This window comes from Ursus maritimus, unplaced genomic scaffold, assembly GCF_017311325.1.
Source record: "Ursus maritimus isolate PB19 unplaced genomic scaffold, ASM1731132v1 scaffold_11, whole genome shotgun sequence".
NCBI lineage: Eukaryota > Metazoa > Chordata > Mammalia > Carnivora > Ursidae > Ursus > Ursus maritimus.
In genome coordinates this window covers 45,819,627-45,963,805 of record NW_024423453.1, presented here as the reverse complement: position 1 = coordinate 45,963,805, position 144,179 = coordinate 45,819,627, and the positions used below count along the sequence as shown (strand labels likewise).

At 35.8% G+C, this 144,179-nt stretch overlaps 1 long non-coding RNA gene across 1 annotated transcript; it reads right to left on the bottom strand.

Annotated features, from left to right (window-relative positions):
- Positions 1–38,258: 38,258 nt before the first annotated feature.
- LOC103658058 lies at positions 38,259–90,818 on the bottom strand. Its single transcript, XR_567036.1, has 4 exons — positions 90,734–90,818; positions 84,555–84,618; positions 54,447–54,488; positions 38,259–38,293 (listed from the first exon to the last, which is right to left on the bottom strand). It is a non-coding gene; the product is annotated as an uncharacterized LOC103658058 (long non-coding RNA).
- Positions 90,819–144,179: the final 53,361 nt, after the last annotated feature.

The following is a 144,179-nucleotide window of genomic DNA, read 5'->3' as shown; positions in this document are numbered from 1 at the left end:
TTGGCAATGATGGGATAAGAAAGAGAGGTTAGGTAACTATAGTATTGTTTTCGTAAAGTCAGCTTTCTTATCAGTTACCAATAGTACAATGTATCCTTTTTTAGTGCACAATTTTATGAGTTTTGATAATTACGTATAGTCATGAAACCAAAACCAAGATGAAGATATCAAACTTTTCCATCACCTTAATAAGTTCTTATGCCTCCTTTGCAGTTAGAACTTCTCTCCACCCCAAGTGCCTAGAAACTTACCTATTTTTTTTTGTCTGTACGATTTTGTCTTTTGCAGATTGACATATCAATGAAATAATAGTTGTGTGAATAGCTTGGCAATTCTTGTCCAAAAAAAGTGTATAAAACTGGACAAAATGGTCAAAAACAATCATGTAAGGCACAGAAAATTGACCAAAAATAGATAACAACTTGAGAAGTATTAATTCCTAAAAACCTGTGAGAGTTTTGGGTAAGGATGGCAAGAGTTTCTGGCAATTTCCCTGGGACTGCTTACATCTTCAGTCCCTGTTTAGATGACAGGAACTAGATTCACAAGTTGTGGCTGGGTGCAAAAACCTGTGGTTTTGCTGCCAAAGGAGACAGACTGACCCAATTCAGGGTAGGAGGCAAAACCCCTGCTTTGCTGATTAGCAATGGTGATAGAGTCAACTGGGAATGGGCACGAAAATCTTCCAGGTGGATATTTCATGGGGAGACGAGGAAGCCCTTGAAATGCTCAGATAAGCCATGTGCCCACATGCTGACTGGGAGCCTATGCATGTGCAAGAGAGAGCTAAGGGTCCGGGAGCGGGTGGGGAGGGGGGCGGGGGGGAGAAGAAGGAGAAGAAGAAAGCCTAGGAAGACATGAAAACAGGCTGCAACATCGATTGCATTTCACAAACCAATACAGATAAATTGGCAGAGGCTGGAAACTGCATGGTCAAGGTGATTGAACAAAACCTCTGGCTCAAGCATTAGCTAACCCCTTAGGAAAATACAGGGGGCAATACCTAGGAAGCCAGGCTAAAAAATCAACATAAGAATGAAAAACCTGAACAGAGACATCAGCGACTCTGGAGCAGATAGATTCTGCAGTTTAAATACAGACAAAGACTTTTTAAAAGTCCAATAAACCCAGAAAAATAAAAAAAGAACCCAGAGTTGCTACAATAGATAATCTAAAATGAGCACTTTTAAAAAGAAAAAAAAAAAAAAGACATACAAAGAAATAATAAAGTGTGACTTTTACTCAGTTACAGAAACAGAATCTGTCAATAAAAACTGACTCTGTATGCTTCATCTGCTCCATTTAGCAGAGATTTAAATGTACCCATTATAAGTATATTCATGGAAGGAAAGGAAATGCTGTTCAAAGAATAAAAGTAAATTAAGATGACAATGAGTTAGTAAATAAGGAATATTGGTAAAGAAATGTAAACTATATAAAAGGAAATAAATTCTGAAGTTGAAAATTATAACTAGAATGAAGTGACCGACAATATATTTGAGATGGCAGAAGAAAGAATCACCATGAATGTGAGAATCACCATGAATTCCAACTATCTCCTATCTCCAGCCAGGAGATGGAGGGGAACAGAAAAAAATATTTGAAGAAATAGTGGTTAAAATAAGTAGGCTAAAATTTGATGAAAAATATGATGTCCCAGGTCCCAGAAATTTAATGAACCCTAAGAAAGATAAACACAAAAAGAACACCACCTATACACATTGTCAGACTGTGAATGTCAATGGCATAAAAGAAAATCTTGAAAGCAGCAAAACAAAAATGATTTGCAACAATATGATTAGTAACTGATTTCTTATTGGAAACAATGGAGACCCAAAGGCAGTGGAATGAAATATGCCAAGTATTAATGAAGAAAAATAAAATAAATGAAGAATTAAATATTATATATGTATATATGTGTGTATGTGTATGTATTATATGTTATATATAAAACTAAAAATCAGCAGAGGAAGTAATACGGTAAACTAAAAATGTTATTCCAAAGGAAGGCAATGAAAGAGGAATGAGAAATACATGAGCTATAGGAAAAAACCCAGCAAAATGTAAATCCAAACTTAACAATAATTATGTAAATATAAATGGACTAAACTGTAATCAAAGGCAGTGTTTGCCAAATTAAATAAAAAAGTAAGATTCATCCCTATGCTTTCTGCAAGGGAAATGCTTTATTTATAGATAAAGAAATAAATAGTTGAAGTAAAAGATGGAAAAAGCGATATGCCATTCAAACAGTAACTCTAAATAACCTGAAGTAGTTATATTAATATCAAAGTAGAGTTTAAGACAAGAAGTATTACTAGAGACAGAAACAGACTTTTCTAATTAATAAAGTGGCCAATACACTAAAAAGATTTAGCAATTGCACTTAAATAAATTTACTTAAACAGGGTCCCTAAATAAATTAAGCCAAGTCTTACATAATTACAACAGAAAAAGATAACTCAATAATTATAGAAATTTCAATACTTGTCTCACAGTAATTGACAAGGCAACTAGGAAAATAAAAAGCAGTAAGATTACAGAAGACTTGAATAACCCTATCACCAACTTGACTTGACATATTGAGAACTTTTCGCCTGAGAACGGCAGAATGCACCTACTCTTCAGTGCACAAGACCCATTGTCCAAGATAGACCTCCATGCTAGGACATAAAACAAGTTTCAATAATTTCAAATGGATTGAAATCATATCAAGTATATTCTCCAACCACAACAGAATTAAATTAGAAATAAACAACAGAAAGAAGTCTGTGGTTAGAGGAAAAATTGTAACTTTAAGCACTTACAGTGGAAAGGAAGAAAGATTTAAAATCAATAATCTCAGCTTCCACTTTAAGAAGCTAGGAAAACAGAGCACCAAATCCGGTGCCATAAGAGGAAGATGAAAATAATAAAATCGGAGTGGAAATCAATGAAACAGAAAAGAGAAAACCATTAGAGAAAAATCAATGAAACTAAAAGTTAGTTCTTTGTAAAGATCAACACAGTCAATAGCTATTTTGCTAGACTAATAAAAATAAAAGAAGGAGATAGAGAAACTAGAGCAGAACAACAACATTAGATGTTGACCTTGATCTTACCTCTGTCAGATATAGATTGCAGATAGTGGAACTCCCAAGATAAATTTGGAGATCCAAGATTGGAGGCCACTAGCTTCTCATGCTTTATTTGGAATACTAGGTCGTGTTAGTCAAACAGATATTTTGACATAATGACATGGAAACAGTAGACAGAGAGGGCCTGCCATAATCCACAGCCTCCTGCAATGCCAAAGAATTTTAGAAGAGCATCCAGATGTTCTCCATGCCACAAAGAAAGGTTTGGAACCTAGCTAAGAAACAGTTAGCAAGAGGATTCTCTAGGGTTTGATGAGGGACACAAGAAGAATGTTTTTCCTTTGAGAAAGTTGAGTTTCTTCATCTGTAAGATAGTATTAATCACTATCTACTTGCACTTATTCTACAAAACAATAAGGTTGTTTAATACTTAAATGATACAAAGTATGTGAAAGGTGCTTTATAAGTGTTCATAAGCACTGTAAAATGTTATTTCTCTCTCTATTAATTGTTGTCTATTTGTGGTAAGGGGTCTTTTTGTAATTATTCCACTTAATTTTCCTCTAGTTTGTAAATTTTCAAAAGCTTTTCAAACTATTACAGAAATTTGCTGTTTTATAGATTTCTTTTGTAAAAAAAATAAGCTGAAGTCTTGTTCACATTAAGTTCTGTAAAATTTTATTCTCTCATAAATTTCTGCTCGATGTAACACATGAAAGTAAGTTCATCTTTTTCTGAAAATTTTTAAAAGATTTTATTTGACAAAGAGAGGCAGCGAGAGAGGGAACACAAGCAGAGGGAGGGGGAGAGGGAGAAGCAGGCTTCCCACTGAGCAGGGAGCCTGACGTGGGGCTCAACTCCAGAACGCTGGGATCATGACCTGAGCCGAAGGCAGACACTTAACGACTGAGTCACCCAGGCGCCCCAATCTTTTCCTGAATTTTTTACCTCGATCTTTCCACGGCTATACTGATGGACTCTTCTTTTCTTTACTTCTTTAAAACCTGCATTCAGAAAATTCATACTAAAATACAAATGTTTGCAAATAGCTTTAATCGGGGGCGCCACTTGGAGTGTAGATAGGATGGGGAGAGAGATTTGTTTTAGGAGACATCAAAATCTCACACATACTTTGTCCAATCCCCAAATATTCTGATTCGGTAAGTCTGGAGGGACATCTGTATTTTTAAATAGAGTATTTTAAAACACTGCAGCACACTCCTGCTTGCAACCTCTGATCTGAGGGATAAAGCATTCCAGAAGGTTGGGAGTCAGTCAGCACATATGGAGGGTTAGGAAGGGCATCCTGGCCTGTCTGGCATCCTTGAATCACATCACAGAAATAACTGCTTGGTGTCCTAAAACCAGTCAGCACATAGAGCCCTCTCTGATATCGGATGGGCTCTGATGTAACACATGGAGACTTTGTCACCAATGTTATGTTGAGAAATAAGTACAGTGCACTGAGTATTTTACTGTGAGTTCTTTGTCCCCCATCTATGTAGTTCTTTATCTTGGTGAAATTGTTAATGTCAATAACCAGTCAACTATTAATGAAATATAACTCAAGGTAAGCTATATTTTCATCACTCATTGAATTATGCTTTAATTCATACTTCATGGTACTTCATCCTCAGGGGTTAGATTTCACCATTCTATGATTGAATGACTTAGGCATTCATGTTTAGAACAATCTTGTGTCTTAATGAGGTGTTTACATAAACATTTTGCTCCTGAGCAAATAGTAACATTTAACTTACTGTGATTACACTTAAGATGCAAATTTTGTAATAGATGAGGACTTATTTTAAAATAGTTTAATTTCCAATAGAATTTGAAGACAACTCTTAGAAAGAGTTACCATATAAGTTATCTGTACTTTTACCATATAGATTAGTTGCCAAATATGTCATATTTTCATATGCTTTCGTTGATGTAAAATTCATATGATGTTGTAGAGCCTTGACCCTCAACAGCTAGTTCTCCCAGCCATGTGGATAATGGAATTTTAAAGTATATAAAATCTACTAAATAAGAATATTTGGTTTTACAAATAAATGCAATAATGTCAGTTATTACATAAAGTGCACATTTATTAAGTGGTTTCTAAGTGCCAGGCACTGTTCAAGAAATTTTCACATCCATTATTTCAATATGTTTTTTTTCAGAGATGTAACTTAGTAGATTAACAAAACAAACAAATAGTGTTAGCCTCTTTTCTGGAAGGAATGCTACATGGCATCATGATGCTTAAGTCAAAGGAAATAGCTTTGAAAGCTACTGTTTTAAAATGAAACAGGCCTTGTCACATTCCTTTTCTGAAATATCACCAAAATTTTTTTGTTGTTGGTTTGAGAAGTAGTGAGGAAAGGAGGTGAAGAGAGGACAGAATTACTCTATTTTCTTATTATAGACCTTCTCTTCTGTGCTATATGATGCCAACAGAAATAACTTAAAATATCCCAAGTCCCTTAGAAGGTTGAGAGGTACAGTTTTGCAACATTGTGAGGAAATGGGGTCTCATTCCAAGTCTCAGCTGCCTGGAATGCAAAAGTGTTGGGTTACTTTAAAGTTCTCCCTCTCCCAATGCTCTTTACTACAAGTATCCTGAGACCATGTCAAGGATGGGGCACAGGGATGGCTATTCTTTTAAAGTCCCCTATGAGGTCTCTGGGCTGTCTTTGGTGTCAGGGTGTTTGGGAAAAATTTCGTCTGAACAGTTTTTTTAAACTTATGGGAGAGCAGGGACAAAATAATACATAATATGTCAAAACTCTTAAAATTCCTGCTTTCTTCCTCAGAGCCAAAACCTCAGAACATCAGTGTAAAACTTCCACTTGAATCCCAAGGCCCTTGGAGGAGTTGATTCACTGAATACTCACAATGAGGGAGGGAGCTCTTTCCCAAGAGATGGTGTGGGAGCCAGGCAGGGCTGAGAAAGTTGGGACTCAACTCAAGGTCTGTTCTTACTCACTCTTCTGAGATTAAAAAAAAAAAAAAAAAAAAAGACAACTCAGATATTAAAGGGGAAGAAAAATCCAAACTCCTTTTCTTCCTTGTGCATTATAAAATCGAAGATCTAATATAAAGAAGAAACTTCATAGATCATTTGGTCCAAAGACCTACCTAGCGATTAAAGTATTACACTTCTTTTTTTGTTTAATCTCTGATGATGTAAATCGCATATCTGGCTGACTGCATTCTAATTCTTTAGAACTTAAAAGCTTTTTTTTTTTTTTTTAGATTTTGACAATTATATAACAGCTTTCTAACGTGACATCCATTTCCTCTGCCATTCTCAGCCTCATGCTGAAACTGGGGTTTTACCTTCTTTTCTGAAACAGCTAAGTGCTGGAATCTCTCGGTTTTTCTTCTCTAGTTGTCCTCAGAATAAAAGATCCATGATCTTTAGGCAGCAAACACCAAATTCTCTCTCTCACATTTTTGGTGCAGGCTAGATTATTTTAAAATTTAAGATGAGGTTCATACTAACATCCAGAGCATCTTTGTTACTCCCACATTGAATTGCTTTTGTGTACAAAAGCATATTGATGTGATTTGATACATTATTATTTTTAAAAGATTTTATTTATTTATTTGATAGCAAGAGAGAGAACACAAGTAGGCAGAGCTGCAGTAAGAGGGAGAGGGAGAAGCAGGCTCCCTGCTGAGCAGAGAGCCTGATGCAGGGCTCCATCCCAGGACCCTGGGATCATGACCTAAGCTGAAGGCAGGCCCTTAACTCACTGAACCACCCAGGCAACTCCCATGTTTTGTTTTGTTTTTTTAAATTTTATTTATTTATTTGATAGAGAGAGAGAGAGGATACATTATTATTTTTAAAACAGCAACTCATAGCACCTTGTTCATCAACAGACTGGCTTATATGTTGCCCAAGAGCTGGTCTAATTAGATCTGAACAAAAATGTCTTCAAACACGGATTGAAGGGATAGAATTCATCTAGACACAAAAGAATTCAGTAAAGTCACTTATTTATTCAATTAATCCAGGGCATTTAGTGTCTATCATTAATCTAGATTTATTTAGTGATAAATGTGGAAGTAACACTGAAGAAGTTTAAGGTTAATATTTTTGAATCTTAACTTACCTCTAGTTATATCTGTGAAGGTAAATTAGTCTTGACACATTAAAATAAATGTTTAAAATAATCGCGAAAGTATTTTGAAAATAAAAGTAAATCTTTTCCCCAAGTTTGCATCTCCAATAATAGATATGTCTTTGACCAGGTCTATTTTAAAATTTTTTTTGCCTTTTTCCCTCATTTTGATTTATCTATGACTTAATAAGAAAAGCCAACTTTAATAAAAACAAGAGCAGAACAAAAACCATTGATTGGTCTATCAGTACTTTGGAAAACTTCAGGATTTTTATTAAAAGTCATCTTAGGTAGAAAAAAATTTATTCTTTTTGTTTTATTAATTTTTAATAAAGTCATTTTTTTAGGCTCTATAGATATATTCAGAAAGTAAATAATTTTGGAAAAATAATGAATTTGAAAAAGGTTTAATTTAATCAGGGCTGACATCAAACAAGATCTCAAGTAAGACTATTTTTTCTGTGGATGGGGGTAAAAGTAACAAAACATTCTTACTTAGTTGATGCCATCAGAAAGAGGATCTAGTTTCTCTCATTTAAAACAAAAAAGGCACAGCAAAGGTAGATTGTGATATTTTAAGTGGAGGCGTTCCAAATACTACTGGCTCAAATTAAATCATCAGGCATTTCCATTAAAGTATCTTTGTGTTGAATTGTATAAGTAATTGCCTACTCTGTGTTTATGTTTAATCTTAAACCCTTTAATAAGTAATAATTTTAAAGGCAGTAATTTATCTGTTTCTCCCCAATGGATTTCAGATATGTAATGGACAATTATCTGTTGTTCTCTGAGGTACAATTGTCTCTTTAAATGAAAAATACCAGTTTCAAAATCTGAGATTATAAAATGAGAAGTTAATTTATTAGTAAATTATTTCCTGGCTTCCAGTAAGAGTGTCATGAATACAATTTATGAACGCAGAACTTTGCTTGAATTGTCTCAACAGTCCATGGATATCAGCTGTTCACCATTTGAAGTGTAGGTATATGATAGACATTTACAAGGATTCTTTTGATTAATTACCTATGGGAATCACAACATAGTAAATAAAAGTCACTCATGGAAACTCAATAAAGCAGGATTAACTACAGGAAACAAATAGTCTTGACTCAAGAAAATTTAGAAAAAAACTTTTTAAAGGACATTTTCAGACAATTCTTCTGAAATGACCATGTTTGTGGGATATTGAAAAGTCAAGGAACTATTCTGTGATCTCTTCACACTTGCTGTCTGATGTTGAAATAAATTCCTATTTGTATTTAAGTAAACTAAAGATAACGTTTGTTGCCCAATTTCGCATGCGCAAGAACTAAGGTTGATTTCTTTAAACCAAGCAACTTTCTTACGAAGAGTTCAGATTCTACCGTGTACAAGTATATATATGAGAAGAAATTGGTTGACATAGGGTTCGCACAGAATTCAAATCTTAACTTGAATATCTAATGTACTTTGATGAGAAATGGATCAGACTCCTTTTGTTGTGCTGACCCCAGAGATGCAATCTTGAGCATTTCATGTCACTCGAGGAAGAGAGTGACATATCCCAGACGAGAAAACAGCTCAAAGTGTATCAACTTTTAGAACTTTAGATCAACAATTTTTCAATTACTTTATCTATATTTATGTCAGAAATGAGAGTTCCATTTATGCTGTGTAACAAGCAACCACAGTATCCGAATAACTTAAAACATCAAAGGTTTAGTTTTCTGCTCACTCTCTTATGTATTTCAGGGATTAGCTTTGGGCTCTAGGCCACATCACCCTCACTCAGGGGGTCTATCATTTAGGGAAGAGATTATGGTGCCCTGGTTTTTCAAGCTTTCTACCTGCAAATGACACATATTCCTTTCACTCCCATATTATAGGCCAATAGGAGTCACATGACTATGTCTAACTTCAAGGGATGGTTAAGCACAATTTTACCACATGACTGAAAGAGGAGAGCAAGAAACAGTAATAAAAATACTAGTGAACAATACTAATGATTATGACTGCCGAGAATATTGGTCACCAATTTCGAGTTTAATATTCTCCTTGCTGCATAAAAATATACTTTCTCCCTCTTGTGGGTAAATAAAATTCCCTGGATTTCTCAGTGTTTCTGTAAAAAGGACTAGCATTCTGAGAGAGGGAGATAAACAGAACATAATGTTAAGAAATGTTTGCTTTCACTTATCCTAGAAGCATTTTACTCTTCACATATCATGAGAATGATTTCTGTGGCCATTTGGATTAGGCCCCTAGGTTAAGTTTCAAGGTGTCAGAGTGACTGGAAACTCTCTTCCTAGGTATTTACATTCCCAAATCTACGAAGTCCAGAGATTGGCAATATCTCTAGGTCACAAAAGCAGGAGACATGCAGTGTTTATCTGGCCCTTGGAAAGAGGTATTTATAGTCTCAGGATCCTTGCCATCTCCTCTCAAAGGAGCAAAAGGGTTTTGTTTTGTTTTCTTTTGTTTTTCTTTTTCTTCTTCTCCTACCCCTTGAAAGACAGAAACAGCTGTCTTTCTACTGGATGTCAACAAAGAAAATCCATTGTTCTCCATTCCTTTGGAGATACAGACTTTGAAGTTTGTGTTGGTAAAACATTTTATCTGACTTTCCTGAGGCCACCCCTGAGGTAAGAATCAGGGTATGAGGGATCACATTGTCATTATTTACTTGTTAAGTGAATAATGATAGTCTGGCTCTGATCAAGAATACCTCCACCTCATTTATTCATTCAAGATAAAATGAGTAAAGATCAATATTAAAAATAGAACACTTCTGTAAGGGAAACAATCCAAAAGCCAGATCCAGTCACACAGCAGCAAGGCCAGGTCTCTAGTGATATGCAGGACTTGCCCCTCATGAGATGGTGCTGGGGTAGCTCCGTTAAGTCCAGGTATGACACCCCTAGATCCAGAGATTTGTGAATATAGAAAGATATTTGCCTTGCATATGCTCAGTATACAATGACTGCTCAGCTTCAGGACAATCACAATAAACACACCTGTGGGAAAGGGGAAGAATGGGAATCATGGAGCCAACTTGTCCATACAGTGCTGACATTCTGCTGGGGAACATACCGAGGACTCTTCCACTCCTCATACACTCACGTGTTTTGTGGACTGAATGTTAGCTGCGTGCCATACCTATTCTCTTTGGACCAAGTGTGCTATCCGTAGAATGATGTCAATCTTCTCTGCTGCTACAGCGTTCCCCATTCATGGCCGGATACATTTAGTAGTTAATTGAATATGTGTGATTAAAGCTCAGCCGGAACTACTTACTGAAGGCAAAGAACCACAGCTGGGATGATATACCTGTGGAATTTCCCATCTTCTCAAAAACATCTAATTTTTTACTGTTTGAGTCTTTCACTCAAACTGCATTATACTGCCTGAAATTTACTTTTTCTATTGTAGGTAAATTTTTTTAGTAATAGTAATTAATACATAAGCACTCTTATTTCTGCATAAACACATACATAGTGCCAATCTGAAAAATGGAGCACAGTCTAATACCCTCTTTAAGCATCATAGAAGGAATAGGGCTAAAATATGTCTCAAACATGCAGCCAAGTTGAATGGGAATACAACTCTTGGAAACTAATCTTAAAAATTTAAATTAAGTTTTATTGTGATTGAAAATGCCACGTTAAGTGATAGGGCTATCCACCTCAAATTTTCTTTTGAATGAAACACTTAATAATTTGTATGCGTGGTGCATATGTATATTGGAACGGTATCTCAATAATCACACAATATATCTTCATAAGAGGATCTATGCTTTCAGGCTCGAAATAGCATTACTTAAAGAAACTCTATTGGCACTCACATGAAATGTTCACTGATAGGACAACAAACGTTATACTTGAAATTAACTTCAAATAAAAGTGGAAGGTGCAAACACTTTAAAAAGTCAAGTGAAATTTATCCCTCCCTCCTTCCCTGTCTCTGTCTCCTTGCATTCCTCCCCTCTTTCCTTCCTTCCATTTGTTTATACAGGAGACAATTGTTATTCTTATGCATTCACTCTCTGAACAACATTTCATTGAGTACCTGCTGCGAAGCCTTTCTATTACATAATATTCTGTACTTTGGGAAGATATTGTATACCTATTGAATTAAAAATATTTTTTGAGTTTACAGTCTATTCATTAAGTTCAAAATCCAAGTGATATATGCAAAGATACGCGTTTAGACATTCAGCCATCACCCCTGCCGCGGTCAACCTATGTTGACTGAACTCCCTTAGGGAACCATGTTTTATTATGCTATTATGTAACCTTCAAGTGTTTATGTAAGTATAGGCAAATGTAAAGATATATTATTACCTTCCTAAACAAAAGATATGACACTGTTATGTACCTTGAATATATATTTTTTTAATTAACTGTATGTCCTGGAGATTTTCCATATCACAGTATAGAACTTTCTTCGGTCTTTTTTTTTTTTTTTCCAAATCTTCACATATGTATCTACACCAGTTCATTTAATCAGTCCTCTTTAGATGAATATAGCTAGCTGTCACTGAATCTTTTGCTAACACAAAAGTACTATAAGAAAATAACCCTCTATGTAAATAATTTTAGGTGTTTCCGCAGGATTAATTCCCATAAGAAAAATTACTGGACAAAAGGGTAAACACATTTTTAATTATATTAAATTTTGTCAAATTGTCCTCCACAAGAGTTGTGATATTTTGTACTCCTACCAAGAATGAATGAAAATGATTTTTTCCATATAACCTCCCCAACAGTGTGTTTTGTCAAACATTTTGACATTTTGGATATTGACCTAAATGATAGGTAAAAGTGTTATTGTATTTTAATGAAGATTTCAGTTATGATGAATGAGGATGCACAATTTTTATTTCTCAGGGGATATTTTTATTTAATTTTCAGTGAATTGTTCATGTTTTTGCTTATTTTTTCTATTGAGCTGTTGGCTTTTTTCTTCTTGATTTCTAGGTATTTACATATTTGGGTATTATGCATTACCTGCAACAAGGTTCTTTTTATTTTTAGGTATGAGATGTGTCTTTCCTTTTGCTTATGGTGTCTTTGAGATTCATTTTTCTTGTGGTGGCATTTAAAAAACTCACTGATCATTTTATCTATCTTACTTTAATGACCTCTGCACTTTGAGTCATGGTTAGAAAGATCTTCCTTCTCTGTTATCAGAAAATACAACTACGTTTCTTTAATACCTTTAGGTTTCATGCTGTGTAGTTATTTTTTCACTTATAACTTATCCTGGATTTTCCAATTGTACAATTATATCATTTGCAAAGAGTGTTAATGTCACTTCATTCTTTCATTTTTCAACTTCTAATAAAAAATGAATTTTGTAGGGGCACCTGGGTGGCTCAGTTGGTTAAGCCTCTGACTTCGGCTCAGGTCATGATCCCAGGGTCCTGGAATTGAGCCCCAAGTTGGGTTTTCTGCTCTGCAGGGAGCCTGATTCTCCCTCTACCTGCCACTCCCCCTGCTTGTACTGTCTCTCTCACTGTCAAATGAATAAATAAAATCTTTAAAAATAAATAAATGTATTTTGTACCATAATTGCAATGGCTAATACCTCTGGCACCTTGTTCATTAGTCATGGTGATGGTGAGCGTTTTTGTCTTGTTCCTGCTCCCACTATTGTTTCCCTATCTGGTGTGCTGGTTTCAGGGCTTGATGTATATATGTGTGGACAGGTGTGCACCCACATGTGTTAGCGAACATTTCAATGATTTTTATTGTTTGCATTTTTTTTTGTAAATAAAAAAAATCAGTAGAGAATTTATCAAATGCCATTTCAGCAACCAGGAAAATAATCATGTAGTTTTTCACCTTAGATCAACACAGAGAATTAAAAGTAATAAAAGATTTTCTAACATTCAGCAATTTTTCTTTATGCCTGCAATAAATTTCACTTGTCTTTGAACTGTTATTTTAACGTGCTGCTAGATGGGCTTACTATCATTTTATTTAAGATTTTCTTAAATAGTGAAAATTGGTCAGCATTTCTTTTTTATTTGCCAGTTTGCAATTTTTTTTGTATTTTAATATCAATGTAACTCACACTTTATTAGAATGATTTGCATTCTTATTTTTAAGTGTGGTTTAGAATAATTTATTTGTTTTTTAAGTTTAGAAAAATGCTCTGTGAAATTGTCAAGGCCTACTGTTTATTACTTTGGGGAAAATCTCTTTTATATTTAACTTTTAGTTTGATTTTTTTTTAAAGGATTTATATAGATTCTGTGGCCAAGTTTGGTATATTATATATTCCTGGAAAATACTTTTAAATTTGTTATGTTTAGAGGTAGGAAAGTTTTTTAACATTTAAAAATTATTCTGTTTCTATGCTTTTTTTGTTCTTGTGATCTCTCTTTCTGTGCACCTAGTTTTCTTCCTTCTTTCTTTTTCTTGATCATAATAGCTAAGATTTGATCTACTTTTTATTTTTATTACATTGTTTTATTTTAATAAATTTTGTTATTAGTTCTAATCCGCTTTTCCCCATTTTTTTGTGTTCTAATTCATTCATTTTTGTCTTTATTTCTACATTTATTCATTTCTTCTTCTTTTTCATGGTTTATATCCAAAATATATACTACCTCCATTATCATTACTTTCTGGATAGTTTGAATTTTTGGTTTACAGTTCTTTGATCTAAAAGTTTTTTAAACAAGATTTTAACTTTTAAAATTTAAACAAATAAAATGGTTTCTAAATGGAAAGACTTTTGTTTCTTATTTTGTATTAATTATTGAATTCATTGTATTGTGGTCAGAGAATGCTTTTTGTATTATTTTTACACTTTTAGATTTATGAAGTCTTTTATGACCTAATACATGATCTTTTTTATGCATGTGGCTTGGGCCCTTGTGCCTATTATCAGGGAAATATTTGCATAAGTGCATCAAACCTACTTTTAAAAAATATATTGTTTAGGTCTTCATTATTCTTATATATGTTTTCATCCATGCAATCTGTCTTTAATTGGCTGGTGGATTTTTAAAAATACTGTATTATATAAGTAACATGTCATTTAACAAAATTGAAATATTTTGATCAAATGATTTTCACATTTCAGTATCTTTCTCTCCCATTTCTTAACATAGTTGCAATATATTGCAGATGTTAACTGGAGGATTTCCAGATAGTGTTTTAACTTGACCACAATTTGTTAAAAGTCAAAGGTCAAAAACTGTCCTGTTGTCAAGAGGGCAGATTCTGGACATGGAATTCCCCACACAATGTTGCATTTGTAGTTTCAACACCAACTCTTGCTTGGTGAACCTCGTCCTTCTCTCTAATGAAAGCTTATGAAAAATTAAGCAATTCTTTTGTTATTTCTCTAAAATGGACATAATGGTTTAAGTTGATGAAAGTTGCTGCCATAGAGCACTATTTATATAAAATGTGACTCTGTCTACTTAGGGTCAAATTCCTTACATTCCAAAGACATGTGTGTCAGAATGCTTTTCTACAATTCATCAAAGTTCATTGTACTTGTGTAAGTGGACACATCCATTATGCACAGTGAGGTCTCAAAAAGATGAAGGGGATGTCAGAGAAAAATGATGACTCCTGATCTCATACAAAATGTATGTATTCTACGCAAGTTAAAGATGCAAATACAAAAAATATGCCTAGAGCTCACTGTGAAAGAAGAAAGCAAGAAATGTTCTTTCAATGTATTCTTTTCTATGTCTAATCTTTTGCTTATTTAGAAATACAGGAGGTTAGTAATGCTTATTTGAAGCAGACTCATTTGATTCTAGACAGTGAACATAGAACTTAAAAATACTTAGTTTTAAAAAATCTTATTTATTAAATAAGAACTAAAAGCTCTCTAGTAACAATATAAAAATATGAAAAGAACATGGAGCTATAATTCACAGAAAGGAAATATAGTTGGCCCCACAGAAATCATAGAAAAATAATCATAGAAAATTCTAACATAACCTTGAAACAGTGTTATCATGATTCTGTATAACATTGTAGAAGTTCTTTTTTAAGAAGGCAATTTCAGTGATGGTAAGGGTGTGATTTGGTGGTGGTAAGGGTGCCATTATGATGAACTGCTGATGGGCCTATAAACGGGTCCAACCCATTTGTGTAGCAATGTGGGTAAGTATGTAATGGCAAAATACCGTGACCCAGAAAAGCACTTCTTATGTTCAAAGGAAATACCAGGATATGAGTACAATGTGTATATACAAGTATATGTCTGTTGACATATTATTTATGACAAAGACATTTCCAACTGTCTCCTTGGACACATACTTAATGTTTGATAATGGGGGAAATAATTTGTAGCATATTGATAATATGGGAAATTACATAGTTACATAAACTTATTATTTTTTTAAAGACCTTATCTATTTATTTTAGAGAGATAGAGAGAGAGTGAGCGCATACACGAGTGGAGGGAAGGGCAGAGGGAGAGGCTGAGTGTGGAGATGGACACGGGGCTCGATCCCAGGACCCTGAGATCATGACCTGAGCAGAAATCAAGAGTTGGTCGCTTAACTGACTGAGCCACACAGGTACCCCAAAATTAGTATTTTTGAAGGAAATTTTGCATCATCAAAAATTATAGTATAACACTAAGTAAAATGAAAGCTAGCAGCATGCTTCTATTTGCATATTTATCTTTATATGCAGACACAAATATACAGCAATATTTTTAGGGACACATTCTTACAAACCTACATAGAAACTAAAATTATTAGAAGTAAAACTCTACCATGTTAATAGTAGGTAGATATTACTGGATGAGAGGATTATATAATTTTAATTTCCTTTTTATATTTTAAGTATTTTCCAGTTTCTTTACTAACTATACATGAGGGAAAAAATTAACTATGGATTTTTACTGGGGGAGGCTATTTCTACTTATTTACCTTTAATTTTACTTTATCACCAATCATTTTTGCAGGATTATCAGAATAGCCTATGATCACCTTATTGAATTCAGTTTCATAATGCAATGTTTCAGTGATCAGTTGCAGATTCACACTTCTAGCTTATCATCTCTCCTCTTCTTTCCCAGTGATTAATTCCAAACTCCATTCTGAAGCACCTGCATCATGTGTGGAATCTGAATGAAAAAACCGTGTCCCTTTGTAACTTTAAGTAACCATATTGCTTAGAAATGGAGAAAAAAGTATAAAAATATTAAGCAGCTATCACAAAAAAAGTACTAGGTACTTTTATTGGAATGAAATATAAACAGAGAAGGGTTTAATCTTCAAATGTATCTTTTACTAAAAAACATAGATGGAAAATTAAGTGGAGAGCGGCATTAATGTGGAATTGTTTAACCGAAGTGGTAACATGGTGAGAATTTTCTATCATTTATTGAAAACGATACTGGGCTGAAGATTTGTTAGGGCTGGTACTTGCTCCATGTCCAATTACAGTGTACTAGCATATTGTAATGTTGCTTTTTTAGTAGCATGTGATTGGACTCAATGATTACTTCAAGATAGCAGAGGAGATCTGGTAGTCCCAAGTACACACAGCCTTAAACTGTTAACTCACCTGGGAACCATATGTGTAATGACATAGGAATGATGGATCTTCAAAGTCAGACCCTCTGCCTAAGTAATTTTTGATCTATCACAAAGATTGGTGAGATGGGTGTGTACCAAATAGCTTTGTGGATATAGCATGCATATGCCTGATTTGATCCTCCTCTTGAAAATATTGAGGAATATAGAAGATCATTCTGCTAGGTGGCTAAGTACAGTTGTCCCTCAAACAACATGGGGGTTAAGGGCATAGACCCCCACCCCCATACAGCTGAAAATCCACATATGACTTTTTAAAAAAGTTTTTATTTAAATTCCAGTTAGTTAACATACAGTGCAATATTAGTTTCAGGTGTATAATATAGTGATTCAACACTTTTATACATTGCTCAGTGCTCATCATAAGTGTGCTCTGAGTTCCTTTCATCTATATTACCCATCTGCTCACTCAGCTCCCCTCTGGTAACCATCAGTTTGTTCTCTATAGTTAAGAGTCTGTTTCTTGGTTGTCTCTTTCTCTTTTCTTTCCCTTTGTTCATTTGCTTTGTTTTTTTAAATTCCACATGTGAGTGAAGTCATATGGAATTTTTCTTTTTCTGACTGACTTATTTTGCTTAGCTTAATACTCTCTAGCTCCATAGTCATTGTAAATGGCAAAATTTCATTATTTAATGGCTGAGTGATCCCATTGTATATATACCACATCTTCTTTACCCATTCATCTGTCAGTGGACACTTGGGCTCTTTCCATGGTTTGGCTATTGTTGATAATGATGCTGTAAACACTGGGGTGCATGTATCCCTTTGAATTAGCATTTTTGTGTTCTTAGTGTAAATACCTAGTAGTGCAACTGCTGGATCATAGGGTAGTTCTATTTTTAACTTTTTGAGGAAACTCCATACTGTTTTTCCAGTTTGGCTGAACTAGTATGCATGCCCACCAACAGTGCAAGAATGTTTCCCTTCTCTACATCCTCACCAGTGCCTGTCATTGCTTGTATTTTAGCCATTCTGACAGGTGTGAGGTGATCTCATTGTAGATGTGATTTATATTTCTCTGATAAGCAGTGATGTTGAGCACATTTTCATGTGTCTATTGGCTATCTGGATGTCTTCTTTGGAGAAATGTCTATTCATGTCTTCTGCCCCCCTTTTTTTAACTGGCTTATTTGTTTTTTGGGTGTTGAGTTTGAGAAGTTCTTTATAGATTTTAAATACTAACCCTTCACCAGATAAGTCATTTGCAAATATCTTCTCCTATTCCATAGGTTGCCTTTTAGTTTTGTTGATTGTTTCTTTCACTGTGTAGAAATTTTTTATTTTGATATTGTCCCAATAATTTATTTTTGCTTTTGTTTCCCTTGCCTCTAAAGACATATCATAAAGGAAGTTGTTACAGCCAGTGTCAAAGAGGTTACTGCCTGTGTTGTCCTCTAGGATTTTGATCGTTTCAAGTCTCACATTTAGGTCTTTCATCCATTTTGAATTTATTTTTGTGTATGGTGTATGAAAGTTGTCCGGTTTCATACTTTTGCATATTGCTGTCCAGTTTTCTTAACACCATTTGTTGAAGAGACTGTCCTTTTTCCATTGGATATTCTTTCCCACTTGTTGAAGATTAGTTGACCACCTCTTTGGTTTGGTTTATTCCTAGGTTTCTTTTTTTTTGTGTGCAATTGTAAATGGAATTGATTCCTTGATTTCTCTTTATGCTGCTTCATTAGTGGTGTACAGAAATGCAAGAGATTTCTGTACATTGATTTTGTATCCTGTATGTTCCCTCTAAACCTATTTTGTTAAGGGTTTTTATCATGAATGGATGCTGTACTTTGTCAACGCTTTTTCTGCATCTATGGAAATGATCATATGGTTGTTATCCTTTCTTTTATTAATGTGATATATCACGTTGATTGATTTGTGAATACTGAACCACCCTTGCAACCCAGGAATAAATTCCACTTGATCATGGTGAATGATTCTTTTAATGTACTGCTGGGTTTGAGGTTTTTTTAGTATTTTATTAAGAATTTTTTGCATCCATGTTCATCAGGGATATTGGCCTGTAGTTCTCTTTTTTTTAGTGGAGTCTTTATCTGGTTTTGGTATCAGGGTAATGCTGGCCTCATAGAATGAATTTGGAATTTTTCCTTCCTCTTCTATTTTTTGTAACAGTTTGAGAACTCATCTTTAAATGTTTGGTAGAATTATTATGTGAATTCATCTGGCCCCAGACTTTTGTTTGTTGGGAGTTTTTTTTTTTTTATTACTGATACAATTTCTTTGCTGTTCAAATATTCAGTCTGTTCAAATTTTCTATTTATTTCTGTTTCAGTTTTGGTAGTTTATATGTTTCTAGGAATTTTTCCAATTCTTCCAGGCTGTCCAATTTGTTGGCATACAGTTTTTCATAACATTCTTTCATAATTGTTTGTATTTCTGTGGTGTTGGTTGTTATTTCTCCTCTCTCATTTGTGATTTTTATTTATTTGGGTCCTTTCTCTTTTCTTTTGATATGTCTGGCTACAGGTTTATCAATTTTATTAATGTTTTCCATGAACCAGCTCCTGGCTTCATTGATCCATTCTATTGTTTTTTGTTTTGTTTAGTTTCTATATAATTTATTTCTGCTCTAATCTTTATGATTTCCTTTCTTGTGCTGGCTTTAGGCTTCATTTGTTGTTCTTTTTCTGGCTCCTTTAGGTGTCATGTCAAGTTGTTTATTTGATATTTTTCTTGCTTTTTGAGTTAGGCCTGTATTGTTACATACTTCCATCTCATGACCACTTTTGCTGCATCCCAAAGGTTTTGGACCATTGTGTTTTCATTTTTATTTGTTTCCAGGCATTATTGTAATTCTTCTTTGATTTCCTGGTTGACCCATTCATCATTTAGGAGCATGATGTGTAGCCTCCATGTATTTGTGGTCTTTCCAAATTTTTTTCTTTTGGTTGACTTTTAGTTTCATAACATTATCGTCAGAAAAGGTGCATGGTATGATTTCAACATTTTTGTATTTGTTGAGGCCTGTTTTGTGATCTAATATGTGATCTGTTCTGGAGAATATTCCATGTGCACTTGAAAAGAATGTGTATTCTGCTGGTTTGGATGGAATGTTCTGAATATATCTATTAAGTCCATCTGGTCCAGTGTGTCATTCAAAGCCATTGTTTCTTTGTTTATTTTCTGTTCAGATGGTCTGTATATTGATGTAAGTGTGGTGTAAAACTCCTCTACTGTTTTAATGTTTTTATCAATGAGTTCCTTTATGTTTGTTGTTAATTATTTTATATATTGGGTGCTTCCATGTTGGGTGCATAAATATTTACAGTTGTTATATCTTCTTGTTGGATTGTCCCCTTTAAGATGATATAATACCTTTCTTTGTCTTTTCTTCCGGTCTTTGTTTTAAAGTTTAGTGTGTCTGATATAAGTATTGCTACTCTGCCTTTCTTTTGACATCCATTTGTGCATCTGCAGGTGTCTTTAGGTCTAAAATCAGTCTCCTGTGACAGCATATAGATGTTTTTTTTTTTTTAATCCATTCTGACACCCTACATCTTTTGATTGGAGTGTTTAGTCCATTTACATTCAAAGTAATTATTAATAGATATGTACTTAGTGCCATTTTGTTACTTGTTTTGTTATTGTTTCTGGAGATTTTCTCTGATCCTTTCTTGTCTTTGTCACTTTGGGCCTCTCCTTTGCACTTAAGGAATCCCCTTTAACAATTTCTTGCAGGGCTGGTTTAGTGGTCACAAACTCCTTTAGTTTTTGTTTGTTTGGGACACTCTTTATCTTTCCTTCTATTCTGAACGATAGCCTTTCTGGATAGAGTATTCTTGGCTGCAGATTTTTCTCATTCAGCACTTTGAAAATAACATGCCACTCCCTCCTGACCTGTCAACTTTCTGTTGAGAAATCTCCAGTTAGCCTTATGGATTTTCCCTTGTAAATTAAGGACTTTTTTGTCTTTCTGCTTTCAATATTTTTTTTCTTTATCACTATATTTTGCAAATTTAGATACAATATGTCTTGGTGTTGGCCTGCTTTTGTTGATTTTGATGGGAGTTATCTGTGCCTTCTGGATCTGGATGTCTGTTTCCTTCCCCAAAGTATGGAAATTTTCTGCTATTAATTCTTGAAATAAATTTTCTTCCCTCATTTCTCTCTTTTCTTCTCCTGGGACTCCTATAATACGAATGTTATTACATTTGATGGAGTCACTGAATTCCCTGTCTATTCTTACATTCCATAATTCTTTCTCTCTTTAGTTCAACTTCATTATTTTCCATTATTTTGTCTTCTATATCACTAATTCTTTCCTCTGCTTCTTCCAGCCTGCTGTTCATTACATCAAGCCTGTTTCTGCATTCTTCATTTCTGATTGATTATTTTTTGACTCTTTATGGTTAGGGTCTCCCTGATGTCTTCTATTCCTTTCTTAAGCCCAGTGAGTATCCTTATGATTGTTGCTTTAAATTCTCCATCAAACATGTTACATTTGTTTCACTTAGATCTCTGGCTTTGGCCTTATCTTGTTCTTTCATCTGGGATAAATTCCTCCATCTTGGTATTTTGTCTAAGTCTGCCTTCTTCTGTGTGTTAGAAAAGTCAGTTATTTCTCTTGCTCCTGAAGGTAATGGCCTTATGAAGAAGAAGTCAAGTAGTGCCCCGCGCCTGAGGAATCAGGGAGTATCTCCAGTGTGTGTTGTGAGTACTATGCTGTTGTGTGGCTGCTTTATCCTTCAGGCCAATTGTCTACAGAGGCTCTCCTTGCCTGTTGTGGGCAGTGTTTTGTCTCTGGCATGAGTGTGGTAAGTTTTAACTAGATGCACATTGGTCTGCTTGTGAAGTGAGACCTGACACTAACTCCACCATAACTGAGGCACTGCAGACCCTCTGGTTGGAAGAAGTGGTGGGCTTGTGCTGGTCTTCTGGGGGAGGGGCCCACCACTCTGGGACTGAGGCAAGCTTGACTGAGAAGGGCAGTTTCTCTAGAGAATGGGGGGATGAGGGTGGAGATTGGTGTAAAGAAGTTGTCAGCACTGAGCTACTCCCTCAGGTGGCTCTGTGTCTATGCTGAGTGGCAGGGGAGGGAAATGGTACCAGCCAGCTCCTTTGTGCCTGGGGAGGCATCTCTGTAAACAGTGATCCTGATGAAAGCTCTCCTAGAATAGCAAATAATTTTCCCTCTGTGTGCCCCAGACATCTCTCTTTAAGTTTAAAACATTTTTCAGAGCTAAAAATATATACTCTGACAAAAATAGCAAACATGCATGCTTATTCACTTGCCTTTATTGTAACCCTTAGCTAGTGTCATTTCTGACATATATGTGTGATTACTTTTTTTCTCAGAAGGTAGTACACTGGGCGCTGACTGGTACTCTTCAACACAGGACTTAAAGACAATGAGAGTATAATTATAAGGCAAAAGGACATTTTCTTATGTATATGGAATATTATGCAAAAATGAGCAGTAATTAAAAAACATTATTATCAAATAGGTATTGAAGTGGAAATATTCCCTTAAAACTGACATCTGAGAACTCTCAAACTTAAAAGATATCTTTGAATCAAGTGCACTTCCTGAATTATCCAGATTGGTTTTACTTGAATGAAGCCCTGTTCACCTTCACTTATTCTTCCAACTCATTGTAGATTTATCTGATTTGCAACTGAAACAGTGGTAAAAATATTCGTCTGATTTAGTTATTATTTAACTCTTATAATACAAATATTGTATCAAATGCTGTACAAAACCAATTATAATATTCCTCTAAAGTTCTGCATTTGAGACCATCTTGTTTAGTCTAGGAATTGAAAGAATTAGATGTTTCTAAGGCTCCTTATTTATCATGCAAATTATAGCCCTAGAATCTCAAGAAGACAGTAGTCAGCCTTCTATAAGCCCTACATCCGGTCAAGCTTATAAGAAAATCCAGTTTATTTCCTCCTTTGACACCAGGAGAAATTTTGAACCACACAAACCTTGGTCTGCTTGAGGGACTCCTCGCTCCAGCCCTATTGCTTCATTACAGTAAAAGCTAAGCTAATATCCTTTCCCTGCTGTCCTCAAGCCATTTTCAGACCTGCCTGGAAGCCTGCACTTCTTCCCTGGAAAGCTTAGTTATGTGAGTAATAAAGCTTTCCATGCACTCTTAGTGTGTGTATAGTGACATACCATCTCTACATAAGAACCAGATTTGAGCAGAGATCCATCCTGCCTTGTGGACTGATCACAGCATAGATCAGTGGGTTATACCCAGTTATAAAAATAAGAGATCTAAGAAATAATTCTAATTCCTCTTCACAAAACAAATATTTAAGTATTTGAAATTCATGATTGCTTTTCTGATTCTTTCTTCTTCAACCTGCTTATGTCCAGTTTGTTTTATTTTTCTCAGGATCTGATATACAATTTATTTCTGAGCATTTGACTTAGGCTTCCAATTTTCCTTGTTCAGATAATAATTTGGATAAAACTTCTATATCTTTTTGATAACTTTCCCCTTCAAGTGTTATGTTAGTTCATTCTAGGTGTTAGCCTTAACATAGCTGGACACTCATCTTCTGTACTGATCGATTTGTGTGAAAATGCATTACTATTGGTGGCTTATCTTTTGTCTACCATTCCTTGATCATTAGATTGGTGTATCTCCCAGATGATTCCTTGCACTCCCACCTACTACATCTCTGAAGAAGTGATTTAATGCCACGTTCAAAGCCTTCTTGGCTCGCCCCACAGAGGCAGTAAATTTGGTCATATGCTGAACTGTAGCATCATGCTGAGCTCCAGATGGATCTGGACTGGATCTCAATTTATGATATAAATCTAGACCTACAAATCCCTAGTCCAAGACAGAGGATTAACAAACTAGCTGGAACAAAGGAGAAAATGCCATTCTCTTTTCTTAGCTTTTCCACAAAGGAATTAAGCATTGTTTGTTATGTGACTCCTGGAAATAAGCTTAGGCCTTGTGGCCACGAGATGCTCAGTTGCCATCGATGGAAATGAGACCTTGAAACTTCTACTTTGATATCCAGCACTGTCAAGTCTTTTCCCCACTGTATATTCTTGTCACCTTCGTCATAAGTTAATTATTGTTGTGGGTTTATTTCTGCGGTCTTTGTTTTGGTCCACTGATCCCTGTGTCTACTGGTATATGCCTTTTTTAATTTGTATTTTTTTTAAGTAGGCTCCATTTGCAGAATGGAGCTCAATGTTGGGCTCAAACTCATGACCCTGAGATCAACACCTGAGCTGAGATCAATAGTCAGAAGCTTAACCGACTGAGCCACCCAGGTGCCCCTACGCATTTTTTAAAAAATCTTTTAATTGTAGTTTTGGTGTAATCTCAGGAAGAGTTCAAATTAAATATGTATGTTCCATCCCCTGTCTTTACCAAGGTATCTACCACTTTGGCTGCTATTCTTCAATATATCCTAATTTGGGATCCACAAGAATACCCAAAGCTAATAAAGATTCTATCATGACTCAAGATAGTGAAAATTCCAGAGACTTATTCATGTATGATGGAGAATGTAGGTGGTTACCACAAGGCTGACATTAACCTTGGAACAAGAAACTACCATTTATGGTTCTTGTCACACTCAGAGCTCATGAGGAAGTTCATAAGTCTGAATTAAACAGCAATCTTGAAATCAGTTGTTAGTCTTGGGAATTTTATAACCAATGGTAGGATAGCTATTATTGAATATTTGTATCTTCTTTAAATTCATATGTTAAATCCCTAATTCCCAACGTTATGGTATGCAGAAGAGGTGTGGGTTTGGGGAGGTAATTCAGGTTAGATTAGGTCATAAGTTTTGAATTTTCTTGCTGAGATTGGTTGCCTTTTAAGTAGAAGGAAAAAGAAAAAGCATTCCCTCTCTTTGTGTGCACACACTGAAGAAAAGCAAAGTGAAGACGCAGTGAGAAGGTGGCTGTCTGTAAGCCAGGAAGAGAGCTCTCAGCTGGAACCAAATCTGCTGGCACCTTGATCTTGGACTTTCCAAACTCCAGCACTGTGAGAAATAAATGTCTGTTCTTTAATCCACTCACTCTATTGTATTTTGTTATGGCAGCCTGAGCGGACTAAGACAGTGGCCAGCCCTGCCTATAAGGACATTAATGGTAAAATACGGCGTTATAGCATTTCCTAGTGTTCTTGACACTTTGGCTGAGCTTACCATGCTAGACTTCAAGGGATAAGCACTTAAACATAAGAGGCATCTGGATATTAATTATGGGTAAAATGTGTACTCTGAAAGCCATGTAGGCTTGAGAGAGAAGTAGAGAAGTGAAAACACTGGTATAAAAACAGACAAATATAGATCAATGGAACAAATAGAGAGCCCATATACAAACCATGCATATATGTTCAATTAATTTTTGACAAAGGAGCCAAGAAAATACAATGAGATAAGGATAATCTTTTCAATAAATGGTGTTGGGAAAACTGGACAATCACATGCAAAAGAATGAAACCAGACCATTATCTTACACCATAAACAAAAATTAATTCCAAATGGATTAAAAACTTGAATATGAGACTCAAAACTATAAACCTCCAAAAAAAGAGGAGAGGGTAAACTCCCTGACAGTGGTGTTGACAGTGCTTTTTTGAGGGGATTTTACAACAAAAGCAAAGGCAACAAAAATAAAAACAAACAAGTGGAACTACATCAAACTAAAAAATCTTTTACACAGCCTAAGAAACCATAGATAAAAAGAAAAGGCAACATATGAAATGGGAGAAAATATTTACGAACCACATATCTCATAAGGGTTAATATCCAAAACATACAAGGAACTCATATAACTCAACAGAAAAAACCCCAGAGTGCCTGAATGACCCAACTAAAAAATAGGCAAAGAACCTAAATAGGCATTTTTTCAAAGAAGACATATAAATGCCCACAGGTACTTGAAAAGATACTCGATATCATCAATCACTAGGGAAATGCATATTAAAACCACAATGAGATATTACCTCATGCCTGTTAGGGTGGCTGTTATCAAAATGACAAGACATAACAAACACTGGCAAGGATGGGAAGGAAAAGGAACCCTTGTAAACTGTTGGTGGGAATGTAAACTGGTGCAGCCACTATAGACAACATATGGAGGTTGCTTAATAAATTAAAAATAGAACTACCCTATGATCCAGCCTCTCCACCTCTGGGTACATACACAAAGGAAAGGGAATAAATAGTTTTAGTGAGAAGCTGATGAAGTGCATTGGGCAAATACTGACCCTGGGATAGATGCTATGGGAAAGATATTTCCAACAAAAGGATGCATATGCACCGGTTATATCTCTAGTCATAAAGTTGCATTAAAGAGCTGTGTCGTCTGAAAGAATAGCTTGAAGGAAATGAGAGGCTGAAACCAGACCAAAATGAGTCAGAGTAAGATATAATAAAGTGAATCCATGCAGTATAAACCATTGTGATAAGCAGTTTGGATCTGAAAGGAAACCTGGAAGGGGAAGCAGCATAAATAAGAAGGAGAGAGACTAGGGCAGGGTTATTTTTTTCCAGAATAAAGAATGTGAACTTGTTTTTAAAAGGAAGAGAAAGATCCAATAGAGAAAAGAAGTAGAAGGTAAAATAAATGGACAGAATTAAGACAGAAAATTCTCAGAGCAGACAGGAAGGGAGGGGATCCAAAGTACAGGGGCAGGGATTAGCTTTGAGTAGAAGTAGGAATCCAATGAAAAGAGATACATGGTTCAAGATAAACTTGAAAGGGAGTGAAGGGAATTAGAGGGAATTCATACTGGCCCAGTATTTTCTTTTTTGAATTGGAGACTTGGTTGTCTGTTAGGAGTGAGAAAACTGACATTAGATTAAATAAAGTTAAAATAAAATTGTAACAACTGATATGGAATGGGAAGATGATATGAATGAAGTTAAATAATATATTGTAGCACAGTACTGATGGACAAGCCAAGCATCTTATCTTTGCAGCCCTGGCAAGACCTTTGTGGGGCTAACCTCAACATTTTCCCATCTTTTTGGTGGGTCTACCGCTGGGCTTCCATTTAAAAGTGCTTTTGAAAAGTAGGCCTTTATAATAAATGACAATTCAGTAATAAATTCATTTTAGGAGGGTGATTGGTAATTTTAGCTATTTGCAGTGTGATCTTGAACATATTAAATAGACTTTCTGAAGCTCCATTTTTGAAACTATAAATTTAAAACTATAAATGGGAGTAATGATAGGATTAAATGAAATACTTTGCTATTTCATTCTATTGCTGTCTTTATTGTTGCTAGAGTCTAGCAAAAAATAAGTTAGCATGGGATATAAAGCTAACTTTTCAATGGAAGAACTATAAAAGACATTGCCAGAAGGTCATGTGGCATGGGAAACACAGCCGTGATAGATTATACTTTCCAAAGATGATCTCCCTGGTATCTCCCAACCTGCATGATCTGCTGGCAATATGTCATTCATGCTTCTTCCATAGATTAGATTTATGTCCCATGCACTTGAAACAGAGAAGATTGCTAAAGCTGTTCTTTTAATTTTTTTTTTTTAAAGATTGTATTTATTTAGGAGAGAGTGCGTGTGCATGCATGGAGCACTTGAAGCAGGAGGAAAGAGCAGGCGAGGGGAAGTGGGGGAAGCAGGCTCCCTGCAGAGCAGGGTCCTGGGATCATGACCTGAGCTGAAGGCAGATGCTTAACCGACTGAGCCCCCCAGGTGCCCCAATTGCTGAAGCCGTTTTGACTAAAATGTTCGACGGAAGTGTTGTTAGATGACTTCCAACGCTAGGTCATAAAAGGAAATCGACTTTCCACCTTGCTCACTGGAAAACTTATTTTGGAGTCCTGAGATTAATGTGAGTAATCCCACTGCCTTGAGGTCACCATGCTGTAAGGAAGTCCAAACTATTCCATTTTCAGAGATCACACGGAAAAGCTATGAGACCACACAAAGAGAGAGATGGTTGGTCAGCAACTAGCTGTTCCACTTGGACCTACAATCTGACTGGAGCTTCATGAAGGACTCTGAGCCCCATCTGCCCAGACAAGCTGCTTATGGATTCCTAACAAATAGGGATCATGAGAAATAATAGCTTTGCTATAGTTTTATGCCACTATGTTTTTGGGAGACTTATTTTACAGCACTGGGAACTGATAATGATGATTGTCCCACTCTTTCTCAAATAAGTTTGAGATTTATTTATTTGAAATTATTTGATTGAAATTATTTGATTATTTGAAATTTATTTCTTAAAATGTTTCCTCAATGAATGTGAATATTTCATTTATTGCCACATTGCACTTACAATTTAAAAATGGGATATTTAATTTCTAGAGTTGACATTATTTTCCTCCTCATATTTATCACTAGAAATTCATTTTTTTAAATTTGTGAGGGTTATAATTCTCACTTCCTTTTCTTTTCCTTATTTCCATCTCTTTTGGGAGAAATGAATCTAAATTTCATAAATGAGAGTGACAGCAAGAGTATGATACATTGCTTTCTGCATCAGTACAGTGACGAGAATCAACGGTATCTCCCATAAGCATAAGGATACTTGAAGTTACTTTTATACTATGCATAATGTATTTTCAAATTACTTCAATATTTCTATCATTTGGAGATCAGCACGCTTTTCTGTTTATTCTTTGCTTCTTAAACCTCATTCCTTTAATCTGATTTTTATTACATGTTTGAATCTTCATATATTTTATGGTGTGATTTCTCTGCACTTCAATATGGTCAGTTTAGTGGCTTTTTAAATTTATGCCAATTTGGTTCTTATTTGCAATCAATCTTGCCTCATTTGGCCCACCTTCATGAAGCACTGAATCACTCTGGTGATTTACTGAGCCAAATTACGACGACGGGCATGATGATGATGGTGATAATGATATGAATTCTCCTTTTCCTTCTATTTTCTTCTTGTCTTTGTTCTTTTTTAAGGATTTCAATATACTTGTTTTCAGATTTTGTTCAGGGCTAAAGGAGTTACCTATAATTAAAATATCTGTACTCTTTCTGTGTATCTTAAAAATCATCGTCTTAATTAGCCATAGGAAATGTGTTTTATCAAAAACAAAAGAAAATAAATTTTTTTTGAGTTTCCCTTCTCAGATGTCGCCTGCTTTCTTACTGAAAGTGGTTCCAAGATAAACGTTTGATATGATTGACTTTGCCTTTGGCATTCCCAGAGTTTGCACACATTCTGTTTCTTCCATTCTTGATATCAGCTCCTCTCCCCACCCTTTCCGGGTCTCAGGACCCACATAGTCTCTTCCCTAAAACCATAGAAAATCTTACTCTTAAATGATTAATTCACACCAAACTATAAATGACTATGAATAGTATAAACCCCCTTCGGATATACTTTTAAATGGTAAAACAGCTAAGGAAATGAAGACCTCTTTGTAGATTTACCAGAAGATGATGAAAGTTTTTGAAGGTGGCATTAACTCTTTTTAATGGCCCTGAAATAACACTTATAGGTAATCAAGAATTTGTTTCAAACTCACATCTATTAATTTTCTGACATTTACTTAGATAAAACCATTTTACTTCAGATTTGGGGCTAAATTGGTTTGTTCATCTTTAGACATCAGGGTCAATGTATGTAAAATCTTCCAATTGTTGCTTTTCAACTTGTAGGATTCTCTTAAATACAAAAAATACTCTTCATGTAAACAGCGGCATAAAATGTAGCTTGAGTCTTTGATGGTCTTCTTATGCCTTTTGTGTGTGTGTGTGTGTGTGTGTGTGTGTGTGTGTGTGTAAGCAGGAAGTCAGCACCAGGGTGTAGGATGAGGAGAAATGTGTTTCTTATGCTGCACATAAATGAAGTCATTTTAATTGTATCCACCTTGCCCCTGGGATCACCCTTGCAGAAGGCATGTTTTAAACAGTACTCCATTTCCAGAGGGTGAGAGAGAATGTGAATTACACTATGGAATCCGTTCTCAGCTCTTATGAGTTCTGTTCCTTCAGCATTGTTTAATCTGGGTGCTAAATCTGCATGAATAATACGGTTACAATTTGGTTCAATGTTGCTAGAATCACAGTGGCTATAATTCTACATTGCTGACCTCTTGGAAGCCAGGCATAAGTCAACGGAAATAGAATTTTGGTCATCTTTGGTTAGCTTTATCTATTAATTCAGTTAGCATTAACAGTTCTTCCAGGATACTATTGAGGACAGCATTATTTATTTCATGTTTAATTTCAGCTCACGTGGGAAGGCACTTGCTCATAATTTGGTGTTTATCTGTGGAATGTTTCTCCTTGTTTATCTCATTAAGCTTTGGAGAGTCCAAGTATTTTGACACTGTCCTTGGTGTATTATATGAACTTAAACATAGTTGTTAAATAAATATCATTGCATAATCAAATACCTGGTCTGGAACCCTCCTTTCACCATTCCTAGTTGTATGACCTATCTCTTTTCCATTTTCTTCATCTGTAAAATGGTGGTGATAATAATAGTTTCTACCCATTTGGGTGGATTAAATGTTACTACAAAGAAAGCACTTAGGAAAGTGCCAACCTATATTAATAGTAAACGCTGCCTTTAGCCACCCAACCCTTATGAACATGCCCAAAGATAGCTCCTGCATTCTTGGTCATACCAGCAAACTAACTAGAGCAGTCATTCTTAACCTTGGCTTTATATAGGGAAACTTGGAAGGCTAGAAAAAAGACAGATGCCTGGGCTCCCACTAGTAGTGTGTTTGATTTAATTGGTTTGGGGTCTGACCTAGGTACAGGGATTTATACAGGCTCCCCAGGTGATCCTAAAGTGCAGCTGAAGTTGAAGAAATATTGGACTAGATGTGTGAATAGAGGCTTGTCTGCCACTAAATCTTACAGCTTTTTCTCAGCATATCTGAAAATCAGCAATAATATACCAAAATCATTCTGCTTAGATTTATAACTGCTCTTACGCTAGATGAAATCCAGATACATCTTTATAATTTTAACATTGTTTAGGCCTGGACTAATGCCTTTTTGGCCCAGGGAGTGTGGGTTGTGAAATGTGTCATAGTACTATCTTTGTGAGATATGAACAGCCTGAGTAATAATGAATTTTGCACATGTATATATTTTTAAAGCGATGATTGCATATTTTCCAACATTCTTTGTAGGAACTACTGCTTTGACTTGATACCAGGGAACAGAAGGGCTAATACTCTAAATAGGCATTTGTTTTGCTATAAGAATTCTTTAAGCATGATGTCGACGACTGACAAGATGAAAAGTGGTTCTGTGATTTGTTTCCACTTTCAGGCTTCTAGAACCACTTGAATATTTTGAAATGCCCTCCCACATCCTGTAATTGTACTCAATCAGAACTGAAAAGATCTCAACAACCTAAGCTTGATCCAAGGGTTAAAATACCATACTTTTTCTTTTTCACAATACAGTTAATGATCTGAAAATAAAGTTTACTGAGATGTTTTAAATATGATTTAACAGGCAAATTGAGATTCAAACCCATCATCATACTGAGTTACCAATTATCTCAAGTAAAAATAAATGTTATGTATCCTTCACACGCCCCTAAACATCAAGCACATGGAATAAAACAACATAAGCATGGATTCTTGGAAGCACTTGCAATTCCAGACCATTTGGGTCAGTCATTAAAATCTTTTGTGCTTCTAATGCCTTGTAAAGTTATTCTCAAGCAATATTCTGAGTAACTATGACTCATGGTCAGGGGACCTGGCTGGTGGAACTTCTCAGTACGGAGTGTTTCCTGTGGCATAGGGAGACTTCTACTGTCCTTCAGTGCACGCACTTTGAAAGCAACACAGAGAAAAGTCAGATGGGAAACACATGTCGATTTCATTCAGAAAACATGACTCTTGCCTTAGATTCAACATCAGCTTTATATCAAGAAAGAATGCAAGGTCATTAAATGACAACATAATCTCACTTGAAATATGTAAACAGTAATGTAAGAGCCCACAAAAATAGTTCAGCTGAAACATTTTCTAATTGTTCTTAGTAAAAAAGGAGTAGCCTTGAAATCAGATAATTTTCAGATAACTGATTACATTCAAAGATCAGATTTCATTTTAGACACAGCTTTATGACTGTAATATTTACTATGAACTTATTCATTCGAGAATTATTTATAAACTATCTACCAGGTGTCAAACATTATGGTAGGAGTTGGGACTTCGTAGTGAACAAGTCTAAGAAGTTCTCTGCCATCATGGAACTTACTAGGAATATTAGAGAAGCACCTAGAGGAAACGTTTTTTATTTATGTAGTTATAAAGCCAACACAAACAGATCCACCAAAATCTGGGAAGAATACAAATACTCATATAACACTTAATATGTGTGAGACGTTGACCAAAACGTTTACATAGAACAGCTCATTTAAACTTAAAACAATCTGTGAAGTGAATTCTGTTAATATCTCTCTTTAATGTGTGAGGAAAATAACACAGAGAGGCTAAGTAAGTTGCCTAGGGTCAACCCAGCCAGCAAGTGTTGGAGTTGAGCTTCTCTTCATTCCAGATGGTCTAGCTCTTGTTTTATATTTTGAACTATATTTTATGTTAGTGTTGCAATTATTATTCATTTAATTTTTAAGCGAAAGCATATTAATCCAAGTAATTTTCGTACAATAAGACCTTGGTGTTCATTATTCGCAGCAGCAGTACAAGTTAAAGAGAAAAGAATGGTAAAGACCTTGATTGGAAATTACCAAAGTAGGAAGAAAATACTTTATATGCTATGCTTTAACTTTAAAAATATTTTTTAGAAACATTAGTTTTATTTTTTCAAGTATACAAATAATTAAAATTCATTGTAGAAAATTTGGAATATAGAAAAGTAAAAAGAAAAAATGTCATCAATAATCAATCTCATTATCCAGAAAGGATATTTTATTTCCTTTTAGTCTTTTTTGCGTATGTATGATTTACATACATAATTAAGACAATGGTATATAATTACAAATCAAGCTCATATCCTACTTATTGCCTCTATTACTATAACATGAATATATCTCATGGCATAAGAAAGCTATTTCTAAAACTTATTTTTGAAAGCAACTCCCCATCCCATCTTTTGAGGAGAAGAGAATTCTCTTTCACATGATCCCTTGACACTAATGTTATGCAGAACATGCTATTTAACTGAGCCAGCCTGGTGGCTGGAGAGTAATGTGTCCTTTCTATCTTTAACATGTCCAGAAGGATCACCTGCAAAAAAACCCCTAAGTTATTGCTTAACAACTATATAAATGACTTGTGTCAAGAGAGCAATCCAAATCTCTCTAAATAAGAGACCACCCTCCTGAAGAGGAAATCTTCTCAATGGAAGGAAGTGCATATGTACCCTTTGTAACGTTATGATGCTACTCGCCATTTTCTGAACCCCGTGAGAGCTCCTGAGCAAGTGAGATAAATGTGTCAAATCACAAGTACTTTTGATTCCCAGAGTATGCCACCCTGAAGCCTCATGTTCGTGTAGCTCACCAGCATTTTACCATAGCCATGATTTACTTGGTATGATTCCAGTGTATTGTTGGAGGAAATAAATAATGTTGCACTGTATATAGTTATCTGGGAGACTAGGCCTTTGACAGGGGAATTACCCATTGAAAGATGGATGGCAAATGTTGCCGGTCACCAGAGAATGTCTGAAAGTATTGGCTTGTTTCTAAATGATTCTTTATTTTTTTAAATTTTTTTATTTTTTTAAAGATTTTATTTATTTTTTTGACAGAGAGAGACAGCCAGCGAGAGAGGGAACACAAGCAGGGGGAGTGGGAGAGGAAGAAGCAGGCTCCAAGCAGAGAAGCCTGATGTGGGGCTCGATCCCAGAACGCCGGGACCACGACCTGAGGCAAAGGCAGACACTCAACGACTGCGCCACCCAGGCGCCCCTATTCTAATATTTTTAATATCTCCTGTTTCTGCGGTTATACTTCTATTTTATTATTTGTGTTACTATTGTGTTTTTTCTCTTTTTTATTTATTAGAGTTGCTAGAGGTTTGTTCATTAAGTTGGTCTTTTTAAAGAAGCAATTTGGGGGTTAAAGGTTTTATTTCCATCAAATTTCTGTTTTGATCTTTATTACTTCCTTCCATTTTTGTTGTTTTTGTTCTTTTCCAATTTCGTATGTTGCATGCTCTGTTCATTTCTTTTCAGTCTTTTTCTTACCAATAGATGCATCTAAAAAGACTATAAACTCCTCTGACTAATATTTTGACTGTATCCCACAGGTTTTTTTCTTCTTATCTACTTTATTGAGGTATGATTTACATACCATAAAACTCACCATTTATTTTTTTTTAATATTTTTTTTATTATATTATGTTAGTCACCATACAGTACATCCCTGGTTTTTGATGTAAAGTTTGATGATTCATTAGTTGCGTATAACACCCAGTGCACCATGCAATACGTGCCCTCCTTACTACCCATCACCAGCCTATCCCATTCCCCCACCCCCCCCCTGAAGCCCACAGTTTGTTTCTCAGACTTTAAAGAAAACGTCTGTAGAACAAATAGAGAGGTCGTATAGTTTGAATCCCAAATTGTGCTAGCAAAGCAAGGATCTTGTGGCTTAGAGAGCACTTTTCTTTCTTAGGTCAAGGAGAGAGAAAAGTCAAAAGAGAGTGAGAAAAGAAAACTCAATTGCTCCAAAGCCCACCACTACCAGCACCACCGCCACCAATGACAAAAATGAAACCCCCAATTCCAATTATAATAGAAGAGCAGACAAAGTTGAAGGGAGAGAGCAAAGGATGAGAAAAGGAAGCAAAATGGTGGGAAACATGCAGTGATTCTACTCAGTAGTATTAATTGAATAAATTATCCAGCCTGGTCTGCTATCTGTTTCAGAGTCTAAAAGTTGAGTGTCAGGTGTTTCATTAGAGATTGTGCAACTTTGAAATACGGCATATCTTTATTTTCCTGTCTTGGAACAAAAGAACAGAATAATAAAAAACTCCATTTACCTATTAAGGTCTTGATCAGGATGGAGTGTATCTTAGAAAATGTTATGAGGATTATTTTAAAATAATAATGAGGCCCTTTACTAGTTTTATGATGAATACATCTTTTTGCAATATTCTGCAATCTAATTTATGTCCTTTATGTCATTTTATGATTAGTACATTTATCATGAGTTTTAAAAAAACCCAGCTATTTACCAGTATCAAATGGAAAGTCCTGAAATGATATATAGTTACCGAGTGAGTACAGTGTGTCCAATGCTCATCTAAAAGACTAATGTGAATTTTTTCATTTAATTCCCATGAAAATTCTGTGAGTTAGGTGGTGTTACTATACCATTTTTCAGCTGGGAAAACTGGACAAAAAAGAGGTAGCTTAAGAGTGGTCCACGGTCTGATTCCAGATGCTATTCTCTTTATATCTGTATTAAGTAAAACAAGTCAGGAATAAATTGGATTTCTTTAAATATACTTCATAATTTTATTAGTATTTCCAACAGTCACTCAAATAATATTTATCAAATGCCTTCTAGGTCTAAGTTACTGTATTGTCCTGGTGTTATCATGTGACTAATACACAGACGTAGCTGTTGAGCTGTGAGCAGGTCACGCATGAACTCAAAAGTGGACTGAAAGTGAGTGCATAATATGGCTCTGGAAGGAGAGTTTCCTAAGACAAACAGTTTTTCCTGCATACCAGTAGAACATCTTATTGATTTTATGTTGAAAATGAGAGTCGGCAAGGGGCGATTGGATGGCTCAGTCAGTCAAGCGTCAACTCTTGACTTCAGCTCAGGTCATAATCTCAGGGTCATGAGATCGAGCCCCGCATAGGGCTCTGTGCTCAGTGGGGAGTCTGCTTGAGATTCTCTCTCTCCCTGTACCTCTCCCCTCTTGATCTCTCTGTCTCTTCAAGTAAATAAATCTTAAAAAAAAAAGAAAAAGAAAATGAGAGTCTGCATTAAAGTCGTGTTCACGTGCATCCCTGACACATGAAATGTGCATAGAGATTATTAAAAACAAATTATTTGTTAATTTTATATGCATCGTAAACACAGGTTTGGGTGCCCTGGGTCCATTTCAATTTTGCAATGTGAGCATTTCCATAAAGAGAAATACCTTAAAATATATACGTTGGTGGGGCGCCTGGGTGGCACAGCGGTTAAGCGTCTGCCTTCGGCTCAGGGCGTGATCCCGGCGTTCTGCTATGAGCCTGCTTCTTCCTCTCCCACTCCCCCTGCTTGTGTTCCCTCTCTCGCTGGCTGTCTCTATCTCTGTTGAATAAATAAATAAATAAAATCTTAAAAAAAATAAAATAAAATATATACGTTGGATTTGTGAGGCTTTTATTCTAACCTTAGCTTTGCTAGAACTGTTGACTGTGTTATTAGGCAAGTTGCAACTACTGTTTTACATCAAGTATCTCATCTACCAAGTGATGATAATGCCTATCAGAGGTTCAGGAGAAAATGATGCCCTAAGTTTTTGGTAGAATTCTCAGCTCTGTGGTAGGGCAAGGAAGAGAAACACAAACTGCTTTTGTCCACCTTGAATAATTATTACATAGGAGACCCTAATCCATGATCTCAAGTTAATAAGGGGGAGCCACCTGAATGGGCCTAACTTGAAAGGTTATAGGTTTAAGCAGATAAAGGAGATTAGGAATAGCAGGCATATTGTGAAAGCGAATTTTGCTCTAGGAGTACTTGTTTTCCTGAGGATGTTGAAGTATGAGACAAAACCATGGAGACGGAGCGATGCATTGGATAAGCTGTTTACACAGTGTGCCAGAGGTGAGAGGATGAAGGTGAGGAGTGAGGCCCTTGAGCCATGAGCAGGTCACACATAAACTAGAAAGTAGACTGAGGGCATAATATGACTCTGGAAGGAAAGGTTCCTAAGCCAAAGTATTATTCCTGGAATACCAGTAGAACATCTTATTGTTTCCGTATTGAAAATGGGAATCTGCATTAAAGTTGTTTCGTTGGGTTCATATGCTTGTGATTTTCTGAAGCTCATAATAAGCATACTAGGAACGGCTTCACTGTTGTAGTTCACATCAGAAAGTAATTAACATCATCATGTGGGTCAGTGGAGATCTTCCAAGGGCCATAAAATATTTTTTCACTTTATTTGCATCATTTTGTTCTTCTGGCTATGCTTTCTAAGAGATAATTTGCAGATGATAAATCATGCCCTAAATTCGTAGCTCTTATTCTGCATCTCCTTCCTGCATCGTACTCCACAAAACCAACCCCTGGTGGAACAGAATTGTCTTCTTTTGAAATATCCATGTTAAAAACTGAATTTGTAAATGTCCACAACTTTTATAACTAAAATTGTGGTAGTAGAGAATGAATTCATGCATCAAATTATAAATCAATGGTGATTACTTTTGTTTGTTTATAACTAAAAACTAATGACTTTGGGGCGCCTGGGTGGCACAGCGGTTGAGCGTCTGCCTTCGGCTCAGGGCGTGATCCCGGCACATCGGGCTCCTCCGCTATGAGCCTGCTTCTTCCTCTCCCACACCCCCTGCTTGTGTTCCCTCTCTCGATGGCTGTTTCTATCTCTGTCGAATAAATAAATAAAATCTTAAAAAAAAAAAAACAAAAACTAATGACTTCATTTAAATAAAAAATCTTTTTTTCTGGGCATGGGCAAAGTAGTAGCCATGTAGACCAAAGTGTGGGTCATGGGCAGGCAACACCACCATTACCCACTAAGTGGTTAAAACTGTAAATTCACAGGCCTCATTCTAGAACTCCTAAATCAGATACTTTATAGGTGGAGCCCAGAAATACATGTTTTAGCCAGCTCTTCAGGTGATTTTAATGCAAACTAAAATTTGAGAAGGGCTAGTTAATATCATTTCTACTCAGATTGTCTCTTGACCATATGATCCCCCGGGATATAAGGTGGTGAGGTCAGCCAGTTCCTGGAACAACTCTATTCCTCCTTACACAGAAGTACCCAACCTTACCCAGAATCTTTGGTCCACAACTAACCATCTCTAGCCAGCACTAATATTTCACAAGAAAAGTTATATTACAAGAAAATAAGTTTAAAAAGATACTAGAATTATTGAATTTGCTCAGCAGTCAACCCCATTTCATGTTTATTGCTTTAAATCTAAAATACAGTGCCAATTTTATTTTATATTGTGGATACTGTGGAATTTTTTTAAACCAAAAGCCTTGATAGAGAAAAAATTTTCAATAAAGGGGATATGTTCTGAAAGTAGGAGACTTGAATTTTTATTTTATTTCTGTCAAGTGCTGAGTGACTTAGGAAAAGTTTCAACTTCTTAAGATCAAATGAAAATAAAGGCTTGGACATTGAGATTACTTTGAGGCTTGATGGTTTCATTCTTTCAAATGTTAATATTTTGGGATTATAATTAAATTCAATAATTGAACATGAGTATGTATTAGGTTGTTTATTTTATGCTCTGCAAAGGTAATTCCCAGGAATTAAAAAAAAAAATTAGTCTAGTGGGGGCATCTGGGTGACTCCATCAGTTAAGCATCTGACTCTTGATTTCAGCTCAGGTCTTGATCACAGGTTGGTGAATTCCAGCCCTGCATTGGACTCCACGCTGGGTGTGGAGACTACAAAAAAAAAAAAAAAAAAATTAGTCTAGTGAGAAGGGAAAAAATTACATAAACAACTGAAAACAATACGTATTTAATATTATTGTCTTTTTATAAATTTTATATGTTTTAACTTACAAAAATTTCATGTATCAAAATAAATAATTGACAATTTGGAACTATTCCTGGCGGTATTATGAGGTAGACCAGAGAGCATTTATTAATTACACTTTTAAAGTTTTCTTGATTACTGAGGATACAGTAGTAAACAGGAATAATAATAATAATTCCAGGTACTGAAGATACAGTAATAGTCACTCTTTATTACTCAGACAATATTCTGGAAGCAAAGTACCTGGAACTATACTTAGCAGAGTCACATAAAATGCATACTTGTTAAATGAATGAAATACAGTGTTAAAAATGTTAAGGCCAGTAGTTTAGATATGATTCGAAGAGTGTCTCCCTAATAACTCCCTTAAGTGTTGTGGCCAACAATTTTTCATGACTTATATAACTATCAAAAACGTCATCTATGGCACCCACCAGTGTAAATAAAGAAAAATAATAACAGCTTAGAAAAACCTCTGAAATGTGATATCAGTGAATCGAATGGGCAGTGATTGTATGTGAATTTTAAAACCTTCTCCATGCATTAAATTAAAAAATAAATAAGCCCAATTTGCAAAAGAAAAGAAGAACAAGAGTAGAAAAATCCTGTTTGTGCTTATGAAAAGGCAAGATAAAGAAAATATATTTGACAGAAAAAGTATAGCTTCAATTAAAATATTTTTAAAAATGTAACTTCAATTAAAGAATAAAATGAAAATATATGAGTGAGCAAATTTGATTGAGGAATTTGAATGGAAATTTAATTCATTTTCTTACAAAAACCAAATCAAATCATTTTTTTCTTTTTGATCACTATCCATTGAGAACACTATGTTTCTTTTCGTATTTCTTTTCTTAATTTTAGTATTAAATATCCTTACAATTCAGTTTCCCCATTTTCAGAATAGATACCATAGGTCCTTTAATTTCCTCTCTCCGCTCATATTTCGTGTGTTCTTTGTTCTCATACTCCTGCACCTTCAAACACTATTAAGTGGCAGAAAATGAGCTATTTAGAAAATGAAAATAAAGTTTATCAGGATATTTTTCAGGATACTATACATATTCTTAATAACTGTTTCTTTTTTTTCAGGGAATTTTGACTTTAATATAATATAAGCTTTTGAATTAATTGGAAGTACAGTCGAAAGGTCATCCTGATGTTAACCCAGAAAATCTCCAGGAGAAAAGGCATATTTTTTTATTGTCTACTAAGACCAAGAAATCTTATTTCAACCTTGCTAAGCTCGGCATGACAATCTAACATGCTGTGCCACTCTGATTTATCCAAAAAAAAAAGATCTTTCAACTTTTAAAAATTTTCTTCTGATTGTTTGGTTATAGGATGAAAAATTTCTGGGGCTATGGTAGACAAAAGAAACAAATTATGAAGCTGTAACACTAATTACTAATGACAGGAAGGCAAATGACATTCATATGGAAAAATATTTCTCCTCCTGAAGTACTTAAAAATCATCTATTAAAGATTACTTCGATTCATGATACAATTCACTTTTTTTCGAGAGAGAGTGCGCGTGCATGTGGGAGAGCGGGGTGGGGGTGGGAGTGGGGCTCGGTCTCACAACCCTGAGATGATGACCTGAGCCAATATCAAGAGTCAGATGCTTAACCAACTGAGCCATCCAGGTGTCCCAAGATTCAATTCAATTTAATTCAAGATTGCTTCTCAAGGATAACACAAGAAAATAACAATACATTCATATTCATATATATATATATATGCATATATATATATATGGTTGGACAGTTTAAATTCTATCTTTATAGATAGATATTTTATAGATATTCTATCTTTAAACTGTAATACATTAAAAAGTTTCTCATCTTCAACATATTCTAACTAATTAAACATATTCTAGCATAATATAGCATAACATATTTAGTTTATAGTCTGTACGGTATCTTTCCAGTTTTTTAGTCTCTCAAAGAAAATGAGAAAGATCATAAATCTGTAAGCAGAGTCCTCTCCAAATAACTACATTGTCCTTTATGATTAAGAATAATATTCTTAAAGTACATGATCCAAAGTGAACTTGAGAATTAATTAAAAAATTGAAAAGTAAAAATGAAATTTGAAAATAAAATTTAAATTATCTGCAAAATTACCTTATATGCAGAAATATGTTATGAGATGCCAGCTAAGGCCACTTCACTAAAAGTCAATGATTGTAGAGGATAAAAATTTGGCAATTATCAACACTACATCAAAAACTAATGACGTACTGTATGGTGACTAATATAACATAGTAAAAAATAAAAAAATATTAGCAATTATCAGGCTGCTATTTCTTCTTATTTTTTCTTTAAATGGTTGATATATGTTAACATATTAGTGTTCTCAAACTAAATATACACATTTTTCATTATAAAGTCCCTTGTAAAATTTGACAATGTATTAATGCTGTTTGAAACCAAATTAATGCTATATCAAAAACAAACCCCTCAATTTTAAAAGAACAATATTTAAATGATAGGTTATAGTGACAGTGCAGGCTTTAATAACACTGAGTGAATATTTTAAATTCTATCTGGTGACAGCTATGACCAATGGTTATGAATTCAAAATTGATTACTTTTCTTGAAATAAATGATGCAATTTCCTATGCTTAATTTTTACAAAGATTGCATCGCTTATAATGGAGGAATGCTCGTTTGTATTTATTCTCTGCGAGTTTAGCGATGGTTCCAGACTGTCTCCACACTGTCATTTGTTCACATATCCATGGCAACAGCTTGGTTTGCCTCTGAACCGTATTCAGCTAGAGCCACAGAGGTGCAGCGATATGAACAAATCGCATGCAGTGTTTTTGGCGGGTTGTCAAGATAGCTTACATGTTTCAGGCATTTTCTACTGTATTATATAATGTCTCTTAGACATTATAGAATTAGAGATTCCCAATGCTGCACCATTTAAGACCTCCCTATTCACTGTTCTCCCTCAAAATAGACATTAGCCATCATCTGCTTAAGAAAACTGGACTTATGTCCAAAGGAAATGCCATGCCCTCATTTATACTCTCCATGTGCTCTGTAAAGGCTTCTTTCAGAGCATCTATAGTGATTCATTGAATCGATTTATTCATCTTGCTTACTTTTTCACTTTTATTGAGATATAATTGACATATATCACCATATAAGTTTAAAGTGTTATCTTACTAATTAACTTACGATATCTATTTCCCTCATGTAGACTCATGTGCCCCATGACCTGACTTTTACATATTCAGCTCCTGGCCCCAAACCTAGCACATCTAGTCATTTATTTAACAACTATGTGTTAAATGCCTACTTGGAAGTAGAGTAGAGTGGTGGTTAAGAACTCATTAGTTGTGTGATTATGGGTGCTTGTTTTACCACTCTTTGCCCCGTTTTCCTCATTTGTAAAATGAGTGTAATATAGCATTTATCTTGCAAGGTTGTTATTGGGATTAAATTGTCAATGAATGTGAAGTGCATAAAGTCAGCTGTGCACAAAATGCATAAATGTAAGCTATTGGTATTACTACTGCTAGTCTGGAACTATTCTGGGCCTTGGTAATGTAACAGTAAACAAAAATAGCAGGAGTGGAGGGAGACAGATTAAATAAGTAGCAGACAATTTAGATAATTTTAATTGTAATTGAGATTGCAAGGACAATGAAACAGGGCAATGTTATAGAGAATTTGGGGGAAGCAAAAATAGATTGGGTAATCAAGCAAGGCCATTCTGAGGAGGTGAAATCTGAGTTTATACCCGAATTATGAAAAGAATCAGCTGTAGAAAATTTGAACTGGAAGCAAACTTTGCATATACAAAAAATAGAAAGAAGTTCAGTATGTGTGCAGCTAGATAAATGTTTATTTGAATGAATTATTAGAAGACTGAATGCATTATCCTATTTGAACATATTCAAATGCAAACCCAAAAGAGATCTCCCAACATTTGGTTTATATTTTTTATGATCAAATGCTATTGTCTATTAAGAATTCAGAAAATACTATTTTTAAAATTTCTGAATCTGAACAATGTAAATTGGTGTAGAATAGTACTAATTTCCTGGATATTTTTAAAGTAATATTGTCTGACAATTATTGAAGGTTTAACAAGAATGTTCTAAACTCATACCAATAAAGTGAATTCTCAAAACCAACTTCTTTTTTTTTTTAAACATTGTATTTTTATTTATTCGACAGAGACAGAGATAGAGACAGCCAGCGAGAGAGGGAACACAAGCAGGGGGAGTGGGAGAGGAAGAAACAGGCTTATAGCCGAGGAGCCTGATGTGGGGCTTGATCCCATAATGCCGGGATCACGCCCTGAGCCGAAGGCAGACGCTCAACCGCTGTGCCACCCAGGCGCCCCTCAAAACCAACTTCTGAGTATAAACATCTTATATCATGAGGCACAAAGAAGTTCCACAGTAGCCGAACTGTGACAGGAGCCGAGATGCCCTTCAACAGATAAATGGATAAAGAAGACATGGTTCATATATACAATAGAATATTACTCAGCCATCCGAAAGTATGAATACCCACCATTTGCATCAATATGGACAGAACTGGAGGGGATTATGCTAAGTGAAATAAGTCAAGCAGAGAAAGACAATTATCATATGGTTTCACGCATATGTGGGGCAAAAGCAATAGCATGGAGGACATTAGGGGAAGGAAGGGAAAACTGAAGGGGGGATATCAGAGGGGGAGACCAACCATGAGAGACTATGCACTCTGGGAAACAATCTGAGGGTTTCAGAGGGGAGGGAAGTGGGGAGATGGGTTAGCCCGGTGATGGGTATTAAGGAGGGCACGTGTTGTAATGAGCACTGGGTGTTATATGCAAATAATGAATCATGGAACACGACATCAAAAACTAATGATTTACTGTATGGTGACTAACATAACATTAAAAAAAAGAAGAAAAAAAGGAGTTAAGTAACTTGCCCAAGGTCTCAAATAGAGTAAGTTGCAGAGCCTGAGCTAAACCTTACCAATCTGTTCTTAGCAACAGTAGAAACCTATCCCCCTGGCAAATTCAGATAAAAGTGACTCTTCCGACTTCATACATTAGAATGGTTATTTATTTAATTTGGTATGATGTGTACTTACATGTACGGACATGAGTGTTTTCCCTCAGAAAAAGTCATCGGCATATATTTAAGGTCACATTGTGAAACCCATGAGGATTGGTGCCTGTGGTACCAAGGATTCTCTGACAGCTTTCTGAATCCTCAGTCAGGATGGAGGGATCTGAGCACAAGCCCCTGTAGTGAGGTGGATGAACTTGCCCTCTGGGTTGTCAAGTGGCAGGGCTACAGCTGACAAACTGAGCCACCGTTCTGTTTCTTTGCTGTGTCAAGTTCAAAACCGATGAACCAAGAATGGGGCTCATCCATTTCCGAAGAAAAGGGTTCTCTGCTTTTTTTTTTTTTCTTCTTTTTTTGGTCTCCCAGGATAAATATTTCTTGTGGCACCTGTGACATGGTTATAGTCCTTGTAGGTCCGCAGTCAATAGAAGGGGTTGATGGATGACAATGGCCAACCGACTGGACAGACCTCCCCCAAAGCTCACAGAGGCATGCCCTGAGAGAGCCAATGAATCTCTCTATAATCTTTGGTTAATGGTCAATCTGAAGCTTTTTCTACCAAAACAAATAAATATATGTCTAGAAAAACTCATCTTGGTTTTCATCTGGGAGACATGTTAGGCAGGGGATGATGCATAAGGTGTGAAAGGGACAATGTAAGGGGATAGTGAAGGCCGAAAGACGATGTGCACCTTGCAGGGAACCAGCAGTAACAGAGCCAGAGGCAGACACAGGTTTTCCCCTACATTTTGAGAGTTCGCACTGTACCACGTCACTTTTATAAAGGACCTACTTAGTGCCCGTTTTGGCTAAACCGAAAGAAATCTGAAGAGGATTTTCACAGTCATCAAAGAAAGGCGAAAAGCAAAAGTTGTGTTCAGCGCCAGCTTGTACAGAGGCAGTGGCTGTGGCCCCGCCAAGCTCCTTCTCTGGGAACTACACTCAGCATCCTGAGTCAGCATCAAGCTCCATGGTTCTGAATTGTGTGTGTAAGTATCTGTGCTTTATCTTGATTTATTCTGTGTATCCATTAGCAAGACGTATCATCCTACAGCATCAGAAAAACCTAAGAGAGGTTATCTTGGGGGGGTCTGGGAATGCTCAAAATTTTTCCTATATAAATTAATGGTAATTGCCTCTTAGCCTTATGCTACTTTGGTTTATGAAAGGTTTCATAGGAATGCATTTCTTCTGGATACTGGGGGAAGCCTGTACTAGGACAGCTGCTTATGAACTGGAGAGTTCGTTTTTGAGGGGAAGGGAGGGAGCGTGTGTGGCCCTCTTAAGTTTTGTTTTCTTTTTTCTTTTCCAGAATAACAATGAGATTTTCTCCCAATCTAAGAATCTAATTTAGTGAAGTACATTATTTCTAAACATGGGACAATAATAGCAAAATAACAAAACAGCAGTGATAACAACAAGGCAATAGTAACTACTGGACTTTACATGATAGCTGAAATAGCTGAATTTGTAAAGATCCCTGACCCTAAGTAGATACTCATGGTTGATAAATATTGCTGTTGTTGATGTTGTTAGTTGGGGGTCTGTTATGAACATGTCCTATTTATTATCGCAAGGCATTCTTTTACAATGTACTTTCTATTTATTTTCTCTAATATAGTCATAACAGACTTATAAGCAGAATCAATTGCTCATCATTTAGCAAATGGAATTAAGGTTTAGAAAATTAAATTAACAAACTAAGTTGCACAGGCAGGACTTAGATTGTCTGTGTCCAGAGCCCAAGGTCATTCTCTTACTTTGCATCGTAAATGTTTAGCAGAAGAGTGGGTTTCTAATTGATATAAAGGCAGAAAATGGAGGAGTGAATGGGTGGGAACTAACGCATAAATAGGCTAAAAATTCATTTTTCTGTTAATCCACACTTTTCCTTCTCTTGGCATTATTTCTAACTTAAATATGCACAAGATTTCCAGTTTTACTTTTAGGACTTCGGCGATTTGAAGTGTCCTCATAAATTATGGGAAACATCGACCTTTAACAATGATCCCTTATGCTATCTTTCACAATAAAAAATTATGGTAATAAAACCAACAAATGAGAAACCATTGAAAAGGGAAATAGGCTTACAAGTTATTAGTACCTAACTCACAGGGTTTGCGTCACAATTATTATCCTATAGGAAAATTATGAGACTTACAGACGGCTTCCACAATATCCACCATTTGCTATTTAAATCGCCTAGTCTTGAAATCTGTTATAAAATAAAACACTTCCAGCAATTGTCAAGACATAAAAAGTTTCCTAGGTTCATGATATGTTATTCATGGTATGAGTTTTCCAGAATTAATGAGGAAGTCGTGAACTTCTTGGTTTGTTGCTCTGACACAGCTGAGGGAAAATGCTGGGATACAATGAATGGGCACTCAGCCAGCAGACCATTTCCTAATAAAAACAGTCAGCATTGTGCCGTAAACATATGAAAAATAGCTTATAAAACACCACGCTAGAACATACTGAACGAAAGGAAACAGAGGATATGATATTTTTTGTAACATCCCCATTTAAAAATAAACATTCTTTGTTTTGGTCACCAGGATAATACCTAAAATAGTTTTGATAATCACCGTCTGTATTTATGTCACTTGTCCCCTTGAGTACCAGATAGGGTAGCCACATAAGGCAAGGCATTTAAAACATAACCTCAATAATAGAGCGTTGTCAGTTTTAAAATACTCTTGTTTATCGGCCTTCGGGAAATTATTATTTTCAGCCAACTTACGTACTTACTGAAATGGGAGTAAATAAAAAGAAAAAGAAATTCTGGAGGAACTTAGCACAGAAAAGCACACAACGTTTAAATGTAATTAGGAGTCAACACTCACTGAGTTTCTATTTCATGCAAAATATTACAATTAAGCATAGTGTTATTTAAGAATTATAACTTTCCTACTCGGAAAAGAAGTGATACACTTCATTGAAAAAAATGATTTTACAAAAGGAATACACTTTTTGGAAATGACAATGTAACTGCAACTGCCAGTATCTTGTTACAAATTATTTTCAGTCCTACATGCAGGTCTCCCCTGTGCTATCCCAAAATAGAGCGTTCCTAGGAAAACTTTCAAGCATGAGGCAAAGAAGTTACCACTAATTTATACGGAAGAACTTCTGAGCATTACCAGACCTAAAAAATAACCTCCCTTAGGCTTTTCTGATAGCGTGGGACACATCTTGCTAATGGATGCACAAAATAAATCAAGATGAAGCCCAGATGCTCGCAGATACAGTTCAAAGCTGCGGAGTTGGTGCTGAGGTGCTGAGCACCGTTTCCAAGGAAGGAGCTTGGAGGGGCCGCGCTCGCTGCTTGGGATGCAGGCTGCCTCCAAAGGCTGGCGGCAAAACAAATGCTAAAAGCTGCTTTTGCTTTTCACTTTTTTCCGTAAAAGCCAAAATCCTCTTTGGGTTTCTTCTAGTAAGCAAAGAACCAAATTAGTTAGCAAAGGTACTAAATATAGGTCTTTTGTAAAAGTGAAGCAACATAATGCTAACTTTTGAAAACGGGGTGTGTGTGTGTTGGGGGCAGGGTACCTGTAGTAATTTTCCGTAGAAAGCCAAAGCAACTAATAGGGTGTAAGAAACAGAAACCCACCAGCTAATTGTTATTGTATTACAATATTGTATTGTTGTCGTTTTAGCTTGTTATTTTTGTTATTGTATCTGAGTGACACACACAACAGATTCACCAGTCATTTTAGGTGTCAACTTAGAAACGGTAATAGCTTTGGAAGCACATTCATCCATTCAGAATGTTTGGGAGGGCTTTCACAAAGGGGGCAACACTTTTATTAGCCTTAAAGGGGAAACTGAAGTTTTCTGGGCAGGAGAGGAAAATGGACATTCCAGTGAAAAGCCTTCCAAGAGGGGCACTGGGTGGCTCAGTCGTTGAGCCTCTGCCTTCGGCTCAGGGCATGATCCCGGCGTTCTGGGATCGAGCCCCGCATCAGGCTCTTCCGCTGGGAGCCTGCTTCTTCCTCTCCCACTCCCCCTGCTTGTGTTCCCTCTCTCGCTGGCTGTCTCTCTCTCTGTCAAATAAATAAATAAAATCTTAAAAAAAAAAAAAAAAAAAGCCTTCCAAGAGCTAAGTCTTCAAAATGTGAGATTTGGTTACACTTTGGGAGATTGTGGCATAAAATTGTGGATTGGGGAGGGAGAAGTAAATTGAAAAGGTTAGTTGGGATTTATTTTTCTGTTAAAAGTGAAAGCAAATTCAATCTCAAGTACCTTTAACTGAAAAGATATTTAGCTTATGTTCTTGACAAACCTAGGGTTAGATAAGGGTAAGTAAGCTTTCAATCTCTTCTCAATTCAGAGCCTTTCTCAACTAGCAGGATTCAGTTTCTTTGCATTGCTCAGCTCTGGTTCTTGTCTGTTGAGTTCATATTTTGCTAGACACACTCCTTACCATGGTGTGCACTTTCTGCCCTATGTTTCTTCCCGGTTCAAAGCTGGAGGGAAAGAGAGGAAACCCTTTTTTTTTTTTTTTAAATCACTCCCATGCTTGTCCTATAATTCATTCTGATTGGATCCATTTCATCAGGTTCCCACTTCTGATCCAGTACTGCAGAGTACTATTGGCCAAGTGTATGGTGATACTCCACTCTGAGCTGAGGATAGAGACCCCCTTGAAAAACTGAGGTTATGGGTCATGGCAGCTGAAAAACAACAAAGATCCATAATAGATTGTCCTTTTGGCCATCTATCATAAAACAGCCTTATCCTTGTTGCCAGTTATTGTATCCAGGTCCAGGTCTATGCCTCTGGTTAATTTCAATTCTTATTCATGTAGTTCTTCATGGTCCGGCAAACTAACAGGAGAGTTACCTCTATACAATAACCTATCATTTGCAAAAGACAATGACAGAGGAAAGAAATATTTGCAAAAAACTTCTGTTGGGTGGGTCAAATGAGAAATAAAATACAGTGGCCAAGAGTCCACTAATACCTGGCTCAAAAAAAAAAAAAAAAAAAAAAGTAACAAGGGTTCTTTGCCCTGTTTGCTCTGGTGCTAGAAGGAATTGTTTTGTCAGTAACTCTGAATCAGTTGGCCTGATTCTTCTTTTCTGGGTGGTTTTCCTTATTTATTTGTTTGGGGTTTTGTTTGTTTGTTTATTTATTTGGTTTTTCTTGTGTTTTTTAATTCTCAGTGGTCAAATGGGAGATGTACATGTGGTGTATGCCCCACCCCCTTCCACAGTGATAGAATTAGGAATTTGGGATATGTCTTAGAGATTGTAATTATAGCCTATTGTTTCCCAGTGCGGATGGGACAACACTCTAAAAATTTAAGTGGGCTTTCGATCTATGTGTTCTAAACAACTCCATGGTCTCCTACGAAAGACCAGAAATCACTTCAAGTGAGTCTTTTTTTTCTTAAAGATTTTATTAATTCATCAATTCATTCGTTCATTCATTTGGGGGGGAGGGGCAGAGAGAGAGGGAGAGAGAGAATCTCCATCAGACTCCGCATCCAGTGTGGAGCCTGACTGGATGTGAAGCTCGATCCCACAACCCTGAGATCATGACCTGAGCTGGAACCAAGAGTCAGACGCTTAACCCACTGAGCCACCCAGGCGCCCCTTCAAGCAAGTCTTTGTATTAGAACGAGGTCCCATATTTCTGTCTCAATACCTTCCAGGTACATTGCTCTGCCCATCCCCTTCATCTAATTGTCTCAACCTTGCTTCTGACTTGGGACTATTTACCACACTGAGTGGGGCAGGAGATAGAACTGCTCTGACTCTTGCCCCCAAGTACATGTTATGTGGTATCTTTCAGGTGGGGTAATCATCCTCTTTTCTAAGTGGTTTAAAATAGGAACTTCTTTGGAGGAACCTGGCTTCTCACAGGCTTTAATATTATTTCCTCCTATTGTTCCTACTTCTCTGCTTTTGCTGGCAGTAACTTTAGTTTGGAAGAGAGAATTCAGCTTTGTAATCTTTAAATTTCTCAGTGACCTTGAATAGGTCTTGGGGAGAAAGGTATTTCTCAGTAAAGCCACATTTTTTTTTTCCTGGCTGCATTTAAGTGAACCAATTTCAACATAAGCTTGTCTTTTTCTTATAGGACTTAGAGAACCATAGGAACAAGAGCCACATTTCAAAATCTCACATTTTTCATATCGAGATCAGGAATGCTGTTGCCTCAGTAAGGATAAGTTCTGAGCGCCAAGCTAAAATGGGATGTGTATTTACCTATTTCTACCCTCTACCACCAAATTACGAATACTATTATCTGCCCCTGATCAGAAGCGTGAGAGTTCTCCCCTCTCCTTGATTCTGTCAATTTTGAATTTGGTGTCAGCTATTGGCAATGTTCCGTTCTTAGGGCCAGCTCTCCATCTTTTGATAAGTGAGAGAAAATACAATCCACAGTGCTTTGTCACAAAGAAAGTGTATTAATTCATAACTGAAAAGTCCAGGACTTGCTTGATTTGGGGGATGTTAACAGGATCAAGTTTTCTTTTGTTCATGTTTCAGATTCATGTTTTTTGTATTGATTATTTATTTATTTGAGAAAGAGAGAGCATGACCCCAGAGAGAGGGGCAAGGGGAGGGGGAGAGAAGCAGACTCCCTGCTGAGCAGGGAGCCCTGACTCAGGGCTCCATCCCAGGACCCTGGGATCATGACCTGAGCTGAAGCCAAGAGTTGGTGGCTCAAATGACTGAGCCACCCACACACCCCTTGATTCCTTTTTTAGAGGGTATGCTGGTTTTGTGCCGTTTTTGCTAAACTGGAACCACAGTTCTTTTTTCTCTATGATTCTGGATTAGGGTTTGCCACAAGTGAAATGCAGCAAGACTTAGAAAGTGGAAATGAGGGGCTCCTGGGTGGCTCAGTCGTTAAGCGTCTGCCTTCGGCTCAGGGCATGACCCCAGAGTCCTGGGATCAAGCCCCATATCGGGCTCCTCTGCTGGGAGACTGCTTCTTCCTCTCCCACTCCCCCTGCTTGTGCTCCCTCTCTCACTGGCTGTCTCTCTCTCTCTCTGTCAAATAAATAAATAAAATCTTAAAAAAAAAAAAAAGAAAAAAAGAAAGTGGAAGTGAAGCTGTAGGCATTAAGCTTTGAAAGTCGGTGTAGGATGCCAAACTATGTTGACTGCCTATGTGGATTTGTTTTACCTTGTTGATATGGGACAGCCATGTGGCCTGTAACTCTTTTATCACCTGCCGCACCTCATCCTTCAGCTTCTGCGGGTCCAGGTAGAGCACATGTGCAACATCATTAAGAAATGCATCAGCTTCTTCATCCTTTATTCCATATCGCTTCTAGTTGTTCCATTCCCTGATCACACCCTAATAGTATAGATAGGTTCTCTTTTTGTATTCACAGTATGACAAAAGTAACTTCAGCTGACATCTCCCCAAGTTCAAGTCCAGTGGAAAAGACTTGTGTCTTTTTTAAGTTCAAGGATTCTTATTGGATCACCTTGGGTCATCATTAATTTTCTATCAATGTCTGTGACCAAGAAGAGAAAACTGTGCTTATTGGCTAAGCCTGTCCATATTCCCACCCTTAAATTATTCACTGTGGTCTAGGGAATTCAGTGTATTGATTGGCTAGTTATGAGTCACATGTTCCTTTTCCAAAAAAGTGGGTGCACTGAATGAAGAGGGGTTGATTTCCAAAAGACTTCAAGATGTTGCAACCAGAGATATAGAGAAAACACAAAATGTTCATTACAGGGTGGACTACAACCTGTGGTGGCCTTAAAGATCTGGACATATTTTATAGTAATGGAGAGTCATCAAGAATTTCTAAAATTAGGGGACATATGTAATCCAATAGACTCCTCAAGTGTTGAGATCAATATTTCATTTGATTTTGTTTTCTCCACTCTAACATTGTGTCTACAACACAGCGGTTGCTCAAAAAATCATCATATTGTTGAATAATATGACCTATGTTTGTGAAAGATGGTCAGATACTATGTGGAGTATCGAGAAGTGGGAAGTAATTGAGCCAGAATTATGGATTTGTCTGGATAATAGATCCAGATGGAAAGAGAAGGACACTAGGCTGGAATTCTGGAATATACCAATATTTAAGGGCCAAGGAAAACGTGAAGATAAAGAAGAATGAGAAACAGTAAAAATGTATAAAGAAAACTTGAGCAAGTTTTTCTTTTTTTGTGACTTCATTAGACTAGTACTGGACTAGCACTCAGGGAAACTGAATGTTTATATGCTTAAACAATTTTTGAACACATTCATGGTAGTGCATGGCTCAGAACAAATAAATGAAAAATGGATTTTTTAACAGGAAGGAAGTTGGAATTAATAACCAATAAAAACAACTTTAATGGCAGGAACTGAATAAAACGTGTCTGTTCTTAGGGAAAAAAAATATAGGCAGATTTGACAGTTTATCCAAGTTTATCATAGGATGACCGTATGAGTCCAATTTTTACTAAGTAACATTTTGGGACACTCCATTTATTATTTATCAGTAACACTTTAAAATGTCTCCTAACAAGAAACACAGATATCATACATAAATCTGCTATTCTTTCATAGTTACTTCTGACTTTTAGAGTTCATCTTTTTAAATCAGTTCCTAAGTATTCATTTAGCCAGGGCCACCACCTAAACTGAGAACCTTAGGGAAATCTAGGGTTTGTGGTTTGTATTACAGCTTCTCAGGAAGATAGCATGAAGATGTGTAATATCTTTGTATTGTCTTACGAATTTATCACTTATGGATATAGTGATCTATTTTCTCATGGCTTGACTCTATAATTACAGACTTTAAAAACAAATCATGTCATGATTAGTCCAGAAATGTCAACCATAAAATTGTCAGGTATCAATTATAAAATTCACAGCATTATATAGATATTAGCAGTATTGTTTTGTTCTCAGAACATCAGCAGTTATGCACAACAATTATTGCCATGCTGCATATTTTTAAAATCCCTTTAGTAAGATAATGCCTGCTTCAGTGATAATAATATTTTATCTATCCTTTGTTCTTTCTGCCCAAGGTATTAAAAATTACTAGCTCCCACAGGTTTTTTTTTTCCCTTGTAAGTTTTTGTTAAAAAAAAGCCAACAACATGCCAAAAAACAAAATAAAACAAAAACCCTCCACCATAATAAAACTCAATTCAAAGAAAAGGTAAACTGCTAGTTAGAGACTATCCATGAACTAGGATCATGTTAGTGAGATATTTCAGTGCCAAGCACATCAAAAGAATTACAGTCACTCACAGGCTCTTCACATAAAATTTTCAGGTCAGTTCTTTTAACACACACATAAAAATAAAAATCTGATACTATGTAATACAAAATTCAAAAAGTGAACCATTTGCAAAGCAAAAGAAGCAAAGAAAAATTCAAACTCTTATCATTCTGACACTTGAGATTTTAAAAAAGGAAACCTTTAAAATGATCATTATTGGAGCAATGGGATGGTGCAGTCGGTTGAGCATCTGACTCTTGGTTTCAGCTCAGGTCATGATCTCAGGATCATAGGATCAAGACCCTGAGCTCAGCAGGGTGTCTGCTTAAATTTCTGTCTCCCTCACCCTCTACCCTTCCCACCCTCCCCAAGTAACAAATAAATCTTTAAAAATAAAATAAAATAAAATAAAATAATCATTATAGACAATAAGCAGTTGGAAAAATAATAAAAATAAAATAAAAATTAATAATAGTAATAAAATAAAATAATTACAAAATTGATATAATTGGTTCAAAGTCAGATGTAAGTCCATGATTAAACAATAACACCAAAATGAACTAAGTCTTTAACATAGGATAGTCCAGAAAAAATTATAAATCACACTTAAAAAGAAAAGAAAGGGAAAAAAAAAAGAATGAAGGAAGAAAAGGAAAAAAAAGGAAAGAGTTAAAATAAGTGTATTAAGAAAGAGAAAAAAACAGTGGAACGGCAAAGGGAACATGAGTTAATTCTTTGGGAAAAAATGGAATGTTAAATTTCTGGAAACTGTAATCATGAAATACAAATTTTTCATGAGAGGGAAGGAATACAAAACATATAAGTAGGATATTAAAATTATAAAATAATGCTGTATACGCCCCAATGCTAATACATCTAAAAATTTCTATGGAATAAATGATCTTGTGGGCAATAACAAACTTCTAAAGTATGCCAAGAAATAGGAAGTAAAATGAAAAAATGCATATTGAAATATTATTTCCACATAAAACTTTAAATAAAAACAGATGATTTATTACAAATTTACAAGGAACAGATTTAACATTTCCATGCCAAATCACGTGGTCAGGAGTATAGAAAAGGATAGAAAATTATCCAATTCAGCCTCTGAAGACGATATTGTTCTGAACGTATAATCATTTTTATGATTGTAAATGTGAAAATTCAAAATAAGATCCTAGCAAACTATATAAAACAGACTGTTAAGAAAGTCATCACTATTTTCAAGTATTTTTTTTCCACAAGAAGATAGTTAAAAAGTAGCAACATAAGATATTATATATAATATGTATATATTCATATATAATATTTATATATAATACATGTAAGATATTATATACAATGTGTATATGTTTATATTTAAGACAATATTAATAATATTAAAAAGTAGCAACATAAGTTATTATATATAATAATATGTATATGTATATATGTTCAATAAAAAAAGAGCTATTTCAAAAGAGGCTAAAAATGTATTTGATAAGAGTGAATACCTACTACTTGTCAAATCTCTTAGAAAATGAGGAATAGAAAAATCCTTTGTTTCCAGTCTTTTCCCCAGATCCACAGCAGCCACCCACTTTTGTGGTCCTACTCTGTATTCTGCTATCACTAAGATCTCTATTTCAAACATCCCACTCCAGCCCCACTTTTTAGCCTTCTGGTTCCATTTCTCTACTAATCCCCAGGACAGCTATTTGAATTAATTCAGATCCTAAATCCACTTATCCTACATCTACATTGTTTTGGCCTCCTCACCCCCATCTTCACTTACCTTTAGCCTAGTTTAGATTGCAAGGTGAATCATCAGACTCCCCTGTAAACAGATTAATCTCCATTATTATCCTCTTCATTCCTTGTAATAACTATCATTTCTCTCTAACTTAACTACAATCCTCAAAACGCTCTCAACCCGTCTGATAGTCCCACTCCATCTCCCATGATCGGAGACTGGTACGTGACCCTCTATCTTCTTTCCACAACGTTCTCCCACCATCTCCAGTGAGACTCACTGTCAGACGATGATTTAGTTTCCAACTCATGGATTGATTAGATGCAGGCTCTCCTTCTGCTCGTCTAAAGATATAAAAGCTTAGCTGGGATTTGTATCCCTAATTCAGCCTTCTACCTGTTAAAATGGGAGATGTCTCTTTGCTCCAACCAGGCCAATATCTCCACCAGAGTACGTCACTTTGATACATACAAATCTAACAACTTTTTTCATTCTACTTGTTAAAATGGAAGCACCCCCGATGTGATCATGGGTGGACTCTTCTATTCACTTGAATTAAATCCCTTGCGTCTTCTCAAGGACTTGTATTCTGTCTCTGTGTGAACACCCTTCCTTCCCACCCAACTGGTTCATTCTCATGGGTATACAATCAGACCCTCAGGTTTAGTTGGATGGGTCTATAATAGACCTTTTAAAAACTCTTTGTTTTTAAAAAGCAACGATGATCACAACAAAAACAAAACTTTGACCCATATTAATCTAGTTTCTCTGTATCTGTCTCAACAAACTACAGTTAATTTTTTCTACCCTTTGCCATCAAATTATTACCTACCATGGATTTTTTGTCTTCCTCAAAAATGTTTTTAATGTAATTTTTTGAGAAAGCAACACATGACTATAGTAAAGATCCAAATTGTACTAAATGTTAGGCAGTACAAAGTAAGCAATTTTTCTATCATTGATCTCCAATGCTCAGGTTTTTCTTTCTTGAAGTGATTTTATTTTTGTTATTTTGCACAAAGTATAGCACACTTTGCTTTTCCACTTAAGGATTTATCAAGGAAGTCTTTCATGGAAAATGTATGTGGTTATGCCTCATTCCTTTTAACAAATTCATGGCTTGCTATCTCCCATAAATGCCACTCTGAAAATCTTTGTAATTATATTTTATGGCATATGTTTATAGCATAAAGTCTTAAAAGTGGAATTATCAAATAAAGGGTATGTTTATTTACAGTTTTGATAGATGTTGTGAAATTGCCTTCCCCGGGGTTGTAATGCATGTTTGTACCAATGCTGTATGAGAGAGACTTTTTTCCCATGCCTTCCCTAACTCAATGTATTAGGAAAGTTTGCTTTTCGCCAAGAGCATTAATTGAAAACTTGATAGCCAAATGTAATTTTTAACAACAGTTTTATTGAGGTATAACTGATATACAGAGAACTGCTCACATTTAGCCTGTATAATTTCGTGAGTTTGGATATATACAAACACCTGGAGTCCATCACCACAATCAAGGTAATAGACCTATCCAACATCTCCCGAAGTTTCCTTGTATTCATCCCCCTCTTTTCTGTGGTAATAACTCATAACATCAGACTTACCCTCTTAAATTTTGAAGCGCGTAATACGGTACCGTTAATCGTAGGTACCATATTTGTAAGCAGACAAGAGTTGTTCAGTGGATATAAAGCTTCAGTTATGCAGTCAGAGTGTAAATTCTAATGTACATTCATTTTGTTATGATTGAGGTTGAGATCTTCAAAATTTTATTTCTTTTTTTCTGTGAATTCATGTGTACACATTTTTAAAATGTGGGTTGCTGATAATTTTCCAACTGATTTGTATGGACAGTACATACATAAAGAGAATTAGCTTATTAGAATATGTGTTACTTAAAAATCTAAGTTACTGAGTTATAATTTATTGTTTTTAAATTTTTCTTGCTATGGAAAACCTTTTAATTTTTTAAATTAAAATAAATTCTTTTTTTAATTAAAATAAATTCTTTTTTTAATTAAAATGAATTCTTTTTTAATTAAAATAAATTCTTTTTTTAATTAAAATAAATTCTTTATCTTAAAATAGAGAATAAAAGAATTTTTCAGTGTTTTTCTTCCATATTTTGTGGTTTAAATTTTTTACTTATAAAAATTGGCTTTTCTGAAATTTATTTAGTGTAAAGATTGAAAGAAGGAATCTAGCTCATTTATTTTCTCCAGATTCTATCCAATTATCCTAACACCAATTTTTAGAAAGATTTATTTATTGGAGAGAGAGAGAAAGAGAGAGAGAGCATGGGCACAGAGGAACATGTGACAGAAGCAGAGAGAGACTGTGAGTCCCAAGCAGACTCCGAGCTGAGCGGAAAGCCTGACATGGGGCTTGATCTTATGATCCTGAGATCATGACCTGAGCCAAAACCAAGAGTCGGTTGGTTAACTGATTGTGCCACCTAGGCACCCCCACCCTAGCAACATTTAATCAACACCTACTCTGCTCCCTTACCTCACTGACTTAGAATGCTACTTTCACCAGTAAAAAACAATTCATATATATTTAAGACTATGTATCGACTATCTGTGGCCAGTGCTAATATTTCCTGTTGTTTTATAACATATTTTATTATCTCGTATGACCAATCTATGTTCATTACTCTTCCGCCTCAGATTTTCCTGGATGTTGTTGCAAGTTAACTTTTTTCTTTTCTTTTTCTAAGATTTTATTTATTTATTTGAGAGAGAAAGAGAGCACAAGGGGATGGAGAGGCGGAGGGAAAAGGAGGAACAGACTCCCCACTGAGCAGGAGCCAGAACCAGGGCTCAATCCTAGGACTCTGGGACATGACCTGAGTTGAAGGCAGATGTTTAACCAACTGAGCTATTTTTTTTCTATATAGACATTAGAATCAACTTGCAAAATTTCATGAACAATTCTGGAATAAATTTATTAGGACCAAGTTAAATGAATAAATTATCTTAGGGAAAATAGGTTTATTTATGATACATCATTTCATCAAAGAACAAACACAATAGAAATTTCAGCTTGTTTAATTTTTCTTATAATTTTGGTAGTTTTATTTAATATTTTATTAATATAGATTTTGTGGAATTTTTGTTAGTCTTGTTCATAATTTGATGCAACTTGGAATTTTTAAGAATTATACTTTCCAGCTGATTATTGTTCCAATCACTGTTTTACTCAAATGGTTTTTGTCCCTCCCAGTCACTGAATGTTTCTTGTCAAGATAACCCTGGCCTCTCTTTTATACAACCCAGTGGTCATCCTCTCTTTCTTTATTTTGATTTCCAGCATCAATTGACCATATGCCGAATCTATCCTCCTTGAAAATCTTCCCTCTTATGGCCTCTTTGACATCATATTCTCCAGATTTTTAAAAATTCAAGTCACCAGGAACTTTCTTTCTATGTACTTTGCTGTTCCTTCCTTCTTACCTGACTTTCAAATGTTGTAGTGTCCTTGGGTCCTTTTTTCCTCTCTAGCTACATTCTCCCCTAAGTGACTTCATTGGGCCTTACACATGCTCTCTTCTCTATTGTATTTCAGAATCATCGTTAGAGACTTTTAGATATTGAAGACTGTCATGTATCAGATTATGTTTCCCTGGGAGGGGGGGTGCTCATAAACCTCCAAAAGAAGGTACATACATGCTTCTTTAAAAAACTCTCAGAAGGGTAATGACTCCTTCAGGCATATATGAGCTGCAATGTTCACATTTGAGATAATTCAACTGGCAAAATGATGCAAAACTTGACTTTGTAGCAAAAACCATAAATAATACAACATCTACTCTGCAAGCCTTCCAAACTAGTCTAAATTTGTTAGCAAGGGTCGTGGACAATTTATATCATCCTCACTTTTCTCTTAATTAAGGCAGATTTATACTGCAGGAAAAGCTCTGGCTGCATCTTTATACTACAAGAAAAACACATGAACCCATGACTCACCTAAGAAAAAGAAGTTACCTCACTTTCTAAAACAAACACAAGTGGCCCTATTCCCTGGGCTTTAAAATCTAGAATCCTGGCCTCAAGATTTCTGTCAAGACTGATGATCATTTTGTATCTAATAATTGCCTGTACTACAGTCGGCGGGTGTATTCTGACCCATTTCAAATGTTACTACGCAGCAACGGTCACACAAGAGTGTTGAACAACACCTCCTGCAACAGAAAGAGCAAGTAACTCATCTTAGTCCGACTATGATTACTAAATTTTCCAGAGGGAAAAAAAAAAAAAAACCCTGATCAGAAAAACCTCACATAGGGGCGCCGGGGTGGCGCAGTTGTTAAGCATCTGCCTTCGGCTCAGGGTGTGATCCCAGCATTCTGGGATCGAGCCCCGCATCAGGCTCCTCCGCTGGGAGCCTGCTTCTTCCTCCTCTCCCACTCCCCCTGCTTGTGTTCCCTCTCTTGCTGGCTGTCTCTCTCTGTCAAATAAATAAATAAAATCTTAAAAAAAAAAAAAAAGAAAAAGAAAGACAAACCTCACATAGCCTACAGGGAAAATGGAGAAAAAGAAAGCAGCCGATGACCTCTGGGACTGGCCAGGTGCTATCAGCTATGCTGGTGCATCAGGCAAAACCCCTCTGTGACCAGGATAAATCAAGACAAGAGCAAGATCCCTAGTAATCATATCTGAGCGTTGAAAAAACATAAACGCTACCTAAGCCACAAAAGAGCAAACCGTTCTCTGGTCCCTAAGAGGAGTACCTGCCGCTGCTTCTCCACTTACAGATTCAGTTTCAGTCCAGTCTTCCTTCCAGATAAATGTATGAGGATAGACGATCATATCTCAATAAATAAATAAATTAATAAATAATCGAAGAATTACTCCTGCTTCCTGTTAGCGTCTAATCCACAGCAAACACCCGTTTCCTCAAATCCTCCCGAAAATCATCTAACATGGACTCAGATTCATTAATTGTGAGTTTTAGTGATAAAAATTGAAAATTAATAAGCTAGGGAGCCATAAAGAGTTACGGATTCTTAATAAAAATGAGGAAACCATAAGGTATAACTATGTACCTACTTATTAAGGAAAGTGAATGCAGTCATCTCATGTTCAATAGAAGAGAGGGAAAACGATAGCATTTTCAATGGAAATAAGTATAATCAAGTGCTGAGATCACTGTATTGAATGAATAAATTAAATATCAAGGAGAGACAAAGTCTGTTCATGGCATGGGTCTCAACTCAAGAGTTCAGTAGTAATTTTCAATAGGAACAGGATTTCTATCATCTAAGTTCCACTGTTTTATGACATTTTATATTGGGGTTTTGTAGTGCTACTTGATTTTTCACATGCTCATTTCTTTTCATACTAACTATATTTAAATTATTGAAGTCTAGTACCTCATCAAGTATTTTCTTTATCATGTTTTGTACTTTAGTACAGAGGCTTTTTTACATTGATTAATTTTTTTTAAAGATTTTATTTATCTATTTGACAGAGAGAGAGCACAAGGGGGGGGAGCAGGAGAGGAAGAGGCAGGCTCCCCGCCAGGCAGGGAGCCCAATGTGGGGCTAGATCCCAGGATCCTGGGAGCATGACCTGAGCCAAAGACAGATGCTTAACTGACTGAGCCACCCAGGTGCCCCAGACATTGATTAATTTTGATATTATTTACTGATTCATTTTAGTATCTTTTAGAATTATGTGAAATTTATTCAAAATTAGTTGTCATTGTGTTTTTTTGCATGTGTCATGGGTCAAATAGACACATATGATACCAAATGATCAAACTGAAAGAGAGAACTAACTTTGCCCAGTTAAATATTTAAAATGCATAAAATAACAGAAAGGAAATGTTCTTTGCAGTTGTACCAACTAAAAGCCATTCTATCGTTAGGAATATTCTTTCATGCAAAGTGAAAATCAAGAAAGGTTGAAAAAAATGTATTCAGAAGTCCAGGATCCATTGAGAGACAAGTACCTTTATCATTTTTAAGATTTAATGAAAGATTGGCTTATTTGGCCTGTCTCTTTCCTGGCTAACAAGCTGCTTTTTCTTCCACACTCATGCTGTTTTAATTAATCCTACCCGTTGCAATAGCTTGATTTTCTGGAGAACGAAAGGAGCTGTTTTGTTCTGTAAACACTTTCTGTGGGTGCTTGGACACATGAGGAGATGAATAAACAAATGATAGATCTTTTCTAACTAATACTGCTAGTTTACCAAGTGCAAACAGAAGATGAAAGCGTCTTTGTTTTGGTTCTCATCTTTTCTTCAGAGGAAATGCCCAACCATGACTGTTCATTGTTTATAAAAGTCTCAAGGAATTAGTTTTTTCAGAGCTGATGATTGTTTTTTGAAAAGGAAATGTGAGAAAAAAGGAATGTAGCTAAGAGACAGAAATACTGTTTTGGGGCAGTATGGTTGTAGTTAACCGTACAAATCTCCGGTACAGTTCCTTTCTTTATATTGCTTCTGGCAAAAACTTGGACAATGTTTTCCTCATCAGTTTTTGTCATGACCACTGTCTACTCTGCTTTGTTTTTTTTTTACTAGGTTTTCCTCTGATGCTAAGGCATATATTAAACTCATATATATATATATGTGTATATATATATATATATATATTTAATTTTCTGACTTTAAATTCTTTGATATAACTCCCCATAATAATTCTGGCTTTGTTACTGACACTGTCTAAACACAGAAATATTGGTCATTGAGTTCTTTTTAGTCAATAAATGGGAATACACTTCAAATGGAAAAATAACAGCGATCTTATCTGCCATATTAAGGCATTAGGATGGTGTTCTGTAGATGAATGGAGATTTATTACAGGTGTTTAAGTAGTATTTAAAAATGGTATCTGTGTTAGCATTCTGCCAACAATATAGATAGCATATTCAAGGGGACTGCTAGGAAGTCACTACAGGTGACCATAGTTACTATAAGTGACATAATCAGGGCTCTTTAAGGTGAGGTCAGACTCAAGAAATGGTTATAAAATAAAAGTAGCGGGGCTTGGTGATTGGTCATTTGGGAACATGAGGGGAAGAAACAGTCTCTGTGCTCTAGGCTGTGTCTTATTTAAGAAGCCTTCATCGGGCGCCTGGGTGGCTCAGTCAGTTAAGCTTCCAACTCTTGATTACAGCTCAGGTTATGGTCTCAGGTTCCCGGAATTGAGCCCAGCATCAGGCTCCACACTCAGAGGAATCTCTTCCTTTTCCTCTGCCTACACTCCCGCTGCTGTTCCCCTGCTCATGTGCATGCTTTCTTTCTGTCTCTCAAATAAATAAATCTTAAAAAAAAAAAAAAAAAAGAAGTCTTCAAGCCAATATTATTTCTATCCCCTCGTGAATAAATGGAAAGCCTGTAATGATATCCTGAGGTTTTTATTTTTAAATTTTTATATGTTTCTTAATTTCCAAATGGCCCAGCCAGTTCTAGGCCTCAAACACACCTACTTGTATGATAAGTACTTTTTGTTTCTCCTTTAATTTTTAAATTCCAAGGAAAGAAGCTACAATATTGCCAGGATGTCCAATAGGCACTAAGCAAAGTCAATATTACACAGCCAAAGTCAATATTAGAAGGGTGACATTATAAAACAAACACGATTTTATTTTGTTAATTGATGACCCTAGTGTTCGGTTACTCTTTGTGTTTTATTTTCCAAAGAAACACCTATGAAATTTGACATTTTCTGGGATCTTAAAACCCACTAGAATAAATACTGATATAATACTAAAACATTAGGGCTACCAATGTATCTTAATATGGATTTCAAAATGTAGAATGAGAGTAGGGTTTATCACTCACAAGCAAAATTTGTTATAACTTCAGAATCCCCTTCTGATGTTGAGAGGATATTCATGCAATAAATCTGTGAATATGTATATACAGCAAATTGAGAATTAAAAGAGGAAAAGGTAGATTATTATTGGATTTTCCTATTAATATATGTAAAAGATAAAAAATACTTTAAAATATTTTCTATTAGTAGTAATAGATACTAAAATTATGCTATTTTTTGCCTTTTATTATTATTATTTTTTAAATATTTATTTATTTATTTATTTTAGAGGTGGGGCAGTGGAGGGGCAGAGGGAGAGAGATTCTCAAGCAGACCCCGAGCTGAGCGCACAGCACGGGTGAGGCTGGATCTCAGGATCACTGGCTGAGCTGAAACCAAGAATCAGATGCTCAGCTGACTGTGCCACCCAGGTGCCCCCATTTTTTACCTTTATAAACACGTGTGTTTTTCTTAAAGACCCAGAAAATAACTCTATATTTAGAGATATAAATCTGTTTCATTTTTACTGTTCTAGATGGGGAAACAAAAATCATTAGGAAATATCTAGTATCTCTGAAGAAGCAGAAATCCCACAGAAATTCTCAATTGGCCTATTTCATAACTATTTCATTAAAAAATTGGAACAACCATATTTGTTGGGAAAATACCCATAAAAGTATAGAGTTTCATTTCCTGAGAATGCCTGAGTATGTTCCTTGCCCGCTGATAACCAAATGAAAGTGGCAGTCAACTCTCCAAAACATGGCAGCCTAGTGGAGCTTGTTATTCCAAGATGATGCAAGACCAAGACTTTAAGATCCACAGAAACATCTAGGGAAAGCAGTGGTCCTTTGCTCTCTCTAGAACTTTCAGTCTTTTTTTTTCCTGGATTAAGAATCAGCACTTGAATTCATGTCTTTTCTCTGATCTTTGCTGCCCTCTACTGACTCATACTGCACTTCTTTTTCTGCTTAAATCTACTTAATCTATATCCAATTAATGTAATTATTGTGTTGAATTAAGTATTTATGGGAAGCCAACCTTTAAAGATTTCCAACTTACAGGCAAAACATCTACCTTGCCTTTAGGTTAACTCCACTGGTCCAAAGAATAAATTAGAGGGATTACTCACCCATAACTGACAAAACTGTTGAAAAGAGAAATAATATTCCAGTTTATTAAAATAACAGAAACATAATTTGACATACTATCTCAAGGGATGGAGGCAATATAAAAATACTTAATGGACTTATACAAAATTTTCACATTTTATACCAAATAGTACCATGGTAGATACAATAATTACCTAAGAAAATAACCAAAAAATATAAACGAAGTCCAAGTATTTTTACAAGGATGTTAGTAACATTTATATAAATAACCAAACAAAATTATAAATGAAGGATGTATAATACGGCTGAAATTGAGAAGTCCTTATAAAGGTGTGTGTGTATTTCTATATATATATATAAAATTGTGTGTCATGTTGACATTAAAAACAGATTTCATATGATAATAATCATGATATCCTCAGTCATATAAAATATAAAATTTAAAGTATAAAATAAAATAGCATGTAAAAGTGAAGACAGTAAAATTCAGAAAGGGGTTTACCACTTGTATGTGAAAAGTGAATTTGTATTTTTGTGTAACTGATTTGCTTTTGCTGTATGGATGAATAATTATGCATGAAAAAGAAATGAAAGAAAGTGGCATGTGCACGCATGATAAGGCTTGGTGAAATATTGTCCAGTATTATTTCCATTTAACCTTGCTTGGATCACAGCTGAGGTTTACAGATTTAGAGTGCTAGGCTGAATAGCCGCTTGGCTATTATGAAAAATTCATGGTCTCAGGCAAGATTTCAATCACTGCCACATCTCTAAAGGTGATAAATAAAAAGCCCACCTTTATTCACACAGATGCTCCAAATGGTAACATCTATAATGTGATGCCTAAAATTACTGAATGAAAAAGGGAAACAAAGCTTATCTTTATGAATTCTAGAACTTTTATTTTAATTTGGTCTACCAAAATTTTCCTACTAGTTTAAGTTCAGAGGTCATTGTTGAATTCATAATACCACCAAAGTCTTCATACTATTTTAAAGCCGAATGGATGAGTAGCTGAAATTATCCTTCTGTTCTATTTTCTGAAATTTACACCTCCATGTTTCTAGTTTTCCTCTTCAAAATATTCATCTATGATTCACTTTTTACCTCCTTTTCTTTCCTGCCTGAAAGTGGCCATCTCTTAAGGTTTTGTTCTCTGTCTTTCCATTTCTATCTCTATGTTCTTACTCTTTCAAGCCTTGAGAATTATCTCCCTGACTGCTTTTCTCATTCCCCTTCTGCATTTCTAGTAGTCTCCTGCACACAGGTCGCCTGCTTCACTGACACCTCCAACACAAGTGTAAAATTAAGTTCCTCTCAAACAAATTGGGAGGATGGTAGTGATCACTGAGTTCAGCCCCCTTTTAGGTTAAAAATCTGAGGCTACAGAAGCAAACTTACTTGCCCAAGCTCACACATTAATTGGGAGTAACTGCCAGTCAGTACAACATTCTTCCTACCACACTAAACTTCCTATTCCCTGGCTAATTTCAGATTTCTTCTCCTACATGATTCTTTCCAAAATTATCTTCAGTCATCCACGTATGAAATCATGGTTTAAAAAGATTATTCTTCTTTGCTCCAAAATCTGGTCATTCTGTTCCATTCCATTGATCCATTGATTATTTTTTTACAATAACATCTATACCTTTCTTAAAAATTTTTCAGTCAAGTCAATTAAAATCAAGAGTTCTACAAAGCCTGCAATAAAAAGTAGTGGGCCATATCTACATTTCTTTCCCATCCTTGATTTCTGTTCTAAGAGGCAGATGGTCTTATACCTTTTACCTGCTTTTTTTCCGAGATTCACCATCATGTATCCTAAAAAATGGGTATATGCTATTTTTTGCAATATTCTATTTTGTTACATAGTAACTTTTTACTTCCTTCCTTGAAAAATAAGAATTTATTTCTTTACGATATTAACAACCTTCCCTTCTCATTCCTTTCTGAACATCTTAATGTCATTATTTTAGTTTGGGTTAAATAAACATTCAGCATTTTCCTTACTGCCTTTAAATAAAAGTTACTTCAACAGGAGTCACATAAGTATGTTATGAGTATGAGTTCTTTACTGTGTAACTTTCAGTTTTCCCAGGAATTAGTACTTGTTTTATTTTCATTTATTAAATTTTTTTCTGTACCTATTACTATGTTTCACCTACAAACACTCGGAGAGAAAAGTAACTCCTTCCTCGACATATGAAACCTATCAGGTGATTAATCAATTTTTGTTTTATTCTTAGAGCCTTCCTTCCTGGAACCCTTCCGTAAGAACTGATCTAGACAGCTGTGCAGCAGTTCTGGGCTCCCCTTCTCCATGGCTGTGGCAGTTTCTGGTACTTCTCTCCTCTTGTAAACCTGCTACTGGAATTCCAAGTTTCCCGCTTCTTGATTATTCTTTCATTTTAATGAAGTCAGTCTTGCTGTAGTTTCTTGAGAAGTGTATGGCAGATAGTTTTAGAGCTTGGCTATATGAAAAAGCCCTTAGTCTACTTTCTCATTTGATGATCGACCATGTGAGTTCAAAATCTAGATGGAAAATTGTTTTTCACAGAACATTGAAGGCATGATTCCATTTTCTTTTCAGCTTCAAAGTTGCTGTTGAGAAGTCTGAGACTATTCTGACCGCCTGTTTTTAATCTGTATCTCACTTCCCTGAAATTCTGCAATACTGTGCTTTGCTGTGAAAAGCTTTTCATTCATTGAAGTGGGTACTAATCAACACTGATCTGTAAATCCAGACATTTCAGTCCTGGGTGTTTTCTTATTTCTTTCTGTATGATTTCTTTTCTTTCAAATTTTCTTTTGTCTTTTTCTGGGATCCTATTACTTGAGTGTCTGAACTTTAAGATTAAACCTCTAAAATTTTATCTGTCTTGTTTATCTTCCGTTTTGCCTTTTGGTTATACCTTCTGGAGACTCCTTCATCTTTATAGTCCAACCATTCTATTTAATTTTGTTTCTGCCACTATATATATATTTTAGAGATTTTATTTATTTATTTGACAGAGAAAGAGGCAGCGAGAGAGGGAACACAAGCAGGGGGAGTGGGAGAGGGAGAAGCAGGCTCCCCCCTGAGCAGGGAGCCCGATGTGGGGCTCGATCCCAGAACGCTGGGATCATGACCTGAGCTGAAGGCAGACGTTGAACGACTGAGCCACCAAGGCACCCCTCTGCTACTATATTTTTAATATCTAAGACTTTTTACTGTTTGAAATCTTCCGTCTTATTTTAACATAGTCTTCTTAGTATTGTTAGTTTATGGATTGTATTATAAACCTATATATATTATATATGTATATATCTGTTTAAGGCTATTGATCATAGGGTTTCTTGAATGCTTTCTCCTATTTCCAGGGTTGCTTTTTCTCTTCTACCTTGCTTATTCTCTTTGTCCTCTTTATTTCTAGTAAGTGGCATGGCTTTCCTAATCCTTGGCTGATATTTGATGGTTAAAAGTAGAGCCCTAAAAATAGATTAGAAACTTTGTGTACAATTTCAAGGCTTATTGACCAGTGAGGTTTCCTCTAGGATAGACAGGAATCCAGTTGTTTTTATCAAGGACACTCTCTCTCCCCAAATGTCAAGTGTTTTCCCTTGAGCCACTGAGATTCCAAAGAGATGAGTCCCCTACCCCTCCACCTGTGAGGGAAACCTGGTAGGTAAAGCTGTGGAAAAGCGAGAAAAGTATTATATGGGTTTCATTGTTCAGTGCGTGAACCTTCATGGAATTCCCTTCATTTCAGTATGGCCTCCCACCCTTGACTTTGTCTGGTGTCTCTGGGTTCGAAGTTTTTTTAGAGAATTATCCTCAGTTTGTTGTTGGGTGTGGACAATTTTAGGGTCTGATTTATTCTCATATAGAATTTGAGGGGCTACTAAGGTTTAAAGGCTTCTTAAGGAAAGTTTTAACAACTCTTCATGTTGTCTGCCCATTGTACATGGCATCCTTTACAGAAACCTGATGTTTCTAACTTGTGGGTCTTTCCTGGATTCCAGAGCATGAATTCACTAGTATCTTGACTCCCCACTCTTGTATGTGGCAGACACAATCTTTATTCTTCCTCTTGTCTTCATTTTCTGCTTTATATCTTTCAATTTTTTCTTTGCATCTCAATTTTGTTGTCCTATTTCTGATTTGCCTTTTGTAATTTTATGCATTAAAAAAATCTCTATACTGAATTCTTTTAGCATTGTAACATGATTCTACATGAAGCACCAGACTTCAATAACTCCCCCCCTTTTTTTAATCTCATTTCCATTGCCTCAGATCACCTCTTATACTTAATATGAGGATAATTAAATTGGTTCCTAACTGATTTCCCTCCCTCAAGTTTTTTTTTAAACTAATAAATCCTGATAACTGTCACCAAAGAAACATCTCTAAGAGATCACTCTGATTTTTATCACTCTCCTCAGAAAACTCCAGATATTTTCAAATGTCCAGAAAAGTGAATTTCCAACCCATCCATCATATACCCAAATTTCTTCTTCTCTTCTACCATGTTTCAGTATGAATACTTTCCTCATATAGATAACTTTAATCACTGTCTTCAGAAAATGGGCACGTCTCCCCATGTTTTAGGAAAATCCTGTTCATCTAATCTTACTTATTCTTCTCATTTTCTCCAAGAAGTATTCTCTGATTCTGCCAGAAAAAAGCAAAAAAAAAAAAAATCTTTAAACCAGTTTACACTTTATTCCTTTTATTATAACATCAGCAACACTTTTAATTTTTAAAAAATATTTATTTATCTTTACTACACTCTAACTTGCACGGAAGACATATTAATCTTGACATATTTATTGTTGTGTATTCCCTTTCAAAATCCATAATATCTACTGTGTGCCAAGTCCTGTGCTAAAAGTCCTTCAGACTTTCCTTAGGTAAAGACAAAGGCAGGTAGGCAGTAGTTTCCATAAAGAGTGAAAACTGAGAATAAGATCCCAGTGGTCAGCTGGAGTTCAGAAAGGAGGCTCCAATTTCTAAGAGGATGGACAAAACCAAGCCTCCTCTCCAGCCTTATAGGAAATGAAAATAAGGCAAGGACCCATTTCTATGGTTGGTATCCACAAGTGGATGAAGAATAAGGACATTGTCTCCTTGTTAGTCAAGGGATAAGAGGTCAGCTCAGAACTAAAAGCAAGACGACTTGGTATAGAATTCACTTGAGTTACTTAATGGAGTCTTCACATCTCTTTATCTTAGACAGTGTTGGTCTGCAGCTTAAAGAGTTATTGAGCCTGAATACCAAGTGGTCTGGCATTTGCAGAAAGGGACTATTGTAAGTTAATAATACACTTAGAACTGTTGAAGACTAGGTCTCTCTAAACGTCACAGGAAGCTTTTTGACTCCAGGATGTGAATGTCACTCTCATTCCAGGAAGAATTCTATATTGTTCTCTTCATGATTTTCAGGGACAGATTCCATGTACTTAAGAAGGTTACTTTGCTTATTGTTAGTTTTTCAGTTAAATTTATATGGTAAAGAAATTCTTCTATGTCTAATCACAATAGTCTTGCTTCACTTATTCTGACTATGATTTTGCAAAATCATACCTTTTTATGAATTAAAAAACCCCACCCATCTATAAATTGTTGGAATGTAGGGATCATGGTTACTCAACTTTGCTATTCCACCATATTAGTGCATCGGAAATGCTAAGCTGAGGTATATATAGTAGGAAGGACAATATTTTCAGCATTAGAATCTATAAATTTGTGTATCAACAATTCTACCCATAACTGTGTGACTTTAGTCATTTCCCTAAACTCTTGGGGTCTCAGTTTTCTTATTTGTTAATGCAAGATAGTTTTCCTCAAAACTTAGATGACTGTGAGGATTAAATAAGAAGTATATAAAAATGCTTTGTGATTATTAAAGCACTTTAACCACAGAGCTTTCAGGTATTAACTGAAATGAACAAATGAATGAATGCCCTCTGGTTGACTCCTATGAGTTATTTTTTTCTCCTGCGGCTATACAGAAGACACTTTCCTGCTTTATTAATGATAATGTCATATGAGGTAATGATTAAAGGAGGATTGAAAGATGATCTTTCCCACAAAACTTCCAATCATCTCCCTGACAATATGCCTAAAACACTCTTATTTTCAATTTTTTTGTACTAGGTATTTGAGTCTTTAGGAGGCACCTGTTACCATTAAAAAAAAAAAGCAGCATAGGAGAGGTGACTTAATAATGCATGAACATCCCTTTACATATTTGTACAGATGAATAAATCAGTAGAGAGTAGAACTTAAAGACATGAAAGTGAAAGACCTATGCTTCTCTGGAGTAAAAATGCACTATGATTCTGGGGATAAGCAGAAAATGGGATTGTGAACACATGGATTAATCTTACTCATTATTTGCCTTGTTTCCTTCCCAACTTCAATTTTAAGGAGTACTAGGCATTCTTCTCTCTCTCTCTCTCTCTGTCCATATTTTTGTTGAACTGACTGCTGTAGGTCTATACAAAGGAGTTAAGGCTCCTTTGAAAATGTGGTAAGAATAGTTATCTACTGTCTACAAATCCTTGGCAAGCCCTCAGAAGAAAACATTTGTGGTAGATATTTTCCTAGTTTTGCCACATAATGATGTGCAATAATGATTAAACTGCCTCTTAATGAATCAAACATAAAAGCTTACCTAAATAGACAAAATCTAGATAGACATGAATAGAATGCATTATTTGATATAGTTTATTATTTATGCTATGTGATTTATTATTTATGAAAGTTATATAAAACTCCCACAATTTTCAATACTTTCTGAAAGGTAGAAACCTGAGGAATCAAATCATAGTCATTCTTGGATTCTGACTTGCTACCTTGCTCAAAATGTCAATATGAATTCAATTAAGGAAGTACGTAATATATATCCCCCAGTAGGTTGTTAGTTTTAATATACAAGTCAACTATCATTCATTAGGCACCCGTTAAATGCAAAATACTCTTCTAGGAATCATTTGTGTAACTGTGTGTATGTGCATGGGAAGGGGGTAGGAGTAAGGGAATGAATAGATTTCTTTTTAGGATATTTCTTTGAGTGCACTCACGTGCTTAACCTTCTACCGGGTACTCAGATGACCATTTCATAAAATCTCTACTCTGATGCAGCTCATGTTATAGTGGAGAGATAAACAATAAGCAAGGATAGTAAGTGTTGCATGCTAGATGGTAGAGTGCTATGAAGAAAAATAAGTCAGGCAAGGGGATAGGCAGTCCTGTCAATTCCAAATAGAGTAAACAAGGAAGTCTTCTCTAAGAAGGTGGGCATAGGATTAAAAACCTAGGCGGTAAAGGAGCCAGCTATGAGGATATCTGAAGGAAGATCATTTTAGGCATAGTAGTTAGCAAGTGCAAAGGCCCTGAGGCCAGAGGGTACCCCAGATTCAGGGTCAAGCAAAATGGTTAAGGCAACTAAAGCAGAGTTGGAGAGAAGGAGAGGAACAGTATCATATCAAAGAGGGGAAAGTAGATCAGGTAGACCACTTAAAAGAACTTTAAATTTCATTCTGGACGATATGGAAGATCATTGGAAGTTTTAAGCAGAGGAGTGACATAATATGGTTAATTTAAAAAAAAGAAAAATGAAGTAGGAGTTTGTGAATGCTTTCTTCTAACTGACTCACCTAAAAGTTTTAAAAAGACCAAGAAGAAGAAAATGTAGAAGCAGTAGGTGATTGCCTGTGTAGCTATTCATAATTCAGTCGAGAGTTGATGTTAATGCTTGATAGGGGTGAAGGTGGTAAGATATGGTCATACTTTGTAATAGATTAGGGTACCTTCTATAAAATTGTCTACTGAAAGAGNGTAGCATGTTAAAGAGGGAAATTAAAAATAAGTCCAGAATTTAAAGCCGAGCAACTGTAAGGGTGATGTTGCCGTTGACAGTAATGAAGAAGGCATGAGTGTATCAAGCTTTAGGAAAGATTAGGAGGTTCATTTTGAACATGTTGAGATGATGATTAGACTTCCAAGGGGGTTGTAGAGTAGGCAGTTGGGTACATGAACCTGGAATTGAGGAAAGAGTCTGAGCTAGAATTATTCTGGAAATACAATATTTGGGAATTACATATTTATGTAATAGTTAAGACTCCATGATATCACCACAGGAAGGAGTATACTTAGGAGAGAAAAAAGCTTAAGGTTTTGGGGTGGTGGAGAAAGCAGAAAAAGAGACTGAGATGGGGAAGTGAGTGTGGGAGGAGGAAAACCAATGTGTCATCCTGGAGGAGTTTCCATGAGGGGCAGTCATCAGCTCTGCCAAATGCTTTAGACGGCTTATGTAAGATGCAGACTGAATATTGACCTCTGCATTTAGCAATGGGAAGCTCTTTGGTAACATTTTCAAGAATAATTTTGACAGAGAGAATGAGTCTTAATGGCATGGGTTCATGAGAGAATAAGAAGAGAAGAATTAAGGAGAAAGCAACTGCGTGTTTTTATCCTGATGAAAATGATCCAGCTGAAGGAGACAAAATGATGAGGCAGGGGGAGGAGAATTGCTGAAGTCGCATCCTTCAGTCAGGGAGAGGTGACAGCATCTTCAGCACAACCTCAGGATTTAGCATTCACAAGGAGCATATACAATTCTTTCGTCAAAATAGGTGACATGGAGGGTTAGGCATGCCTACCTGAAGTTCAGTGAAAAGACTGGGGAGATGGGAGCTTGTGGAAGCTCTTTTAACTGCTTCTGTTTTCTCAGTAAAAATAGGAAGCATGGTAGCAGCTTTAGGCTCTCAAGGAGTTTAAAATATAGGAAGGAAGTGGTGCCTGGGTGGCTCAACTGGTTAAGTGTCCAACTCTTGGTTTCCACTCAGGTCATGATCTCAGGGTTGCGAAATTGAGGCCTGCATTTAACTCCATGCTCGGCAGGGAATCCGCTTGAGATTTTCTCTCCCTCTGCACTCCACACCCCCGTCCCAACCCCTCTCTCAAAAAAAAAAAAAAATAAAATAAAATAAAATAAAAAAATAAATAAATAAATAAATAAAATACAGGGAGAAAAAGAAATGTATGCGTGTGTATACACACACACATATAAAGTGACAAGAGCATACTAAATCAAGGCTGAGTATGATCAGGGCTAAAATAGATGTATCTGTTGTGTTGAACAAACAGGACTCATGGGATGTTGTCATAAAACTATATTTTTGTCTTCCTTTACATTTCATCCAGGGTTCCTGTCTTTCCACTGGGTGAAAATTAAGTCAAGTCACCATAGTTTCCCACTCATTTTCATTAATAAGAATCCTTTGATGAGTAATCAATATGCCCATTATTATTAATTAATAATGAAAACTTTAATCTTTGTTTAAAGATAAAATGACTCCACCTTACCAGTTTAGGTCTGTTATAGGTTGGCTTCCTTTAGTGAGAAAGATGCCACATTAGGCTTCTTTTCTATTTCCGATCCTTCCCCCATGACCGCCCCCCCCCATCCCCACAGTGCCATTTCAAACCTTTTCAATGTTTGACACAGGGTAGGGACAGGATGCAAGAAAGAAGAAAGAGCAGTTCTTGTTTAGTTAACATTATCATGAGCCGGCATTGTGCAGTGTGGGCCTGTGAGGTGCTTGAAGCTTCCTTTACTTCTCTTAGGGAACTTGTAGCTCTCTGATGTGTGTGATGCATTCTCTCTGGCTAACTACCAGAATCGCATATGGAAACTGGAAATCAATTGTCTTGCGGCTTCAGCTGAAGCTGAGACTAAATTAGTTCCATTACAGTGTTCTATTGCATAAATGGTAAATCAAATGTTATTGTGTTTGGAGGAGAAAGTGAGGAAGGTGATTTCTACTTAGGAACATGAGGGCAAAAGGAAGAGTCTTTGAGATGGGTGATAGGATTTAACCGTACTGATGTTCATAGCAATTGGCACTCGCACGTCGTATAGCTCTGAATAAATAACAGCTAATGGCTTCCCATGGGTTACCATGTACTCCACCATCTAATGGCACTACCTTGGGTACACGTGACTAAACCAGAGATCAAGTCTTGAAATAAAGGTGACTACTGATGAGGCTGATGTTTGTGAATTCTCCATCCAATACAAGTTCTTTTATATGGGATTCTATCACTAGTCAAACTACATTCAAAGAATTAAAAAAAGGGCTTTCAGAATGAGTCAACAGACAGTATGGAGTGAAGAAGAAATTAGACCAAAAGGTATTGATTGAGGAGAAGCCATGGGACAAAATAAGCCATGAGCAACCAGGTATCGTAAAACAGAACAGAGAGATGTTGAAATCTGCTTGTTGAAAGGAATGTGACAACAGAAGACGCAGAGTTGCTGGATCACCAGAATCATGACGCACGAGACTCTACAGCTCTATCTCCAAGGTGACTATGGGTGAATAGCTGCACAGACACCTTATCGATGGCTAATAGAAGCTCAAGTTAAACACACTGCAGCTCAAGATACCCACATAGCTAAAGTTGTGTGCACAGTCTCTCATTCTCCATCCCACACTAGGCTCCTCCATCACTCGCCCCATCCCAGGTAAAGGCACCACCAATCACCAGCTTTCTAAATCTAAACTTATGGACTTTTTTGCTCCTTTTCCTCCTATTCCATCCAACCCACCAGAGCTCACTCTGCACAAGTCTCAAATCAAGCCCCTTCTCTTCTTCTCCACTACTACCACTCATTAAACCACAATAATTTTCCACCTATAGCATTACAATAGAATTTCTGCTCCTACACCCCATCCCTCATCTCTCAATTCAATCTCCATTCAGTAGCCAAGGGATCTTTATGCAAATGTAAATTAGATCATTTTGTTTATTTTATAAGACCCTTCAAGGCTTCTAATCATTCTTAAATAAAATCCACACTCCTTGCCTACACCACAAAGCCTTGGCCCTTCGTACTCTATGACCTTTATGGCCACCACACTGGCCTACTTGTTATCTCTCTAACTTGCCAAGACTACTTCTGCCACCACGTCTTTGCATGCCCATTCCCTTTATCTGGGTTGTTCTTCCTTGTAGTTTTAGCATGGCTGGATCCATCTTGACATTTAGTTTTCAACTTTCCTTCAGTCACACCCAATCTTAAGTAACTAGCCGTTCACTGTTACATCACCCATTTTATATCTCTAGCATGCCACTGATATTCTGTGTGGGTTTGTTTGTTCACTTAATTTCTGTGTGTATGATTTGTTTATTTTTGGTTGCTAGCTAATAAAAAATGAGTTCCATGGAGGTGGCGCCTTATTTGCCCTTGTCATCACTGTATCTTTGGGAGTCAGAATCAAGATGGTCACAAGTTAACCTCTCCATAAATCTGTGATGTTCAAATGGTTCTCTCTAAACCATGTTATATATATTTTTCATGAGATCTAGTTTTGTGACACTTAAGAACATTTGTTGACGTTTTCACTTTCCATTTCCATCTATGAAAAATTTCTGGTGATTGAGGTAAGTTTGAGTATGCCCTGTTTCTTGCATCTTTAACTTTCCCCAACACTCTGTACCTTCTCTGACCAAGGAGCCTTTGCATGAACAGATTTCTCCACCCAGCTCACTGCCCTCAAGCCCCTTTGATGTGATTGACTTCAATGCATGTGTACTTTATCAGCCTAGATGTTATATTTTCCATAAATCTTTACTGAACCCTCAGTCCTGGGTTAGGTCCTGTAGTTATGAACTCCCAGATAGCCACTGTGTGTTCCCACATTGTAGCACTTGCCTCTCCATCATGAAATTCCCTGTCTTGTTTTCTTCTGTCTTCTGCCAGGTGGACTAGAATGCAAGCTGTTTTATATAATTTGCATTGCAATTTCAGTTTGTGGCACAACACCCCACGGGAAACCAGTCCAAATCAAACCATACCAAACCAAACCAAACCTCTTGGTGTCTCTAATACTTTCCTGTTAGGTGGCTAGAGGTGCTAACAGTAGTAGGTTCTTTTCTGAAGACTTAGTAAGAGCAATTAGAACCCCATGAGAAAACAAAAGGGCCCTTTGGGAGGGCTGAGGCAATAACAAAGTCATCACAATTCCATCCACATTTTCTACCACAAACTAGGGGGTCCATTTACAATTATTCAGAGAATGAATAGATTGAAATCTATCTATGGATAGCATTGGAATATATTGTGGAAGTTAGGGCGGGAAACCAATCCCTAAGAAAGCAACAGTGTGAGGAAAGATATGAAGATTTAAAATTACTGAAGGAATGTGTTACAGCATTATACGCTAGTCTCAAGTCTTCCATCCACTCCACAGATAATACAAACAAACAAAACAAAAATCCAAGGTGATGAGGCACCTGGGTGGCTCAGTTGGTTAAGCGGCTGACTTCAGCTCAGGTCATGATCTCTGGGTCCTGGAATTGAGCCCTGTGTCAGGCTCCCCTCTTAACGGGGAGTCTGCTTCCCCTCAACCTCTCCCCCTGCCCCTCCCCCTGCCCATCCTCTCTGTATCTCTCTGTCTGTCTGTCTCTCTCTCAAGTGAATAAATAAAATCTTTTTTAAGTGAATTTATTCCATTTATTTTAAAAATGTGATCACAATAGAACAGAAAAATAGAAAATATGATTGCTTGATATGTATAATTAATCTTCTCACATAGAAACTCTGGGATCAGATGACTTGCTTTGAGAATTTTACCAACAAATTAGGCAAGAAAATTGACTCTTAAAGGAATTATTTGTAAAAGAGAGAAAGTAGGAATATTTCTTAACTCACTTTATGAGGCTAGCAAAACTTTGATTCCTAAATCTGTCAAATACATTTTAATAAATGGAACAAATACAGATTAATGTCTTTTAATAGATTAAAAAAATCCTAAATAAACTTTTTCCTACACCAATCAATGATATATGAAAAGGAAAAAAAATCACTATCTGTTTGTATTTATTGCTAGAACACATAGTTTAAGACTTAAATATCTGAAAACAGAATTTACTTTATGCACCCGAATGTTCATAGCAGCATTGTCCACAATAGCTAAATTGTGGAAGGAGCCGAGATACCCTTCAACAGATGACTGGATTAAGAAGATGTGGTCCGTATATACAATGGAATATTACTCAAAAAACTTTTTAAAAAATTCAAAATGATCACTCTTATCTAACAGACAAAATGGATTATTGGTCATTGATCACTGACAAAACTATTAGATAATCTAAACCAAGTTAATGCCAATACTACTATTTTTAGTATTTACACCTCAAATTAGTAGGATTTATGCTTTATATTACTGATTGTTTCCATAGTATATAAACTGGTCCAAAATTTCTGGTTTCCATGGTTTATATCTCATCGCCCCTCATTCGCCTGGTCCCTGAAGGCTTTGAGAAGCTTCTGCTGCCAAACACATGAAACACCTCTTCCTTCCTCTGACTCTGACCTTTAGTTTAGATCTGATAACTAAATTACTTCTGCATTTTCTTCTAGAGCCAGAAGAGACCCTGCCCAGCTCTGGCTTCTTTTGCTTCCATTCTCTCCTTTCCCTGTGGAAGATGTGAAGGCCAGTCAGCCCAAAGCCCTGGTCTCTGCTGGACATACTTCCCTGGTGTCAAACTTCTCTCTCTCCACTGGGCTTTGGATTACAGCCTACACCTGGGTGGGTTTCCAATTCTTATGTTTATATCAACTAGTTGGGAAATTCTATTTCATCTTGCAAGTTACCCTGAAGCTGGGTATCATTTAAGAATGGGCTTGGTTGCGAGTCACTGAAAAGTCTCCTCACAGCAGATTAAATAGAATTTTTTTTCCCAAATAACAAGATTCCTGGAGATTGGCAGGACCTGATTTTGCTTCAGGACTCAGCATGTCAGAGCCAGTATTTCTGGGCCTTTCCATTAGAGTTGCGGAATGGCTGCCTCAGCTCTAAAATTATCAAAGGCAGAAAGAAAGACTTTGGTGTTTGCAAATAATTATTGCTTTATTTGGTTGCCCCCTGTTGTCTGTATTACTTTATAGTTTGCAAAGCTAATTATACATAAAATGTTCAAATACAAGTGGATAATTATACATTAAATCAAAGTTTTATTAGATAGCTGCTTGCATATAGATGTGTTATTTCTTTAATATAATACTATAAAATGTGCTCTCAGTTACAGGTTAGATAGCTGTTGTTTTCACTTAGTCTCTGAATCTGGATTTTTCAAACCAGCGGAAAATTGATCTTAAAAATTGCAAAGGGTAAGAGTATAATTAGCCTAAGAACAATTTGTTCTAATGACAAACTGACACCAGATAAGATATAAAACTTGAGAGACATCTTAAATCTATGTCCCTTTTGGTTAAAAAAAAAAATCTGTCCTGACACATACTCAATATTGGCACCCTCACCATTCTTTCCATTAATTTGTTTATTGGATTTATGAAGAACTTTCTCCTCTACAAACTCAATTTAATCTCATTCAGCTTTGTGGCTGTCACAGTTCATGTTTGTCCATCTAAAGGCATCAAATTTGGTCAGGCTTGATTTGGTAAGAACGTAATTCTCTGTTTTCCCTTCTCACACAAACATCAGTAACTGAAAGATAATGAAGAGTTAATGTACTTCCAAGTGATTCTGAACTCATATTGCAACATCTCTACATTCTAACTGATTAATTGTTCCAAACAGCAAGGTTTCCACGTGGATTTGGATTGTGAATTTACAGTATTTACACCTCTGATTTGCATTTTCTTCTTTTTGTTTTCTATTAAATCTGCTTATAATAGCAAATGTCATTGCTCCATATACATGCTAACAAAAATCTGCAAAGGCAAAATGCCAGATTTACTAATTGGTGGTTCACTTTCTCTATGTAGTTAAATACACACACACACACACGCACTTTATATTCTCTGAAGAGAAGGGATGATATTTGATTTGGTGGTCTAAATAGATGAACTTGAGGCAGCCCAATCCTAGCTCTTTATGGCTTAAACGAATGGTGCAGGGACTCCAGAAGTTTCCAGTAAATAATAGAAGGATTTGATGTGCGAGAGAGTCCATGCAAAAGCAGAGGCCTGACTGGGAACGAGGACATGGTGATGCTTGGGACCTTTATGATAGAAGGAAGTAGCAGGATCCATGGGCTCTAACAATAGGTCCCACCAGGTCATTCTCAAGTTGGAAAGGACCCAAACCTTCAGAAGTCACAGGTTTGGGTCATATATGCTACTCTGCAGCAGAGACCAGATAGGCTTGAAAACTGTGGGTTTCTGGTTCCCGTAGGGCGGCTTCTCAGTAAACACATCAGAGTTTATGAAATGGGGCCTTTTCATTAGTGGAGAAATGGCAGTGGTATTGAGAACAGCAAGAAACAAAATACTTGTCCTAAGAAACAAAATACTTAGATTCTATTTTTCAAATGAGGCTCTAAACTCTTAGTTATTTGGGGACACTCAATTTCTGGGAGCAAATGACATGGTACTAAGTGAGAAATGGTCCTGCTCTATCATGTAAACATCAAGTCACCTGAATTTAGAAAGATCAGTACAATTACAGAAGCATAATAACCTATCAAGTCATTGTGCTAGGCCCTGCCTAGCCTTCTCACGTGCATCTTCCCAAACATGCTGCTACAGATAAGGGCATGGAGATGAAAATCTATATTGTTTATTATAGAGCACTGATTTTTACAGATGAAAGTTTATATTGCTTATAATAGGGTAATGATTTATGTTACATATTGTTAAAGTGTCAATTCCAGGGTCCTTTTTCCTAGTCTAGAGAAATGTTTTGGAAACGAACACTTAAATATAGAACAATGAAACATAAATTAAGTGACGCGGTTGGTGACAGTTCGCTAATTTGCTTTTCTCTTTGTCTTAGTATTTTTGCTACTTGTCATGGATGCTCAGAGGGCAGAAAAGGGAAAGCACTATGTTCGCTGTTAGTGGATTTAAGTAGTAAGATTTGAGAGTTGCTAATTAGGGTGATCATATAATTTTTTGCACAAATCAATTCACTTTGAGAACCAAAAGTGGTGTTATTAAAAATCACACCATGCAAGAGGCTTAGTATGAGTTTTTGTTCAGTAAAATGGGGTGTATTTTTACCGTTTGGTCCTCTGGTTACTGTTATGGAAATAATCAGAACACAAATATAAGTTTCTTATAGAGGGGTGAGTCATGGTCTTTAAATTTTTACTCAGGGCACTGCATTCTCAGACTTTGTTCAAGGTAATGTCTAGATTTAATAGGTCAATTGAAATTTTTGTGACGAAGAATTTGAAATTACTACAAGGAACATTATAACTAATTATGATTTCAATTACCCACAGTTCACAAGTCCTCCTTCACTAAATAAAATTATGTTGACAGAGAGGGATGAGGAGACGGAGGAAAGAAGGAAGAAAAATGGAAAGTAGTAAAGAATAAGGCATGCAATAAAAGAATCTAGGTACTTTTAGATGATTCAGATAAACAGCATAAAAATTTTGGCTAAATATAAAGACCATGTATTCTCACGGGGAGACTAAACCACTGTGATAACTCAGCAGGAATATTCCTTGTCTCTTAGAGAAGCGTAAAATGGTGTCTTTTGCTTTTTGGATGGTGGGAGCCTCCAAATATTTAGTTCTAAACCACTAGAGGGCAGTGGAGTACTGGGTAGAAAACAGTCCTTAACAAAGACCATTCTCTCACCCACTCCCCCCCACCCAAATAACTCATACACCATTAAAATAAGGAAGGAAAGATAGAAAGCATAGGGAGAATCTGATAGAAGAAAATATGTTATAATGGAAAGACATTTCATGTAAGTATTGAAGGGAGGGGAAAAAGGAAGGATTATTTCAACATATCCTGAAAAGATTAAAACAGACATTCTCACATCTTTAGAGAATGAATCATAGGGACTGTAAGAATTTATTCAAATTGAGAACTATAAGGGTCTTTTTTTCATTGTTTGAGCAAAGCCCAATTATACAAAATGGATTTTTGAAAGTCTAAGAAAAATGTTGGAAACATATAATGAAATGGGTTGTAATCGCAGGTGTGCAACCACATACATAGCTCCTATATTTTGAACTCCTTCCTCCGGTGCTTTTTGTTAATAATGAAAGTCTAGATATGGGTCGTACATAGTTGAAACACTTTTTTTTTTTTTTAATTTTTGCCTTTCCCCCCTGATGAATAGCTCAAAAACCTAATTATTTTACTCTAGATTGAGCAGGTCACCCATAGCAACTGAGTTTCTCTCGTTTCCAGTGATTTAAATTCACCACATAAAATAAGATGGGATTATATATCTTAATAAAAATGGTTAATTTCCCTTTTTCTTTTTGTTTTCAAGGTAAAGTCATTTTTGTGACTGATATGTTCTACTGTATCATCCTTAAGATTCAGAAATTTCTCAGTTTCTAAATGTATTTTTAGAATCAAGGCATCTGTTTTTTAGTACGGCATATGTTTGAGAGAACTCTAAAGATGGCATTTTGTTAGGGTTTAGAAAGGAATCTGGTGAAAAGACTTGCACTGTTAGGAAGAAATTGCTGTTCCCATCTTTAGGATTTAAATTGTTTATATGTTTGCACTTTTTATTCAACCATTACTTAAAAATTAAGAGGCTGCTGAGCACTCTTAAAAAAAGTGTTAATAGATTTTTCAGTCTGTTTCAAATTCAGGAAGAAACAAGAATAGGAGGGAATTTAACTGTATGTATTCCTTGTTTTAAACAGTAGCTATATTCTTCAAAAGTTGTCTGTCAATTGATTTTTTTAAATGGAATCGTATTTTTTATTGACTCATATAAAAATTTCAGAGATGCCTTATCTCTATTATTTGTCAGTGATTTGTCTTAAACTTCTAAAATGGCAACTTTTCCTGAAAAAAAGAAGGAAGAATTTCAAGTCTATTGGACAAAACAGAAGCACTTGACATCCAGTTATTTGCTGAGATTGCCTCTCCAAAGAATTTGGAATATGTAAACACTTGATACGACAAATTAATTGGAATAGACAAAAGAAATTTAATAGTTCAGTCCCATATATATTTAGATAAAATTCCCTCTCATTTACAGCTTCTACAATTTTCAAATGGCACTCTAATATTTTTTTGAAAAATGAAACTAAAATTGTATGAATTTAAAATTCTAGCATGGTAGCTCATGTATACAATATTCAGAGCAAAGCTGTCAAGTATTGAATGAAGTCACTGCAGTAGGAAAGCTGAACAGATTAGGATTCAGAAGCTTTCTTGCTCCCTTAACATAGGTGGCCTCAAAGATGGAATGCGTGTGTGTGTGCGTTGGAGGTGGGGTTCCCTACAAAATTAACTCAAAGAAAAGTAAGTAATACTGTGTTTATTCATGTGATAAGTCATCAGTTAGGTATTCTACCGCCACGCTCATATTATTTCTATAAGAAAAAATCGTATCAACGAGCTACAGCATCGTATTTATACAATTCAAGGAGTTGTAGTTTTGCTTCTTCTTTTTCTTTCTTTCTTTTTTTTTTTTTTAAGATTTTATATATTTATTTGACAGAGAGAGACAGCGAGAGAGGGAACACAAGTAAGGGAAGTGTGAGAGGGAGAAGCAGGCTTCCCGCTGAGCAGGGAGCCTGATGCCTGGCTCGATCCCAGCACCCTGGGATCATGACCTGAGATGAAGGCAGACGCTTAACAGCAGAGCCACCCAGGGGCCCCTATGTTTCTTCTTTGTTCAGAGGAAGTACATGTTCATTGGGAACATGCAATACATATAAGCTAAGAGAAAGGGCAAGTCAGTAGAAATAATCGTTACATCTATTGAAGTAGGAGTTGTTCTTTAAGAGTTGAGTTCTTTAACAGCTTCCTAAGGTACTGCTATTACCCTCATTGTACAAATAAGAAAACTGAGGGACAAAGAGATCGATTCAATTATCTAAGATAACAGAGCTGATTGAGCCCGAGGTCAAAACTGGAACCTGTGACCCCAGGCTTATGCTCCTCATCACGATACCACTCTGACTCTCCTTACCTTATTCAAGACCAGAAGGGGTGATATTAACATGCAAGTTCATGCCAACCTCCTGCCCGTATTTTAACTGGTATTAGATTGAATTAATAGTTTAGTGCTTGTATTTCTTTTTTGTTGAATCTAAATAAAAAATTCTGAGGTTTCTCACATCGATCCATGTTGAGAAGGACCCGATACTGTCTGGCATTTTGACCAGATAGATCACAAACATACTTTTTATTATAGTTTTAAAAATGAAGGAGAGCTTTTTAGCTTTTATTGACTGAAAAATCTTGAAGAAAAATGCCTTTATTTGTGTGCAACCATTAATCAAAAAGGAAGGTAAAGCTAGACCTCTTTTGATTATTTAAGTCACTGGCTGTCTTATGATAACATGATAGTGGACTTTTTCATTGCTTAATTGAATTTTGTGGATCTCAGAGGTCAACGTGATGAAACCACTCATTGAGAAACTTCTTTGAACAATGCAAAGTATTATTTGGTATCGTTGTTTGGTATAGTTATTTAGAATAGTTATATAAAAAGAAAGTTGGTATAGTTATTTGTTAGCCTATATTGTTTTTATGCAAGTCAAATTTCTGCAGTAATTGTCAATTTACTTTGGTTTTATGTTGATTAATTGGATGAAAAATAGGAATAATGGAAGCAATTGTGGGTCAATAAATAAAGCTGTGAATAAGATTTATTTTTTCTTATTCCGTGCTATGAATATTTTACATAAAATTAACTATTTGGAAGGCATTTTTTTCTAACCAGTTATTTTTATTTCTCAAAAACCTAGATTTTTTTTTTTTCCTGATAGGAAGTTTAGAGACATATGTGCATTACAACCATAGAAGCGATGTAACTCTGCAAGTTGCTTTCCACCCCTGCTCTCTGTCCTGACCTTCTGGATCTTACTTAACATGTGTGTTGATCTTTTTTTTTTTCCTTCTTCTTTTTCTTCTTCTTTTTTTTCCCTGACAGGTATCTTTGTCAGGCTTTGGACATATAGTCAGGGTACAAACAATGATAAGTACAATACTTACTACTTACCCCACTCACTGGTTTTTTTAATGCTCTAACTTAAAGCTCTAATTTAAGCTCTCTCCTTGGGGCTTAAAGATTAGGGAAGACATAAACCTTGAGGTGATACAAAAGCATATTTTGTATATTTTCTTTATCCCTTAGAGCCTCTTGATTTCTTAGGCCCTGATGGAGTCACAGTTATAAAATCTGATTACTTCCCAAATAATTTAATCATCCATTCACAGTTATGAAATCTAATTATTTCCTAAGATAGTTTAATATTTGCAATGGAAAGAGTAGGAACAAATGAGTCTCCAAGTGTCTATTTGGAAAAATAAGATCTTAACTCCCATGTTGTGACTCACCTTCCCCTTCTAAACTTGGAGCCTCCGGGTGTGATCTTAGGAAGGTTTTTTATTGTCACTCATGTGCTTCCGTGAATCTGAGTTCCAGGCAATGTGTGTCACTGATGCCTCAGTGGTGTGTGATGTGTGTTGTTTGCAAGCTCTCCAGTGACATCTCTCGAACCACGTACACCACCATCCTGTCCTGTTTAATCGACTTCTTTTCCAGGTGCTGAGACCAACCTTTTGAGAAAGCTTGATTCCATGAAATCCCCCCAGTGGAATCAGCTGCCACGGGACCATCTTCATGGCACCAACATTTACCTAAGTAATAGTCTTCTCCCATTTCCCCATAACTTAATTATCAGTATTTAAAAGTGATGGGAAAGCAACTTGCAGGTGCTGTGATAGAGAAGCCCTGGAGGACTGGGGCTGGAAAAGTAACCTGGGAAAGTCTCTATGAGGGTTTAGTAAGTATTCCCAACCTCAAGATCTGGTTAATGTATATGTTTCTATTGTATTATTATTTGGTTGCATAAGAGCATTCAGTAAGTTAAACAATGTTATGAGAGTAGCAGGATATAAATAAAAGTAGCAGAAACTGCTAGCTATCAAACTAGTAATATAGATATAAATGAATATGAGGTTTGAGACTATATAAAGAAACATAATTTGTAAACTTGTCTCTACTTCAGTGTAGATAATCCCAATTTATATGACCAGCAGGAGCCTGGTATTAAAACCCAACAAATCCTGCATCTAGAGTATTTACTCATAGTAAATCTTCTAGGGTTTCACTGATCTATATAAAGAGAAAGGAATTGAAGTAAACTATGAAATGGAGGAAAGGGGATTTGTGCAAATTCATTCCAAATACCAAAACATATGCCTGGAACAATGCTAAGATTTCAGATGAATAACATATATTGAATGTGCTTTAGGATCATTAGGCAGAAAAGAGCATTGGATCACTGTTGCTACACTACAGTGACTTACCAGCCTTCTTTATGCTCAATTAGAAGTTTCGAGAGCACAGAAGTTCTCAGATCTCCCACAGAGGCTGAAAAGGAGAGCAAAGAACACAGAGTCAAACGTCTACCATGTTTGGCTAAGTCATTAATTTTAACTGCATTGCAATCTGAGGTCTGTTATAAAAAGACTGAAGAAGTCAGAGAGAAGCAGTAAAGTAGTATGAACTAGTTAGAAAGTAGGATTTCTGTGATACACAGTGGGCTAACTGGGATGAATATAGTTTAATAAATCTTGGCTGCTTCTCAGAGAAAAAAGCAGAAACATTTTTTGGCAATGTTATATATGATGAACGTTATTGGATAATAAAATAACGAACCTCCTAGGGATTTAACAAGATGCATACCTCAATTATGTTGTAATGTAAAAAAGAAGTAATTTCCAATGATGGAATTAAGGCTCAAAGACTTTATTAATCATTGGGAAATATAATTATATCTACAAGATAGTATCTTCATTCAAAAGAAAAAACTTTCTGATTTGCTTTGTGGAAAGTCTGTAAAAGTAGAGGGAAAAAAAGCATGCTATCAATCCATTTCACATTCATTTACATTTGTCCTTCCGTTCTCTGACCCCCAGGTAATGGCTTTTATCTCTTTTTTACCGGTGTGTTCAAAGATCCTACTGATATCTGGAAAATAACCTATTTACAAACATGATTTTTAAAATGGCAATCCACTAAACCACATCATCTTACAAATGGTTAAAAAAATGAAGGACTAATCTTACTATTAATTACGTAAAAATGGGTAAAAAAAATAGCTTATTATACCAATCTGATTGAAAGGAAAAAAAAACAAAACATTGTCCAGGAGAGAGGCCTCATCCGAAGAACTGACCGAGGAAGGAACTGCTGCAGACTTCACTTTTATGGTTATTGATGGGATTCAGTTTCTGGAGGATAGTGAACCTGAGGGCTTGAATTCCCTATGGCTGTTAGCTGGAGACCACCTTCAGTTCCTTGACTAAGTGGACCTCTCCAACACAGCAACTTATAAGTAACCAAAAAGAGAGAGAAAGCCTGCCAGCAAGGCAGAAGTCATTATCTTATGTGACTTAATCACAGACATGATATCCTGCCATCTTTGCCATATTCGGTTGGTAACAGGTCCCACTGAGTGGAGGATATCACACAAGGACATAAATACCAGGGGTAAGGGGCATCATTGGAGGCCATCCTGGAAGCTATATTCGTCAAGTGCCTTTCCCGCATTCACCACTTCTCTGCTTCTGATTTCATGCTGGATCCTTATGAGAAAAGACTAAAAATCCAAAAAACTGGCCACATAATTTCTATTAAGAAATGAATAATTCTATTTTTGTCTCTTTTTAAAAATGTATAATGCCTCATTCTACAGAAAAAATATGAGGCTACTGATGGTACATTCAGTGAACAACACTACAGGAAATATAAAGTGGAGTAGATTGTCAAGATGACATAGAAGAAAAATGAAATGCATTTTTATTCGATACGTAAGGTTTCATACAGGTGTTATTGCTGCCCTGAGAATTTGGCTTTGATTATCTAGGAAGTTTTAAAGCAGTAAGAAAAAAATGACTGTTTACATAGTTCTCCATGTCCTTGAATAAAATGTGTATCATTTTTCAAGGGAAACAAAGTCTTTCCTAGTATTTATTCTAAAATAATGTGTTTTTGTTTAGTTTGGTTTTTAATGGAATTATGTAAAGTAAACCTGGAGAAATCATCTACATTTTTTCAACAAATGAAGATACCAATTCTGATCAACTATATTTGGCATTTTTTTCCTGATGAAATCCAGGGCCTACTTTAAACCACACCTTACTGGGAAGTAATTCCAGAAAGGCCAATATAATAGGGTCCAGTTAAGCAAGTTTCTCATGGCTCAGTTTGAGCCTTGAAAATAATTGTGTCTAAGTAGATTTTAATTCTAAAAAACTCCCAATACATGTTATTTTTGTTAGCTGGGTTTGGATAACATTTCAGCAATGGACAGTTGGGTGTTTTGTTCTTTAACATAGGCTTGGTGTGCCAGTCTCCAGGGTGACAGTTATGGGTGAATTCATTTGTTTTAAGGATCACGTGAAGGTGGCAAAGTTGATCTTCTTTGAGAAAATAAAAAAAATAAAAGTATACCTTAATTTGTTTTCCCTAATAGGAGATTCCTGGAAAAAACAATGGATACACTAAATCAATTAATCCATGGTGGTAACTTTTTTGGTATGATAACACATGACTGGGATCTGTTATTTTGTGAAGAGATGACCAATCAGGTGCTTTTCAAGCCATAAAGCCTTTTCGTGAAGGCTTATCTGCTCACAAAGTTTTTTTGCTTAAAGACAATTGACAGAATCAACTACTTTCTAATCTATTATATTTGTGACTATAGGGGAAACAGAGGGAGCAGAAAAAGAAATAAAGCAGTATTTGCTTCTTAGACACTAAAAATATTGGTAGTAACAGTATAGGAGAAAGGTTATATAGCAGTTAATATTTGAGTCTGCATTTGAAAAGTGAAATAAATTTCAATATAATTGAGAAGTATTTTTGTCTTTAATTTAGATTCTTCTGGTTAATATTTACTCAAGGCAGAAAGACCAAAATAATGTGGTCTTGTAAAAGAGTTGTAGATAGAGTGACATTATGTGTCTTTTTTATTATTAATTAAGGGGAAAATAAAATTAGTAACTGGATTTTCAAAAAGACTGAAATGTGCATGTAGTATTTTTATATTTATTTTTAATTTAAGTAGAAAATGGATGGACTATACTAGTTTATTTATTGACCAATTGGTGGAATTCATATATTTCTTTTTGTTTTTGAACATATTATCAGCATCATGAATTATACCAACAAATATTTGCTGAGTGCTTTCTATGTGAAGATAACTAAAACAGGTCCCCTAATCAATTATTAGTTCAACAAACAGAATTCTAGTTAGACAATCAGGCTATTAATATATTGTATATATTTATTATATATTATATTCAATATACAAGCATAATATATATTAGTAAGTAATAAATGTTAAATGAGTTATGATATAAGTGCTATCAAATGTGTTGATGAAAACGGAATGGGAGTCAAAGTCACTGTGGACTGAAGTGGCCAGGGTCTCATTGTTTCTCTGAAAAGCTACCTAGACACAATGCATACCATAAATAGGCCATTAAAATCACATGGAAAATAGGAAGATAGGAAGAAAACAGAATCCATAAATCCTGTTTCCCTACCTGTTCTCTATAGCCAAAAATTATGGAATATCATTGGAGTGAAAGCTTTTGTTATCTGAATAGCATAAATATGATGTGCTTTAAAAATGGTCTTCTCATCACTAAGAGCCACTTCTAATACTTAAAGTATCTTTTGGTAAGGAGAAACACATTACTGCTGTAGAAACAACAGGTGTTCTCTTTCACTATGAATCAAGACTGCACAAAGTGAAACTGAGAGTATAGCAGGGCTGAAGAAGGGGACCATCATTTATAGCTTAGTTATATTTTTGCTACACTGTTTAGATTTTGGAATAAAGATATATGATTAAAGAAATGTGCTGAGCAGCAGTTCTTAATGACAGAATGGGAATTGATTTCGTGCCTACTCTTCAGTCAGGTGATAACAGGGGTCAATATTTCTCGATTTTGAGAAGCTTTTGTACGGCCTGGGAACCCAAATACAAAACAGAGGGAGATATAAACACACTTTCGGGGATGGTCAAATGGGGATATTTCTAGTAGATTATAATGAATACCACAAGGGCACGGTTGATTTTTCAAAAGCAAGGCACGGGAAGACTTTCAGGAAAGCCTCCAAAATGGGCTCTTTGCTACAAAATCATCTAAAAATCTATCAACTGCTTATTGTGTTCATCGTGTTGGCAAAAAGGATTCTATTCTCATATTCTTAATAAAATGAATTGAATATTTGCATAGTACTTTACCATAAAACTTTAACATTTTATCTTACTTGATTGTCATAAGAATCCTACAAAGTAGGTGTCCTTTCTTTGATCATTATTATCAGTTTAAAATGAAATAAACAAGTAATGAAAGCAAAAGTTGAATGAGTTCTTTGAAAGTGCTTTTTTTCTTTTGGAAGAGTGATAGGTTTTGCTTTATCTTCTTTTTTCTGGAAGGAAATCTGCTTACTTTTGTTATTTCAGGGTGGTTGTGCTGGTTAGAAATTATTGTTTGCTTAGTTTGCCCAAGGTACACTTTTCTTTCCCACCCAACTTTTGGCTCATCAGGGCATGTCAGGTTGATTCTACTTGACTGAAAGGTGTTGATGAGCGAGACTTCAATCGCCTCATTTAGTTTCCCAGTGAAAGGTTTGCTTGGGAGGTAAGTAGCCACTGTCAGCCCCCCGTCAGCGTGAGAGAGAATAAAACGTTCCAGCTGTTTACCCACTGCCATTCTGGACCCAACAGGAAGAATAAAAATAAATGTTCTCATTTTAAATTGCCTCAGGAAAAAGCCCAGAGCATTATTAACCTGGTATTATATTTTCATGCAGTCACTACTATTAAAACCTCAGGTCCCTGCAAAACATGATTCAGGAGCTCATGTTAGTTTCTCCTAGTTCCAAATATAGTTCCAAAAGTTCCAAAGTATAAAACTTCAAGATTGGCTCAATATTCTTTAATAAATTGGACACTGCTATTGATGTCATAAAGAGATGAAAATGATCTATGAGAAAATAGCAAAATCATTTAAAATGTGAGACCTGTTTAAGCAACAATTAAAAGCAAAATATATTTTATTCAACTTCATAGGCAGTGTGAATCTCTTTACCTTGTAGATAAAGAGAGAAATGATGATTATTTGGAATTATTGTTAAAAGGTATGTGTGATGGCAGTGGGAAGAAAATAAACAGAAGACTGAGGCATGTCAGGTTCATGCTGGAATATTTTGAATGCCCACTAAATAATTCAATGGACTTACGAAATTATGGGTAGCATGTGTGACTTTAAGGAGAATAAATATTTCATGTGGGGTGAAGTAAAATATCCATAAGCAGTAAGTCATACCCTCTTTCCAACAAATCTCACACTTCTTGATCCCAATTGTTTTATTAGTACAGATGAAACTATATACTTGGTTTTGGAATTCTGAATAATTTTTCAATTGTGTCTTTTCTGTCTTAGAGGAGGACTGTCCCCCTCCATCTGAATTTATGTTCTGGTTTTGAGTAGGCAAAACTCTTCCATGTTGCCAATTAAGTTTTGAGATTGTCATGGATATAGTTTTCAGTCATTCAAGAAAATACTTAATTTGCTTATTCGTGGTTGAACCCATTTTGCTTTCAAATGAGATCCTGTGTTGTTTACTGCTCTTACTGGATCCATGACACTTTTTTTTCCTATCAGGCTTTCTTTGGATATACTTAGGAAGTGGAATTTAATATTTTTAAATTCAAATGGCAGATTCTGACACTTAGCTCACATTGTGTTGGGAAAGTAATGAGGGCAAACAGCTATTCTAGCTCTTGCTCCCATAGCAGAAGGTAAAGGGGAGAGAAAAGGACCTGTACGTACAGAGCTCCATCTTACTTCTGCCTAGATGTTAGTAAATATTCATGCTCTTTGTTGCTGAATATGGACACCGTATAGAAGTTATTAGTGAGATATAATTAAATGACACTGTATACTGATCAAAAGGATTAATCCAGATTTAGGGCTGAATGGTTAGAAATTACATACCAAATCAAAGGAAGAATGTCTTACCCAGAACTTTAAAATTGCACCAAAAATCAGTGGTAGGGGCGCCTGGGTGGCTCAGTTGTTAAGCGTCTGCCTTGGCTCAGGGCATGATCCTGGCATTCTGGGATCGAGCCCCACATCAGGCTCCTCTGCTGGGAGCCTGCTTCTTCCTCTCCCACACCCCCTGCTTGTGTTCCCTCTCTCGCTGGCTGTCTCTCTCTCTGTCAAATAAATAAAATCTTTAAAAAAAAATTAGTGATAAACTTATGGTGCAAGTCAGGAAGAGAGAGAAGCTGGTGAATGATTTTTGATAATTATCCCAAAGGGTGATAGAATTTGGCCTATGGAGCTCAATTTAAAAATAACTAATTTAGTTGCTAAGCTGAAGTTGTCTGCTTATTAGCCCTTAACTTTGATAATGCATCAATGAGTGACTGCCAAGGTTCTAGTCCTCAGACCCTCCATACCTGAAATTCCCCTTTCCATGCTCGCCTCCATGCTATTCTCTGGAAGGGTAGTGTTGCCAGTGGAAGAGATCTGGAAGATAGAATAGTGAAGTGTGGTTTCAGAACTTGTTATAAGCTGCCAAGTCTGTGCCCTGAGTGAAGGCCAAGCTTTCCATAGATGAAAGGAAATTCAGTATTGGCTCTCATCCTACTTCCCCTAAGGAGAAAACTGCCAATTGAGCTGTTTTGGTTTAAAACGGGTGTCAGACTAATTTTATCTTTCTTCTTTTCCTTCTTCTTCCTTTTTTTTTCCTTAGTTGTGCTACTTCTTTGTCCAGCTCAGCAATCTCATGTTCCTATTTCTGCATAAGACTGCAGTTTAGAGTGAGGAAATGATGGTCTTATCAAAACAAAACATTCATTTGGCAATATGGGAAAAGTCATTCTAATCTAGCTGTCCTCCAATATCTCTTGTTGACTTCCAAAGAAACGAAATTGTAGCAGAACATTTGGCTTTTAAGAATAAAGACTTTCCAACCTGTCTTGCTACTTAGGTGAGGATTGATGATGGGGTTATAATGAAAGTGATCTGAGGTAGCTTCTAGGAGCTTCCCCTCAAAAACTGCCTGGAGGGGGGCGCCTGGGTAGCTCAGGTGGTGAAGCATCTGCCGTCGGCTTAGGTCAAGATCTCAGGGTCCTGAGATTGAGCCCGGTGTCTGGTTCCCTGCTCAGCAGGGTGTCTGCTTCCTTCTCTCTCCCCCTCTCACTTGCTCTCTCTCAAGTAAAAATAAATAAAATTAAAAAAAGAAAAAAAAGAAAAAAAAGAAACACCTGGAAGGCACTCTTTGCTTCTTGTCTCCTCTTGTTCTATTCTGTGATTTGGAAAGTGGAATTTTGGGGTAGGCTGCCCCAAAATATGCCATTTTGGCATGTGGATTATTTTAAGCTGAAGACTATTGGGGCCCAGGAGACTCAGGAAGAGTTTTTATCTCCCCCTTAACTGCCTAAAATAATTTAGATTGGGGGTCTATACCAAGAAGAGATCTATTACCATAGTAACTTTTTAAAAAGATTTTATTTATTTATTTATTTATTTATTTATTTATTTGAGGAGGGGGAGGGGCAGAAGGAAAAGGAGAGGGAAGGGGAAAGAATCTCAAGCAGATGCCACACTAAGCACGGAGCCCAAGGTGGGGCTTGATCTCCGAGATCATGACCCGAGCCGAAACCAAGAGTCAGATGCTTATCCAATGGAAACACCCAGGTGCCCCCAAAGATAACTTTTTGTATCAAAAAGACTTATCTGCATGGCATGGCAAACATTATATCGCAGGATTTGCTCTTACTTGGCTTCCTATGAATTGCCTTCCTCCTCTTTGAAGCCACAGACCCCTACCCCAATTTTTCTTAGCTCAGAATACTTACAAACCTCAATTGCCTAAGTGCCTGGGAGTCTCATGTCTTTGTGGGGCTCCTGTACATACATAATTAAATTTGTCTTTTCTCCTGTAAATATGAATTATGCCAATTTAATTATTAGATCAGCCAAAGAACCTAGAAGGGAAGAAGGGAAATTTTTTTCTGCCCAACAGGAACGTGGATATGATGGCTAAAGTTCTATCTTGGACTATGACTATGAAGGCCACACCTAGAAAAGAGCGAAGAGAAAGTTTTAAGGAAACTGAATGTCTGAGGGCTTTATGGAACTTCTTTGTTGGCTTTGCATGACTATGAAGGACTTTAGATGGCTTTGACTGTCCTGAAATTGTGAAAATCTAGACTTACACATGAGGGGAAATTAAGTTTCTGACTTGTTAAAGTGATTGTATTTTGAACTTTCTGTTATTCACAACTAAAACTAATCTTACTACTTTAAAACGGTTTGTTTTGTTTAAAAAGTTTTAAAGTAATTAATACTTTATAAATTTAAGACAGTTTTTTTTTATTTGTGTGCTCCAATTGGTCAGGCATGATTAAATTAACATAGATACACATAAACTTTTTAAAATTACAGTTTGAAATCCTACTCTAAAGACATTATGGAACTTTAAGGAATGTTCTTGAAATGCATATATTTTCAAAGGCAGATATGTTTAAATATGACACAAATGTAGCTTCTGAGTAGTAGTTTAATGCAATCATACAGTGCCTGACAATCACACAATACTCCACAAAATTGTTAGCAATAAGAATTTAAATAATACTATTTAATTCAATTAAGCATTTTTACTGAAGGTAGGGGTTTTTATTTGGAATCCTAAAAGTCTCTGATATGGATAGCAACTTTTATATTATGAGTAGTGGTCAAATAAAAGTTGTAAATAGCTTGCATGAAATACAAACTGAAAAAAATATTAGTATGTTGGTTTCACTAATTTAATTTTAATCAATAAGCATCACTTTCAGCAAACATGGATATATGAACTGAATATTTGTGTCCCCCTGAAATTCATCTGTTGAGGATCTACTCCCCAGTATGATGGTGTATTGAGATGCATCCTTTGAGGGATATTTAGAGTTAGGGTAGATGTGAGTATAGGGTCTGTATGATGATATTGGTGGCCTTATAAGGAGAGGAAGAGAGATCTTCCTGTTTTCACACACACACACACACACACACACACACACACACGGGAAAGGCCACGTGAGGACATAGCAAGAAGGTGATTATCTGCAAACCAGTGGAGAGATCTCACCAGAAGCTGACCATGGGGCACCCTGATTTCAGACTTCCATCCTCTAAAACTCTGAGATCCTTGTTGCTAAAGGCGTCCAGTTTATGATATTTTGTACGGCAGCCTGAGCTGACTGAGACAGTGAGTTATTTGGTAACAATCCCCATTGCCATTACATGATAATGAGAATGATGAGTCATTTCAGTGGGAGGCTTGTCTTTGGTCTGCCATGACTTGTTGGCACATTGTTGTCGGCACTTGCTAAATTTTTCTCTCTCCACAGTCAAGGGTTTTACGGCAGTAATTGGGTTTTATGCAGTACCATGATTGTCAAGTACCTTTGTTTTAGATGACCTTCTCAGACATTGACTTTTCTGTGATATCTGAATTACGATGTACTGCATTTCTCTAAAAATTCTTTCTTTTCCCCATAACTTTAGGCATGTCTGCTTTAGGCACCCAAGGTGACTGTAATTCTTCAGCCAGTCCTCTCCAGCCTTCCCGAGATGTGTCTGCTGTGGTCTCCTTCCTCCCTCCAACTCTTCCCTTAACTTTGGAGTACCCTCTAGAAATCATTAAAAAAACAAATGTAGCTCCCACCTCCTTCAAAATACTCTTCATTTAAAAACTCGGTAAAAATGCATGAGAATGCTTTGCGTTTTTAATAAGCTTTTATGGCTGTGATCTAAAAACTCCAATTAAATGTCAACCAGGAAAGAAAGGTGAAGGAATCATAAGGGATCATGTTCCTAATATTGCTTAATTATGATGTTTTATTCATTGGATCATTTTACCTGGAATATATTTATACCTTAATATGTAGTTAATATTTAAAAATAAGCTGATTATGCCCGTCTTAGTTTTCAAAATTATAGACCATTGTTACAATTTGGTGACATTGACATTTTGCAGACTTGTTTTCCAAATGGTAACAAACCACCAGAGGGTCATGTTAGATGAGTGGATGATGACAAAGAGAGTTCAGTGAGTGTCTCACGAGTATTCTTATTTTTGGCCACAATATCAAGATGTTGTTAATGAGATGTACTACTCAAACTTGCACATGCTTCACTGACTATATTACTTTAGGCATGAATTCAATTTTTAAAAGATAGCATAAAACAGGAGTCATGTTACCCTGCTGTGATTTTTGACAACTCTTAAGTCAGCTAAACAAACCAACCAAAAATGATTGTGTTGCATTTTACATGAATTGCAGAGTATATTTAGAGCAGGCAAGTTAAAATGTCAGTTTCCTTGTCTACTTTCCTTTTGATAAAATGTTTCTTGACAAACTATCACATACGCTCCTAACTAGGACTTTTACAATTTTCTGCAGCTTTTGGACCTGGCCCTCTTAATGTGAGAATGGCCTAATTTGTGTGTTTATGAGTCTTGAAAACAAATGGAACTAGATTAACATTTTCTGAATATCTTACAAAAGAAACTTTAAATTCTTTGCAGATTCAAGTTGATCATCTTTTACATTAAAATATTTTAATGTTAAATTAACTGTGTTTAAAGGAATGTCTGAATTTAGTTTTATGTCTAAATTTAGTATTATTTATTATTTAGTATTATTTCTAAAAATTCTGGTTACTTGATTTCACATGGATGTACTTTCTAATAATTTTCAAATATACAGAGTTCTTATTATGGAAGACATTTTGCATTGTTTGCGATTAGCTAGTCCTGTAGTTTGTTATGAAAGATAAATAGAAGGAAACAGAAAAATCTGGACTTTTCTTTTGAAGATGATTTTCTGCTCTTGAAAATAAAACCAAGTGTATATTTGGTTTTATATATATGCACTTTACATAAGGTTCAAATAATTAGTCTGTGTTTACTTCTAGTCCCTATGTATCATGAGTCAGACGATAACTTCACACTGGTCAACATGACACAGCCAAGTCACTAGGTTTGTTTTCCTCAGTAGAAGCAAAGTTGAACCAAAAGTAATTAGATATAACTCTCTGCCACACACACAAACACACACACACATACACATATCCCACACATACTTCCTCTATTTGTTCCTAAGGAGGCTATAATCAAAGTAAAGATAAACTTGCAGCCTAGAAAGTACTTTCTTAGAGGAAGAGGGACCAGGAAGGGAGAAGCTGGCTTTATTCTGGACAGAAGCTGTAAGGTATTAGAAGATCTGAGCCCTAAAGTCAGATCGGGTTTGGTCTTGACGTCTTATACACATCCTGTTAGGATGATGCCTGGGGACCCAACACTGTTCCCCTGCTCACTTTAGAACAGGACAGATGACTTGGGTAGGAGTGTGATTGTCCAGGAGGAATCTAAACACTGTCTTTTCAGTGGCTCTGTCTTAATGGGAAGAATGCTGAGACACATGAAGATTTTGTACCCTGGCTTATTCAGTGTTGTTTTGTTTGTTTGTTTGTTTTTCATTCTTATTTTTTTCCTTTTGGTCTATACATCCAGTGAATGAGTCGCTTCAGTTTTTAGACCCATGTGTTAAGTACTACATGATTCTATTGAACTACACAAATGACTGACGTTCAATTCGGACTCAATACACATCAAAATCTGCATAAAAATCTATCTAACTAATTACATCAAAGCCCCTTTGTGGTTATTTCTATGTTAGCAAAGTAGGAACCCTTTTTATAAAATATCCTACATGAACTTTCTTTTCAGATACAGGAGTTTGGAGGGAAAAAAGGGGGTGGGTTGAGACAGCCTAGATTACTTTTCCTACTTCTCCACCATTCTCATGTTCATTGTGACATCCTCATTCAGTTTGATTCTTTGCAAATATGACCACAGTTCTCACAACCTATTATACATCTTTATAGTAGGACATAGTTGAAAATATGTTTCCAGTCCTTAAAAATATTATCAACAATCCCTTTTAATAGTCCAATTCCATTAACATAAATATAGGATTTTCTCACTTTCTAAGCAAATATTATGAATTAGAAAGCTCTGATGTGTTAAAGTATAATTTACTATAAACTTAAGAAGCTAGATTCAGAAAGGTAAAAGGGGGCATTTTCCAGTGTTTATTTTTATGCTTTGGAAAAATAAAACAAATTAACAATCAATATTTAAGATTATATTTACATTTCTCAGACACAAATCTACATATAAGTTAGTTAAAAAAACTGGTTTTGTTATGGTTGATTGCTGGTTATTTAAATGGCCAATTTGAGTTAGTAGATAGTTTGTTCAATATACTATAACATCATCCATGGCACAAGTTTCTAAATACATTTTGCCGTAGTTAATTTGGTTGGATCCACCGACAATAATGTTAATTGAAAATTTGGCAGATAGCCAGGAAAAATAAGCATGGTTAACTAGACTAAAAAAGAAAAATGCAAGTGAAATATTGCAAAGTAGGGTTCTTTTTTTCATATTGAAACAACCATTTTTCTAAATGTAGGAGCAAATATGTTTCTAAACACAGGTATATTAAACTTCACATCATAAAATATATTACTGAATCATATTTTTATTAAAAAAAAACACTGATATGTCATAGTCTTTATTTAAGACTTGGGGATCAACAAACTCTTTTTGGTAAGGACCAGGTAGCAAATATTTTTGACTTTGTGGACCATGCCATCTCTGTCACAACTATTCAACCCTGTCCTTGTAGCTTAAAAGCAGCCATAGACAATACTTAAGTAAATTAGTGTTGATATGCTCCAATAAAACTTTGCTTTTGGATACTGAAATTTGAGTTTTGTATAATTTTCACATATCACAAAATAACATTACTTTGATTTTTTCCAACTATTTAAAAATGCAAAATCCATTTTTAGCTCATGAGCCATACAAAAACAGACAGTAGGTGGATTTGACCCATGAGCCATAGTTTGTTGAGTCCTGATTTAAATGATATACTAACTTTTATCATTTTTTTCTTTCAGTAATAAACTCTGTAGAAATTTGTTATTCTTTTAATTTTTTTCAAAGCCACATGATTGATTTCATATCATACTAAAAAACAGGCCTAAGTCATGTAAGCCACGTAATATGAAAGTTTCACAAAGTGTCTTAACCAGATTTCCCAATATGAAAGGATTATTCATATTTCCAATGGTGTTCTTTTTTCATAGCACTATTTTTTTTTTTTTTTAATTAGGTGAGGCACTGGCTGATTTCTCACCACTGTGATGTGTGGAAGTTTTATTTTTGAAGAGAGTAATGAGACTTGCAAATCAGGGAATAGACATTAAAAGGTCAACATTACATAGTAATTTAAGAAAAAAAGAAAGCTGATTTACCCTGGTAAAGAAACCAACACAAATCATAATTAAATTTTTGAAAATTAATTTTCTACATTTTACAAGTTTTTAAATGAGAAGTGAGACCAAGAGTTTCTAATGATGAAATTTGTATCAGAACACATGGTTAAAATAAAAGAGAAAGTATACCCATCTATTGGAAATAAAAACTAAGACTTCCAAGTGCTATTGCAGAAAATAATTCACCAATATTATTGGGAAATTTCATATCCCAGATAGAAGTTTCTGTGGGTAAAGTACTAGTATTTACTTAGCTTACGGTAGTTCTTCCTTATTCATGGGAGATATATTCCAAGACCCCTGGTGGATTCCTGACACCATAAATAATGCTAAACTTTACACTATACACTGTGTTTTTTTCCTATACATACCTATGATAAAGCTTAATTTATAAATGAGGCACAGTAAGAGATTAATAACAATAACTGATAATAAAAGAGAACAATGATAACAATATATTGTAATAAAAGTTATGTGCATGTTGTCCCTCACTCTCTCTCCCTTCAAAATACTTTAGGTACTATTGGTCTTGCAATGACACGTGAGGAGGACAAGCATGTGCTTCCAGACCCTGGGATGGCAGGTAAGTGAAACTGCAGTGAGGGAAACCGTGTATGAGGGGGGCTGCTGTATTTCTTCTTTTTTCAGCCACATAACTCAACGTGGGAGGAGAGCCCTCCAAGCAAGACAAATATAATTCAGATGGAATGTAATCTTGAAAAGGTTACAAACCTGGGGCCTCCAGCAGTTTCTATAGATTTTTCACCAGGTGAAAAATCTATAGGCATTTGTTCCTGCACAAAATTGTAAATTGTACACAATTTACGCTGCACATTACTTTAGATTATTTTAGTATAATTCTAGAAATTAGAATCTCATCATTCTGAGTGCAAAATGACAAACAGATGAAATATTTCCGTGGATGGCTGAAAGTGGGAAGCAATAATACATTAATTTCATTTAATGAACAGATTGCTGATCCAGATTATCCTCTATCATTAAAACCTCCCTAGACTTAGACACACACTCACACGCATGAGAGCTTATGTTCATAGAACAAATGGATGAAGCCATACCAGGTTCAGCTCGGTCATCTGTAATGGACTGAATTGTTTCTCTTTCACATTTATGTGTAAAAGCTCTAATTCCCGGTGTTATGGTATTTGGAGATGTGGCCTTTGGGGGCTAAATAGATTTTAGATGATGTCATGAGGGCAAGCCCCTCATGGTGAGATTGGTGTCTTTATAAAGAGAGACACCAGAGAGATTGCTGTCTCTCTCTCTCCGCCATGTGAGGTCACTGCAAGTAGGTGGTCATCTGCAAGCCAGGAAGGGGGTTCTCACCAGAGATGGACTGTTCTGGTCCTCTGGTCTTGGACTTCCCAACCTCTAGAACTCTGAAGCAAATAAATTTCTGTGCTTAAGCCACCTGGCCTCTGGGGTCATGTTGTGGCAGCCTGAGCGGACTAATACATCTTTCAGATTGTACAGGTAAGAAACAGCTTTAATTACAAATTTCAACATGATTGGGAGAAGGAATTGCAGGACTCTGAGAGTTCTTATTTATTCCCATTTCGTGTCTGTCTGTAGTTAAGGCTAATAAGTCGCTCTATCCAGTACCATTTACTCACCTAGATACAGGGTATACACGAGGCAACTGAACAATTATACATTCAAAACTTATTTCACTGTGTCATGGTTTTATCAGCTGTCAAAACTTTATATATACTTTCTTTTCAATAAAAAAATAGCCCGGCATTTATTTATAACTATGCCAATGTTGAAAAACAAGAGTACAAAAGTAGATATGAATTTTTTTTTTATTGCAAGAGAATGTACGATCCCACAATGCTTTTCAGACCTTTTGAGCAACTTACATTTTGAAAAATGACGTTAGGTCTCCCACCTTTTTTCGCTTATAGTTCTAGGTTCAGGTCATCATTAATTTTGACAGATACCTACAGCTCAGTGTCAAAATGCAAGTATGGTGACCTGCAAAACAAGTTTTTCTCATTCCACTTAGACAAAGCTAAGGGACATAACTACGTGCCTGTTATGGAATTAGACTGTTTTGTCAACAACAGAAAAGATAATTTTTTTTCTAATTGATAATAAAGCACAGAAGGTTTATCCTTCTAACAACAAATATCTGTAAAAGTGAAAAGACTGGATCTGCCACTCTAGAAGGTAAAGTTCAGATGAAGGTAGTTCGTTTACCTGGGCATGTCAATGTTGATTTCAAGATGTAATTGAAGAAATGTTTGAAAGAGTGAAAACCAGGGTGGGAACATAAGAATATTAACGTACGTGATGGCTTGTATTGTAAGCAGGTGAAGTAGCCCTGAAAAGAGGCTCCTAAGTTGGGGTTCTCCTCTGCCTAGCAAAAACACCAACCATTTGGTGAACCTTGAGAACAGAGGCTTCAGATCACCACATTTCACTTGGCAGCTGAAGTTACCATTGTTTGCATCCCCACCCAGCTCTCTCTTTAGTCCCCTTCCATCCTGCCTTCTCCAGGATCAAAAGGTAGTAACGAATCCCTTCCCCAAAACTCTTTCTTTTGTGAACCTGCTCAAATATGACAAAGGATAACCATGTAGGTAAAGGCTGCCTCTTGCCTGCAGAGACTGTCGTGGTGAAACATAATGCCTGGTTTGTCTAGCGTCTTGCTAAGAAATTGCAAGGAGCTTGGTGATCTGAAATTCATATGCTAATTTAGGGGAAAGAAATGAGGCTGTCTTGTGAGAGAAATCTAAACTGCTAAGTCTGATCCTTCTTAATGTGATGATCTGTTTTATAAAATGTCATCACACAACCAAATTGAAGCCAGATCTTCCCAAGAATCAATGTGAATCTGAGTAAAACAAACAAATTAAAAAACTAATTTTTGTTTGTTTTTTAGAAAACAGTTATGGGGGCACCTAGGTGGCACAGCTGGTTGAGCATCTGACTCTTGATTTGGGCTCAGGTCATGATCTCAGGGTCCTGAGATCCCAGCCCGCATTGGGCTCTGTGCCCAGCTCGGAGTCCGTCTGAGATTCTCTCCCCCTCTCTCTGCCCCTCCCACTCATGCTCTCTTCGTCTCTTTCTCTCTTCGAAATAAATAAATAAATAAATCCAAAAAAAAAAAAAGGATAAGAAAGAAAAAGTTGGTTTGGAAGGAAAGAAATGATCAAAATCTGTCCTGGTTTTCTCAGAGTGAAAATATTATAAAGTTAAATTATTTTAATGGCTCATTTTAGATAATCCACACCCAAGTTAACTGATGAGATAGTGTTTCAAAAATAATTGCTAATGTTTGATAGTGGGAAAAAATGATATTGTATTGTTAAATGAAACATGGTGCCAAAGGACATGCAGTTATTTTTATAATCGGGTTTTCTAGACTGAATATATATTACTGTTCTATTCAGCAATCTTACCAATACAAATTATTAAATACGGATAATCCAGGCAATCCTCAAGTCATGGACAAAATGTGTGGGAGCTGGAGTACATTATCCCATTGAAATAATATTATTCATGGTGTTTTACTTCCAGGACTTCCATAAAAGCCTACATAACCTATGATTTATATATTATTCATACTCTAGACCAGCACCATCCAAAATAACTTTCTGCAATGATGCAAATGTCCTTATATCTCTGTTTTCCAATGAAATGTGGCTATTGCAACTGAGGAATTAAATTTTTAATTTTAATTAATTGAAATCATAAAATTTAAATATTAAAATTTTAGTACTATAAAATATTTTTCCACTAAACAAAACTTAGTTTTGGTGGGACTACATTTCACCTTTACCTTTGCATTGTCTGAGATATTATTTTATTCTGGTTTGCATGTGTTAGGTGTGTGCATTATTTCTCTTATTACACATGAACACATCTCCAGTCTGTTGTAGTCAATGGACTAAATTAGTTTGAATGATTTTTTTCTGTTATTAATATAGTCAATTATGATTTTGATTATAATGTAATTAAATTATGCTGCTAGTTAAAAAGCATAAGCATGGGCAAAGTTTTAAATTAAAAATGCAGGTACCCGGGCACCTCGGTGGCTCAGTCAGTGAAATGTCTGCCTTCAGCTCAGATCATGATCCCGGGGTCCTGGGATTGAGCCCCAACATAAGCGGCTGGCTCTCTGCTCAGCAAGAAGTCTGCTTTCTCTCTCTCCCTCGGCCCCTCCCCTGTTTGTGCTTTCTCTCTCACTCGCTCTCTCTCAAATAAGTAAATAAAATATTTTTTAAAAATGCAGGTACCCTATTGGTGCAGAACTGAGCAGAAATACAGAAACTAGTACTACTGCGAGACAGTACAGAGAAAAAGAAACCAGAAAAAGTTATGTTGCAAAGTTTACAGGGAGTAACATTGCAATTTGTCATGGCAGAGCAAGATTAGAAAGGTGTTTGTGGTGTAAAAAAATTAATAGGATAAAGTATACAATAGATTTCAACATATACATAATGGAGTTGGTAACAGTCAGAAAGAATCAACAAAATTAGTACTTGAAATGTGATTGACTACTTGCATTAAAAATATAAAGATGAAAATTATTTTTTCAATTACAGAAATTCTGGTAGAAAATTATGAGGCAATGACTACATAGAACTTTACAAAGAATTAAAGATGCCACCAAGCATTTGCCTTTAGAAGATGAAATTTTCTATTAATATCAAATATCAATTCTTTAAATACTTAGACAATTTTTAAGTATTTTTCTTTACTTTTAGATGATCTGTGTGACATTAGACATTGCGTGATTAATACTCTTGACACATTTTGTTTCAAAAGACTTTCAAATTTATGAAGAATTGCTATCAGTTTGTGGCCTAAAACATTCAACTGTGTCATAGATATTTAAAAATCCTATATATTCATCAAAGGAAAATTTTCTGCTAGTACGAAAAAATTGCTTTCAATCATGGTAGACGAGGGTCTAGCTATGTGATGTAAAAGATCAAATTTTAAAGTAAATAATGGATTTTCCCTCTATTGTTTGGTTCAATGGTATGATATAAATTGAAAATATTTGTGAAAAAATTGTTCCCAGTTTCCTGAAGCAGATTCTGTAAACAGTGTCATGGATAGAGTTGTTAGAATAATTCATTACATGCAAAATGTTGAAAGAAATAGAAGACAATGAGTATAATGATCTTGTATTGTTGCTAATGTTTGGTGGTTTGATTATGAAAGAGTTTTACAAAGATACACTGTATCGTCACTCCAGTACAAGATTTTCCTAAACAAAAAGAATGTTTGCCAAATGTTTGGTAATCAAAGACAAACTGAGAGTGCAATTTTCATTTTTTCACCAATATATACTGCATTCGAATGAGATCAGTATGAAACCCCAAAGGAAAAGAAAAGCTTATTTGTGACTTTGCTGGACAGGCATGAAACTTCAGTTGAAATTGAAACTTTCCATAATACTAATCAGTAATACTTATATTACACATTTTTCTAACATGAATGCAAAAAAAAAATTTTCATTGTAATTAATAGTGTTATATAAATTTCTAAACACTAGAAGAAACATTTGAAGAAACTTTAATTGATATTAATAAATTCAGAGTTGCTTTTTGGTTTTTGCAATTCCCATTTGGGTTCTATGTTAATAATACTGAGTTGACACAGAATTATTTAATACACTTGGACAGACTTATTTTGAAGCTGAAGTGTCTTTGCTTTGGTTAAATCGACTCTAAAAAAGACAAACCAGTTTTGTTAATATGAAGGACAATATTAAATGAAAATGAGTTGTACCCAATTCAGTATGAGAAAAAATATTAAAACTATTAGAAATATCAAAACTCTTAGAAAAACTGTTAAAATATCATGTTACTTTTACATAGGTTTGGAATGTGTTGGATATCTGAATTAAATTTAATATAATTTAATTTTAACTTAATTTTTTTCAACAGTGAATGTTAGAAAACCTAAATGCAGGGGTGCCTCGGTGGCTCAGTAGGTTAACCGTCTGACTCTTTATTTCTGCTCAGGTCATGACCCCAAGGTTGTGAGATCGAGCCCCATGTTGGGCTCTGCACTGGGTGTGGAACCTGCTTATGATTCTTTCTCTCCTTCTCCCTCTGTCCCTCTCCCACCTCTCTCTGTCTCTTTCAAAAATAAATAAATTAATTAAATAAATAGAAAATCTAAATGCAGATTAAGTAGTTTCAGTAAAAATTTAGCACTTGAATTTGAGATAGGCTGTAAATGTAAAATGAATATCAAACTTTGAAGATTTCATATGAATTGTGGGATGTAAAATATCTCATTAATAATTTTATATTGATTAAATATTGAAAAGATTATATTCCAGATATATTGGATTAAATAAGATGTATATTAAAAGTAATTTCTTTTTTTCCCCCCTTTTTAAAATGTGGCTATCAAAAAATGTAAAATTATGGGACGCCTGGGTGGCACAGCGGTTAAGCGTCTGCCTTCAGCTCAGGGCGTGATCCCGGTATTCTGGGATCGAGCCCCACATCAGGCTCCTCCGCTATGAGCCTGCTTCTTCCTCTCCCACTCCCCCTGCTTGTGTTCCCTCTCTCGCTGGCTGTCTCTGTCAAATAAATAAATAAAATCTTTAAAAAAAGATGTAAGATTACTTCTCTGCCTTATAGAGTTTTCTATTGGACAGAAGAACTATTCTAGACTCCTAACTATCATGAATAAAAAGTGCTATGGGAAAATGTATTTAGGATTTCAAATTCCCATGGCAAGAACTTTTCTTTTTCTTTCTTTGTTCAATCGAACACTCTTTAAGGGCAAGATCTATGTGTTCATTTCTGCACTTTCCGTTTCCTAATATATGATATATAAACAAAAATATTTTAGGGAATAGAGAAATTATTAAATGAGTGAATAAATACATGAATGAACAGCCAGGCAAACGTGTGATTTTTGTAGTTACAGTCCAAAGGACTCAATCTCTCTGTCTGGTGCTACAGATGGAAACTTGTTCTCCTTCAGCCCCTCCTATTCCACCTGTCAGTGTAAGTTCCCAGGGACAAATGTTCTGACTAGGTTGGTCATATGTCCCAGTTTGCTTCAAAGGTTTCTGTATACTTGGTTTTCTGTTGTCAGTATAAGTAGCTCCTATTCAACCACTGGTGAAAGAAGAATTCCTGCCCTGTGCTTCTGGGGATGGCCAAACACATGACACCTGACACTGGACAGACAAGATTGACAGCAATTTGTTGGTCACATACACTCACATCCCAGGGCAAGAGAATATTACATGCATTACAAGACCACTCTGTTCTGAACTTGGGAACTGAGTAAACAATCAGGGACTGTGGGAAGCAGCGTTCATAGGATCTAGAGTGTGGGTGTTCCCTGGTCCCAGGGGAAGGATGTGATTGACAGAATAATTCTGTGGGCTGGCAGAGAACTGCACCTGCTCCTTAGGCATAAGCAGAAACCGTGCCTGTTCCCCTAAGAAGGAGGTGATATAGCCAGGGGACCTAATCCACAGGAGCAGAGTGGGAAGAGGCATGCATGTAGAATGTCAAGGCAGCGTGTAATTTGGAGCCTTAATTTTAAGACTTATACCACAGCCCTCTTCTCCCATCAAAAAAGTCTTGTATTTGGATTAAAAATTATGTGGTTATCCTAGTTATTTATGGTTGACATTCATAAATTTCATTGACTTCTTGGCCCAAGGTGGGATGAAATGAAATCTCCATATATCTAAACTCTAGTTTCTAAAGCAAGTGTATAAGAATATATAGGTTTGGAATATTTACTCTTTTACAATTAATGAAAAATAATTAAATGTTTCCATCCTCTATTCTTGCTTTTTGATGTTTATCCTTTTTCTTCCTAATACATACCATTTCCTTTCCTCGTAAGTATTAGCGAAAAGACAAAGATGCACTAAGTTGATAATAATATTCTTTACAGACATAAGTACCTATTATAAGACTCATTTGCATTTCAATAGCAAATTATAATTTAAATAATCAGATGGGCATTTTGTCTTTAAAATGGGGCCATGGATTATCTTCTGGAAAGAGATGAAGAAGATGGGAGACCGATGAGTGGGCAGGGTTGGGGGCTAGGGAGGAATGCAGACTTATGCTCATCCTTCTTTCCCTTTTGTCAGTAGGGCTCACTCTCCAGACTATCAGTTAGGAAAGTAGGACAATTCAAACTACTCTGAGGTAAATGTGACATACAATGAAAGAAATAGAAAAACATACTGTTTCAAGATGGTCTTAATAGTAGTAGGTCTTAGTAGTTAGCAGGTGTCAAGAAGTGAAAAGTCCTGAAATACAGAACATGAGGGACACCTGGGTGGCTCAGTTGGTTAAGCGTCTGACTGCTGGTTTTGGCTCAGGTCATGGTCTCACAGTCGTGGGATCAAGCCCCACACTGGGCTCTGTGTTCAGTGCAGCTGTGCTTTAGATTCTCTCTCCCTCTCCCTACCTCTCTCTCTTTCTCTCCAATAAATGAATGAAATCTTAAAAAAAAATACAGAACATGAAAGAGAATGGGAGTTTCCCTGTGGAAGTCACTAGAATGTAAGAGAGCATTTTTAACTAATTGTACATAAACTGGCAAGTTACCAACATGGGGGCATCTTGAGTTCTATGAATGACATCATTACAAGAATTTTTAAAGAAATTGTTTCTGTGTTAGTAAGAAATAGTAGTATGTATAGTCTTAGACTATTTGAATGTGAAGTTATACAGAACTTGATATTATAATATCTTTTTACTACGATTTTGTGTATTACTGTTTTCCATAAAATTATACCTAAATTTTAGTGTATTTGGAAAACACCTAGATATATAGCGGTCTGCTAAATATTTTTAGTAGCATGTTAACCACAGAGAGCAACTAAGACTTCCTCCACCACTGACATACTCACTTGATAAATTCCCAAGTGTGGAAAGTCCAGTTCTTTAGTAAGACCATACCTGCGTTTGCCAGCTACATACATATGGTAGAGAGTATATCCTATGGGAAAACTGCAAGATATAACAGCTTATTATGGTTACAAAAAAGTAGGAGTTGAGATGTCTTTTCAATTTAGGGATAACTTGAATGTTTCAAGCTGAGGTGGTTTGGAAGATAAAAGATGTCTTTGGGGGCACCTGGGTGGCTCAGTCGTTAAGCGTCTGACTTCGGCTCAGGGCATGATCCCAGGTCCCTGGGACTGAGCTCCGCATCGGGCTCCCTGCCCTGCTGGGAGCCTGCTTCTTCCTCTCCCACTCCTTCTGCTTGTGTTTCCTCTCTCGCTGGCTGTCTCTCTCTCTGTCAAATAAATAAATAAAATATTAAAAAAAAAGAAGATGTCTTTGAAAAAGCAAATGAAGGGAGCAGTAGCTCAAATATGTTGGAAAAAGAAAATTAAGATTGATTTTAAATCATTTATTTCATACTAGATATCAAATACCATTATACACGCTATAGTTGTTAACTCATTTAATCCTCACAAAAATCATTATGAACAGTTGAGGACCTGAATTTAAGATTAAGTTGGAGGGGTCTCTGGGTGGCTCAGTCAGTTAAGTGTCCGACACTTGATTGTGGCTCAGGTCATGATACCAGGGTGGTAAGATTGAGCCCTGAGTCGAGCCCAGAGAAGGGCTTCACACTCATCAGGGAGTCTGCTTGAGATTTTCTCCCTCTCCCTCTGCCCCCTCCCCACTTGCACATGTGTGAACACTCTCTCTCAAATAAATAAAATCTAAAAAAAAAAAAAAAAAAGATTAAGTTGGAGAATAGAGTCCCATTAGTATGGGTGTTTGTGTAATTAGAAAAGATGACCGGCTCAATATACACTATAGAAGATGAATTTTATTTTAGTTTTCACCTATAAGCATATTCAAAAAGAATTATTATTTGAGATAATAGACTATTTCTTGTTATTTAGAGTTCTTGAAATATTAACTAATGTGTAGAAAATGTCAACAATGTTACAGAGATACAGATACAAAGTACTATTTTCTGCTTGCCTTGAGACATCGCCTGCACTGTCTTCAGCCACATCATGAATTTTGCCAGGAGCACTTCAAAAACATCAAACTGATGTTACTTCAGTACAGCGAGCTGAAAAGAGAGTTAATAAACATTTTCAAATTTGTGTGATTAGAGAACATTTTCTAGACCTAAGTGAATATCCTAGCATTAAAGAGTTCGACTTGAAATATTTTAATATAGTTATTTATTTTGTTTTTAGGCCTACTGACCTCATTAAAAAAACTGAAGTGGTTGTAAAACATTAAATTATCTCGTTTTCTTATATTTTGAACTCAGCTCATAGGACGTGTTATTAATGTGGCATCTATGACTTTGGCTATATACTTTTATTAGTGTTAGTGCAAATCTATAGAAATATTTGGAGCAAAATATTATATATTAGATGGACCATGTATCCTCGTGTTTGTTGTTTGAATTGCCATTTATATCAGTTATATTTAAAGGAATTAATTGACTAGTTTATTGCGCAACTTGACACGGAGACAGCTCTACTGGCAAAGCTACGGCTTTATAGCACCCACAGCAACCTGGTTAGAGGGAGGGAAGGAAAGAGAAAGCTGCTTAAGAAGTAAGAGAAGATGAGAAAACAGCTGGTAGGGAAACAGGCGGGCCGGGAGTGCCTCTGTTCTAGCTGGGAAGGGAATATGTTTCACTAAAATTGCGTGTTGGGGAGGCATTTAGAGTAATTCAATCTGGCCCCAAACAGTTTATCTTCAGGAAAAGCGTAGAAGAACATGAGATGATGCGATAAAGAAAAAGTTGAGTCAGGATTTCTTTTTCCCCCAACATATTTAAAATCTGTGGAAATTCCCTCCAAATCCAATTGTGTGTCATCAACACCAGAAATTAAAGAAGGTTTGATTTATTATCTAATCTCCAAATACACAGTACCTTCCAGATGAAAAGAAAGATCTATTAATCAGTTTCAGAAGGCCAGCTCATCTTTTTTGATAATAGGACTGAGTGTGAAATTTTTGTGTTATCAGGTCTATGCAATTTCATGAATGGTGTAGAGACTCTGTGTAATTTTTTCCCCTGAATTGTCAAATATTAGCAAAGTGAAAACTCAGATTATTTTCAAAATTCTTTACCGTCTGCAAATGCCCATCAATTGGTATTGCTGAGGGTAGGGCAATGAATCAACTTGAATCAGGGAACATGAATGAAAGCAAATTCATTTGGTATGCTTTGATATTCTTGAAATAATTTATCATTCTTTTCTATTTTTAATACAGGAAATGTATAGAGCATGAAAGAGAAATTAGATATATTTTTAAAAATCTCATATTCAAACCTATATGTATTAATAATAATATATAATGTAATTTTCACATATAGAAATTCATCATTGATATGTTCTTTTCTTATTGACTACTAAGTCAGTCCCCTAACCTACTCCCAGCTAAACCTGCATGGAGAGAGGACACATTTTAGATATCTCTGCAACTAACTCATTTGTGTTTGAAAAAACAAAATCAAAAAACCCTGACCACCTTAATTTAGTTCATTACATCATCAGATTGCATCATATTTTCTTGAATATAATATGGTGCACACATTTTTCTCTTCTAGTCTTGGCCAGTGCCTGCCTGAATTTCCGGATCAAGCTAATCTCTATCACCACCTCACCAGGGTAAATCCTGATTGATGTTAAGATCTAAGAGTTGGGTCCTGGAAAAGGTAAGACCTGTTCTCTCACAGGCTTTCTTGAAAACTGTCATTTTTTTTTAGTTCATTGGATTTATTCTTATTTTATTTTCTCAGAACTAGAGTATAATTTGGGGGCATTTAAAATAGAAATTTGGATCAGATAACTTTAAAATCCAAGAGAGAAATAAATAATATTTATCAACTATCATTTATTTAACTTGGATTGTTTTTCACTATCTGTGCTGTAATTATTCAGTTATACAGGTTTTCTCAGCTAGGATCCCTGCATCTCAGAGCTGAATCATTCTTCCCCAAATCCTAGGCAATCAAATGATCTTTCTATCTTCATGGAGATATGATTTATGAATATAAAAACTTAAAATTTTACTTCTAACATGTGCGTTTTGGCTGTACAGGTATTCATTTAGTTCTCATTCACATTAGAATCCCTAGCTAGAGTAAATGAAAGAGAAACTTCCAAATTGTAAATTTAAAATGAAGCCTCAGCAATGAGAACAATGAAAATCTCATTACCTTAGAAATAGTGAATATAAATACAATAGCCAAGCTAATTAAAACCCAAGTAAAATAAAGAAACACTCAAAGGACACGTATAGTGGTTGCCTAGTGGTGTGTGGGGAAGATAATCAGACAGAAAGGGAAAAAGGTGGTAGAGAGATTTTTCTACAATGTACCTGATTAGGTTTTCTGGATTTGGAACCATATATATGTACTAGCTGTTCAAAAAATTTAAAAGAAATAAAGCAAAACCAGACTGTTTGACATTTTCTTTCCTCACACTGCTGTTCATTCTATTGGCAAGTTCATTATTGTATTGACACTGGGTTCTTGGTCTCTGCGTGTTGTTCAATGGTGGAATTGGGCCGTTCTAAGTCAGCCTTCACCATATTAGAAAAGTGTTGATATTCCCTACAACAGGAAGAGATGTTGGTTGTTGAGACACAACAACCTCGAGTCAGGGCAATCAAAATAAAAGTTCAAGAGAGCGGCGAAACAGTCTCTGATGATTTTGAGTTCTAGAGAGAGAGAAGGGAACCAAGAAAGTTTTGCCTAATGATATGTACAGAAGCTTCTAGAACCTGGATCTTAAATGCTGGATCCACTCCTGCCACCACCTCCACTAGGCACTTAACGCTCCCACTCTATCTCTAGTGCTTTAAAGCGAGTCTGTGGTTAATGAGCTTCGTCCGGCCTGCTACCTCTTTTTAAAGAAGAATACTTATTGTAACAGAGCAGCCTGATCTGTTTGCATATTATCCATGGCTGCTTTTGCACTGAAATGGCAGAATTGAGTAGTTGTAATAGAGACTATGTGGTCCGCAAAGCCTAAAATATTACAACCTGGGCCTTTACAGAAAAAAGTTTGCCCAGTCCTGTCCTAAGAGAATGAAATTGAGGTCATTGCATCACTAGACACAGACTAAACATTTCCCAGTAGGCTTCCGCTCCTCGGAGTCTGGAGATGCCGTCCCACACACAAAAGGAAGAAAGAAAGGAGAGAAGTGAGGGAGGGGGAAATGGAGAGACAGAGGAAAAGACAACAGAAGAGCATTGTGTTGCCCCAGGTTACCCAAGAGACAGCTTCTGTGGTGGAGATTTGGTCGTAGGGAGTTCACTGAGGAACGCTGCCGGCAACAGTGGTGAGGGGGTGAGAGGAGCAAGACTGGGAATAGGTACAAGGTGAACTCAGTGCATAGCCTCCATTCCTGCCATCATGGCTACTCCATGATACGCCCCTTGTGCCAACACCAGAGCTGCCATGATATAAGCAGGGCGATGTTAACTGGCCCAGTCATTCTATTCACTTGGTGCTTAACACCTCTTCAGTTGTGGCTGCCCTCTGGTCAGTGATCCAGGATCTTTGCATTCCACGTCCACAGACCTAGGTCCATCCTCATGCATCTTCCACAATTTCCTTGCCTCAATGTTCTAATAGTCTACCAGGCCCCTATCCAGCTAGTCAGGCCACTAAGCACTACCTTTGAATCAAAATATATTTTTCCTCGAGGCTACTTTTCTTTCTCCAAAGTGGATGACCAGGTGAAATGATAAAAACCCTTCCCATTGGGAGGATTTCTCTACACTGTTGCCTTTAAGCATCACGCTGGGGGAAGGAGGCCATAGTGAAGCCACAGTCCTTTCTAGATTTATAATCACATACCAAGCCAACTCATTCCTTAATCCAGGTTGGACTGTTAGGCCCTCATATTCACTTATTAAGGACATCCCATAGAGCTATAAATGTGAGCTGACACTGCCTTTTCACTGGTGCAGTGAGTGGTAGCTAGAAAGGGTTTGGGTTGTGTTGCTTATGTGGCTTTCTCGTGCTTTATGTTTTGTGCATGACCCCACGTGTACAGACCCTATGTTGGCATGAGCTGCTGCTGGGTCTGCAAGACCTTACAACTTTATAGGTTTGGCAGAATCCCGTGTCTAGGAGCTGTTCTGGCTATACTGTCTCTTCATGTATTATGACCAGGAGTTGCATTTCTACCAAGACCCAGAGGCAGGTCAAGAGTTGATATTTAGAAAGCTGTAATTCTGCTGAAGACTACCTGGCCTAGCTAGAAAATCCTAGGCATCTACACTGTGATTCTCCTCCTGAGGTTTGCCATAACTTCCATGTGACATCTTTTCCATCACAGATACCTGAAACCGAATTCTCTGCCAGCTCAAGCTGCGGTGCAGCTTGGACCACAGTCCGGTCCTGCCGACGGGTCCTTTCCTGTTCTGAGTTCACTAAAAGATAACTGCCTTCCATATAACAGTAAATGGGCCAGAACCTAAAGAAAACCATCAGGCACTGTGCTTTCTTTCTCATGGTAGAAAGGGGATATGCAATAATTTGTTTTTTATTTTACAGTGAATGTCTGCCTATGGCCCAGACCACTGGACCTCTAAAATCCACTGATGTGGTGGGTCCTTGCCTCATCTTCTATTTTATCTCGCAGCTTCTAGAGTCCATTTGTGTCTTATCAAGGCACATTATTAATGTTTAGCTGCTTCTGGCTCATACAATCTGATGAGCATGGTGTTATTGACCCATCTAATGTTCTGAAAAATGCCTAGATACATGGCAGAATGTGTTTCTATTTTTTCACTCAAATAATATATACTTCTTAATTTGTAAAGTAGGTAAGAAATTATTAAAATGACATTGTTTTAATTTTAAAATTTTCTGTAGTGTAGTTGAATTTCATTTATACAGATATCTATCTATATCTATCTATCTATCTATCTATCTATCTATCTATCTATCTATTTTTTGCAAAAAGCCTATTGAATCCAATAGGAACTGTAGTTAAACACTACCAACCATAGACTCTGTAAGAGGGTCCCTTCTCTGAACCCCACATTTTGGAGGTTCACTGGCTATAAACTACTTTAGAGGCTGAGGAGTCTACATGGCCAGGGGGAACACCCCCACGGATATCACCTTTCCCTGTTTCCTGGATATCCACTCCAGGTTCTGGGATCTTGTAATTCCTTACCCAAACAGCCCTGAGCACATTTCCACACTTTGGGGGTCCCTTTGCTGGATCTGTCTGCCTAGTCCTTGTTTTTCTTCTTTGTCCTTTGAGAGGATTAAAGATCAGGTATTTTCTTTAAAATAGAATTGTTCAAAGCAAAACAAAACAAAATAAAATACTTAAGGAGGTATTTTACTTGACTTCCAGTTGAGAGGAGAGAAAATCTCTTCACACGAAACTGTAGTGGAGAAGTCTATTCTAATTGTTCGGTTTCAGAGGATATTTCCCCTCCCCTTACTTAGGAACTGAATGACACTCAGTGCTTGACCACACATCTGGGTTCCAGATGCCGCTGCATGCTCGTTTTCCCAGAGAAAGTAAACACCTAGCTTGACCCAGTCCCCATGAAATAGAGATAGAAAAATATCAGGGCCTATATGTGTCGATTGATATTATTGTCATATAAATAATATATAACATGCATTGAGTATGTTAAATAGTTTATATCAATTGTGGCCATTCTCATTGTTTAGAAATTTATATATTAAGTTTTATAATTACATGATAATTTTTAAACACTAAGAGCTCTTATTTGGGTTGCTTGGAATAGTTTCTCTCACAGAAGCATGCACGAGAACATTAATAAATAAACTTCAATGTTGATGATGATAATGCTGATTGAGGAAGATATGCTTCAGTATTTTTTGCAACACTCTTCTAGAAGGTGTAATTATAGCAGACAAAGAGATCTATTTGAAAGAATGTGATGTGTTCCTTGTAACTTGCAACAAAACTATGTAATTATTCTCACAGTTATTTAAATTTAAGGATTTGTTCCCTTGAAGCCTGAAAACCCATCTGTGCCCGAGTCTCATTTCCCTGATGTTAAATGCCATAGCACTCAATATTGGCATCTTTTAACCAGCAGAAGCTATATTCAAATTATAGCAGTTTGCATTAGCTGCAAACTTAAAGCCATCATTTATATTCCTTGAGTTTTTCTTAGCTTGTTTCCCATATTTCACATGTATATCCAGCAAACTCACTTTGTCTCTTTTGTGAGACTGTCTCTTTGATTCCCTGATTAGTTTCACTTCCTGGGACCTAACTCCTAAAGTTACCTGGAGACCAATTGGTGTGAGTTGTAAGCAGAAGCTACACAACATCAAGACATGATATGACAACCATACTTTATTCATTTTCTTCAAGTCAGAACAATTTGTAAAATCTCGGCCAAAACCCAAGCAAACCAAACAAAAACTCCAAAACCAAAAACCCCAGCCTCATGATAAGGCACTTCAGGACACATGTTTCTCATAAAAGAAATCAAGCTCTACATTCCTCCTTTAGTCTGAAGATTCTTTACCGGTAAGTTGGAGCTCAGGCTACCGATGACAGTATACGGCTGTATGGGGGTCCGAGGGAAGTTATGGGGAAAGATTAGAATGGCCATCCATATATGCTGCTTTGAATTTCCTTCCTTGTCCCTATTCTCAGTATCCAAAATATACGTTTCTACTATGACTTGGACAGAAAAAGAGCAACTACTCCACTGAGATATTTGTATTTTCTCAAGATGTCCCATTTCTCTTTACTTGCTCCCAATCCTATAGGATGAGATTTTTAGAATATGTTCACTTCTTACATCTCCTACCCTCCCTGCTCTTTCTCCCAAGAACTTTGGAGAGTTACCAAATCTGCCCCCATAAACCCCAGTCCTTTTTATCTCCATAAGTGGTTCCATACTGTCAGTTTTAGAATATTATTAGAATTTCCACTCTATTATATTTAATCTCTTTTAAGGATTTTATTGAAATTTGTGTCGTCCATTCCAAAATAGTCTATTTTTGTCCCTTTCAGATTTAATTGTTTGTATTTACTCCTTATAAGTAAAAATTGTGAAAGACTTGGAAATGTAGAAGGTACCCTGACAAGCATTTTCCATCTGGGTCATCTCTGGCTTTGTCTTTGAGTGGGCTGTTCTATAACTCTACAGAGATAGATGTTAATTTATAGAAAACTGGAAGTAATGCAAAAAAAAAAAATTCTATTCATAGAAATGCAAATTACATCTGATGGAATGCAATTAATTATCGCCCTGAGAATATTGACTAGCTTTGCCAGTGTTTCATTTCTTTGTTAAATTCATTTCAGCGTTCCTTATTTGACTATAAATTGGTGCTACTTTGAATTCTATTTTTAACCACATGACATTTTTCTGTTTTTGTTATTAGCTAAAAAGTAATATGATTAATTAAATAAAACTTTTAACAAGTGCTTATTTATTTATATGAGGGGGGAGGGAGTGAGGGGCAGGGGAGAGGGAGAGAGAGAATCTTAGCTGAAATAGGGCTCTATCTCAGAACTCTGAGATCATGACCTGAGCTGAAATCGAGTCAGACTCTTTACCGACTAAGCCTCCCAGGTGCCCCAACACATGCTTATTTTAAATCGATATGAGAGTCATGATTTTGCCTTTTTTTGAGAATTATTTTTTTCTATTTTTCTGAGGTTTCAAACTGGTTCTATAGAAATTTAACCCATCCACCAGGAAAAAAACTACTCCAGGCCTCTCTACTGGAATCCACCAGAGGCCATCTTTTTCCTACACTGAGCTGCTCATACACCCCAGCTGCAGCTTTAATCAGACAGAGAGCTTGGAGTTGGGGGTCAGGAGAAGGGAACTATCTTCAGGTTGCTTGTATCCCAGAACCCTTGCCTGTTTTACTAGTTTTTAATGGATGCTCCTGGGTCCTCAATTGTTTGTGTTTCAAAGGCAGATGATTAATAACACCACAAGGAAAATATATATGATTAATAGCTTTAATAATTGTTGACCAATCCTTATTGTAATCGAAAATGGAATCAATTGTGAGACCGGGAAACTTGCACATAGAGCATGGAGCTTGAAGACATCTTCAGGGATTATAGGGTCAGATTCCATGCCCAGATGTATTTTTGTGTCTTGAGTAAAAATCAAGAAGTCATCATTTAAACATGTCTTGTTTAGTTTCAGTTTTTAACTTTCATTGGCGGGGCTTTTCTTCTTAATTTTCTCTTTTTATGGATCTATATTTTTCCTTACACTTCTTAAAAGATTGGACATGCAGATTTGATCACTGAGGAAAAATCACTCCAAGAAATCACTTATTTTCAGAAATAATATTTATTATATTCATGTGAGTTATCTAAAAAAGGCCCTATATCAACTAATGTTTATTTATTTTTTTATTCATGTATATTTTGAAAAAAATTTAAAAAAACTATTTAATATTTCTAGCCAATCAAACTCTATACCAGATTCCTTTCATAATTTTGAAATAAAAAAGCAACCAAGGACTCAAGATTTCCGAAACTAAATTTCTAAGTGCTTTCAAAGTGAACTTTATACAGAAGTCAGTTTTCTGCCATGCATCGCTTTCTTTGCCCTCACTCCATCTTATCACCTCTCCCGGGCTGCAAATTTAGTGGAGGCAGATTCTATCATTTTTTAAATAAGTTTTGAGAGTCAGACAGAAGGACAGGATTTGATACCTGTCTTTCTGACGTAAGAGCTGTGCCCTCTGCCCTGTGAACTGGGACAAGGAACATAACCTTTTGAAGTATATGACATGGATAAGAATAAGTGGATTGTGCAACTGCTGTGAAGATCAAAGAAAATGTATAGTGTTTGGCATTCATGTTGGCTACTGTTACTTCTACGACTCACACGGCAAGTGCTGCCAAAGATCGAATGAATTAATACTGGGCTGGCATCTAAAATGCTGTGAATATTTGAAGCTGTATTGTTCCTTGTCTTCAATTCTCATTAGAGTAACTCGGAGGCACATCAACTTGAAATCGTTTCAAGTACACAGTACTTATGACTAACCATCTGGGTCAATATAAACGAAGCACTGTTGCTTAGGAGGAGTTTAGACTTTTATGCCCCTACACTGATTGGGCTCTACAATTTTAAAGGATATTTATGATTAAATAATCCACAACATTGTATCTCAATGTCATTACAAAACTGAGAAAATCAATTTCTGGTTATTGATTGGAATAATCTTTCTTATGCAATTTTAAATGTTGCCTATGAAATTTCTTTTGAAAACATTAAGACTTCATTAGGTTTGTAAAGTCTACACTAGTAGTTACATACTCAATATCCCTTTGCCCCTACTTTTTAATAGAAACCAGATTTTACTCAGCGTAGGGATAGATGGAGTTTAAAAAGGTAAGAAAGCCACTTCCACTAAATATCAGTGATCTCTTGCTAAAACAAAATGTTCTGCATAAAATGTAGTACATTTTAAAACCCAACCAGTATCTTAACTATAATCAAGACACAGTAAAATGTCTACATATGCATATATGTGTGTGTGTGTGTGTGTGCGTGTGTGTGTGTGTGTGCACATAACAAACTATTATGTTAGGATGTAAAATGTTTGGAATATCATATCCTATTTAAAAGCGCTACTAAGAGACAGCTTTTGAAAATGCATTGACATGGGATCTTCAGGATCAACAATATGTGAAATACATCTTTTAAATTATGGATTCCATTTGTTAATTTTGAGTGTGCTTATTAAAATGTCTACACATGATTTCCATAGTTCCCAAGTTGTGTTTGGATTCTAACTCAAAATTATCTCCACATTTGCACATTACCATATACATATTTTTGGTATATACATTTTAAAAAATGTATACTTTAGCATAAAGAATATACGGAGATATGCATATATCCAATAGAGTTTGCACATTAAATTCTCTCTTTTTAAGAGCTTTGGAAAGGAGGCGATAGGACTATTGTTTAGGGTAACTTTAGCTGCTGTAACAAATAGCTTGAGTCTATAATAAGAATAGTGCTTCCTGGCCTGAACCCAAAAAAGGGAATTTATTTATTGCTAATTCAGCTGTCTCCAACAGAGATTCCTGGTTAGCAGGTGACTTTCCTCCATTCCGTGATTTATAGAAATGCTTCTTTCATCTGATGTCTTCACTTTTCCACACACACTTGACATCATTTGCCTCTAGAGAAAAAAAAAGAAAAAGAAAAAAGAAAAAGAGCATGGAGAAAGAACACCTGTTTCTTTCAAGTTTGGGAAATGAAGTGATATGCATCACTTCCACTGAAATTCCATTGGCAACAATACGTCACATGTGAGAGCCCACAGAAGCAAGGGTGCTGGAAGTGTTGTTCCCAGCTTGACAGCTAATTTCCAAGCAAAACTTCTTTTTGTTATTTAAAAGATTTTATTTATTTATTTATTTATTTATTTATTTATTTATTTATTTGAGAGCGAGTGAGAGAGAGAGCACATGAGAGTGAGTGCAAGCACGGGGATGGGCAGGGGGCAGGGAGAGGGAGAATCTCAAGCAGACTGTCTGCTCAGCAAGGAGCTGGATGCGGGGCTCACTCTTACAACTCTGACATCATGATCTGAGCCGAAATCAAGAGTCAGACGCTTAAACTTCTATACAACAGAAGGGAAGCATAAGTGGCAGTAGACAGCTACCAGGTAACTGCGGTCAGCAATATTAGACCAAAATTTCCTTCATAGTGGTCCTTTAAATTATGGTAATCCAATTCTCAGGTAAAAATAAACGTCAACAGTGAGAATGAGTTCCATGAACATGACATAACTTTCTATTGTAAGTTCATAATAAATTACTGATCTACAGAATAATTGTTTCCATTTGTTAATGCATGATGTTTCCTCATAACTTTAATGCAGCAAAAACACAAAAGTTCACAGTCAAACTGATAAATAAATGACAGAAAGAAAATGGAGACATTTCCCAATTAATTTCATATATACGAAACTTTGGTTTTATTCTGTGGGTGGCTGAGTATATGGATCTAAAAACAGAATCAAACTTCAGATTCATTTTATAAAAATAAGCTTTTTAAATAGACATCAAGGAGACCCTAAAGGTGGAAATATTCAATGTTTGTCAGTTTCTTTTGATGCTAATTTTCATGGGCAAATAAAGTACTGTGATTATCATAACTTCAACAAATTTTACAATACTACGTAAAAAACACCATGGCTTAATTTTTGGCAATTTTTGTGTGAATAAAGTTTTGATTTTGTTAGTCCACATATTTCTTCTTTAAGGAAGAGTACTTTTCAGGCCCACAAAGAGTATGTCTTCTTAACATGTCAATTCTTCTGGCCTTGACGATATTTTAAAATGGTGTGGAAATTGAAAAGTTGTATTTGGAACAAGCACATCCACCTTAAAACGCTAAAACACAGATAAGAGCACACTTCTTTTTTCTCCCTATGATCCTGCTGCTTTAAAGGCTTTAAATCCATTATTGAATTCTACTTTGTGTTCTTATAAATTCTATGATAATATTCTGTCTTTAGATATTCAACGTCTTATCTTCTGTGTAGACCCATTGATTACAAGGATCCAATAGGGAAATGCATTATTTGTATATAAGAAATGAAAAGCAATGTTGATTTTTTAACAAAGTTTTAAATCGCCCTTATTAATATGCTAATCTTCCTGTCCATCTCTAATAATAGAAGAAGTTTTGTCCAGCAGAGATATTTTGTTGTTCTGGTAAAAGGCATGCTTATATTGTGATTATTGAACTTGTGTCAAACAGTAAACTGAAAAATATATGCAACTGAGATTTAAAAGCAGTTGGGGATTTGTAGCAGGCTGTCCTTTCTTTGAGCACTGCTGAATTTAAGGATGTTAAATTTATACATAAAGAGGGTTGACAACAGAATAATCCTCAAAATATTTTGTTGTCAGTGAAAGCTATATATGAGGGAATAAAAAACAACACCACGAAGGTTATATGAATGCTTTTGATGCCCTTGACATTTTGCCAAATACCAAGAGGATCAAGAACGTTAGAACAAATGTGGTTCTTGTTTTTGGAGTTTAACAATATAATTGAAGCAACAGAGTGACTCTGAAGTTGAGACTACAGACACTTTCCCCCCCCCAAATAAACTCTTCATTAACAGGATCTACCAGATAGGGCCATGACTTTTGTGAGAAGTACCCTTCAATCTGAAGTCACCAAACACTACCTTAGGTCTCTTAAGACCTACAAAGAATTATATGCCCTTGAATTAAAGTATCATTTTGGGGGTAAAATACAGTAAAGGAAATAGATTGACAAACCGTATGAAACATCACTTTCCCTGTGCTCTGTGAAGGGACATCAGGCTTTTGCAAAATTGCAGATCATTTGAAATATGCATACAATATCAACCCAGATTTGTCTTCATGTGAGGATACTTGGCCTTCTAGAATCCTGTGTGATACCAGCTTTAAAAGGGTGTGGAAGGTATAGGTACACTTTTTTGTTTGTTTGTTTCTACATTTATCCTCTAAATGAGAAAGTCTTCATTAGCATCTGTTTTTCAAATGAGAGAATTAAGGAGGTTTGGTAAATTGTGAAAAGATGCTGAGGTGATAGATCTTTAGATGAGTCTACCTAAAACCCAGGTCCTAATCTGCCTCTTTGAGGTGAAGCTACATGTTTTATTACCTGGAAAATCAATTCAGGGAGCATAGTAATCAACACTCTCTTTTCTACCTATGGTGCCAAATAAAAATTTCTTTTAATTGACTCCTTGTAAAAATGCAGATCACCTGCTCTCAAGTTAGATTGGTGCTTTAACTGGATATTGGGGCTTCAAGTGTGAGCGACTTGAATATATGGTGATAGAATCTTAAAGATTAATCCTCATCGGGTACCTCTATTTAGTAGAACAGTACCCTCTATAACTTCCTTGATTATTCTGGTTTTTTTTTTTTTTTTTTTAGAAATGTCCAGAAATGTTGACCAGATTCAGTAGTCTTTTCTGGTCTCATTTTAGAAAATAATTTCTATACCTGGAGCTAATTCTGCTTTCTTATACGTTTTCCCTGTTTTTTGTTTGTGTTTGTTTGTTTAGGTAAATCAATTAAATGAATAATTTAAAGAACAAAACTTTGGGTCAGATGGCCATGGACTCCCCTCCTAACTTACAAACTACTTACAGAAAATTAAAATTAATATTTGTGAAAACAAATTGTCCAAATGGTCCTCCTTCAAGGAATCTGAAGAGAATTAATCATCTTCCCCACATGTCATATCTAACGTCACTCGGAGGGTCATCATTCTTCCTGTCAGCCAGAAGTTGAGAAAATCGTGGTCATAAAAGAGCATGTGCGGGATATTTTTACTGGCCATGCCCAGAATTAAGGCATGAAACCTTCCGTAAACGTTCACTGGTTAGAACTTAGTCATCTGGCTCTTCTAATAACAGAAGAAGCTGGGAAATAGAATTTAAATGTTTGAACAGAAAAGAAGATAAGAATATAGAGTTTTGTAGTCAGCAGTATCGACCATAATGAAATATTGTTGCTTTTTAAAAAAGAACTAAAAAATTTTTAGTGATACATTTAACAAAAATGTAGTCTTTTATGAATAATCAAAGCATTAGAGATAAATGTTGAAGTTCTTTTTGATTATTACCACAATTTCTTCTAGTCCTCCCCCAGGCATAACTGCAGCGTGAAGTTTATTGTCAATTCTTGCAGATTCAATTCTCTTTAATATGAGAGACATAATCGCTTTGGGAATCTAGGTCAAAGGATGTATGGAGTAGCTTGTGTAATAAAAGTGATTACCTAAGTGCTTACTACATGCACCCGCTCTTCTAAGAGCTTGGCACGTATGGACTCACTTAATCATAGCAATGAACCATGAGGAAGTCACTATTATTGCCATCCTTATTTTACAGATGAACAAATTGAGGGACAGAAAACAATAAATTGTTCAAACTCACATAACTAATACCTTGTAGATACCCTATTGAACGGTGTGCCGCTTTCTTCCAGAGTCTGTGTGCTTTGCCAGTCTACCCCACTGCCTCTGACTGAAACCATTCAGGATGAACTCCAGTCACAAAGATGTAGTAAAGACTGGAATGATCCTCAGGTTGTCAACAAATAGAACACTGGAGAAATATGGAATAATGGTTTTCAGACATACTTTCAGTGCATACTTGTGATTCCTGAGAGAAAGAGAACAATTGAGGTTTTAAAAAATATTTTATTTATTTATTTATTTGAGATAGAAAGAAAATGAGCACGGGGGAGGGGTGCAGAAAGAGAGAGAGGAACAAACTCCCTGCTGAGCAGGGAGCCCAACACAGAGCAACAGTTGAACTATTAAGTCTTATTAGCTTACTGGCTGTAGGAACTTTTGTACTATGACACAAAGAAAGGAACCCAGATAGAGCCCACTTTTCTAATGAATTGTATGAGACATACATCAGAGTTCAAGGAGGCTGAAACAGCTAGAATTTGTGGGGACAGAGTACCAAGAAGAGAAATCCTTCAACAGAAAGAGTTTCAAAAATCTCCATAGAAATTTCTGCTGAGTCTTTGAATACCATTCTACTGTGTGTAGAGTGCAACTTCAGAAAGTAGTTCCAGGGAAAGAACAATTACTAGGGACCACTGAAGAGAAAATTATCCAGATCTCACACAGGAACAAAACTCATTCCTGTTTTCACCAGCCAGAGTGAGAGACACCGTAGGCGACAAAGGGCTTTCAGCACAGACCTCCAAGAGGACCTGCCTTAGTGGGGCTTAAGAAACCAAAAAAAAATACTGAAGATCTGCCCTTTAAAAACCTTAAAAAATTGGTTCAAAGAGAAAATGAAGAGTAACATATTGAATTTAAGCCCAATGATAGCAGATCTTATATTAAATCTGAATAAATACTCCAATAAATGGGAAAAGAAAAGCGACAAAAAAGCAAACCTCTAAAAGATAAAAACAGATCTGCAAGCAACTTTATTGCCTGCCAGAGCAAAATCCCAAACTTTTTAAAAGAATAAACAAGATCTAGCACTCAGTAGCATAAAATTTATGAGGTCAAGTATGCAATCTAAAAATTACTGGACATGTAGAGAAGTAAGGCATGTAACCCATAATTGTAAGAAAATATTCAGTCTGTAGAAACAGACACAGAAATGACAGAGATGATGTATTTGTAAATAAGAACATTAAAACTAATGTTTCAGATCTGAAATAAAAATTTGACTGGATAAAATTAACAGCTAATTGAATACTTCAGAAGAGATGATTCTTGTACTTGAAGGCATAGCAGTAGAAACCATCCAAAATGAAGAGATCAGAGAAAAATAAAGACTGATAGTAAATTGATAGAGTCGCAGCATTTTCTGGGAAAATATAAAAAATGTAATATAAATATAATGTGAATCCCAGAAGGAAAAGGGTAGGAAAAATTACTTGAAGAAATAGTAAACAAACGATTCAGAAATGTTGTGAATGTTATAAACTTACTGATACAAAAGCTCAGTGAATTATGAGCAGTATAAATAAAAATAAAACAATACCAAAGAACATCAAAATCAACTTGCTAAATACAAATGATAAAGAAAAATCTTAAAAGTATCCAGAGAAAAAAATGTTATATTACTATAGAAGAGTAGATATAAGCACAACAGAATTCCCATCAGGAACCATGTAACCCAGAAAACAAGGGAGGCGGGGTTTTGAAGTACTCAACCCCTCCATCAATTTAGATATATACAGCAAAAACATCATCCGGAAAATTAAAAAGGAGTAAAGATTTTTTCAGAGAAATAAAAGCTAAAAAGTATTCTTTATTAGCACATCCTCACTACAAGAAATGCTAAGGCAAGTTCTTCTGTCATAAAGAATATGATACCAGCTAGGGATTTGGAGCCACACAGAGAAACATAGAGCTCCAAAAATAGTTAAAATACAGATGACTATCAAATGCATTTTTATTATTTTTATATGCTTATATAGTTGAATGTCAAAAGCAAAAAATAGTAACCATGAATTTTGAAGTTCTAATGTACATAAAAGTAAAATCTATAACTAAAATAACAGAATGTAAGTCAAAACCACATTTTATACTACTTCACACTCACTGGAATGGCTAAATTTAAAAATACTGACTTGACTCTGGGAAACAAACTGAGGGCTTCAGAGGGGGGGGGTGGGGGATCGGGATAGGCTGGTGGTGGGTATTAAGGAGGGTACGTATTGCATGGTGCACTGGGTGTTATACACAAGTAATGAATCATGGAATTTTACATCAAAAACTTGGTATGTACTGTATGGTGACTAATATAACATAATAAAAAATTTTTATAAAAAAGTAAATAAAAATACTGACTTGAGAATACATCAAAGATGACAGAATGTATGGGATTACCTTTACAGGATTACATGATTATCTTATACAAGATTGTAGAGCCCAAAGACCAGTTAAACCATGCCTGGACTCCTGACTCACAGAAAGAAAGAAAATAAAGGTGTGCTGTTTTAAGATATTTTACATTTGTAGTCATATTGTTACACAGGATTGGTAATTAATACAAACCTGGACCAAGAAGCAGGTGACAGATCATGTTCACACCCAGCTGGAGCTCTCATACATTATTTGTGAGGATATAAAAGGATACAACTTGGGAAACATTCTACTCTTAGTCTTTTCTCAAGAGAAATGAAAGAGGAATACCCACACAAAGTCTTGTACACAACCAAATGTCCATTCACAGTTGAATGATGGCTAAACAAAATATGGCATATCCCATGGACTACTGCTCAACAATAAAATGGAATAAATTACTGATAGGTGCTATAGAAGCATTATCCTGAGTGAAAGAAACCAGTCACAAAAAAGCACATAGTTAATGATTCCACTTATATAAAGCTCTCGAAAAAAATTTAATCTTTTACACCAGAAAATAGTTCAGTGCCTACAGCCTGGAGTGGATGGAGAGTGTAGTCCAGGAAGGACAACAACAAAAATCTGAGGTAACATAATATCCTATAATCTTGATGGCTATGGTGGTTAAACCATGTATCCAGTCATCACAATTTATCGTACCACACCCTAAATATAGGTTTATTTCATATGTGTAAGTAACAGTAGTTGCCTCTTCTCTGTGGTCTCGTTTCATGTGGTTTCAAGTTACCCAAGGTCAACCGCGGGCCCATCTGAAAGGAGATAGCCCTCTTCGTGATGTATAGTCAAAAAGTCAATAGTAGCCTAACTCTATGTCACAATGTCTGTCATTCTTTTCACTTCATCTCATCATATGAGTATTTTGTCATCTCACATTATCACAACAAGAAGGATGAGTACAGTATAATAAATTTTGAAAGAGATAGAGGCCACATTTATATAACTTTTATTACAGTATAATTATTCCATTTTATTATTTATTATTGTTCATCTTTTACTGTGCCTAATATATAAATCAAACTTCATCATATGTATGTATGTACAGGAAAAAAACACAGTATACATAGGGTTTGGCACTATCTGCAGTTTCAGGCATCCCCTCAGAGTCCTCAATCATATTCCCTGTAGATAAGGGAGAACTACTGTATACATAAATAAATTTTATATTAAAAAGAAAGAAAAACTAGGTGATGAGTCAGAAGGCTTCTAGGATAGTTTTTATGTCGCCCCTCATACTAAGAATAACCTCGGGAAATTTCTTGACTAAACCTCAGGTTCCTTGTCAATAGAATGAAAGTAATAAGAACTTTTTTACCCAGCCCATAGGATTAGTTATTATGCATTATCTGAGTAATTTAAATTGTAAATATTGTGAAAATATAGTTTTTAAATTTTTTCTTCTTCCATTTTCCTGGCCCCTAAACCATTCTTACAACTGAGTCAAGAATGCATTCTATTAGAGTAAAAACAAACTTGGTTTCTCTATATTTATTGGCATCCTCCAAAAACAATTTTACTATACAGACAAACTTGTGAAATTTGAGATTTATAAAAATCAAATATGTGTTTTGAGAATCAGAAACATGGACTTTAAGGTCAGTCGATTTATTCAACTTTTGAACTCTAACATTTATATGCTGCAGTGATTTACAATGGATTTGGCAGAAAGAGAATGTTTAACCTTATCCCTGAGTATTTCTTTTCTCTTTTATTATATAATGCAAGTTAAGAATTGCTAATCCTTAAAAAAAAGAAAGAGAGATAAACATCATGTTCAGAGGTGCTAGAGTAAAAAAAAAAAAAAAAAAAAAAAAAAAAGAACATGAGGCCATAGCTGACAAAAGTATAAAATGCAACCAGAGGCAAATGTGAGACTAGTTCTACTGCTTTGTTTTGTTTCAAATTTGTTCAAGTGGTGTGCAATGTGCTTTTCATTATCTGAAGCTTTAGGGAGAAAGCAGCAGCCAGATATTCTGTGTCTCTATAGAAATGAGTGAGGTTCCCTCACAACAACCCTAATATTTTATTGCCAAAGGTCAGCCTAATATATCATTTAGAAAGGGGCATGATAGCCTTTTTATAGTTAAAAAAGGTAATACTTGGTCAAAGACCTCTGGAACATCTATTAAGTTTCCAGATGTCTTGGCAATAGCTTTCAAATAACCACAATTTTTGCTAACCCTAACCTAATTTTATTAGTCTAGACATTGAGATAAAATAGTATTCATAGACTCTTCTAAACTGGTCCCTCTGTTCTATCAGGTGTGAGTGCACTGTCTCTTCTTTGCCAGTTTTTGCATGTGATGGTTTCCAGGAACTACTTTCCAAGAGTGAGATCATGCCTGGAACAGCAACTGCCAGAGGAAGGTGAGAGACAGATGGTGGCCTGACAGTTATTCTTTCCAATTCTATATTAGGAAATTACACAGAAAAATTCTGCGTTTCTAAATATATGTCTAGTAAAATGAAGTTCGTGAACCTCTTTTATTCTCTCAGATGACCCATAACTAGGATTTTGTCAGAGTATCAACAAATCTAAAAATAAATATGGAACTCCTAATAAATTGTATTATTCAATACCACAAGAAAATTATTATAGCATAGAAATTGTGAGTATAGAGACAAGAAAAGTACAATTTAAAGTATAGGATTCAAAATGATGGATATTTCACAGCATTTCCTGTGATCAACAGACAGAACTTAAGGAGTTCATGCAGTCTGTGGGGTTGAATATCTTTAATCTGGGTTCTTCCTGCACTTTATCCATTTCTTCTCTTCATCTTGCACACACTCTGTCTTCTTAAAAAGAAGAGGACATGAGAGAGGACAATTAGAAGTTCTATTACAGAGGAAGCAAATAAGAAAAATGTGTGAAATAAATTACTTTGAAAGTAAATAGAAGCAAAAAAAAAAAACCAAAAAACAAAAACAAAAACAACCCATGGTAGAAGGGAAAACACCTGGTTGCTAATGTTAAGTGTACGCTAACTAGCTGGTTGACATTTGGTTTGGGTTGACTTCCATCCCTAAAAGATGAGGATAATAGAACCTTGAGGCCTGTATCATAAGGGTTTGTAAATGACAAAACCCCTGTCTTTAAATCTGTCTCGAAGAGATAGGAGGTACATATAATTAATATAAGAGATATCTCAAGGGTTTCTAAAAGTAAATATTTTTTTATTTTTTAAATTTTTTTATTTTTTTTAAGATTTTATTTATTTATTTGACAGAGATAGAGACAGCCAGCGAGAGAGGGAACACAAGCAGGGGGAGTGGGAGAGGAAGAAGCAGGCTCATAGCGGAGGAGCCTGATATGGGGCTCGATCCCATAACGCCAGGATCACGCCCTGAGCCGAAGGCAGACGCTTAACTGCTGTGCCACCCAGGCGCCCTTAAAAGTAAATATTTTTTAAACCCTTGTCAAATCTATGCCTCTTTTAGTGAATGACCGCCCACCTAGTCACCCAAGCTAAAATATGGGAATCCTACTCAATTCCATACGCGCTTTTAAAATCCATGGTAATAGTACTTTAACAGGGCCAACGTAGTCTGGTAGGCCAGCATGTGAAGTTAGGCAACGCTGACTTTTTTTTAGAGGTTCTCAAGCTATTCTGGACCAACTAGTCTTTCAAATTTTGTAGCTTATTAACTTACATGACATGAAAAGTAAAATATAAACTGAGTCCATTCATTAATGTATTTGGGACTCAGAGCCTAATGAAAAATGATTTGAACATGGTATGCATTGGATTTCAGACCTGTTTGATAGATAGGATTCTAATGGAAGCTGAATTGAAAGGAGAAACAAGATCTCTTTAAAAAAAACAAAAACATGAATAAGCTAAAACCTTGGTAATGTCTGTTACAGTAAGAGGCACAACCAGAATATTGCAAGGCAAGGTAGCCTCAGGTATAACGTGAAATACACTTAATATATTTCTTGCTCACTCAGTCTTCTCATTCCTTACAGGAGCCAGAATGTAAACTGGGTTGAATAACATATTTAATAATGCTGAAGGAAGTGACAACAAAAGACAGAAGCTTTGGTTTAATTGAGATGCTGTTATCTTTAAGTTTCAATAGGAAATGTAGCTTCTACCTAAGACTCTAAAATTAAGTTACATTTAATTTACATGTTTAATCACCATGTGCACTCCTCTTAAACCTTTGGATTTGAGCACAGTCTATTGGGAATACTACTTCAGGTGAGCCAAAAGAATCCCACACATTGGAACTTACTGGCTAGGGAGAACTCGGATACAACAATTGCATTTCTGTATCTCTTGAATACTTGCTCACATTTTTTAACTCTACTGGCATTGCTGTAGTTTGGACTCTTATCTCAAATGGATTCTTCTCAAGACTTATAACTGATAGAATGTTCTTCAGTCTTCTCCATTCCAAGCCATTCTCTAATCTGCTGCTAGAGTAATCTTTATAACTTAAAAATCTTACCAGGTTGCTTTAGTGCTTTAATTACTTCGGTGGTGGCCCTAGACTTATAAAATAAAAGGAAATCCCTTTCCAAAAGCCATAAAAATGTGTCCAGCCAAGACTTCTGCTATTCTTTCTCACAAATTGAGCATGTATGTATAATATATATACGTGGGTGAATATAGAGTATATACACACTTGCATATATTCATACAGTCGTCATTTTTCAAATACCTTCTGAGCACCCACTGTTTGCATTTTTATTAGAGCTTACATTTCCATAGGCAGAGACGACTAATAAACAAACCCTCCCCTAAAAAAATTGGAAAATAAGTAAAGATAACAATATGTGCTGAGAAAAATTAAAAAGGGCATGAAATAGAGTGATTAAAGTGGGGACAGGGAATGAGGTCTACTTCAGGATGGTGAGGGGAGAGCCACCAGAGGAAGTGATGCCTGAGCTAAGACTTGAAGTAATCCATTTATACAAATAACTGGAGGAAGAAAAGTCAGAGAAGAACAAGTGTAAAACCCCCCAAACCGCAAAGGCCAGAGTAGATGGAATATAGTTGAAAAAGGATGGAGAAGATTGGTTTTAAGTTAAATTGAAGAAGTCAGCAGGTCCAAATGGTGTCTAATAATTATTCGGTTAACAAGAAGAACAGTAACAATAATAATACCATATAACATAGGTAATACTCCAAATATTATTTCAAAGAAACATTAACTCATTGAATCCTAACAATATCTCATTAGAAAGGTACTGTTGTTAATCACTGTTCTGCAAATGAAGAAACTGAGCACAAAGTAAACAAATGGCTTGCCCCAGATAACATAGAAAAAGTCATAGCTGGTAAGTGGTGGGATCTGTTACTAACATAAGCAGTCAAGCTTTAAAATCTAATCACTATTGTATAGCATATGTAGACATTTGTCAGACCAAATAAGTATTTTAATTGCTTCTAAGTGCCATGAGAAGCTAATAAGTATTAAGCAAGGAAGGTAAGAGTTACCTTTAAAAAGTTTCCTCTGGCCACGTGTGTGTTTATTTAAGAGAGGGTACTTGCAAAATGGAAGCAAAAGGATCACTTAAAGAACAGATGCAGTCGGTCATTCAGCCAACAGATGGCCATGGTGTGGACTAATTGGTAGCAAGAGAGCTCAGGAGAATTCATCAAATTCCAGTGTATGTTGGAGGTAGAGGTAAAAGATTTGCTGACTGATGAGAAGCAGAGACTATGAAATAAGACTATCAAGGAAGACTCTTAATTTCGGCTCATTGAATGTGTTGTCCATTAACATCAGAGGAGAGGGAAGTAAGTTGAAAAGAATAGGAAATAGAGGATTTTTGTTAGGAAATGCTAAGCATGGCATTCCTGTTGGATATCCAAGTGGAGACTTGAAGTACAGAGTTGTAAATAAGTATTTGGTGCTCAAATGAAGGTTGGAACCGAAGATATAAATTTGGGTATCATTAGTATATGGATAACATGTTAAGCTAAGAGGCCAAATGAGTTTATTGCCTTGAAAGAAAACACAGTCATCATTCTGATTTATTTGCTATATCCCAAACATTCCATGAGCTCTCATGCCTTTGTATCTTTGCAGGCAGGTAGGTAATAATTTTCTCTGAAAAATACATCTTATGTATCTTATCTCAAGACTTCCCTCGTCAGTAAAACTTTTCCTGATTACTTATGAAGAATTAGGGACTGATGAAAACATTTATTTTATCCATCCATCCATCTATCCATACACCCACCCACCCATGCTTGTATTCATCCATCTATCCATCCACCTAACAGGCTTATTCTGGGTTATGTTAGCTAACCTACTCTGGAGAGTTTGCTAGTCATTTGGGAATGCCACAGGAAATACAAGGTACTAAGTCCCCATCTTTTGGACTTTTTAAATCTACATAATTTGTCCAGAATCACATTTTTAAAATTTTGTGTTGTAACATAGTAAATGATTAAAAAATAGGTCTTGATCAGCATGAAAAATAAGAAATAGAAAAAATAAAATAGAAACTATCAGAATGTATCATGTACAACCATAATAAGTATTGCTTTGTGAATCATCCCTCCCACCCCAGTATATGTATCAACTAGATTGAAACATAATGTTTATTTCTTTTATTATGGACAATGTTTTAAAAAAATTGAAAGACATTATACTAGACCACTCATCACCTTGCTTATGTATCTTTGCCTCATTTGACTGAACTCTGTGAGAAAGAAACCAGATCATTTTATAAAATGTTTTACATTTGAATCCTCACAACATAGCTTCTGATGTGGAACAAGTAGGCAATAAATGCTTTTGGAAAGATGATGGGATGGAGAAAAGCCAGAGAAAATGGGGTATTTGAAGAAGGCGGCACAAAATCATCAGTGAAAGTCAACTTCAGCAGTCTTGAGTGGTTAGCCAAACACTGAGAGTCCCTGCATTATGCTGGGAAGAGAAGTACAGAGAACTCCAGAAATAGATACATCATAGTAACTGATTGTACCACAGAATGAAAGAACACCAGGGTATCAAATAAAATGAGTCTTTTAAATGTCTTGTCCTGTATTGGCTGTTATAAAAGACTAAATTTTTGTCTTACAATACCAATTCCATTTCTGTAGTGAAAAATAAATAAATATTAAATAGTTGGTACTTGCTTGGTCCCTGAGTAATTGACTGAAATTTTATCCTCTGGGCCAGTGTGCATCTACGATTTGTAGATATCTTCTACATCCTTAGTAATAAGTAACAGTCTTAGGAGATAGAAGTCTACTTTAAATAGAATGCTTGATCTCAGAAAAGAGAGAAGAATTCAAACTCTGGTTACTTTATGACAAGGACATTCCATCGCCAGGAAGAATGGCAACAGTTTTTATCTTGATTTAGTCCTTGTTTTCAATTCTTTCATTAAATCCAAATTTCAAGTAATAGGCCATAAATATGCATTTTTAAAATTTAATCTTTTCCTGCGCAAAATATTTATTTCCTATGTCTTTTGAACTGGAACACTGTTTGTTCATGTGCATTTATATTTAAAACACCATTTTGACCACAATCTGAAAGTATAGAAAAATATTTTAGGCCACTTTATTTTGCCTAGTGACTATTTTCTTGAGAGCTTTTATAACAAAATGTACTTATTATTTTCACAGTATTCCTAGCAAAGAAAACTAGTGTAAAAAAAAACAGCTCTGAATACAAGAGGGGGGTTGATAATGGGAAAAAGGAAAGAAGGGGAGGGAGAAAAATAGGATAAGGCAGAAAGGAAACCAAAGAAATAGGGGTTTGGGGGTGGGGGAGCAGTGAAAAGCGTATTTAATATCTACATCTTGCCACTTCTTCCCACTTCTTCTTCAAAAAAAAAGCAATAATAATAAAGTTTTACCTAAAAACAAAAATAGGAAACACCCTTAAAAATGCATGGTCCTGCTTTAATGCAGTTCATTCCTAAGAAAGTATTCATATGAAGTTGCAGCGTGTTAAAATTTTTTCTAATTATAGAACAAAATAATTATTCTTCAAAAATTGGATTATAGGGGGGCATCTGGGTGGCTCAGTCAGTTAAGCGTCTGCCTTTTTGGTTCAGGTCATGATCTCAGGGTCCTGGGATTGAGCCCTGTGTCAGGCTCTGTGCTCAGTGGGGAGTTTGCTTCTCCCTCTCCCTCTGTGCTCTCTCTCTCTCTTCCCCGCTCTCTCTCAAGTAAATAAATAAAATCTTTACAGAAATAAAATTTAAAATAAAAACTGGATTATAGCAAACACAGCAACGGTGACAATGAGGCATATACACATAATTGGGGTATAAGTGTTCTGGGGAAAGAAAACTGTGTTTCCATGCGTTCTTTTTTCCAGAAAAAAAACTATTTTCTTTTGGCTAAAAGTCCATAGGGCAGGGAAGGAGACTAAATGAACTGCATGCCTGAGATGAGGCAGGAGTGGGAGGTTTCAAGTATACAAAGTTAAAGTGACTGTCCCCTTTCCTACTCCCCTAGGGAGTCCCCTGATATATTTGTTTATATAATTACATAGCATGTTTGGCACATTGATTGGTATATAGGTTGCATTCAATTAATATTAGATATTCTATTGAATGGATTAAAATTAAGGGACTTGGTGCAACTCCCTAGAAGATGGAGAGAGGTACAAGAGTAAAGTAGGCAGAATAATGGTCTCCCAAACATGTCTAAATCCTAATTCTCAGGACCCGAGATGTGTTTCATTATATGGCAAAAGGGGATTAAGGTTGCACATGGAGTTATGGTTGCTAATTAGTTTATTTTAAAATACAGAGATTATTCTGGATTAATTGGTGGGTCCAATGTAATCACAAGGATCTTTAAAGTGGAAGGAGGCAGGAGGGTCAGAGTAATGGGATTAGAGACTCAGTGCACCTTTACTGGTTTTGCAGGTGGAGGAAGGGGAGAGAATTTAAGGAATGTGGGTAGCTCCTAGAAGCTGGAAAAGGCAAGCAGATGGAGTCTCCGTTACAGACTCCAGAAAATAACACAGCTTTGCTGACACCTTAATTTTAGCCCAATGAGAATTGTGGTAGGCTTTAGACTGGTGGAACTGTAAGATAAGACATTTTGTGTGGACTGAAGCCACTAAATCTGTGCTAAATTATCACAGAAACAGAAAACGAATACAATGAGTAAGTAAGCTTACAAAAATCTACAGAAATGTTTTTGCTAGTGATGTGCAGGGAATGTGTAAACAGATCTCAGGGGGGATGGTAGACATCTCATTTAAAGTTTCATATTCATTTTTAAAAAATTAATCCCAGTATAGTTAACATACAGTGTTAATTAATTTCAGGTGTACAATATAGTGATTCAACAGTTCTATACATTTCTCAATGCTCATCATGATATGTGTCCTCTTAATCCCCTTCCCCTATTTCACTCATACCCCCATTCACCTCCCCTCATGAGGCTTCCAATTTTCCCAACACCATTTGTTGAAGAGACTGTCTTTCCCATCACATATTCTTGCCTCCTTTGTTGAAGATTAATTCCCCATATAACTGTAGGTTTATTTCTGGGCTCTCTGTTCTGTTCCATTGATCTGTGTGTATATTGTCATGCCAGCTTTGTAGTATATCTTGAAACCTGCGCTTGTGGTCTCCCGTTTTATTCTACTTTTTGAAGATTGCTTAGGTTACTCGGAGTCTTTTATGGTTCCATACAAATTTTAAGATTATTTGTTCTAGTTCTGTGAAAAATGCTGTTGGTATCTTGATAAAAATTGTATTAAATCTATAGATTGCTTTGGGTAATATAGACATTATAACAATATCTGTTCTTTCAATCCATGAGCAGGGAATGTCTTTCCATTTTTTTGTGTCATCTTCAATTCCTTTCACCAATGTTTTATAGAGTTCAGAGTACAACTCTTTCACCTCTTTGGTTAAGTTTATTTTCAGGTATTTTATTGTTTTCGGTGCAATTGTAAATGGGATTGCTTTTTCTTACTTTCTCTTTCCGCTACTTCATTATTAGTGTAGAGAAATGCAATGGATATCTGTATATTGATTTTGTATCCCGTGACCTTATTGAATTAATTTATCAGTTCTAGTAGTTTTTTGGTGAAGTCTTTTGGGTTTTCCATATATAGTATCAAATCATCTGCAAGTAGTGAAAATTTTACTCCTTCCTTACCAATTTGGATGGTATTGCCTTTTCTTCTCTGATTGCTGTGACTAGAATTTCCAGTACTATGTTGAAAAAAGGTGGTGAGAATGGACATCCTTGTCGTGTTCCAGAGCTTAGAGGGAAAGCTCTCAGGTTTTCACCATTGAGTGTGATGTTAGCTGTGGGTTTTTTATACATGACGTTTATAATGTTGAGGTATGTTACCTCTAAGCCTACTTTGTTGAGGGTTTTTATCATGAATGGATGTTGTACTTTGTCAAATGCTTTTTTCTGTGTCTGTTGAAATGATCATATGGTTTTTATACTTTCTTCTATTGATGTGACGTGTCATGTTGATTGATTTATGAATATTGAAACCCCCCCATTGCATCCTAAGAATAAATCCATCTTGATCATGGTGAATGATTTTTTTAAGGTATTGTTGGATTCAATTTCTAATATTTTGTTAAGAATGTTTGCATCTATGTTCATCAGAAATATTGGCCTGTAGTTCTCCTTTTTGTAGTATCATTGTCTGGTTTTGGTTTCAGGGTAATACTGGTCTCATAGAATGAATTTGGAAGTTTTCCTTCCACTTCTATTTTTTTTTTTAATAGTTTGAGAAGAATAGGTATTAGCTGTTCTTTAAATGTTTGATAAAATTCACTTATGAAGACTACTGGCCCTGGGATTTCGTTTGTTGGGAGTTTTTTGATTACTAATTCAATTTCATTGCTGGTAATCAGTCTGTTAATTTTTTTTTTTTTATTTCTTCCTGATTCAGTTTTGGGAGGTTATATGTTTCTAGGAATTTATCCATTTCTTGTAGGTTGTCCAGTGCATTGGCATATGTTTTTTTCATAATATTCTCTTGCAATCCTTTATATTTTTATGGTGTGGGTTGTTATTTCTCTTCTTTCATTTCTGATTTTCTTATTTGACTCCTCTTGTGGGTCTTTTGCTGTTTGTTTTTCTTTTAGATGAGTCTGGCTAAAGGTTTACTCATTCTGTTGATCCAGGTTCACTGATCTGTTCTATCATTTTTTTAGTTTCTATTTTGTTTACTTCTGTTCTAATCATTTTTAAGAGTTATTTATTTATTTATTTATTTATTTATTTATTTGAGAGTGAGAGAAAGAGCACAAGCAGGGGGAGGGGTGGAGGCAGAGGGAGAGAGAATCTTCAAACAGACCCCTCTCTGAGTGTGTAGTCCCGTACAATACTTGATCCCAGGACCATGAGATCATGACCTGAGCAGAAACCAAGCGTTGGCCGCTTAACCAACCGAGCCACCCAGGGTCCCCTCTGTTCTAATCTTTATTATTTCCTTCCTTCTACTGGTTTGGGGTTTTGTTTGTTCGTCTTTTTCTAGCTCATTGTGGTGTAGGGTTAGGTTTTTTATTTAATATTTTCCTTACTTCTTGAGGTAGGCCTGTATGGCTATAAACTTCTCTCTTAAAATAGCTTTTGCTGCATCCCAAAGATTTTGGACCATTGTGTTTCATTTTCATTTGTCTCCATGTATTTTTTAATTTCCTCTTTGATTTATTGATTGACCCATTCTTGTTTTATAGCATGTTATTTTAACTCCATGTATTTGTGTTCCTTCTAGATTTTTTCCTTGTGGTTGATGCCTAGTTTCATAGCATTGTGGTCGGAGAAGATGCATAGCATGACTTTGATCTTTTTGAATTTGTTGAGACTTGATTTGTGGCCTAATATGTGATCTATCTGGAGAATGTTTCATTGCACTTGAAAAGAATGTGTATTCCACAGTTTTAAAATGGCATATTCTGGGGCGCCTGGGTGGCACCGCGGTTAAGCGTCTGCCTTCAGCTCAGGGCGTGATCCCGGCGTTATGGGATCCAGCCCCACATCAGGCTCCTCTGCTATGAGCCTGCTTCTTCCTCTCCCACTCCCCCTGCTTGTGTTCCCTCTCTCGCTGGCTGTCTCTATCTCTGTCAAATAAATAAATAAATAAATAAAAATCTTTAAAAAAAATAAAATGGCATATTCTGAATATATCTGTTAGATCCATCTGATCCAATGAGTCACTCAAAGCCACTGCTTCCCTGTTGATTTTCTGTGTAAGTGATCTATCCATTGATGTAAGTGAGGTGTTAAAGTCCCCTACTATTATTGTGTTATTATTGATTACTTCCTTATTGTTTGTTATATAGTAGCTTTAATTATTTGATTGTTCCTGTGTTGGCTGAGCTAATATCCACCATTGTTACATCTTTTTATTGAATTGTTCCCTTTATGATTATATAGTGTCCTTTTTGTTCCTTGTTTCATTCTTTGTTTTAAAGTCTATTTTGGCTGATATAAGTATTGCTACCCCACTTCCTTTTTATTTCCATTTGCATGATAAATGCATTTCCATCCCTTCACTTTCAATCTGCATGTGTCTTTAGGTCTGAAATGGGTCTTTTGTAAGCAGCACATAGCTGGGTCTTGCTTTTGTAGCCATTCTGTCAGCCTGTGTCTCCTGATTGCAGAATTAAGTCAAATTACATTCAAAGTAATTACTGATATGTACTTATTGCCATTTTTTTACTCTATTATTGTTCTTTCCTCTTCTCCCACCGTGCCTATGTTTTAGGTACTTTGTATCGTACTTCGCATTCTTTATTTTGTGAATTCCTTGACTGATTTTTATAGATATACTTAATTTTACTGCTTTTGTGCTTCCTACTTTTCTTACTCCTACTTATGGTCTTGGCTTTCCACTTAAAGAATCCCCTTTAACATTTCTTGTAGAATTGGTTTAGTTCTCATGAATTCCTTTAACTATTGTTTGTCTGGGAAACTCTTTATTCTCTGCTTATCTTCTGAATGAGAGCCTTGCTGGATAGAGTAGTCCTGGCTGCAGTGTTGTGTTTTTTTTTTTTTTTTCCTTCCTTTCAGCACTTTGAATATATCATGACACTTTCTTCTGACCTATAGGTTTTCTGCTTAAAACTCAGCTGATATCTTTATGGGATTTCCCTGGTATGTAACTGCTTTCCTTTCTCTTGCTGTTTTTAAAATTTGAATTTATCACTACTTTTTGCCATGTTAATTACTATGTGTCTTGGTATGGCTCTCCTTGGTTTGACTTTTGGGGAGCTCTCTTTGCCTCCTGGACATGGATTTCTGTTTCCATCCCCATCTTCAGGAAGTTTTCAGCTATTATTTCTTCAAATAAATCTTTTGCCTCGTTTTCTCTCACTTCTTCTTCTGGGATCCCTATAAGGCAAATATTATTTCGTTTAATGGTGTCATTGAGTCTGTTTTTTATTTATTATTACTATTTTTTTCTCTCTTCTGTTTAGTTTGATTACTTTCCATTACTCTGTTCTCTAAGATGCTAGTCCATTCTTCTGCTTCCTCTAATCTACTATTTATTCCATCTAGTATATTTTTAATTTCAGCTATGGAGGTCTTCATCTCTCATTGGTTCTTTTATTATGCTTTCTCTCTCTCTGTTGAGGATTTCACTGAGGTCCTCCACTCTTTTCCAAAGTCCAGTGAGTATCTTTATGACCATTGCTTAAAATTCTCCATCAGATGTATTACTTATCTCCATTTCATTTAGTTCTCTTGCTGTGATTTTGTTTTATTCTTTCATCTGGGACATTTTCCTCTATCTCTTCCTTTTGTCCAGTTCTGTGTTTAAAAAGTCAGTATGGCTCTGCTCTTCAAAGTAGTGGCCTTATGAATAAAGTTTTATATTCCTAAAGGTATGGTAAAACTTTTAAAAAGTAATTCATTCGTGTTCTATATGTTGTAAAGGTTAAAAATGGCATTTAAACTTGCTGCAATCTGTCATCAGCTCCTACCCTGTCCCCTCCTTCACTATTTCTGCCCTCACTGTCAGCACTGCCATAGCTAGGTATGCATATACACATATATACACATTCACCCCACACACAACACACACACTTTAATTTTTTTCAAGTTTGATGACATTTCTATTTTTTTTCTTTTCCTCTCTCACTACTCCTTATTTTTTAGTTTATTATCTTCCTTAAAATTTTTATTGTTGCAAGAAACAGAGACTCATTCACAGTAATTTGTATACTATGGGCAGAGCATGCTTTAAATATATAGGAGGAAATAAGAGAGATAGGAAATCATAGAAATCCTTGAGGAGCAAATGTCCAGTGTCCAGGTCTAATGGACACTGAAATTAAACAATCTAGAACCTCAGAAATAGAAATTTGTGAATCTTTATTTTAAAGTTCCTCCATTTACAAAACAGGTACTCCCAATTTCTGATTCTTTTGGCATATCTTTTAACTCCTCTCATGACCAATTTTTTTAAATGTTTTTTTATTATATTATGTTAGTCACCATACAGTGCATCCCTGGTTTCTGATGTAAAGTTCGATGATTCATTAGTTGCGTATAACACCCAGTGCACCATGCAATACGTGCCCTCCTTACTACCCATCACCAGTCTATCCCATTCCCCCACCCCCTCCCCTCTGAGTCCCTCAGTTTGTTTCTCAGAGTCCATAGTCTCTCATGCTTTATTCCCCCTTCTGACTACCCCCCCTTTCTTTATCCAATTTTTAAATAGAATTTATTTTTTAGAGCACTTTTAGATCATAGAAAAATTGAGCTGAAGATACAGATTTCCCATTTACCTCCTGTCTCTACATATGCATAGCCTCCCCTATTACCGACAGAGCCCACCATGGTGGTACATTTGTTATAACTGTTGAACCTGCATAGATACATTATTATTGCCTAGACGCTATAGTTGACATTAAGGTTCACTATTGGTGTTCTACATCCTGTGGGTTTGGACGAATGTATAATGACATGTATCCACCAGTATAACATAATATTGTGCCTTTTGTAGAGCAGAAAATTTTAATTTTAAAGAAGTACAGCTTATCAGTTCTTTCCTTTATGAATTGTGCCTTTGCTATTATGTCTGAGAAGTCATCCTAAATGCAAGGTCATCTTGGTATTCTTCTCTGCTACCTTTTAGGAGTTTTATAGTTTTGTATTTTACATTTATATCTGCAATCTATTTTGAGTTAACTTTTGTGAACGGTGTATGGTCTGTGTCTAGATTCTCTTTCTTTTTTTTCCTTTCTCTCTTTTTCTCTTTCCTTCCTTCCTTCCCTCCTTCTTCCTTCCTTCCTTCTTTACTTCCTTCCTCCCTCCCTCCCTCCCTCCCTCCTTTCTTTCTTTCTTTCTTTCTTTCTTTCTTTCTTTCTTTCTTTCTTTCTTTCTTCTTTTCTTTCTTCTTCCTTTCTTTTTTGCATATGTCTGTTCAATTGTTCCAGCACCATTTGTTAAAAAGACTGTCTTTGATCCATTTTATTGCCTTCGCTTCTTTGTCAAAGATTAGTTAACTTTATTTATATAGGGGTATTTCTGGGCTCTATTCTGTTCTATTCATTTATCGGTCTATTCCTTCACTAGTACCATACTATCTTCTTTTCTGTGGTTTATAGTAAGTAATGAAATCCAGTAGTGTCGGTCCTTCAGGTTTGCTCTTCTCTTTCAATATTATTATCTCTTCTGGAACTTTGCCTTTCCATATAAATTTTAGAATCAGTTTGTCAATATCTACAAAATAACTTGCTGAAATTTTTATTGGATTGTACTGAATCTATAGATCAATTTGGGAAGAACTGGTACTTAACAGTATTGAGTCTTCCTATTCAAGAACATGGAATATCTTTCCATGTAATTTGTGGTTTTTTGTTTGTTTTGTTTTGTTCATCATTTGTAGTTTTTCTTATACAGCTCTTGTACATATTTTGTTAGATTTGTACCTAAATATCTCATTTGGGGGAACTACTGATGTAAATGATACTGTTTTTTAATTTCAATATACATGTGTGTGTTTCCAGTATATAGGAAAGTAATTGACTTTTGTATACTAACACTGGATTCTGCAATCCTGCTATAATCACTTTTTATTTCCAGAATATTTTTTGTCTATTCTTTGCAGTTTTCTACATAGATAGGTGATCATGCCATTTGCAAAGACAGTTTTATTTCTTCCTCTTCTCAATCTATGTGCCTTTGTTTCTTTTTCTTGTTTTATTGTATTAACTAGTAGTACCATCACTGCATCACACAGATTTTGAAGTTGTGTTTTCCTTTCCATTTAGCACAAGTATTTAAAAATTTCTCTTGAGTATTTTTTTCACTCATGTGTTATTTAGAAGCATACTGCTTAATCCCTGACGGTTTTGGGATTTTCCAGCTATTGTTCTGTTACTGATTTCTATTTTAAGTCCATTGTGGACTGTCAGTAAAAATTGTATGATTTCTATCTTTTTAAGTTACTTTGTGGCCCAGAAGGTGGTATACCTTGGTGAATGTTCCATGTGAGCTAGAGAAAACTGTGTTTTCTGCCATAGTTGGATGAGGTAGTCTATAGTTGTCCAATATATCCAGTTGATTGATTGCGTTATTGGGGTCAACTATATCCTTACTGATATTCTGCTTGCTGGGTGTATCCACTTCTGTTAGAGAAGTGTTGAAGTCTCCAACTATAATAGTGTGTTTATTGATTTCAACTCGCAGTTCTATCAGTTTTGTCTTATCTTTTTATCCTCTGTTAAGTTAATACATGTTAAAGATTATTACGTCTCAGAGAATTGACCCTATATCATTATGCAATGCCACTCTTTATCCCCAATAACTTTCCTTGGTCTGAAGTCTGCTATGTCTGAAATTAATATAGCTACGTCTGCTTTCTTTTGATTGTCATTAACATTATATTTCTCCATCCACTGACTGTTTTTTTTTTAAGATTTTATTTATTTATTTGACAGAGATAGAGACAGCCAGACAGAAAGGGAACACAGCAGGGGGAGTGGGAGAGGAAGAAGCAGGCTCATAGCGGAGGAGCCCGATGTGGGACTCGATTCCATAACGCCGGGATCACGCCCTGAGCCGAAGGCAGACGCTTAACCGCTGTGCCACCCAGGCGCCCCCATCCACTGACTGTTAATATTTATATGTCTTTATATTAAAAATGGGTTTCTTGGGGGGCGCCTGGGTAGCGCAGTCGTTAAAGCGTCTGCCTTCGGCTCAGGGCGTGATCCCGGCGTTCCGGAATCTAGTCCCACATCTGGCTCCTCCGCTATGAGCCTGCTTCTTCCTCTCCCACTCCCCCTGCTGTGTTCCCTTTCTCTTTGGCTATCTCTATCTCTGTCAAATAAATAAATAAAATCTTAAAAAAAATAAAATAAAAATAAAATAAATAAAAATGGGTTTCTTGGGATCCTGGGTGGCTCAGTCAGTTAAGCCTCTGCCTTTAGCTTAGGTCATGATCCCAGATCCTGGAGTCCCAGGATTGAACCCCACATCAGGCTCCCTGCTCAGCAGGGAGTCTGCTTCTCCCTCAGCCCCTCACCCACTCATGTTCTCTGTCTCGCTCTTAAATAAATAAATAAATAAATAAATAAATAAATAAATAAATAAAATGGGTTTCTTGCAGACAACAGACAGTTACATTCTATCCTTTTAATCTACTCTGACAATCTCTTTTAATGGATGTGTTTATACTATTGAGTTCATAATGATTACTGATAAATTGGATTGATTCCAGCCAGATTTGTTACTCCGTTGAGCTTGTGCTTTGATTCTATTCTTGTCTCCCACTTTCTCTGCTTTTTGGAAGTTTTAATTGAAGATTTTATATGATTCCATTTTCTGTCATTCCTTAGAGTTTCAGTTACAATTCTTTTTTCTAAATCTTTTTAGTAGCTGCCTTAGAGTTTGCAATATACAACTAATTCAAGTCCACTTTCAAATAACACTATACCACTTCATGGGTTATGTGAGTATCTAATAACAAAATAATGTTAATTCTTCCCTCCCACCCCTTATATCATTGCTGTTATTCATTTCACTTATATATAAGTATACATATATACATAAGCATATATAATTGAATATATAATGTATTGTTCTTATAATTATTTTGAATACATTGTTATCTATTAGATCAATTAAGAATAAAAAAACAAAAGTTTTTGTTTTACCTTCACTTATTGCTTCTCAGATGCTCTTCTTTCTTTTTGTGGATGTGAGTTTCTGACCCATGTTATTTTCTTTCTCTCTAAAGACTTTCTTTTACCACTGTGTACAAGGCAGGTCTACTGGCAACAAATCCTTTTAATTTTTTTTTTGTCTGAGAAAGTTTTTATTTCTCCTTCACTTTTAAAGGATAATTACATTGGATATGGAATTCTGTGTTACTGGTTTTTTTCTCCCAACACTTTAAATATTTCACTCCATTTTGCCTTGCTTGCATGGTTCCTGATAAAAAGTTGGATGTAATTGGTATCTTTGCTCCTCTACAAATAAGGTGTTTTTTATCCCCTCTCACATCTTTTAGTATTTTTCTTTATCTTTGATATTTTTGGAGTTTAAAATTATATATTATATAATATATATATATATATATATATGCTTTTTATTCTCTGAGTTTTCTAGATCTGTGGTTTGGTGTCTGACTTTATTTTGGAGAAATTCTCACTCATTATTGTTTCAAATATTTATTCTCTACTTCTCTCTACTTATTCTTCTGGAATTCTATTATGCATATATTACAGTTCTGCAGTTGTCCCACCATTCTTCGATATTCCAGGGTTGTTTTTTTTTTTCCAGTCTTTTTTGTCTTACTTAGTTTTGTTAGTTTCTACTGAGATATCCTCAAGCTCAGAGATTCTTTTCTCAGTTGTGTCCAGTGTCCTAATGAGCTCATCAAAGGCTTTCTTCATTCCTGTTATAGTGATTTTGGTCTCTCACATTTGTTTCTGATTCTTTCTTAGGATTTCCATCTCTCTTCTTACATTGCCCATCTGTTTTTGTTGTTGTTGTTGTTTGGTTGTTTGTTTTGGGGGGGGTGGTTTGCATGTTGTCTACTTTATGCATCTTAAAAACAGTTGCTTTAATTCCTGGCCTGATAATACCAACATCCCTGCCCTATTCAAGTCTAGTTCTGATGGTTGCTTTGTCTTTTTAAACTGTGTTTTTTCCCTTTTACTATATCTTTGATTGCCAGACTTGATACACTGGGTAAAAGTTGCTGGTATGAATAGTCCTTTAGTAACGTGGTAGTAAGATATAGGGGAGGAAAAGTGCTCTATAGTTCTATGATTAGGTCTCAGTCTTTTAGTGGGTTTGCATCTCTGGGCTTAAACTTTACACATTACTATTCCCTGATCCCCTTAGATCAGACAGGATAGCTACAGCCAGCTTGAGTTGGGCATTTTTCTTCCCCTAGGTCAGTTAGGCTCTAATAAAACCCCGGCAGGTTAGGATCTGGTTAGTTTCTCTTGAGGGCTGATTTCAAGAGGAGAGGGTGCTCTGGAATACTTTAAAAGGGTTCCCTTTCTCTTCCGCTCTCAGGAAGTCTGTTGGGATTAATGTGGACCATGAAATCAGCCATAATACCTGGCTCGCTACAATGTAACACAGAGGTCGCTGACGGCAGGGAAGTTTTCCGAGGCCTTTCGAATGCCGAATGCCGAAGCCTGTGTGACCACTCTGCCTTTGGCATGTGCTTTAAACCTTTCTAAGGTTAACCTTAGAAACCTTAACGTTTAAGGTCTAACTTCCCCAAGATTTAAATTATGAACAAGTCTTCGTTGACTAATTAGGCTTGTTTGGTATGTTACCTTTTGGTATAAAGTCATCAACACTAAATATTCTGGCTATTGAAGTGTTTCATGTGTCACAGAAATAAGAGTTTCCTTGTCAATTGCATCATAAAGAATTCTCATATCAGATCATTAACACTACCCATATCTGAGTTTTTGTCATTTTTAATTGTTATTCTCTGAGGTTCATCTTCAAGAAAATTCCTATAAAGACATTTGGGACAAATACAGATTTTTGATTATCTTTAAAAACCTAAACTGAAATGGGTAAAAACTTCCAGAACTAACTGAACCTGCATTCAAATTAAACAAGAATTAGTAACATGGGACTAAATGAACTAAAAGATTGTTACCGTTTTGTGACTTTTCTTTAAAACGTTGCTGATTCTCTAATGTTTGCCCTTCCAGGT